A 144,179-nucleotide genomic window follows, 5' to 3' on the forward strand; every position below is an offset into this window, starting at 1 on the left:
GCCATATTAGAATAAAATGGGCAAATAGATCAGTATATCAAAGTAGCGAGTACAGAAATAGACCCCATGCATCTATAGCCAGTTGATTTTCAACAGTGGTACTAAAGCAATTCAGGGGAAAATGGGTAGTCTTTTCAACAATGGTGCTAAAACAACTTACACTCTATACCCTGTATTAGTAATCTTATCCCGTCCCCAAATTGAACGGCTAGTCTCCCTCTGGTCTTTTTGCCCCTGGCCTCTCTTTCCAGAAACACATCTCTAGTCTCCCTTTGGGGCTTTCCCTTCTCTGACCAATTCAAATGAGTTGTCCTCAAATTCAAATATGAGGAAAAAGTTTATTTACTTTTATTACAGTTTATTGAATCTGTTTATCCATTTTTCCCCGTATCTCCCTTCTGCACAGTCCCACTCACTGGGATTGAGTTTCTAGTCTGTGTCCAATAGGAAATCCTTAAATTTGCAAATATTCCTGATGCAACACCACCACCTTCCCAGTAATTATAGTGATAATGGCAGGTATCAACTGTGGGCATGTCTCTGGCGCAGTGCTGGAAAATTTTTCGAGGGTCTTTCATGTGAGCTGCACAGCCAGCCTATGAGGGGGATGTAATTCCATTTTTAGGCAAAACTGCTTATGGGAGCCCTGAGCCTGAAACAGGCCTGACCAAATGGGTATTGTGACTTAGTGGCAGACCTGAGACCAACTCCAAGCTTCCCACCTGTGTTCTGGAATCAGGCCCACGTGGTTTCAGGCAATTTTCATCTCTCTTTGAGTTCCATTTTCCTAGTCTGCAAAATAGCACTAGTAACATCTTCCACAGAGAATGGGTGGTTGCAGAGATTTAGTGGATATATGCTGGGCCTAGCTTAGTAGCTCTTGGTCTCCTGTATTAACCTGGCCAGGGCTCTTTCTGGAAGAATTTCGATTTGTAGATTTCTTCATGATTATCGAGGTTTGCGATGAATCCCCTCCTTGATGGGAAATTACCCCCAAAGAGCTTGCATCATAGGAGAGACAGGAAATGGACGTGATGATCAGTTATTAGATGTAATAGGACAAGAGAAGGCTCGGAAAAAAGCCCCTTGGGATTCAAAGACAGTTAGAGATCAGGAGGAAACAGACTGGGCACGATTTTAGGGAGGGTCTCGAGGTGCATATACCTGTCTCCCCCCCCCCCCCCCAAATCTGGCGGGTGGCACCTGACATGTGCTGATTGAACTGAACTGGGCCTCTGAGTCTGGGTATCAAGAAGAGTACTGTGGTCTGTACCACAGTACTCTTGGGGGGGACCACCCTGGAGCTCCTAGAGCAGGAAGATAGCATTTGTTGGAGAGGAAGAGGGTTCCCAGGGTAGACTCCCGGTCCGTCCGCTCAGGGGCCAGCCTTGGTTGGTGCACCCTCTAGAGGGAGGAGGGCACGTTTATCACGCAACTCCAAGCACTTCTTAAATGTGCCTCTTGCTGGCCAGTCCTGAAATCTCTGCTCTGGGGCAGGTCCCACCCAGATGCAAACTCAGTCTCATGGCCTGAATTTTTTGTTTCCATGGCTGGCTCTTGCCTCTGACTAAGCAGCAGGCTTTCTCTGATTCCAGGATCCTGAGGGAAAGCCCCACTCCCTTGCAGCCCAGGCCTGTTTCCTGTTTGCTGCCCATGCTCTCTCTGGGCCCTGGGGACACCTACAGGCCTGCAGCTCACACCTGCACAGTCCCTCAGCTCAGGGATCCAAAGGCAATATCCTGAAGGAACTTTTTTCACTGCCTGTTTGGGGGACGGGTCTGCCTAAAGCAACTTTATACACTCCTTCATTTCTCATTCCCAGTGTTGGCAAAGGGGTCAGGAAACCCCATTCTCATCCTGTTGTAAGAATTTACGTGGACACAGATTTCAACAGGCCCAAGTGGACCATATGCACCAAAAGACTTAAGTTTGCATGATTTTTGACCCGGCCTAGTGATTCCTCTTCTAGGAATTTATCCTGAGAGAGTAATTAGGCAAGTGTACAAAGGTGTGTGTACAAGGTGGTTCATCAGAGGACTGCTTAAAAAAAGTAAAGATAACTTCCCAAATCCCAGCATGGGTGGGTAGGTCAAGTAAATCATAGTACATCAGTAATATGGAATCCAGTTAACTGTAAGAAATGGTGGCCTATCCATACCTGTATAGAATGATCATAATACAGAAAGTGAAAAAGATCACAAAGTATGTCACGAGAATAGCATTTATTAATTGCTTACTGGGTACTAAGCACTATTTGAGAACTTCATGGATAGTAACTCATTTAATTTTTCCACCAACTCCAGCTAGGAAAGAACTATCATGTATCCCACCTAACAGGAACTCGAAGAGGTTCTATAACTTGCCCAAAGCACACACTAGTGACTGAGCTCAGTCTCCAGAGGCCACGTTCCTAAATATTATGATTTTGCCTTTCAATATAGTGCCATATGTGTTTTAAATACAAAACAAGATAAATAGTATGTGCATGTGTTTTAAGAAGGCCAAGAAGGATTGAAATGAAAACATTGATAGAGGCATTATTATAGGATTTTTTTTTTTTTTTAATTTAGGACAAAAACTTGCATACAAAACTGTTTCTCACTTCAGGAAGATAAAATTACTATGTAATAATTAGAGTTAACTAGACAACTTCCAGGGTTTACACACACACACACACACACACACACACACACACACACCCCTATCTTAAGGTTTATAAATACCTCTATGGACTGTACTGAAAGAAAGATCACCATACCCTGACTTCAACACTCCCGAGCCCCATTCTGCTCTCTACTCCTGCTACCTGGTCATAGATGAAATCCAGAGACAATGTAGGTAGAACAAAATATATGGCATTTATTAAACATATGTAACATAGGTTATATCAGAGCAGAACATGCATGAACAAATTATTTTAAAAAAAATTGATACTGAAAACATTCAATGATTACCTTTTCACATAACAGTCTTAACATACAAAAAAATTCTTTCAGTTAAAGTGAGAAAGGGAAGATAAAACCACAGGTGAAATAAATACACTGACTTCAGTGAGCCCCATGAAGGCATAAGGCACAAATTAAACCAAGGATTAGCACATGAGAATGAGGCACTTGTGCCCACAAGAGACCAGTCGCCACCCGTGGCTCCCACAACCCCACACAGACCCTGGGGACCAAGAGGAGTGAGCGCCCTTCCCTGGCAGGGTCAGGTATCCCCAGGTGCCCCTGTGCCTATGGAGACAGGCTTCTTGGCACCAGAGAAACGTTGCTTCTAATACTTTTATGGGTGAATAAAACCTTCATGCTGTAACAAATGATCCTGGTGTGAATAACATGAAATTTCAAATTAATGCCCTTTTTCCTCCCAACCGAAGGCTAGCGAACCAGAAAATCAATTGTGAGGGAATTCTCCTGACAGAATTTCAGTGTCTACTTGGAAAGCTAATGATGGCCCAGTAAAGCATGGTTAGGTGTTTGAAATATGACCTTGTAAGCTCTCTCTCCTGCCCCCACCCTTCTACCTCACTTTTCCTTCATGTTTTAGAAGTAGATCAGAACCTCAGCAGTCTCCTTTCTGGCTGAAAGTTGGATAGGAGGAAGCAGAAGCCTCCCTTCCCAAACCTCGAGCCGCACGGTTCTAGGGCTTTTGTCCATCCGTACAAAGTGTGTGTCTCCACGTGCCTAGGTCAGTGTTTTCTTTGTGGTTAACTCCAAGACCCGTGTGTATGGAGTGTAGTTCCTGGAAGGTATCGAGATTTCACGAGTCCTACCTGTTGGGCTGAGAAACGAGAAAAGGCCAGTCAGGAAGATGGAACAAAACTGTCCATACTCTTCATTATAAGACAACTCCAGGAAGGTTTTGCCAGCGCTGTACCCTACAATTTTATAAACTGATAGTTGAATTTTCCATTTAAGTATTAGAAGAGGGGCCTTTATTTTTAGCAACTTTGTAAGATTTATTTGAGAGCAAGAGAAAGAGCGCAGAGCTGAAGGGGGGGTAGAGAGAGGGAGACGGAGAATCTTAAGCAGGCTCCCTGAGCTGAAATCAAGAATGAGACACTTAACCAACTAAGCCACCCAGGCAACCCTTCAGCAACTTTCAAAGGTTGTGCTAGGCATCGATAATTCAGGAAAAAAAAAAAAAACAAAAACAAAAAAACAAAAACAAAAACAAAAACAAAACATGTTTTAAGGAACTCCTAATTTAGTGGGAAACAGATGTACATAAATAATGTGTTAGGTGCTCTAAGAGACACGTGATGAACTCTGCTGGATAGTCTCCATTTGCCCGTTCAGATTACTCTCCCCTGTCTCCACCTCTGTGCCTTTGGGAAACTGAACTGATCAGTTTCAGCGGTCAGCATCAATGGGCTCCCTTACCCCTTAGCTTCCGGTTGATTCTGACCAGTTGGGAACTGGCAGCAGGGGATGAGAGACTGGAAGGACAGAGCGGTCAGGACCTGTGTTCCCTCCCGGCCAGACTGCAGCTTGGTCATTGGCGGAGTTCCCCTAGCAAAGGTCACAGCTTGCAGCTGTCCCCATTGTCTGTCCTCCTGGCTTCCTCCCCCTGCCTCTTCAGGCCCAGGCTGGTAACCACTTCCGCTGTACTAGCCCCAGAGTGTGCCACTCTTCGGTCTTCCTGGCCTGTCAGGACCGTGAGCAATACAAGAATTGACATATCATGGGCACACTGAGGGCAGAACGAGTTAGCAGCACTTAGGAGGGCATCTGGAAATGTGCACAGAGGGGAATCTTGCAGGGTGCCTAGGCGTGCCTCAAGTGGTCAAGGAGGAGACGGGAATTCAGGCAGAAGGGATAGGGTGTGCAAGGGCAGAACGTGAGCACAGGGGCCGTGGCTGTGGAAAGGAGACACGTTTGGCAGAACTGGAGCGAAGAGTTCATGGTGGAAAGTGACAGAAGACAAGGCCCGGTGAAGAGCTCTGTGTGCCCCGCTAAGGGGTTTAGAAGGGGACACAGAGCCACTAAATATTTGTAAGGAGGGGCAGGATATGCTCATCTTTTTATTTGAGCAAGATTCCTCAGCTTCACTGAGGGATGACTGCAGAGAGCTTAGTCTGGCAGAATGTGAGGGTATTTTTTGGGGTTTTTTTTTTTTTTTTTTTGCTATTTAGGATGTGGAAGACAGATCGTGAGAACTTGAATTCTAACTGTAGCACTGGAGGTCAGGTAGCAAGGAAAGGGTAAGGAGATCCTGGGGAAGTAGAATTAACCAGGATTTGGTGGCTGAGATGGAGAAAATCTTCCATTTCTTTTTCCTCCTGGACTCATAACTACCTTTCCCAGCATCCTTTGCAATTTGATGGGCCATGTGCCTACAAGGACGGAAATGATGTCTATGAAACTGGAAGAGAGAATTTTCTCTTCCAGGTTTAACTCATACAATCCTCTTACATCATCCTCCCTGCCCAGTCTCTTCCCTTTTGTGCAGAAGATAGAGTGGGGGGTCCAAGAGGACTCCAAAGCCCAGGCAGGGTGAGCAGCTGGAAGAATCCGGGCTCAGAATGACTGCAGCGAGGCCCATGTCAACCAGCCTTGCTCTGTAACAGGAGAAATCAGTCTTGATGTTGCCAAGCTGAGGTCTGTGGGCTTTTGTTACAGCAGCTACATTCCTTCTCCCCATAATGGTGTGGTGGGTATGAGATAGGAGTCCGCTCCCTTCCCTGAATGGCCTGTAGCCTGTCATTCCCAAAGCGATGTGGATTCTGCCTCCTTCACTGTTTTGTCATGCCTTCTCTATTCCCTCAGCCACTGCCCTGGTTCAGGCTCTCAGAACCTCTCTCTGAATCCTGGAGTAGTGTTCTAAATGGTCTTCCTCCTCAAATCCTCTACCCAGTTTGCGGTCTGAGATCTTCCTCACGAGCGAAGCAATAATACCATTCTTAAAACTTTTCCAAGTCTCCCCATTGCTTCTAGGATGAAATCTAGCCTCCTGTGCACGGTCTTAGAGGTCCTCTGCCATCTCCTGTCGTATCTGCTGTCTGGCCTTGCTAAGAAACACAATGGTCACCGGAGCCACACTGCCATTCTCATGCCATCCCCTGTCTTGACTGTTTCCCTAATCCAATGGATCTGATGAATCTCTGCCTGCATTTCGAGACTTAAACCAAACATCACCTCCCGTATGACAATTTTCCAGATTCCCTACTCCAGGGATCGAAATGATCTTTCCTTTCTTTTTGTGCTTTTTGTCCATTTCCGAGAGCAGTGGTGCTCAAATTTTCTGCCTCCACGAGGTCCACTTTTGCTAAACTTTCCTAGCTGTTAACATTTCCCACTACGCTGCGGTGATTTTCAACCATGGCTTCCAGCTGCTTCATGGTGTATTAGAAGCTTGGGGGAAATTCGAAACTTCACAGGTCTCTCCCCAAGAGATTCATTATGTCTTTTCTATACCCTCCAAACTACCCTCCCCACATAGACCTTGAAAAGGACTGTCATATAGGCTTTTTTTTTTTTTTAAGATTTTATTTGAGTGAGAGAAAGCATGCGCATGTGCAAGAGAGAACGTGAGAGAGAGGATGAGCTGGGGGAGAGGGAGAAGCAGGCCCCCGACTGAGCAGAGAGCCCGATGCTATGGGGGGGCTTGATCCCAGGACCCTGGGATCACAACCTAAGCCAAAGGTAGGTCCTTAACCGACTGAGCCACCCAAGGCCCCTAGATTTCTGACGCACCGCTGGAAGCACCGCATTGTCCCCCTCTGGTCTGCACATCCTCTACTAAGTCATAGTTTCCTGAAGGCTGAAAACTACACTCATCTTCATGACTCCAGCAGCTCCCTCAGGCCAGGCACAGAGCTGTCACGAAATGTACGGATGTTGAAGGAAACCAGAGGACAAGGGGTGAGTGGTCCGAGTGTCACCGGCCACAGAGGTGCCCACAAGATCTGGGAAATTCAGGGGTCCCCAGGGACGTGACTGGTCAGTTTAGTGGAGTGCTGGGGCAGAAGCCAGATGGTGACTTTGCCAACCACTATGAAAATTCCACGTAGCAGAACTGGTCTCTGGTGATAATATTCTAAAAGCCTGTAAAAGGCAGAAATATTCATAAAGGTGAGTTTTCTGGGTTTCCAAAAGAGGCTCGGATATCTCAGCCTTTCAAAAAGCAGTGAGGTATTTTATTGAGTTGATGACCAGGAAACAACAGGATTTCAAGAACACAAATGATTGGAACCACAACTGAAATTCAACCACTTTCTTTAACAAATTTAGGCTATTGGTAACCTGTTAGTCCAGAAAGAGGCAGGTCCCCTGGGGGAAACAACAGCAGAGTCAGCAAATTAGTGACAAAAACTACTTTGTGTTCTGGTTTCTACAACAGAAGTATGAACATGTTGGCACTTTAAAGCACTTACTATGTGCCCGGCACTTATGACCACAGGGAATATTTTTCATTACATCACACCCATTAAGACATAATTTCTGAGCTTGCTGGGGACCAAGTGTCACTAAGGGGCAAGGAGAAAAAGTTTCTTTTTCTTTCTTGTTTTTCATCTTTCTCTTTGAAGGAAGGCTAGCGGGCTGGAAATTGCTCTCAGTGGCTTTCACTAACATGTATCGAACCTTTAAATCAAACTCTTGTGTCTTTTCTTTAAAAAATAGCTGTTTAAAAGCCTCTGAAATCACCATGAATGCCTTCTCCCCCCCCCCCTTCCCTCCCTCCTTGCTCTGCTGTAAGATCTCTGCATTCTAGAAACGTATGGATTGCAAGGGTTGGATGAAGAGGGGAAGGAGCTGAGGAGAAACTGGAGGCAGAAGGTGTTCTTCAGTTGACTAGACCTAGAGGGCCCAGGTCTCCAGCAGGCTGGTGACAGTGGGACTGAAGGGAGGAGACAGACAGCCCTGTATGGGCACTGAGGCTATCCTGGGGGCACTGGTGTCTGGAGTGAACCAACCTCAGGGACCTGGGAAGGTGGTGGCAGCATTAACGGAAATAGGAAAATGCACCCATCCTGCTGGGCGCTTTATGCCTGTGTCCTATCTCACCAGCCCAGAAGACTCCCGAGGGGGTCAGAATCTTCTAGTTCTGGCTGAGAAACTGAGAAAAAGCTATAGATATTAGCAAGAGGCAGATCCTCCAACACAGGTTTATGGAACATCCAGAAAGTGCCAGGCTAGTCCTGTACGGGCACTGGCCTGAGAGCCCAGGGTCCCTGTCCACTGGAGTCCACAGAGTTGGCACACCTGGGGAAGTGGTGGCAGTGTGCGGAGGAGGTCACAAAAGGGGCTTAACTGGCTCTGTAAGTAAAGGCTGATTTTGAATTTTTCCAGCATAATTTTTCTAGCAGCAGTAATTGTAAGGAAGACGCTGTTAGCAGTAGGACAGCACGAAAAGGCCTCCAGGTGGAGGGAGAAATGAGTCCGAGGTGGCCCGCTCCTGTCCCATGAGGCTGTGTGCCCAGCACTGGAACATGCCAGGACTACTCTGACATCTCAGCTGACAGAGGCCTCATCCATCGCGGGGCCTTCCAGAGTTTTATGCACTGTCTAGATGGTTCGAAAGCAGGGAGAGTTTAATTGGAGAGCTTAATGCATACTGAAACACCATCGGTCCGTTGAGCAAAATCACTTATAACCACCAGTAAAAAGTGAATGAAGTTGTCTTGGCACCCCCAAATTCACTTCTATTTGATGCATTGTCTTACAAGAAAAATCAGAGCCTTGGTGTAGTTAATAGTAATAATTGCTATTCTTTATTAAGTAAGTGCTTAACCAGTTACCATGCTAAATGCCCTATATACATTTAGTCCCCCTAGAAGCCCTCTGAGATTTGGTATTGTCCTCTTTGTTCCCACTTTAAGGATGAAATAATGAAGGCTTCAGAGCAATTAAGTGCTTGCCTAAGGCTGTGCTTGGCCGGCAGCTGGCTGGGCTGCGCAGCCCCACAGCCTGAGGCTCCCCAATGGACTACACTGCCAGGTTCTTTGTGAGAGAACAGGTAGAACAAAATTCATCTGCAGAAGAAAGACTTAATGCAGTACTTTGATCTAAAACATTTTGGAGGGAGCCATTTTCAAAATATTCTGGAAAACACCATGGGACCTTGTATTAGATGCAAGTTCAAAGTCCAAGTAAGAACCAGGAATTTTGGGGCACTTAGATGGCTCAGTGAGTTAAGCCTCTGCCTTTGGCCCAGATCATGATCTCAGGGTCCTGGGAACGAGTCCCGCATCGGGCTCTCTGCTCAGTGGGGAGCCTGTTTTCCTTCCTCTCTCTCTGCCTGCTTCTCCACTTACTTATGATCTCTGTCAAATAAATAAATCTTAAAAAAAAAAAAAAAGGACGAGGAATTTTGTTAGAACATTCACAATACAATTTAGCAACCCTGTTTATTATTTTAAAATGACACACGTACCACACCAGGACTCCAAAGGCTTGCTTCCAATCCTGGCTGTGTGGCTTCCAGTGAATCACTTACCTCTCTGAGCCTCAATTTTGGGATCTATCAAACATGGGGATTAAACCCAACGAGGGGGTTCCATTTTCTTTATTCAAACAAAATCTTATTTGGGATCCAACATCTAAAACACACTAAAAGCTGCGTTTCTCGGTTTTGTGTCGTTTTTGTTTTTCAGGAGGGGAAGGGTCCCCACAGGCCAGCTCTTTGCTCCCCTCCCGCACCCTGAGTCTCCCCCTGAGCCCCAGCATGGAGCCCGGAGCCTAGTGAGGCAGCTCAGAGAAGCACAGGTGGGAAACTGCTGCTCTGAATTCTCTAAAGACCCCGTGCTCCTTGCCACTCAGACCCGTGTGGCACCTTTCGCATAGTAGGCACTTAATAAATATCGGAGAGGAAACGAATGGAACCTTACCCTGCCTTTTCGGAAATGCAGACGCGTAGCTTTCATTTCCTCTGCTGACTGACCTACGCAGTGAAAGTGCTAAGATGGATCCTGGGGGAAACCAAATGTTACATTTATGGAAAAGCTGCTTTTAGATGCTGAAGTGGCTTCCAAGTTCACCATGGCCATAAGTTAAGGGTCTGTCAGCACTTCCATTATGAAAACCGCTTTGTGGTTTCATAACTTAGCCATAAAAGTTTGCTTCAGGCTATCCTTCGGCCTACAAATTGAAAACCTTGTTTTAAGCCAAAATGTGGGAATTGGAAAACAAACAATTTATTGGTTTCAGACATAGTTTTGCACCCATCTTAAGCCAAACAAGATTTATTATGTGGGCAATTAAAGTGGACTAAACGACTTGGTTCCTGAAAAATGAAAGAGGAGAGAAATGGCCAAACTATTTATATATCAGAAGGAGGCCCTGGACATGACCGTTCTTTTCGGCCATATTTTTATTATGAACTTTGCCCCTGATATTAATGAGACCTTGAGTCTATTTACGTATCTTTTTCCCTGCTTGAGCCTGTTAAACCTGAAAAATCTACTCAAAACCACTGACTTTGCAGACTGGGAAATGGAGGCTCCAGCAAAGACGGTCCGGCCTGATCGCATCGTGCTGCTCGCGAGGACTAGATCCAAGGTATCTGACATCCCAGCTCAGTGATGGGCTCACAACCCTTTCCCGCCAGATCGAACCATTCAGGGTTCCAGGATTCTGTACTTCTGTGGCCCCGTGATCCCACGGGAATTCTACACACAGTAGTTGGGGTACTTTGGGACTTTGGTTACCCAAATCACGGGCCACAAGCCATCAGCCAAGGGCATCCTCATTCTCACCTTGTTGTACGTTCTCTTTGGGCCGAGCACAGCTGCAAGCACCTGGAGATGGTGGGTGGGTTACTGGGTCCCAGATTCTGATTTTACTAAGGAGAGACCCAGGCATGGGTGTGTGGAGCAGTTTAAGGACAAATAGGTCAGTCCTCGAGCTCAGAGCGCAACTGGACCAACAAGGTTGTGGTCCTTGTTCACCTGTCATGCCTGAAACAACTCCATTTATTCATGACACTGAGCCAGTGCTGGACTGTGTCATGGCTCCGGGGCAGAGATGAATTTGTTTAAGCTTTAGACCCTCCCTCCTCTGTGCTACCAAAGCACCTTGCAGGTCCCTCCTGCAGTGTTGTAAATGCCTGCCTCTGTGTCTGTCTCCCTTCCCAGACTGTGGGTTGGGAACCTAACTTCATTCCTCTCCCTAAGCCTCTGGCACAGGTAAGGTGCGCAGCAGATGTTTGCTGAGTGAATGAATGAGTGGACAGAGGAACCAGTGCATTCACTTCCCACCAGCGCCCATGTCTCTCTCTCTGGGACGTGGCTTCCCCAGGCTTCTCTTTGCTACCCCCTCCGCCCTGCACAATGCCCCCAGCTGCCGTTTATCTTTGCAGAACTATTTTTTTTTAAAGATTTTATTTATTTATTTGACAGAGAGAAATCACAAGTAGGCGGAGAGGCAGGCAGAGAGATAGAGAGAGAGAGAAGCAGGCTCCCTGCCGAGCAGAGAGCCCGATGCGGGACTCGATCCCAGGACCCTGAGATCATGACCTGAGCCGAAGGCAGCGGCTTAACCCACTGAGCCACCCAGGCGCCCTGCAGAACTATTTTTGATAGAAAGAATGCAGTTCTGGTAATCACATCCCCGTAAAGTATTTTTCTGAAGTCAGAGAGGAATTTGAGTCAGGAAAATAGGAAATTCCCAAATACCTGGGGAGAAGATCGCAGCCCACTCCAATCTCTCTGGTCTCCACCTCAGGCTTGGCGTGGGTTTCTATTAAATAGTCCAACCTGCTTTGTAGTTCGTTATTCTAGAGAGGAGGAGAAGAGTACTTTTAGTCAAGCAAATAGGTTCCCCCACAAACATGCATGATACAATTTATACGTGTCATCCGATTTTCCCCTATACCACGGACATCTATCATAATGTATTTACTGAGCATCTGACACAGTAGGAATTACAGAAATAGATTGCTTGCTTCCTTACAGAGAGCTTTCTGTGCATGTACACACATATGTATCCAATTTTACATCAATGGGAACAAACAAAATATCCTTTTCTATGTTTAATTTGGGGTTTTCTTCACTCAATTTGTTGTGACTATCCTGCCATGTGTACTAGTTTTCTTTTTAGGTCAGCAAGCGGTTGTAGTGGGTTCATTGCGTTCCATTGGGTGGATGTCCATTATTTATTTAACTGGTCTCTTATTGATGGCATTTAGATATTTATCACTTTTCTTGCAATTATAAATAAGGTACAGCTCATGTTTTAATACTCCCTTATTAAACTATAAAATGAGTAAGTCTATTAGTTTAATTTAGTGGGAAATACCTCTATAACTTAATAATTAGTATTTCATGGGTTTGGAAAAATTCAGAATCTCAAACATATAAAGTAGAACAAGCTCCTTGGGATTAAAATTAGCATTCTAAACAGTTTTTTTTCAGGCCAGAGCCAAACATTACATAGGTTGATGATTAGATGCTCAGGAATTGGAAATATGCCCCATGGGGGAAATGAAGGACAAAGGAGCAAGAGGGTTAAGGCTATTGGAATGAGAAGAGGAAGAGCGATGGTGCTTGATGCCTAAAGGATAAACATACACAAAATCCAGAGATTCAACCACTGTTATCTTGGGGATATTGAGCTTTTAAGTTCTTCTATATTTTTCTGTCATTTTTCTACATTTTCTCTTTTTGCATATTACTAGTTTAACTTTTTTTTTTTTTCATCATAAGTGTCCTCTTTAATCCCCATCACCTATTTCGCCCATCCCCCAACCCACCTCCCCACGGTGGCCGCACCAGCTTGCATTCCCCCGACAAGGCAAGACGGTTCCTTTTTGTCCACATCCTCACCAACACTTGTTGTTAGATAGGTGTTGCCTCATGAAAATTCAGTCTATCTTCTTAGCTATATTCTCAGAGCAGGGCATGCCCAGAGATGCAAGATAAATATTTATTGAATAAATCAGTGCATAAATACTTTTATAAGGAGCATGTTATCTGCATGATTAGAAAAAGATGAAAGCATCTGTCGTTTCTTTTCAGGTGGACCGGAAGCTCACGTGTTCTTCTAAGACACTAAGTGAACACAGGAAAGTTCTTTGAAAAAGAAACTCCTTTGTTTCTAAAGGAAGAATGTGGCGTTCTAGCTCAGCAGCTTCTGCTCTGAATGGGCGGCGACACGGAGCAGAGCACAGGCTCTGGTATGAACTCAGGAACTCACTCACGTTCTGGAAAGAAGGTCTGTGGATCCCTTCAGCGGGAATGGGACACGGTAGATGGGGAGAGAGTGCATTCCAGATTCCCTAGCAGCTCGTGAGCCGGGACAGAGGGATGGGCTCCAGATTTATCACCTAATGCTCAGGATGGGAGAATGTTGCTGGCTTACTGCCTGAGGTACAACATTTACACACACTCAAGTACACACAGCTTCCCCAGCAATGTCTGGATTCCCCCATTCTTAAGAAAGACAAAGGCAGAAGAGGCTTGCCCATCAGCAAGCTCCAGAAATCCCGCCGCCTTGTCTCTTCTCAGTGGAGAGTTTAATAATTTCACATGATTCTGAGCTGACTACCTATAGTTAGGGGGCGTGAAAGGAAGACAAGGTGAGTAAATACGCCTTACCGATACACTGAACACAGTGCGTAGGGGACAAGGAGCCACAAATCCTTTGTTCTGTTTCAGAGGAACTGTGTGTGCGCACACCAGACCCCCCACCAAAAGCAGAAATGAAAACCTGTACTCTTAAATTTAAATGCAAAAAACAAAAGCATCAACTACATATCAGGTAGTGTGTAAAGTTAGCTTGAGGGGAGCTGGTTAGCTGTTAAAGAACTAGGGCATGACTGGCACCCCCTGAATTTGGTCTTGTGGGGGTTCAGACAACCAAGCAGAAGATAACAAAGCCATAAGTCCCATGCCAGAGGGACCCACCGAATGTTAAGTGAGAAGTCAGAGAGGACGCCAAACTCAAGATGGGGAAAATGAGTGAACTCCATGAAGGTTTGCTGGCATTAGGCAGGGGAAAGAGAGTAAAAGAAACAAAGGGATGAGTATTCCAGGATTGTGGAACCTACCGGGTTGAGAGCAAGCACCTTGCTGCAGCATACAGGTAGCAAGAGAGAGTTAGAAAGGGCTACATCTGCCTTTACAAGGACTTTGTACCCAATTCTATTAAGGCCAGAGTCAACACTCAATTTTATTTCAGTCACTAGTCTTCCAGGTGGAAACCATCCTGGAAGGAAATAAAACTGGGCAAAAGGAAAGAAAACTCCTTCATTCGTCAAGGAGGTCACCACAGTTTCCTAGGTCAAGGGGTGAGCGCCACATTTATAGCACTGAGGGCGGGCCCTTAATCAGTGGATCCTCCAGCAAAGAATAGTTATAAACTCTGGAAAGAAAAAAAAAAAAAAAAACCATCTCTTAACGGTCTTTGGAGACTGAACAAGGACAGGCAGGCTGTAGGGGGGAGTGACAAGCTTAGAAGAGAACAAACACTCATGTGTTTGTTTTTGTTTGCAGCTTTGCCCAAGAGCAGTATAGTCATCATGGCAGCGGCACAGACGCATAAGAAATTCAACAGAAAGATCATCTTGCTGGTAGATAAAAAACAGTAGAAGGAGCCCAGCATAACCAGGACTGCCAAGAGTAAAGGGGAAGCCAAAAAGGGGAGAGTCAGAGAAGGCAGAAACTTTAAATTCTGTGTATAGACTCCACTCAAGTCTCTGGCAGATCCCCTCGAACCATGCATGTGTGAAAGAAGTTTGCAGCCAAGGCTTCAAGAACAGAACCGAGATCTGAGCCATCGCCCCCGTAGAGCACGGCAGGGTGGAGGTGGGGCTAACCAAATCCACTACCTAAAACAAAAACCTCAGCGCCATTCAGAACAGTAAAACAATCCAAAGCCTCCACAATAGAACATTTCCAATGTCCAGGATATAATCCACAGTTACTGAATTTGTGACGAGTGAGGAAAATAGGATCCATTTCCAAGGAGAAAGTGAACCAACAGATGCTAATCCCAAGAGGACTTGGATGTTGGACTTTTCACACAAGGACTTTCAAGCAGCTATTCTAACTATGCTCAGTGAGGTAAGAGAAAATATTACTAATTGATGTAGTAACTACACACACACACCAAACGGAAATTTTTTTTAAAAAAAAGATTTATTTATTTATTTATTTGACTGAGAGAGATCACAAGTAGACAGGCAGGCAGAGAGAGAGAGAGAGAAGCAGGCTCCCTGCTGAGCAGAGAGCCCGATGCGGACTCGATCCCAGGACCCTGAGATCATGACCTGAGCTGTAGGCAGCAGCTTAACCCACTGAGCCACCCAGGTGCCCCCAAATGGAAATTTTTGAACAGAAAAATACACTGCCTGAAATTTTAAAAAGTCAGTAGACTGAAGAAAACAAGGGAGATGACAAAGGAAGGAGTCAGGGAACATGAAGACCTAGTAACAAATCATTCAATCAAGGGTGTCTGGATAGAACAGTCAGTTAAGCACCCACTCTGGTTTCAGCTCAGGTCATAATCTTAGGGTCGTGAGATGGAGCCCCACGTGTGGCTCCATGCTCTGTGCAGAGCCTGCTAAAGACTCTCTCCCTCTGCCCCTCCCCCACTGCACTCTCTCTAAAATAAGTCTTTTGAAAAAAATCATTTTGATAAGAATAAAATGAAGATAGAAAAGATTGAAAATAATAAATGGAGCTTCCTGGAACTATGGGACAATTTTTTTTTTTAAGATTTTATTTATTTGACAGAAATCACAAGTAGGCAGAGAGGCAGGCAGAGAGAGAGGGGGAAGCAGGCTCCCTGCTGAGCAGAGAGCCCGATGCAGGGCTCAATCCTAGGACCCTGGGATTATGCCTAGACCAAAGGCAGAGGCTTTAACCAACTGAGCCACCCAGGCACCCCATATGGGACAATTTCTAATGCCTAACATAGGGATACTAGAATCATAGACGGAAAGGATAAAGAAGCTAGAGCAGGAAAAATAGTCAAATAATGGGTAAACATTGCCCAAATTTGGTGAAGGACATAAATTTGAAAATCCAAGAGTCTCAGCAAACACCAAACAGAAATCTACCATGGCACATCCTACTCAAACTACTGAAAATCATAAAGAAAAAAAATCTTGAAAGCAATCTTGTTTTATATATAGGAGAACAATAATTTGAATTACCACAGAAGTCTCCTCAAAAAGCATGGAAGTCAGAAGACAGCACTAAGAGAAAAAAACTTGTCCCTGAACACTCTGTGATTCAGTCATGAAGGTGAAAGGAAGAGCTCACTTTCAGATCAAGAAAAACTAAGTTAATTTGTCCCCGTGCTGCTATCCTATACAGAATGCTACATAAAAGGTCTTCGGGCTGCAGAGCATTGATAACAGAGAGATACAGATTTTTCAGGAATGAGTGAAGAACATCAGAAATAAATACTGTATGAGTAAATATGAAAGACTGTATTTTCTCTTAATTTTTCTAAAGTACATGTGACTATTAAAGCAAAAATTATAACAATGTATTGTGGGTTTATAATTCATGCAAATGTGATACCTATAATAACTATGACAGCGGGGGGGCTGTAAATGGACATATATCTTGAGAGATTTCTACATTTTACACAAAGTAGTACAATATTACTTTTAAGTGGACTATGAACAGTTAATAATATGTCGTGATATGCAGAGTGATGGCTAATATATTAGAGAAAAGACACAGCAAAATGCCAATAGATATATTAAAATGGGATTCTAAAAAACAAATAATCCAAAAGAAAACAAGAAAAAGGGAACAAACAAATAAGCAAAACAAACCAGAGGGCGTAGACAGAAAACAAATAACGACAGACCTAAATCCAGTCATACCGATTATTAAAGGTCAATGGACCGTATACTCCAATGAGAGAGACTATCAGAATATATTTCAAAAAAGCAAGACTTAAGTATGTATGGCCTACCAGAGATGCACATTAAATACAGAGACATCAATCAGGTGAAAATAAATGGGTGGAAAAAGATACACTGTACAAACAGTAAACTCAGAGGGCAGGAACAGCTATATTAATAACACGCGGTAAGAGACTTCAAGATGGAATATGAACAAGGCAGGGACCAACATTTCATAATAATGAAAAGGCCAATTTACCAAGACGTAACAATCAAAAATGTATAGGTATAATTTTTTTATTTTTTTAACTTCATGTATTTTGAAGCTAAAGGGGCACCGGGTGGCTCAGTAGGTTAAGCCTCTGCCTTCAGCTCAGGTCATGATCTCAGGGTCCTGGGATCGAGCCCCATTGGGCTCTCTGCTCAGCAGGGAGCCTGCAACCCTTCCTCTCTGCCTTCCTCTCTGCCTGCCTTTCTGCCTACTTGTGATCTCTGCCTGTCAAATAAATAAAAATCTTTTAAAAAAGGAAAAGAGTAGATGGTCTAAAGCCATAGTAATGGATTTTAACACCCCTCTGTCAGCACCTGTAATTGTTGTCAATTACACAAAGATCAGGAAGAACATAAATCAGATAAACAATACTATCACAACCACCTAAGTCTGATATTCTAGAACACAAAAATAGCAAACTGTTTTTTTTTTTTTTTTTTTTACACTAAGCAAGAGAAACCATGTGCTGAGCCATAAAACAAGTCTGGATAAATTTAAAAGAATTTAAACCATACAAAATATGTTCTCTGACCATAACAATTAAATTAGAAATCAAAAAACAAATCTAATAAAACCTCATATTTGGAGGTTGAACATACTTCTGAATAATACATAAGTCGAAAGAAGAATCTCAAAGGAGATTAGAAAATACTTCAAACTGGATGATAATGAAAATACAACCTGTCATTGCTTGAAGGGTGCCACTGAAGCAGAGTGATCGGGGACATTTATAGCTGCTGATCGTAACAGAGAAGAGAGCTCTAAAATCAATGGCCTAATGTCCACCTCAAGGAGCTATAAAAAGACGAGGAAAGTCATACAAAATAATTAGAAGGAAGGGAATAATGAATATTGGAGCAAAACTCAATACAATGGAAAATATCAACAAAGCCAAAAGCTATCCTAGTTTTTTAAAACATTAACAAATGGATAACCCCCCAGCTAGTCTGATCAAAGAAGAGGGGTACAAATAAGAGGGATCACTAAAAGGGAACAACTAGATATCTACATGGGAAAAAAATGTATTCCCTTTCTTCACACCAAACACAAAAATTAGCTCCAAGTGGATTATAGATCACCATTAAAAAGCCAAAACTATAAAATGTTTAGGGAAAACCCTAGGAGAAAATCTCTGATTTTTTTTTTTTTTGTAGTAGGCAAAGATTTGTTAGCACACAAAAAGCATAAACCGTAAAAGAAAAAATTTATAAACAACTTTATCAAAAAATAAAAGCCAAAAACCATGTCTTGAAGAAAATGAAATTTCCTGACTGGCTGGCTCAGTCAGGAAAGCATGGGACTCTTGATCTTGGGGTCATGATTTCAAGCCCCATGTTGGAGGAAGAGTTTACATAATAAAAAAAAAAAAAAAAAAAGAAAGAAAGAAAGTCATGAAATGAGAGAAAATATTCACGATACATGTATCTGACAAAGATCTGATATCCAGAATATAAAAACAACTCTTACAAGTCGATAATAAGAAAACTAAAAACTTGATAAAATAGTGGGCAAAAGATTTGAACAGACACTTCAAAACACAAAATATGTAAATGGCCAAGAAGCATTTATAAAGACGCCCAACATCACCAGTGACTATGGAAAATGCAAGTCCAACCGCAACTGGACACCACCCACGCACCCTGCAGGATAGCTGAATTAGACTTGACGATACTAAGAGTGAGGATGTGGAAAACCTGGAACATTCAAACCGCTGTTGGGAATGCAGAAGACTACAGCCCCTGTGAAAAACCGTTTAACAGCTCCTTAGAACGTTAAACCTGCATCTACTATTGAGCCCAGCTAGCCCACTACTAGGAATTTACCCCAGGGGAGTAAAAGCCTACGTCCACGTAATGACTTGCCCAGTAATGCTCACCACAGCTTCATTCACAGGAGCCCCACACCGGAAACAACCCGAATGTGGATGAACAAACGCGTAGAGACAGAAATACAGCGGAGTGCCTGCCGCTCTGGGATCGAGGGGGCTGCCTACGACACAGATGCGGTCAGAACCATCATGCGGTGCGGGAGACGCTCGGTGCGAGAGTCCGCACTGTAGGATTTCATTTGCAGAGAATGCAGACAAGTCCACAGTGACAAAAAGTGACAAAGTGACCCCTCCCACTGAAAATAGAAAAACAGATCACTGGCTGCCTGGAGTAGAACCAAGAAAGGGAAACGGAGTCTTTGGGAAGTGGTGGAAATGTTCCGTATCTGGATTGCGCGGTGGTTTCATAGGTACACACAACTGTCAAAAAGTCCCCAAACTAGATACTTCATTTTTTTTTTAAGCTGTAATTGACAGATCACATTGTAGTAGTTTCCTATGTACAACATGATGATTTGCTCCTGGTATATACTGTGAAATGACCACCATTATACATCTAGTTGCCATCTGTCACTACACACTTTACATGGATGAGGTTTATTTATGTAATAATAATAAAAAAAAAAATCAATAAGGTTAACCAGAAAAACAAAAACAAAAACAAAACACAGAGAAGACGAGAGCCCTGAATATGGGCAGTAGGAGACGAATTAGAGAAGGAGGACGTATTAAGAAAGAGTTGAAACAGAAAAGAGCCAGGATCTGGGGTGAACCCAGGAAGGGCAGCCTCCTGGAGACCTGGCTCAGGCTCCCTGAAAGGCTGCTTCCTTCTGGGACCGTACCTCCAGTTCCCAGGTCGTCCTGCTCTCAAACACCGCCCCCTCGTGTTTAGATGGGAAATGCAGCTCGAGAGGCTGAAGGCCTTCCAGGAAAGAAGGACCTGGTACCTCATCTTTTGGCATTTTTGGGAAATTATGTCACAAATGTACGGCAGCCACCTCCTCCCCCAACTCCCTCAAGCCCAGGAGAGCTTGCAGACGGAGCCATAGCACATGCACTAAACAAGAATATTTGCTCAATAAAATGCGGCCGTGGAGCCCCGGTGCCCAGTGCTGCCGCCCCACTAGTACCCTGGAAAATGAGTAACAGTCCCAGTCATGCACAACGGACACGTGGGAGGTTTACGTGCCATAAAACACACATTAAGTGCAGGATGAACAAAACCAAGACGTAGCACTCCTTTCCTCTGACCTTTGAATTTTGCTGTCAGTTCAGGATTTTCAGCAGAGAAGAATGGAATCAGTTCAGAGTTTCGGAAAGCTGATCAACATTACGGAGGTATATACTTGTGGTTTGAGTTCAGTAACAAGCTTCTATTAGAAATAGGGAATAAGATACTCCTTCTTCAGGAGGTGGGCAAGTGTAAATAGGGAATAAGGATAAAAGAATGGACGTATTTTTGTATAGAAAGATTTTGAGCTGGTTGATGAAAATCCGGTCTGATGGGGCCAGGCTAGAGCAAACTTCTGGGGATCTGGTGGGACTGGGGGGCTCAAAATTTGATAAGTAATCCTCAGGAAGTACCAATGATGGATTCAGAGACCAAGAGTATCCACATTTTCTATTTTAAAAAGGAAAAGTGGGGGGAGGGGGAGAAGGAGGAGGAGGAAAAATGTATCCATGACAATGACAGGAGACCCTGGGGCCCAGACAATTGGGAAAACAGTAAACACATACGGCATTTACAAGGAGCCATATACTTTTTGAATCACTTAATATTAACTAATTTAATCCTCCTAACAAGTCTACAGAGAAGACACCATTTCAGAGAAGACACCCCGTAACAGATGAACAAACTGAGGCCCAGAGCAGTTAAGTAACTCGCTGGAGATCCCATAACCAGTAAGTGGTAGAGCTGAGATTTGAACTTGGGCAGCCTCACTCTGGAGTCTGCAGTTAGGCCCTTAATAAAAAATAGCTACTTTATTAAGATGGCATATAAGAGGTTACCAGGTATGTCTATCACAACTTCGCAAAGATATTTGAAATATCACTTTTGGCATCAAGAGGGATTAAAGCAGGTGATGGAAAGCTGTGGTATAAAAAGGACTAGTGTTAGAAAGGCCAAGAGCATAGAAAGTCTTAGTGGCCAACAGAACCCGTATTGTAAAGTGATGTAATTAAATTTGGAAAATGTCAGTGTGACTTCACAATCTCAAGAAGACCCCTATTGACCCCAGTTCTGTCATGACTAGAACTGGCTTAACAGTAGGCATAGAGCTTTAGCCATGACCAAATCCCGTGCCCAAGTAGTTCTCAGTATAGCTCACCACTAAAATAAACCATGGCTCCGTGGAGACAAGCCAATACTCTATGTTGAAACAAGACAAAAATGAGGATGAAAAGAATGAACCCAAAAGGATCAGGAGCCCTGCTACACAGGCAAAGAAGCTGATGGAGGAAAACTCTCCCTAGCTGAGTTGCGACAATTGACAATCAAAAAGAGGAGGAGGAGAAGGAAACTATTATGATGGAAACAAGGTGAGTCTGAGAAATGCCTTGTGTTCAACAGTGTCTCTCAAAGGGAAAGTTCCTAGGAAGTGTACACGAAGATACTTTCTTAAAAAATAATTGTTTCAACTTGGTCCTGACAATGTAGATTTATAGGGCAATTTGTTTTGTTTTTTAAAGATTTTATTTATATATTTGACACAGAGAGAGAGATCACGAGGAGGCAGAGAGGCAGGCAGAGAGAGAGGGGGAATCAGGCTCCTTACTGAGCAGAGAGCCCGATGTGGGGCTTGATCCCAGGACCCTGAGACCATGACCTGAGCCAAAGGCAGAGGCCCAACCCTGTGAGCCACCCGGATGCCCCCTGAAGATACTTTAATAGGAAAGAAGGGTGATCATAAAATGCTAGGTCACAATTTATGTTGATTTTTAAAACTAGGAAGCCTTAATATATAAGGTGATATTTCTTTTATAGAGTATTAATTGTGTGTATGTTTATAAAATTTCCGTGTCAAGTAAGAAAGACTAACAAAAGGAATCAGGTCATCCCAGGACCTTAGGGCCCACTGAAGGACCACTTGGCGTTGGTAATCCTACAATAACCAGGAGGAAAGAGTGGCAGAGATCTACTGCCATTAGTGGTCACACTAGTTAACAAGGAACCAATAGTCAGCAGTGTGTTTGTACCATGATAAACTAGTCAGGCAGCCTGAAGAGGAAAGCCAAGTACTCGAACTCAACCTCTTATCTCCCAGAAGGTAAAATCTCTACCTGGCCCAACAAGGTAGAGTAAAATATTAATAAGGAATATGTAAATTCTTAATAGTTCTGACAGCTAGGTCAGTGCATCATGATAAGTGGTCCTGACCTTGAATCACCTTGAAGCCACCTCATCCTGAGGGTACCCCCCACTCCCACAAGAATCAGCACCCTCTGACCTTTCAGAAAAGCTGTTCTGTCATCTTTGGATCTGAAAGATCCTTGCTCCTGTCTGGAAAGTGTTACAGTGATGTCAACTCTGAGAACACAGGGGGATAAGTAAAACAGCTTTGGCAAGATACAAAAAATAAGCACAGAAACAATGAAGAAATAAACTACACCCAAGATAGTTCATATTTTAGAGTAAATTAAAGTATAAACATATTATTAAATCTTGTCATTATGTACCTTATTTTGTGTGTGTTTCATCTGCGGTTTAAGTGGACGTAGGAAGTGATCAAAACGAATCAGCCATACTACGTATGTTCACAGTGGGATTTAAAGAGCTTATGGAAATTTAATCAAATAAATTTATAATCAGGATTTAAGTGCTCAAGCAAAACTGGTTCTCAAAGTCTTGCTTATTGGACGCACACCGCAGACGCTGCTGGCCCCGCCCATACCCTCTGGACACGCACCACTGCCTGACCTGCCACTTGTGACTCTGCCTAGGGGTTTCTTCTAACCACCAGACTGTACCTGGCTCTCAGGGCAGGCCATAGCTGCCGCATAAACCCAGAAGCAAGGCCTCAACCGATGGCAGATGGGTGTTAGTGGATCAATGCCCAGCTCTCTGACCTTTAGCTAAGGACAACTCCGAGGCCAGTACGTCACGTCTCCCGGAGTCCCCCAACGTGAGTGAACTGCGGCTGCCCACAGTGGCGGCCTCCTCAGCAAGACACCATCCTCTTCCTGACTCACGCCCCACCCCTCCTCTACTGGGGCTTCCTGGGATCACTCACCAGATCTATTCTGTGGACTAATATCCACATCTCGGGGTCCGGGCAAGACAGGAGTTTCAGAAGTCGAGCATTAAACAAACCTCCATGTGGAATGTTCTCTACACACAGGATCCCCTCACGCTTTCATAATCTACTGCAGAAGAGCTGTCCTGAGGGGCAGAGCCGGGGGAGGGAGAGGGCTGGTGGGCACTGCCTCCCCTGTCAGCACCTCCTTCATCTGTCCTGGACCCACAGGCTCCCACATGGACACCCCCTCTCTGATCTCACTGGGGAAGAAGGTGTGATTCCTCCCATGGGTTGTTCTGATTTGGGAGGACATTCTTAGAAACGTCCATACGTAAGGCAGGAGATGCACCCAGGGACCACGGAGGGGAAGGGAGGAGGGGGACAGGGCAAGTGCCCATTTACTCAGCTGTCCTGACAAGACCCTTGAGCTTGAGTCTACCGCCAGGTCCCTGTGGGCCATGACTTTTATAGGCAGCTCCCCAAACACAGAGCAAATGAAAAGGCGGCTCACTCTTCCCACAAACATAGCGATTAAGAGTTCAGGCTTTGAATTCAGGCTTATCCATTTCTACCATCACCTTGGCCAGGCTCCTTCATGCCCCTGAAACTCAGTCTCCCCGCCTATATAGTGGGAGAAATACAATCTAATTCCTAGGGATGCCTCTTAAGAAACATGCCAGGCACTTTCTCTGCACTCTCGCTGCCCCGTGACACACCTGCAGGTGCACTTACCATCCTCGTTCTGTGATTCTAAGAAACCTCCCGAGCGTCACCCAGCTAATAAGAGGCAGATCCAGAGTTCAAACTTGGGCAAGTCTGATTCCACTCTTAGCCTCCAAGTTATACAAAGGGGGTGGAAAGCCATTAATAGCCCCCAGGAACACCAGCTGCTTCACCAGTGTCCTCTCTGTCCTGTCTCCATCCTTCCTCACTGTCTCCCGAGCTGTCTTCCTCGGGGAAGAACTACGTTGAGGTGCACAGATAAGAGAGATTCATGAGGCTCAGAAGGAAGGGGCTCGATGCCAAGCTCTTAATGAAGAGCCTTCAGCACGAATGGATTTTGGCTTCTGCTTCCATTAATACCTAAGCCCTTAAGATTCTTCCAGCTCCTTAATTTCCTTTTCTGGAACCTACACCAAATCTTCATAATGACTTTCAAGAAAGCCAGAAAGCCGGGAAAACTAAGTATCCTCAAAGTTTCAGGTGAAATCGAGTCACCTCCAAACCTGTTGACTCAGTGTCACAGAGAAGCAGAGTCAGAACCCTGTCTCTCGGCCTGGCTCTGGCCTTACCCAAGCTGGGGGATCGTGAGCAAAGCCACCTGCTTCCTCTGGACCTCCTATTCTTTATTTTTTTTTTTCCCCTGTGCCTCCTTTTGAAACATTTGTTATTGTAAAGACAACAATCCTTGTCTTGCCTTTCTTAAAGTTGCTGAGAGAACCACGAGAGGAATGTCCAGGAAAATACCTCCCAAGTTATAAAGCCCTACATACATGCGGGAAATTATCAGTGTTACTCAACAGCTCATCAGACTCGCTAAGAAAATTCTGGAACAAGAAAAATGAAAGCCAAAAAGCAGAGGTGGGCAGCAGGCTGGGATAAGGAGAGTCGTTGGTAAAGAAAAACTGGCTGTCAGAATCCCATTTTCAGTGCTGGCAGTTAACCTTCAATCAATTTTATAAGGCCAGGAAACAGCCATATTTTTAATTAAGTGTCGGCAGTAGGCTCGGCAACATAAAATTTAATGGTAGAGAAGACACCAACTTAAAGAAACACAGCTTCTTACCTCTCCTTCTAAGAAAGAGATCTTTTCCAAAAGCTGCAATATTAAGAGCTGTTTCTGCTGCACCTTCTTCTTCAATGATTCAATCTAGATAGAAACAAATGAAGTACTGTTAATGAAAACCACACACAACGGTAGACACACAAGTTAATCAACCAGAAGAGATGTCTTTGGTTGTCCTCCAATGAGAACCCGCCCTTCGGTTCTCTGTGTCTCAAGGAACAGTGTTAACACGAGTGTTCCCTGGAACAGAGGGTTCGGTGGCCACATAATTTTGGAGTCGCGCCCCATTAGGTTTGTTTGACCTGACGTTTCCAAATTGATTTTGCTGTGTAACCCTTATTAACATCCCATGTATGGGCCGGAGAGCATGCTCTGGGAGTACACACACACACACATACACACACATAAAATACTCAGCTTAAATTCGAGAGTCAGCCCGCATTTCAGACATTGAACACTGTTATTCCTGTTAGTAGATTCATTCAATCGGGTGTCAGAAGTTGTGATTTGGGAACAGGGTCACTGTCACTGAAAGTGCAAATGGAATTGAGAGGATCCAAGATTCAGGTGGCTTGGGACAAAGACAGAGACTCAAGCTGGGTGTTCGCCTTTGTTTTTACAACGTGGTCTATCTTAGCTACTCTAACTCTGCTTTTCATTCATGTCATGTTCCACAGACAAACCACAGATGCCCTAAGAGCAGGAACCAGGGTGCTCCATTCCAGGCTATGCTGTAGACAACAGGCAATCATGGGAACAGTGTGCAGGTTCAGTCAGTAACCAGTGATTTGGAAGAAAACACTAATTTCCCAACAACCTAGTATATTCAATTTGTGCATTTGCAAAATCTTTAAAAAAAAAATCCGTCTCAGTGCAAAAATGACACACAATCTCCCTTTAGAAGTGAATCTAGCCAGAGCTAGGAAAAGACAAAAGTACAATCACATTGCCCTTTGACCCAGCAATCCCATTCCTAGAAATAGATCCCCAAAGACACATTGGCTAAACTACAAAATGACCTGGACAAAGGATTTTGGGCTTTTACAAGACACAAAGAAAACAGAACTCCATCAATCAATAAGTGGTTGGTTAAATAAACCATGGTTCATCATGACAACAGATGACTGCGAAGATCTCTAGAGCAGATAAGGTGTTTCATAAAAAATATATGGTACGCAAGCTTTAGTGTAAAACAGAGGAGACCATCGGAATGCATATACACTTGCAAAAAGAAATTTTGCAAAGGAAAAAGAAACCTTAATTATTAAGAAATAGTTGCCAATAGGGAAAGAAGGAAATTAGAGGCAGAAGAAAAGACTTTTTGGTAATACCTTGTTACCTACATTTAATTTTGAAAGCACATTTTACAGATTCAAAAAATAAATCTAAACCAAAAAGAAAAAAAAAGCGAACCTGAAAACTTGAAAATGTGTCAAAATAAAGGAGCTCAACTATATATCCAGTTGATGAAAAGAATCAAGTGTTGTTTGAACAAGCTAATTTGACTCTGTTTTTAGTGGGCTGTATTCTAAAAACAGAACTGCAAAGAAATCTCTTATTCACTAGGAAAACTGTTGGTAATAATGTTAGTATTGTTGTTTTGTGTTTTTTTTTTTTTAAGATTTTATTTATTTATTTGACAGACAGAGATCACAAGGAGGCAGAGAGACAGGCAGAGAGAGAGGAGGAAGCAGGCTCCCCGCTGAGCAGAGAGCCCGACGTGGGGCTCGATCCTAGGACCCTGGGATCATGACCTGAGCCGAAGGCAGAGGCTTTAACCCACTGAGCCACCCAGGCGCCCCTGTTTTGTGTTGTTTTGAAACTATTTGAGATAATGTTTGGAACCAAGGTTTTCAGTGTAAAAGAAGGAAATATAAGTGTGAAATCAAAGAAATAAAAAGTTTTGTTAAGTTTGAAATGAAAACATTAGTATGAACTCATAAGTAATATTTTATTTTCCTCTGTTAAGTATTTATTTTCCTCTCTTAATTCTGTCCACTGAAGAAGCTTAGAAATTTTAACAATAAACACATAACATATCCAGATTGTGGCATCTAAATACTAACCCTCACCAACCAAACATGGGTCATCTTCGAGGAACGGCTCATTTCAAGGGGTAAAATTTTCTAGGGGAACTCAAGACACCTTGTGCCTGAAAACAAATGCATGAAGGGCCTCCCTTGGGCTAAGGATTACAACAATTCTAGCATCAAAAAGAATAACGAATGTAATTGAGTAAAACACATGGAATAAATACGTTTTTAAAACCCTGAGTATGTTATGATTCTTCAAAAAACCAAAACCAACAGCAATGACGAGGGAATGACTAGGGAACCAACTTCTTACTTAGAAACTTGGCAACTTAGAGGCAGACTTAAAGGCATGTAGCCTGCCTTTCTTGTACAAACTGCATTTTGAGATTACTAGTAAGTCCTAGGTAAGGAGGGAAAGAGTTTTATTTTTCAGAAGAATAAAATCCCCATTGTGCAATCCGTAGGAAGTAAGTGGCTCATTGTAGGAGATGAATGAACAGATGAACCAGTCAGAGGCAAAGGTAAGGAAGAACTTTACAACTGCATTTTGAGCTGTCCCCATCTGGGTCCGGGATTGGCCTCAGCATCACCCAAAGGGGGTCAATCAGACATGAAGACAGAGTAAACAGCACAGCACCAGGAAGTGTGCTTCCTCCCCATGCCAGCCCCCAAGAAAGGGAAAACTGAATCTCACCGTGTGCTGGAGCTAATGAACAAAAAGTCAATTCCCGAACGCAGAAACATTTATAGGACAACTGACACATCTCCTACAACATCTCTTGGTGCGGGAAACTCAGCAGGGGAGGAGGATACACAGGGAGAAGTCTGTTCTAGATTAAAAGGCTCTAGAAACATAACCACCAAACAAATGACCTTCCCTGGATACTGACTGAAGCAAGGCTTCAGTAAAAAAGACCATTTTAAAGACATTCCAGAAAATTTTAGGACACATGGGTATTATTGCATGATACCAAAGAATTATCATTAACTTTGTTTGGTGCAACAATGGCATCATGTTTATATAAGAAAAAGTACGTATGTTTTAGAGATGGATAGTGAGGTGTATAGGAAACAGAAGCAGGATGTCTGGGATTTGGTTTAAAATGACTGCATGAAGGGGAAAAAGAGGAAAAGAAGGAGCAAATACAGCAAAGAGAGCCAAGTTTTGCTGTTTGTTGAAGCTGGTCATGAGTCCAGGGGGCTTCATCGATCAGTCTCTCTGTCCTGAGTGCATCTGACATTTTCATGATAAAATATTTTAAATTCCACCTGGTGCCAAAAAATACAATCCTCCCACACAAAAAGTAAGCCATAGAAAACAGAATATAATAAGAAACACATTTAAGAAAAACTGTCCAATGTTGATAATAATTAAAGAAATTATAATTAAAAACAGTAACAAGTTACCCTTTAATAACGATTGAATGCGCCCAAAACTACCGGCGAAAGAAATCAGCACTGAAAGAGCTGGGAGGGGCAGCCCTTCTCGTGTGTTGCAGGTGGCATTGTAAATTAGAATGACCCTTTGGGCAATTTAGCAATAAATATTAAGAGCCATAAAGCTGTTCATACCCTTTGACCCACTAATCCCACTCCTGGGAATTTATCCTAAGGATATAATTCAGACATAGGAAAAAAGCTATATATACAAAGATGTTCTTGCTCCTATTATTTATAACAGAAACTGGAAATAACCTTAACGTCCAGCACTAAGGCACGGGGTGGTACATTATGGAATATCAATTTGATGGAGCATATGACACAGACACTGCAAGCACACTGCCAAATGTAAAAGTGTTTACAAAAATCCTCGAGGGATAAAAACAAAATAAAACAAGAAAGAAACACCAAAGCTTGCAACGATCAAAAGTAAAAGCTGGAGGTTAGCTCAACAAAATCATACTGAAGTTGCTGTAGAATTACGGGCAAAAGGAAAGTTTCTTTTTCTTTAAATGTCCCTCAGTGTTTTAGGAATAGTTTTCAAAAAATCGTTCTTACGGTGTTCTTCTTTCATTCCTTCTTATAGTATTAAGACCTTTTAAAAAACTGATTTGAATTCTTTAAATGAGAGGCAAGATGGGTACTGAAATTAGCTACAATATTCCAAGGAGGTCTAGGTACATTTCATCAATTAACATAAAAAGGGACTTCGAGTACCCTTACTTCACTCTCTCTGAAGAAATCAGAGTGGTTGGTGAGTCCAGGGAAGCAAGAGATGTGATTGAAGGCACTCTAATGGGCAGTTCATAGGAAGATATTGAGGATTTTCACTTAAAAATGGAGGAGATACAAGGCAGATATGTCGTCTGCAGGATGTGGAGAGAAGGCGATTCTGTGAGTTCTGAGAGAACAGAGGGCTGATGCTGGAGCAAACAGGCCCTGCCTTCTGGGGAGACAGAACGGCTATGGGAAGGATTTGAGGGGGGGTTGCTGAAGCTTCTGCTGACAAGTCTTGCCTTTCAGCAACTGAAGCTTCGAGAAGCAATCGTGCTCTTGGGCTGAGGGAATGCTGGGCCCGCACATTGGCTTTCATCCTCGAGCGTTCCTTACAGGATCATCTTCCGCGGGGGTTGACATGTTCAGATTAGAGGAAAAAGGACACCAAGGATGGCAGACAGGGCATGCCTCGGCCCTCCTGTCCTACAAGGGTGTCAACTCGGAATCCCAACTCAGCCCAACCCACGCGACCTCCTAAGAGACACCCATCATGAGGCGCTATCTCTAAGTCACATATCTGAGGGGTAAGTGTGTTACTTCTGACTGCTGACTTCAAAGTGCCTTCAACTATTGTCTCCTATAGAGCCCCAGCACATGATAAACACTCAAAATCTAGCTACTACTGTGTTACTGCTGGCATTCCTCCCCACTTAGACTGGGAGCTTGAGAGTGAAGACCTTGGTCATCTTTCTACTCTCAGATAATGAATGAATGAATCAGTGACTCCATCCGTCCATCTCTCAACAGTCTGTCCCTTGGACTCCAGGGGAAAAATTGTCTGGAAGAGATTCTTGGAGGCCCTGATGGACCAAGGCGGATATACCCCTCCAAAGCACTCCCAAAATCAGGAGCCACTCCAAAATCCAGGATACCATGCAGCTGGCATGCAATTTCTGCTCTTGTCCATACACTGAATTCTGTAAATTTGACCTTGAAGAGATTTGTGTCTTCTTCATGAAGCTGCATTTTGGTCCAGCTGTCACCTGGTGGTGGTAAATGACCAAAGCTCCCAGGCTCAAATCAGGGCATTAAGAAATGAGAACTGAGAAGCACTTATTTTCCAGACCTCATCCATTTACTGAACAGGAACATAATCTTGTCCCAACAGTTAAATTTCAATATGAAATAGTATACCCCCTTATAGAACAAAGGAAGAAACCCATCTTGGTAAAATCTGGAACCTCTTAACTAATGTTAAAAGAATTTTTTCTTAGTTTTCTCTCAAAAAGCATGTTTCTTTGTAACTCAACTGAATATATGCATTGCAGCCTAATGATGCTAGATCTCTTAAGACTACAGCCCATTTGATATTCACAGTGGTGGTAGGGGGCGGAGGGGTACCTCTAGTTAATGGCTTTTCTTCACACTGGCCACTGTGGAGTCAGCTCCCTGGCTGATCTGAGCTAAGCAATCCCTCTGAGGCTATGCCACACAACAGAAACACCTAGAGGGAGCTTTCACAAAATACTGACTTCTAGGCTTACCCCCATAGATGCTGATTATATCTTTCTTAAAAACTCTTCCAAACTTCTAACATTTGAACTCCCTAGCATGGACATGAGGCCCTCCCATGGTCCTGCTATCTCCCCACTGTCATTTCAGGCCTGTCCTGTCCCCGATGAACCCTACACTTAAGCCAGTCCATTCTCTCAGCACTCCACAGACATGCAGTGGTCCTGCCTCTGGGCCTTTGCACAGGCTGCTGCTTCTACCACACATAACTTCCCACCTTCCACCCACCTCTCTACCAGGAAATCTGCCGTCACAACATACTCACAAGTCTCCCTCTTCTGTTCTACCTCAGTCCTTTGAACAAACCCCCATTAGGGCCCCTGACTGCTGCTACAATCCTTTGTTGACATCTTTCTCTTGCACTGGACAGCACACCCACAGGAGACACGTTACTGTATCAAAGATCTTATACAAAAGAACTGTTCTCTTAGAAGATGTAATTGCCCTGTCAATCCACACATTTTTATAACTTGTTTTCAGGAGGTGGGGATGCTGTAGTGAAAGAACTCCTCCCGATTTCTTTCGGAAAAAACTCGTATGTCAACCGGAACAAAATGAAACTGTACCAGATTTTAGGAAGGTCCTGTTATGGATTTGGAGCAACCCTAGAAGTTACAAGGCTTCTCAGCTTCCTGAAATTTGTTTCCATTAGTGACAGACATATAGGTCACAGGTCATTTCAGGTCAATGTCAGAAGAAGATACAGTTCTATGATTAGAATTATGTGAATAGTACCTGATTGTGTGAGACTTGCCAAACATAACTATCGAGGTTGGGGATATGAAGAGAAAGCAACAGATATAAGAAATGCAGCAGCAACTAAGTATTAAATGTTAGAAAACACTTAATGTGTTTTTTTAAAGAAACTGTGGTTTAGGGGGTGCCTGGGTGGCTCAGTGGGTTAAGCCTCTGCCTTCAGCTCAGGTCATGATCCCAGGGTCTTGGGATCAAGCCCCGCATTGGGCTCTCTGCTCAGTGGGGAGCCTGCTTTCCCATCTCTCTCTACCTGCCTCTCTGCCTACTTGAGATCTCTGTCAAATAAATAAATAAAATCTTAAAAAAAAATGTGATTTAGGGTGTCATGTGTTACCAGCTGCCTAGTAATAATATGCATGTCTCTGGAAAATGCCTTAAATAAAACCGTAAGCACACCGAAATGGAGCACGGAACTAGAAGTTATGTTAAAATGGATAATCACGTTGAATCGCATTAAAATCTGGCAAGGGCAAGGAAACTAGCTTGTTTTCAGAGCAAATGAGGTCTATGATATAATTGCTTATTTTCTTGGGAATGTGTTTAATTTTGTTTTCATTCAAAGTTTAGGGATAACCAAGTAAGGCCCATAGGCACATATATTCAAAATCAGTGTGTGAGGGCTGTGTGTGTGTGCGCACGTGTGCGTGTACTGTGAAACTTGACCACACGTTAATAAAGCTCCCAACCTCCACCACCAACACCCCTGATTTGCTACTCTTTCCCACAGACCCTCACTTCAAAAGGCTTTCTGCTTTAAGTTGCATTTATGAAGAAATAATTCATTTTCCCACTGAAAACTGTATCAAAGATGGGTAACTGCCAGTTAAAACTTCTAATCAAACATAAGATAACCAGCATTATGAATTCTAGGTAAAAGTAGAGCAATAGGATACTTTATTATGAGTCCTCGTTGACTTCTCAGGGGAAATTATGCTGTTAGTGTATTTGAAAAGTTTTTAAGAAAAACAGTGTGAAGATTCCCCCTCCCCTCCCGAGGCCCAGTGAATCAGTGAAATGACCAGAGATGGCATGGAACAGGACTGCCAAGAACCTTCTAGAACTCACTCAGGCATGCAATCACCTTCTCCTTTTGCCTCCCCTTGTCCTGACAGGGCCTTGTTTGCCACCCACACTCTTGTTCCCCTCTGTGATCTAGAAAATAAAATTGTCCCCATTTTGGGGTGCCTGGGTGGTTCAGTGGGTTAAAGCCTCTGCCTTCAGCTCGGGTCATGATCCCAGGGTCCTGGGATCGAGCCCCGCATCGGGCTCTCTGCTCAGCGGGGAGCCTGCTTCCTCCTCTCTCTCTGCCTGCCCCTCTGCCTGCTTGTGATCTCTCTCTGTCAAATAAATAAATAAAATCTTTAAAAAAAAGTTGTCCCCATTTCCCTTAAAATCAGCATCATGTTCAATCTTCACGTACCCTGCCACAAGAAATAAGAATAATGGATACGCCCCACTCTTCCTCTGAAAAGGCTTTCCGTGTTTGCACAGCTACTCTTAATTCTATCTCCGAAGTCTTGTAACGCTGTAATTTCACAGTTATTGGATTTTTAAAGTGCATTCTCCTTGATAAAAACCACCGCAGTAAGAATTTTCAAAATAATAAAGTTACCCTCTTTTCCTAAAAAATAATAAAACATAAGGAAATATGACAAGATCAGAATCTGCCCTGCACTAATGCAACATAAAAGAACAGTTTAAAAAGGACAAGGAAAATGGTACATTATCTCATTCCGGGGGAGTGAAGGGAATGAATTAAGGCCACAACAAAACGAAACTGAAAAATTGCTAAATGAAGCTCTGAGTGGGGAAAATGAAAAATCAATGACGGAACGGAGGGAAAAAGGTACATTTTTCATCTTCATGATGCTTGATTGGGTTTGTAGAAATTCATTTCCAATTAATGTGTCTTGTGGCATTCAGCCAGGCTAGCTATGATCAGGGCACATATTTTAATCAATTTTTTTCTATTAAGTTTGAAGTAATATATAATAATAGAACGATACCATTCAAAAGGATCAGTTGAAACTGGCTTCTGAGGTAAAATAATCTAATTTGGTTTGATTTCTATCTTATATTAAAGATAACCCAGCTTCTCTTTGAGGAGAGGAGTAGCACCCTGCTTCTCCCCGGTGCCTAAACATGACGGGGCTGTATAAACATCAGGGAAGAATGGATACACTGGCTTTCCAATCTGACAGGGAATAATGCACCACTGGGGAGGGAGATGGAGGGGTGTCCTGGGGACCAGGACTGTTGCTCGGTTTGCTGGTTATTCTCAGAAACAACTCTAGGCGGTGCGGTCATCCCCACAGAGGAGGAAACTGATCTTGCTAGAGTTTCATCACCCATCCTTCCCTCAGCAATCCCCTAGGATCACCTCGGCATCAGGCTCAGTGTTAGGCACGGGGCACACAGCAGTCAGCCAGGAAGATCTGATCTCCACCTTCATGGACCACACATCCCACAAAGGAAGGCAGGCAGTAGGCAGAGAAACACCCAAGAAAGTGTAATAAAGGGAGAGGCACAGAGAAGTATCATATCCCTGAGGCAAGATGCACCTGCCGACTGACTGCCGGTGGAGTGAGGGCAGGGGTCAGACTTGGGGGCTGAAGAGGGTGACCGGCTCATCCCAGCTTTCCCAGTGCTGCCCAGGCTTTAGCACTGGGATCTCATGTGCCGGGAGCTTTCTCACTTGCAGGCAAACTGGGACAACTGGTCACCCGAGAGCTGGATGCCAGCAGGTCTGAGATCTCTCTGAGGTCAAGGCCCAGGCTCTTTCTCTCACCACACCGACGTTCAAAGGTTTGCTGTCACCTTCCCCATGGTGGTGACCTATCACTGCCACACTGTGGGGAATCAGGCCAGGCTGGGGAGAGCTGGCTGGGATCGTCCTTTACAAAGTGTCTGCTGCAGCCCTAAGTCTTGAGGCTGTTCTTTTTCCCTCTGACTTGGACAAAAGACTCTGCATTGAACAGGAATGTCCAGGGAGAGAATGGTTTCAGACGAACCTACGGTGAGGCATGTGGCAGCCCCAGCTCCGCAGGTGGGACAGAGCTGGTGCCTCAGCAACGGTGGTTTTTACAATGTCCCTAAGTTCAAGTGTCCAGGAGTGTGGCCCTTCACCCGCACCAGCCAGGCCAGGCTTCTCCCGGGAGCCTCCTAGCTGCCCTTCCAGCTTCTCTCCTGAGTCGCCGGCTCCCTCCTGCCAGAGACGTCATTCTGGGGTCACATCTGACCAGGCAAAGGGCCCCACTGAGGAATGTGGAACAGGCTAACACCAGACATTTTCTCAGCTTGGTGCTGAGCAGGTGCGAACCCATGACTGGTCTCCACCTCAATTCCAGCCTCTCCATTATCCCTGCCCATGACCATCTAGTCAAACTAGACTGATAGCTCCTTGCACTCCCCCTCTACTTTCTGGTCTCCATGTTTTTGTTTTTTGTTGTTTTGTTGTTGTTATTCTGTATTTTGTCTGACATGTCCTTTTCCACCCATTTAGTCCCTGCCTAGAAAAATCCAATCCATCCTGTAAGACGTGGTCAGTTCTCATTCCCTCCCCAAGGTCTCTGCCCCCACACCAGCGCCAAGCCCCTCGCCTACGTTACATCAGTCAATCCTTACTTACAACAGCCTCTGAAGCAGGCAAGATTACGATCGTCCTCATTTGGTTGATAAGGAAACTGAATGTTGAAAACAACTGACTTGCTCAAGACAGAAAGCCTAGGGAAGAGAGGAGCATGATGCAAAACCAGATTCAGTTTTCTCAAAGCCTGTGAACTTAATCACTCCTGTCTCCCGCTTCCCTGTCCCCAGCAAGCAGCTCAAACCCCTGCTTAATACTCGTCATAGTTTGCCTCGAGTTCTAGCAAGTTTTAGTATCAACCAGAAAGTCCTTTGAGGGCAAGAACTTGATGTCTATTTTTGCATTTTGTTCATAAAAGGTGTTTCTGAAATGAGTTTTGATGGACCCATCAGGGCAGGAGAACAGGAGTATTGAAAGACAGTCAAGGGGAACAACTCCAGCTTGATAAAGGGGCTGTGAAAAACTCAATGGGGCAAGGAAGGAATATTGGCTAAATGCTATTAGACAAACAAGCTTTCCATGAGCAGAAAAAAAGCAAAACAAAACCAAATACCAAACCCCCAAAAAACAAACAAAAATAACACACACACAAAAAGAAAAATGCAAACTTGTTTACAGTATATACAGAGAAAGAAATTCCACATGGATTATTCTTTATTTGTTCATCAAACATTCATTGAACACCTACTATACACCAGTGACTGTTCCAGATGTTAGGAGTCTAGCCAAGAGCAAAACAGAGAAAAGCCACTGCCCTTGTGGAGCTTACATTCTAGTGGGAGCAAGCAGACAACAAACAAGTAAGCGAAACAGAGAAATGCAGTATATCTATTCTAGGATGTAAGTGTATGGAAGAAAAGAGTAAGAGAAGATAAAGGCTATGAGTGTGGTAGGGGTTGTAACTAAACCATAAAGACAAAAAACAAAACTCTAAAATGATCACAAAGATATCCTGATGGCAGAGATGAATGGATAAAGAAGATGTGATCTATACACACACACACACACACACATACAAACAATAGACTATTATGCAGCCATCAAAAGAAATGAAAACTTGCCATTTGTGACGACATGGATAGAACTACAGAGCATTATGCTAAGTGAAATAACTCAATCAGAAAAGAACAATTATCATATGATCTCCTTGATACAAGGAAGTTGAGACGCAACATGGGGGGTTTGGGGGGTAGTGAAGGAAAAAATGAAACAAAATGGGATTGGGAGAAAGACAAACCATAAGAGACTCAATCTCACAAAACAAACTGAGGGTTGCCGGAGGAGGGAGGGTAGGAGAGGGTGGTGGGGTTATGGACACTGGGGAGGGTATGTGCTATGGTGAGTGCTGTGAAGTGTGTAAACCTGGCAATTCACAGACCTGTACCCCTGGGGTTTATAATACATTATATGTTAAGTAAAAATGTATATATATGTATATATACATTATGATGTATATATACATTATATATATACTATATATACATAGATAGATAGACAGATGGCAAACAAACAAGACCCAAGACACAGCACCAAAGCATTAGCCAGTTTATGTAAAATGTGTGCCTTACACAAGATACCATAAACAAAGAAACACATTGGCTGGGAGAAGAAACACTGTGACAAATGATCAGTATTGCAGTATGCAGAGTCCCGATAATTCAGCAGCAGAAGTGATCACCATATGGGAAAGTGCACAAGAGATAGAAACAGCCAGCTCATGAAAGGGGAGGAAGACTGAATGGTCAACACACTGATGAAAGGATGCTCGGCAGCACCCGGAGCCATGAGCAGTAATCCGGCTGGAGCAAATTACAATCAAAACAAAGAGGTACTATTTCACAGCCAGCTAAAATTATGGTCCAACAGCGCCAAGAGGTGGTGAGGATGTGGGGAAACCCACACTCCCCGTGGGTGGAAGTGGGCGCCCCCTCCGGAGACCAACTGGGCAGTATATAATGAAGGGGAAACTGTGCTGACCCAAGGCCCAAGCAGGTCCTCCTCCAGCCACGTTCCCCAACAACAGAAGCAAGGAGACTGCTTGGCATTGTTTGTAAAAGAACAAAAATCTGGAAACAAGTCAAACATCTGTCAATAGGACATATAACGTTACATTAATTCAATGAAATATTAGAGATCCATTAAAATAAATAGTGTAGCTCCATAGGCAACACCACCAAAAACAAAAACAAAACTGGGGAAAAGAGTAAGTTGAATACTATATACAATAAAATCTACTTACTTGGAGATTATAAACAAAGATGGACATACACTTTTAAACACATACATGAGGCTAAACACTGATAATAGGTACATACGTATGCTGTAAAAACACCAAAACGTGGCCTAGATGGAGACCAAATGGCTTTTGAGGAGGGAGGGAGTGGGGAAGAAGGGAAAAGACCAGAGGAATAAAAAGAACCTCCTTCTACTTTTTTATTTTACTTGGAAAAAATCTGAAATATGCCAAGATGTTAACATTTTGGCACTTCTAGAGGAGAGTACCTGTGTCTTTTTTTTTTTACTACTCTCTATCATTTTCCATATTGCAATTTTTTTTTCAAATTAAAAAAATACACAAAAATGAGAAGCAAAGAGGGAACACTGCCTTTGGAGCCAAAGATCTTATTGTGGCCCCAACACCATCATCATTTGCTGAGAGACTGCCAGCTACTTATTATTCAAGAGTCTAAGTTTCAGTTTCTGTGCCCCCCCACCCCCCACCCCAAAAAACTATGCTATTCATATGCCCCATACGAGGATGAATGTGGGAATGTTAGGTCTAGACACATGGCCAAGAGGCATGAGAAACTTTCAGTAGCTGATAGTGACTTGAACATGAGTGCAACCTCACAAACTCTACGGGTAGAACATAGGCACCCAGGTCTCCAAGAAATATTTCACAGCCAATCGCAAACAATCTCAACAAAGAGAAGGTGAAGTCAGTGACATTTACAAAGAAAAGACTTCCTCCCTTAAAAGGATGGTTTATATCCTGAATATATTAATCAGCAGGTGTCATAAAAGAAACCTGCAATATTTCCATAACAGATAGGGAAAGAAAAGCTTCACACACACGGCGAGTTTTCTGATACCTTCTTAAAACATCACATTTTAGATAAGGTGTCTAAGATTTTAAAATAAAGAAGTGACTAATATGTCAAATATGAAAATTTTAAACTGTCATGTTTTTATTTACTCTAAGTAAATTCTGCTTCAAACATCTGAGTAACTCCTCCTTTGGGCAGGGATGTGAGGGGCCAAGGGACAAAACTGTAGCCTTAAGAATCCCAGGCTTCCTTTGCCATCCACTGCCTACTTGCTATCATGGGGCAGAAGCACCTGAATGAGAGACCAAAGATAAATACTGACAGAAACCATTTTACCTGCCCACTCTGCCACGGGAAGTGGGGGCGGGGACCCATCCAGCGCCTAAGTAACACCCTGTCCCCTAATGAAGCCACTCCCTCAGCCCAGGCTGCCAGCTCATCAGGGTAACCCACGCATTACCACCACCACAGCTGCCGCTGCTACCTCTACCAGTCTTTAGTAACACTGTAAAGTTTTCATGACTGACCAGGCCCTGTGGCTTGCCTCAAGAAGATCTCTATAAAAATGAAGCAGGCATGGAGCATATTTCACTTCAATATATTTCGACCAAATACATCTCTCTTTCCTTCAGACAGACCTCTCCTTTCCACAAAGTTAGCTGAACAGTCTATATGGGCAGAACGCCCATGGAGATACAAAGCAAACCAAACCCGGCCTCAACAAAGAGAATGCTACATTGACTAGCGCTTTGGATCTCCATTCCAAGAGGACACCTGAGGGCCACTTCCCACATGCAAATATAACCAAACCCCATGGACACTTGGCCGCTTCCGTGTTACGTGGGGGTGATCTGGTGGGGAACACTTCCTTCCCGGAGCACTTGAGTTCTTCAAGCCTGCGTCCCCTCCTTAGCAGGTGTCCTCAGCAGCTTTCCAGAAGGGAGGCTTCCTTTTCCAAGATCTTAGCACCAGCCTCCACCTGGCAGTTCCTGAATTATTTTTTAGTATTATTTTTCACAGCAGCTCTTTGTTTGAGATCTAGGAACCCAAGCTTCTAAAAATATCCCTTGAGTCTCAGGAGTCTGCAGCATGAGGTTGGACAAGTGGCGGTGAGGGTGTGTGGTGTTTTCACAAATGAAAGCCCTAAGTGGTCAAAGTTTCCTTTCCACAGCATGTCCTTCCGTTTCGTTCATCGGCTTCTCACAGAGAGACATGCCACCTCTTCCCAGCAGAGGACAAGTGTTCTTCTAATCTCGAACAGTAAAAGGAATTGCGTCCAACCCAGGCTACCATTTTATCATCTTCCAAAGAACCGGAGACTAAATCTGGAGAAGAGCTCGTGTGACATGATCTGGAAACAGGGGAATTGAGTGGATTAGGGTTGTGGGCTCAGTGCTCTGGCTCCGTTCCCCTACCCCCCATTGGTTACACTATCAGGGATGCTCTGAATCACCTAAACACAGGGAACTGGGCAGAAATGTCCTTTTGTGCGGTACATTTCAGCACAATACACAGTAGTTTTAAAACGATCTAAGAACTAACAAACGGGTGCTCTGTTCAAAATGGAATATTCTTGGAATGGAGAAAATGTAAAAAAGGTTTTAGTTGTATTGTGTGTAAATACTCCACTCAAGAGACTGGCAGCTGAGATGGAACAGAGCACGGAGCATAGGAGAGAAGAGAGAAGGGGCCCTGGGTGGCTCAGTGGGTTAAGCCTCTGCCTTCAGCTCAGGTCATGATCCCAGGGCCCAGGGATCGAGCCCCACATCGGGCTCTCTGCTCAGCGGGGAGCCTGGCTCCCCACCACACACACACTTTCAGCCTGTCTCTCTGCCTACTTGTAATCTCTGTCAAATAAATAAATAAAATCTTTAAAAAAAGAGAGTAGCATTACCAAAGATTCCATTTGGCTCCTAAGACTCCCAAAGCAGAGAAGGACAGCTGTGTGTGTGTCTGTCAAGAAAGCAACTCAGCTACTTTTGCTTTTAATTCCTTTAACTTGACACAGCAGGATCCCATCCACCCGTAATGATAATAGTAGCAGCTTGTGTTTATTGGGTACTTCCTATGCTCTGAGGAATGTGCTGTAAGTATTTTATGCATCATCTCATTTAACTCTTGCCAAAAATATCCTCTTGGATGGATAGTGTTATTAGCCCCATCTTACAAACAAGAAAACCAACTTTTTGAAGCTTCCCCAGCTAATCAACGCAGGTCTGATTCTCAAGTCCTTGCTCATGTCCATCGTCTCTGCCGCCTCTCACTGTGTACCCTTCACGGTCTCTAACTGCACTTCTCCTAGGTGTCTAATGCAGGGGGTGCCTGCAAATTCAGGGTCGAGGGGGTAGGTTCTAGGAACTTGAAAAAAGGAGAAGAGAAGACCTGCTTTGCTGACTGGCTCAAGAAGAGCCAGAAACCAGAAACCCAAACCACAACTCTCAGGAAAGTTACTCCTCATCTGTTCTCTCCAATCTGGGCTATTTCTCCCCCAAAACTGCTGCATTATGTAAATGGCTCTCAAAACAAACCAACCAAAAACAAAAAAAAACAAAAAAAAACAAACAAAAACCCCAAAAGGATGAAAATTAAATACATTCAAGTTCATTTCCTAGGAATTGCCAAACTGTTCTGCTTCATTTTGCACCTGAGAAGCAGCTATCATTTCAACAAGGTCCTGTGTTCTCTTTCTACAGAGGTACTGTGGGGGGTGCCTGGGTGGCTCAGTCGGTTAAGCCTGTGCCTTCAGCTTAGGTCATGATCTCAGGGTCCTGGGATCGAAACCCACATCAGGCTCCTTGCTGAGCAGGGAGCCTGCTTCTCCCCTGCCTGCCATTCCCCCTGCTTGTGCTTGCCCTTTCCCTCTCTCTCTTAAATAAATAAATAAATAGGTACAGTGGGCCCAAGTGAGCGCCCTCCTCCCACTGCGATCTGCCAGGCCTGGTATGTTTCTGTCTTGTGGATAGACAGAAGGAATTTAAACCATGGCAAGATCTGACACCCATACCCATAAGCATGAGGGAAGGGGGTCCCTGAGAACCACTGCTGGTCTCTTTGTCAGTGGCAGGTTCTCAGCTTCCAAGGCCACTAGGCGGACTAGATTTTGTGCCCTTAAGTCTAGTTATTTCACAAGTGTGTGCCACCTACCACCTTGAGGACATCTCTCTAGATGCATCCGGGGAGCCTCTGGGAGGTTTTGTAACTGGATACCACCGTCCAATATGGCAGGAAGCATGGGCTGTGAAAGCACCCTCTCCCGATGGGGCTGGCAGCACGTGCTAGATCCCCTGAGAAGACCACACAGTCACACACTGGGACCAGCTCTCTGCGTCCCTGCTCATGGTCCTTGCTCAGTGGTCTCCCTGTTTCTCTTTCCTGGTGCCATAACCACTCCAGTCCCAGTTCACCGACAGCTTTCCAGCTCAGGGACAGCAGCTTGTGAGAGAGGTGGGCTGAACATATGAGCACATAGAGACCCCGCGTGAGGACCCAAGCCGCAGCTCTAGAGATTCCAAGCACTGCTTCTCCATCCTGGCTGCATACTGGAATCTTGTGCAGCTTAAAAAAACACACAAACAAACAAAAAAACCCTAACCCCTGCCCTGCCCAGTGCCCTCCTCCCACTGCGATCTGCCAGGCCTGGTATGTTTCAGAGCTCCCCGAGTGAGTCGAACATGCAGCCTGGATGGAGAAGCACTAATAGGAAAATCCACTCCTTCTGCCTTTGCACTCATCAAACATCTAAATCACAGAGGGGGACAAGTGGAAATGGAAGGGCTTTCTGCAAAAGAAAAGTCTAAAGCCAGAACGGTTTCCTCTGCCACTGAAAGGACACCCAGCGAGAGACATGCCGCTGGAAGAACCTCTTTGTCCACGGAGACCGCAATGAGAAGCGAGAAGGAGGAGGTGGTAAACTGGAAGCATTCCTAACGCTGAAGAGGGAGGAGGTCAAGGAGCTCTCTATGAAATGACCGTGGAGTCAGCTGAATAATATCACTGCCTATTGGCAAAAATGTGAGATCTCCCCCCTTTTAGAGAGCAGATAGGAATTTGTTTTCTCCTCCAGGTAATTTTCTCCTTGGCAGGAAATCTGCTTTGTTTGGCAGGGGACTGCCTGGCCTGAGAGCAGGTGAAGAGGTGTGAATGACCTGCGGGGGTGGGGGCAGAGGGGGTGGAGGGGGCAGGGCGGGGAGGCACGAATCTGGCATCAGGCTCCGCCCAGACTTTTGCTCCTCCCCATTTCTGGATTCCCTGTAAGGTAAGCTAAGAATGCAGCCTGACTCAAGACAAAGGACCGCCAATCCCAACCAGACTTTCCAACAGAAGAAGGAAGCCGATGCGCGAGGAGTCTGGAAGGCAGGTCCCATGAGATGGTAAGATCCAGAAGGGCAGGACCACACCTGTCCCGGGCACAGAGAAAGTGCTGGTGCTTATCTGGCGAATCCACAGACCAGTGCATTTCCCCACAGGTGCTATTTTCAGTCCCTCTATATTTTGTGGCAAGCCCTTAAAAGTATAAAAGGGGCATATATGGGCTCATTTTGTTGTTTTTTGTTTTGTTTGGGGGTTATTTGTTTGTTCTTTTGGTTGTTGTTTTTGTTGTTGTTGTTGTCAGAGCCACAACCAGTTAGAAGAATTAGTGATGGGAGGGAGGTAACCAATCCCTGACATTCATCACAAAAGGAGATGTAATTTGCTAGAAAGATCTAGCCTGCGGGTGTCTGGTCCCACACATCACAAAAGACACTATGCTTCGGGGCACCTGGGTGGCTCAGTGGGTCAAAGCCTCTGCCTTCGGCTCAGGTCATGGTCCCAGGGTCCTGGGATCGAGCCCCGCATAGGGCTCTCTGCTCAGCAGGGAGCCTGCTTCCTCTTCTCTCTGCCTGCTTCTCTGCCTACTTATGATCTCTGTCTGTCAAATAAATAAATAAATAAAATCTTAAAAAAAAAAAAGACACTATGCTTCAAACTCGACCTCATAAAAGGTATACCAACCCCTCACTGAGAAGGGCCCATCCTGCAATGACCCGCGGTTAGCCCATCCTGCACACTGAAAGTCAAGGCCTTTTGGGCCAATGACTGCAAAACGGAGGCTGGCTGGTTTTCATTCATTGTATTATTATTAAGAAACTATGTCCTACTAAAAGTGGAAGGAAATACAGGGGTTAACATTTAAGGATCCCAAGAACCTCAGTAACACCCTTTTTCAGTTTTGAACTGAAAAAAGCAGCCCATCATTTCAGTAAACAAAGTTTCTTCATAGACGTTATGGCGAAAATGACGCCAGTAGTGGGTGCAGACTGGATCCCCACCTTTGGGAGATGTGACACTCCATGCACGTGAGCTTTCAGACTTCTTGTGAGGGAAGCAAGACTGTCCCTAACATCTGCCACACAGAAAGTCTGCCTCTATTTCTAGGTCAAGTTTGTCCCAATATCGGGATCATGGAAGGTCACAGATAAAAATGAACTTCTCAAGTCAGACGTTATCAATCTGCTAATTGTGCTGCTTATGCAAAGGAATGATAAGGCCAAGATCGCACAGCCCAGTAGACAGTAATGCAGACTTTCTATAAAGAGCTTCTAGCGCAGGTCCTAAGGAGTGTACGTGTGAGGGAGGACTACCTTCCCAGGGGAGCCGATATTAGAAATGTTTTCTTCATGTGAAATGAAAAGCTGAAATTTGCCTCTTTGCAAGTGCCACTCAGGGCTTGTGGCCTGGCCTTGCCTCGCAACGCGAAACAAGAAAGCAGAGACGCCTGGATGGCTCAGTTAAGTGGCTGCCTTTGGCTTGGGTCATGATCTCAGCATCCCACATCAGGCTGCTCGCTTGGCAGGGTGCCTGCTTCTCCCTCTGCCTCTGCTAGTGCTCTCTCTCTCTCTTACAAATAAATGAAATCTTAAAAAAATAATAATAATAAAATCTCTGGGGAGCCTGGGTGGCTCAGTGGGTTAAAGCTTCTGCCTTCGGTTCAGGTCATAATCCCAGGGTCCTGGGATCGACCCCCGCATCGGGCTCTCTGCTCAGCAGGAAGCCTGCTTCCTCCACTCTCTCTCTCTGCCTGCCTCTCTGCCTACTTGTGATCTCTGTCAAATAAATAAATAAATTCTTTAAAAAAAAAAAAAAAACAGCATTCTGAGACATGAACTCAGCTCTCACGCCTCTCCTTAGCCATCTCTTGGCCAAGTCCTTCAGCGGCTCCCTAAATCACTAGAGCTCTCAACTCCTTTCCAACCGGACTCTGCTCTTCCAAATGTGTTTATTGGTCGATGCCCCTTTTCAATGTTTGCAACTTAAAAAAAAAAAAAAAAAAAATCGTCGCACCATAGGCTACAGCAAATGAAAGTGTAAACCATCCTTTCGTGGCGTAAGTTAACATGGTATTCTGGGAAAACACCTTCCTTTTTACTACTGTTTTAGGTAGTTGCTAAAACTTAGAATAGAAAGTCGCTCTTCTCTTTCCGGTCCCCATGCATTGTGGAAACCCAGCTGGGAGTGGTGCTCAGTCTGATGACGGAGCCACCCTACCTTTCAGCCTGCAGTTTCATTCTGGCGACTTTGTCTTCCAGACCCCATCGGCCAGACTTAGAGAAGCTTGTTTGGGAGACAGTGCATCATAGGTAGAAAAGGCAGGCATGGACAGTGATCTTTATATGCTTCTCTATTTTCATATATCAATTTCCCTTGGCTCCCCTCAAATGGGTTTCTCTGTTTTATTCCAGAAATTAGAAACCAGAGACTCCTAAACCATTTGAAAGTGTCTTTGGAAGAAGGATCTCTGACTTAGGAACCAATCTTCAACCCCAACAGATAATAACTGAAACAGAAGCCAAGCGGTACGAGGCTCTACGATAAAATCTAAGAACAGGGCACACCACCTCGCTGTGGTGAGCTGGAAGAAATGCAGGTCTCTGTGGTCGAAGGCACATGGGGAAACAGTGACAGCCTTGGCCAGAGTTCCTGTGGGTGAGATTCAGAAGCCAAAAAGCTACGATCTGACAGCCGTCACCGCCTGAGGTGCTAACGAAGCATGACCAAGCAAGGCTTTTCCTGGGCAAACACTCTCCTGATGTGTAGCTGGTGTTGCTAACTGGACAGGACCACCCATCCCTGTGGTTCCCGCCGGGTGTGCAGTGGGAGCGCAGAGGGTCTCCTCGTTCTTCTGTTCTGCTCTCTGACACTCACAGATGCGCCAGCGTAAGACTCACGGGAGTCAGCACAGTATGACTGAATTTCTTATTTAGGCAACAGATTTCACCTAATATGGATGTTTATCCGACAAGAAAATAGCGTATCCCTCCCCAACCTCACAGTCCCCTGACCTTAACCTCACTCCACTAATATCGCCAACATTTTAGAGATTAATAGGCATATTTTAATCCTCTCTTTGTCTGTTACGTGTGTAATTTATCAGCAGGCATGCTTTTAATTTCAATAATTCGTGAACAGGTAACTTTTCAGAGCAGTGCTTAATATAAGGAAAGTGGTTTTTTTTTTTCAGTTTTTCCATGGCCAACCAAACGTTTAATTAAATTAGAGCCCTCTCAATGCACGATAGAGAGTTAGACCTCTAGGGAATTTATAACGTTGTTAGGACTAACTGTTCCTTTTTTTCTATCCGATGTATTAATTGAGCAAGAAAGATACAAGAATATGTGACTCACTGTACTACAGCATGGATTTCTCCTACTGAGCACCACGGGAAAGAGAGACGGATTACAGTAACACAAGTGAAAGAACTTTTTTCCCTCTGGCAGAAATATAAATGTGCAACTTACCTGTTTTTTTCCATTTAGAAAAACGGACAAGTAAGCTATGTCCGGCACACAGTAAACATGTAACTTGGTCGGGTGTCCCACAGACAGACGGAGAGACTAAGGATGGAGAAGAGAATGAGGGAAGAAGAGAGAGGAAGGAGGAGCCAGGGAGCAGGGGAAAAGGAGACACCTGTCCACTGAGGAAGGAAAGACACCTGTCCACTGAGGAAGGCGTGGTCCCTGGGAGAGAGGCAGCCAGGTGCAAGGAGGTGCAGAGACCTGAGCTGAAGGAAACGTTCCTTGTCACACTGGGGGGGGGGCTCCCCTGAGCTGTAGGCCCGCCCCTGGGGAATCGCAGCCCTCTGAAGGCCAGTGAGCTTATAAAATACGCTTCCAGGCCTTCTTAATTATGACACTTCGATCTGATTAGAGGGATGATCACCAGTCCCCCCGGGGGTGGGCGGAGGTGGCACAGGTGAGGAAATCTCCCTCTGGGCCATGAAGACAGCGGCCTGAGGACCTCCACTCGGGAGCCACAGGGAACTGAGCTGAGAGGCAGAGCCGGCTCTGCCTCTCACAGGGGCTTACCTCCTCAACCATCTGCTTGACCTTCTTCTGCTGACAATGCACCATGTCGTCCAGGTGCCGGATCCGCTCCCGGAGGCTGGCCGACGCCTCCTCCAGCTGCTGATACCTGACACAGGGAGCAGAGTGAGGCGCCGGGCCCTCAACCAGAGCAGCCCCACCAGCGCGGAGGGTCGTGGCGGAAGGGAGCCTCTCCCGGAACAGGAAGGGCTGCTCCGCCACACATGCCTCCTACTCGGTGAGTCTCCCGGGGGGCTCACTACCTGCCAATCACCCACCCCGGGAGGAGCACGGGACTTTTACTCATGTTCCCTCTTGCAAGGTTCACCTTGTAGAATGACAGCAACACTACTTTCCAGGGTCTGAAACGGAATTTGGGGGGGGGGTACCACGTACAGAATGGGGGGCTCTCTGTCTGGGGGTTAATATAATACTGTACACTATATATTATACAAGTCGAATGCCTTGATTTGGAAAACAGAGGCGGCGGGAGTCTCCAACCACGACCCGCTATCTGAAATCAAGGGGCCGAGTCCTGGGAAATCTGGAACTCCGGTTGTCTACACATCATTTATTCTGAAAAACTGGGAAACACGGTGAAAGACCTTCTCTGCATCAAAACAAATGGGGCCGTGTCCTAAGACACTTGACATTTTGTCTTAGAACAGCACAAACCACCCTCGGCCTTTGCTCAGTTCGGTGAGACCAAAGGAGCAGCAGACAGCCTCTTCAGGGCTTGGGGGCCGCTGAAATGGAACCGGGGACACAGGGTCTGGCAGTCAGCTTACCCCTCCCCTGTCTGCCAGGCTACGTTACAGTCTACAGAAGACTGCGAAGTCCGAAGTTGCAGAGAGGAAGGGTAACAGACATTTTGCAGCACGAACCACGTGGCAGGCCCCAGCTCCCTCACAGTTAATGACCCCATGAGACCGGCACTCACCGTCACTCCCTCCCCTTTAAAAGGAATTCTCACTTTGCAGATAAGTAAGGAATCTTAGCAAAGCTGCAAAGTTAAGCAGATGGTTCAAACTGCTCAAATCATCCCAACCTCGCTTTCTTTCAGCAGAGGGCGGTGCACAGCCTCTCTGCCTTCTGATTTCCAGGGGAGACCATGCACTACCACCCCCTCATTTTTGATGCAGATTTTTATATGCCCACAGGCAGGGCACAAGGCCAGGTTTGAGTAAACAATGTCTGGACACACACAAAAAGGCATTTTAAAAATAGTTTCCACTGCAGTGGTATTTAGTCACAGATGATGTGTGTTCTCATCAACAAGGTGCATCCTGTGGAGTTGAAGGTCATGGAGAACATTTAGAAACTGAACTTTTGCACCTTAGAGAGCCTGCAGGGTGCTTCTCTGCTCTAACAACCAGTCATGGGTTGCAAGATGTGGCTGTGAGTGCCCAGAGAAACTAGCCCCAGGGTAGAAGCTCTCAGCCCTGATGTTTGACACATAAGAGTCTACAATGGTGATGACCAAGGGAAGGAAAATTCGAGGACCTGCTGAGCCCACGGAAATGCAGCATGTCCACCACCCAAGTCCATTACGTGGTAAAGGGCATCTGTCTTACCTTTCCTTGTCAGAGTCCATTATTTCCACTGACATTTCTGTTTCATGCTCCAGGAGCTGGAGTTGCAGCTGATGACGTTCCTGAAACAGACACCGATATTTGAATCAGTGCATGTAGATCAAGTGATTCCAGCACTCTTGGGGTCAAGTCTATAGGATGCCCAGTGGGGTCTACGCATCCACCCACCAGAGTCCAACCGAAGCTTGAAACTGCCAAAGCTCCTGGTCTGCATTTACGGATGTGTTTATGAATTAGGGAAATATCCTGGATAAAGCCATTCAAGGTTTCTTTTTATGGGGCGACTGAGTGGCTTAGTCAGTTAAGTATCCAACCCTTGGTTTGGGCCTACATGACGATCTCAAGGTCAGGAGATTGAACCCCACGTCAGGGCTCCATGCTCAGCTGGGGGTCTGTTTGAGGATTTGCTCTCTGCCTCTGCCTCTCCCCCTGCTTGTGTGCACTCTCTCTCCAATAAAAACAAAGAAATCTTTAATAAGTCAATGAATAAGTATCCCATCAACCTAGGTTCAGATATCTTGTGAGAATTTATAGTTCTAGAAAATGAAAATCCATACTCCTCAGTCAGTGGCCTGTGATATTGCAAAATTCTTGAAGAATTTCTGCATCATCAAGAAAAGAATCTCTGGAATTTGGGTAATACCCTATATACTAAGCTGGGTGGTGGCTACACCTGTAGGTTCACTTGTAAAAGTGTGTTGTGACCATCAGAATAATGGGTGGCCCCCCAGCAATGGCCACATCCTAAGGCCTGAGACCTGGGCACATGTGGCCTTACCCAGAAAAAGGAACTTTGCAGATGGGATTAAGTTAAGGGTCTTAACATGGCCAAATGACCCTGGATTATCCAGGGGGCCCTTATTGGCAGGAGGAAGAAGGGCTGGAGCCAGGAAGAGACAGAGACTGGAAAATGCTACACTGTTGGCTTTGGAGCTGCCAGCTAGAACCCCGAGTCAAGGAACGCAGGCAGCCTCTAGAAGTTAGAGAAGCCTAGCAAGGGGCCTGGGTGGTAGTGGGTTGAGTCTCTGCCTTCGGCTCAGGTCATGATCTCAGGATCCTGGGATCAAGCCCCATGTCGGGCTCTCTGCCCAGCTGGGACCCTGCTTCCCGCTCTCTCTCTGCCTGCCTCTCTGCCTATTTGTGATCTCTGTCAAATAAATAAATAAAATCTTCCAAAAAAAAAGCCTAGCCAATGGCCTCTCCTCTAGAGTTTCCAGAAGGAACCCAGCCCTGCAGACACCTTGATTTTAGCACTTCGGATCTCCAGGACCATAGGACAATAAACTGGGGTTGTTTTAAGCCACTCGCAGTGGTGATTTATTACAGCAGCCATAGGAAACTAGCACATATATCAAGCTGTCCATTAAGATTTGTACCCTTTGCTGTATATATGCAAATTTTAAAGTTTATCCAAAAAGATAAATATAAGAATATGGACTATTATTTCCTCAGAAATAGTGGAAAATGTTAATAAAAGTATAGCACCCCACTGGGGAGGGTATGTGCTATGGTGAGTGCTGTGAAGTGTGTAAACCTGGAAATTCACAGACCTGTACCCCTGGGGCCAATAATACATTATATGTTAATTTTTTTTTTTTTTTTTTTAAGTGTAGCACCCAGGGGTACCTGGGTGGCTCAGTCAGCTAAGTGTCTGCCTTCAGCTCAGGTCATGATCCCAGGGTCCTGAGATCGAGTCCCATGAAGGGCTCCCTGCTCAGAGGGGAGTCTGCTTCTCCCTCCACCTCTGCCTGCTGCTCTGCCTACTTGTTCTCTCTCTCTCTCTGCCAAATAAATACATAATAAAACCTTCAAAAAAAAAAAAAGTAGCACCTATCATAACCAAAATTGCTCTAGAAATACATTATAGACCTTGGTGTCATAGATTTCCTTCAAATGAAAATTATCAAACCCTGTTCACTATATCGGGAGATTAACTTATATGAGACCCTCAGTACTCCTGTGCTTCTCATCATTCTCAGAAATTCTCCCAACAAACTCTTCCCACCAAATTACTGAAAACACGGTCGCTGACACACTAACTCCCACCACTGCTGAGGCTACAAGCCAGAGTACCCAAGGAACAGGTGGAAGAGATTGGGGAACCGTCCACTCTCGCAGGAAGAGTATAAATTCCCACTGGTGAATTTAGCCTCATGAGGGAAGACCAACTTTCAGTGGGGATCTGTTTTTGTTCTTAACTCTTTCCAACAAAGACACAGCCTTACAGCCCACCTGGGCAGGAGGCTCCCCTGTCCTCACGTGGTTTGCGGCTGGCTGGAAGTCTACAACAGCCCTGAAATAATAGTGATGGACCTTTCAGAGACGAGCACCCCCAGTGGCAGATGCCCCCCAAAACAGCCCTTTAGAGTAGGGTAAGGCCTCACTTCTGGCACACTTTATGTTTTTATTTTATTTTTTTTAAGATTTGACAGGCAGAAATGACAAGTAGACAGAGAGGCAGGCAGAGAGAGAGGAAGGAAAGTAGGCTCTCTGCTCAGCAGGGATGATGTGGGGCTCAATCCCAGGACCTGGGATCATGACCTGAGCCGAAGGCAGAGGCTTTAACCCACTGAGCCACCCAGGTGCCCCCCGGCACACTTTAAAAGTTCAAATTTTTTTCCCCTAAATGGAAGTACAACAAATCTTGAATGCACACTACCCAGTAATTTCTTACATTTGTACATGCCTGCGAACACACTGCCCAAGCACAGACTGTCACCTTTTCTGCAGCAGCGTCCCTCAGCGATGACACTCCTTAGGAGATTTTTACTCATTAGGGGAGAAAAAACAGTGTTTTGAAAATCCAAAAATGGGTGCAGGCAAGATACCACACTGCCACCGTTCATGCGTGGGGACACGCTGTCCGCAGAGCGGGTGAGAGACAACTGCTCTCTCTCCTACTCTGAAAGAAGGATCTCTGAGGGAGAAGCAGCCATTAGTTGGAACACCTAATCCTAGTGGAATAAAGCAAACCTATCTCTCGCCTAAATGGAAAAGAGGATTTAGAGAAAGGACAATACATTTTGATATTTTGATTTGCTACAGAAAAAGCTGACAGAGCTTGGGGAACTTCCTGTATCCCACAAATGTTGGCAGGGAGGGCTAGCCTTCCCACCTCCCTGGCCTCCTGCCCATCACCTCTCACACAGGCACTGCATGGAAATCAGTGGGGAAAAATCCTACTTTGAGAATCCCAAGGGTACAAAGAAGATAAGCTATTTAAAAAAAAAAAGAAAAGTCCAGCTAAAAAAAGCTGACTCTGGGGGCAGACACCTAGACAGGTCTGTAATAAAATAAAAATCAAAGCCTACATTTTTGAGCCACTACTAAATGCCAGGCACCGGGCTTGGCACTGTGTGTGGACTTCTCTTGTTTTACTGCTCACAAAGCTTTAAATGGAAGAATGTTTACTACCAGCAGGTTACAGAAGAAGAAACTCGGTTTGGAAAAGTAACTGCCCAGAACTAGAAAGAGAGGCAAGGGTCAAACTCTAGGTCTATCTGATTCTAAAACCGTATTGGTAGCCACCCCACAGGCAGGAAGTTGGCTTCCTACCCAAACCAGGCCGCCCGCTCACTCTGCACCTGTATGTGGCCGGAAAATCTGTCACCCACAGGGAGGATTGCCATGACCAGTTGGAGAGGGAATGTGGGAGAAAGCTCCTCTAGGTTCTAGAAGATGCCATCACTGCCCAATCTTTATGACCATCGCCAGCCCATACTCTCTTCTCTTCAATAAAAGTTAGGACCGTTTTCCCAAGGAGGGGAGGTGACATTGTAACAGACTCTTTGCTCAAGTCTCTCCCAAAAAAGACATTTCCTAAGTGGGAACCCCCCCCAAGCCCCGAAGCTCCAGAACACAGAGCTTCGTGCCATTCCCGTCCTGGCTGCACCTTGCCTCATCAGGAGACAGGAGGGGGTCTACGCTGTAGACACCAGAGGTAAGGAGACCGCCCTCAGAATCACTGGAAGCCCAGGCATTCACCTCGCCTGCATTGTCCCTACCCCTAGCTCGTCACCAGCCGGGGGACACTTAGCCTGAGTTACCGGGGGCTCCGATGTCACAGTCTCAGCAGGTGGTCACTGACTTGCAGACCCACAAGCTGCTGAGAGCCATTCTCCAGGAACCAGCCACAGCTTTGCCCCCAGACTACCACCCCACCCCCAGAAGTCAGCGGTCACCTGCTGAAGGTCACTCTGCCTTTTTCCTCCTTCCTGCTCTTTCTCTTTCCTCTCTCCCACCGCTCCTTCCCATTTTCCACTTTCTGCCTAATGTCCGGTTTCCTCCCTTGCTCTCAAATGTCTTCTTTACCTCTGAGCTCCTGTCTTTCCCAGCCTACCCCCATCCCGACTCCCAATGCCTCACAGAAGACGTGGTGACCTCACTCGGCTGGCAGATGTGGGGTGTCCGAGAAAAGCCAACCTTTCAGATGCAGGCCCACTCAGGGTGCAGATGGAACATTTGAACAAGGCTTGCTTACTCAGTGAGTAAATGGAAGTTCGTGCTTGGGACCCCAGCAAAGCAGGGTGCGAAACTACGAATTTGGGTAAATATTTACATATAGAATGTTTTTTAAAGCATCAAAAGAGTTACCATAGGAAAAATAAGAACTTTGTCGGACCGCCTCAGACCTTATTTTACAGCTCCGTCTTTCCTGTTTAAATCACAAATCGGAGGGACAGGCGGGATGGGTGCCGAGGGCGCCTTCAGACAGGCCTGCCGCGACTCCGGAGAGGCGGGGAGCCCGGGCAAGCGGGCGCTGGGCCTAGGGCAGTGTCTGTTACCTTTTCCATGCGCTCAATCAGCCTGTCCAGCTCTCCGATCCTCCGGTCCTTCTCCTCCAGGCTGATCTCCGCCGCTTCCATCTTTTCATTGGCTTCCTCAATTGCTTTCAGAAAACTCTTGGTTTCTTCCTGCAAAAGAAGCACACTGTTCTCAGCACAGCCTTGGAGACCCAAGGCTGCTGACCAGGGTCCCAACAGCACCAGCCTTGCTGAATCATGGGGTCTCTCTAGAAGCACACCCTGGGGGGGCTAGGCGTGTCATGAACTCATATCACGAACTCCTGTGATTCTGGGTCTCACCTGGAAAGAAATACCGTGTGGCTTTTTAATGGGTCCAGTTCTTTTTTCTCCTTTCTCCCCCTGACTCCTTATATCTAAAAAAACAAGCCTGCAAATGTTATTTCTCCCTTGACTGGATGCTCGAATTGTCCGCGTATTTGCCAACAGCATAAAAGGCAGTAGGGTCATATCTGGAATTGAATGCAGACTGCTAGACCCTTCCCACATATTGCAATGTACCCACTTGGTCAACCATCCAGCCTCTGTATAGAGCTTTGAGAACACAAGACAAGGCAGCCACCGCTCCCTGCCTTCAAGGAACTTATACTCGCTCCTAGGGAAGCCAGGATGTGAGGTATACAGTCCAAGTCTAGTAACGGGAACAAGAGAAGGCCACAGCAAAGAGCAGAAAGAGTGTGGGCTTCCCAAACACGGAGGGCACTTCTCATGAATGGGAAAGACTTGGTGCATGGTGGGGAGGGGGATAGCATTTTCCAGGCTTTGCAGGAGCTCGGGGAGGAGCGAGGGCAGGGAAGGAGGGGATCTCAGGGAAAGAGGAGCAAATGGAGGGAGAAGGGGCACAGCTGCACAGAAGCCCGGACACGCCGGAGAGTCTAGCCAGAGAAAGGGGGGTATTCAGAGGCAGAGACTGGGGGCTATGCAAGGCAAAGAGGGGGATGCAGAGAGGGAGGAAGAAGTGGGGGAGGGAGGGAGCCAGTGAATAAACACCTTGACCCTCTCCCACGTTAGCGTCCGCTGACTCCCCTCCAGGCAGAAACCCTGTTACCGCAGCCCCCCCAACAATGGCGGATGGAACATTCTCCGTTCCTTGGTCGGAGGCTAGGACGTACACACCAGGAGAGCCTCCTTCTCGGCGCTGTGCTTCCGCTGTTCCTCCTGCAGCTTCTCCTCGTACTGGCTGTACAGCTTCTTGGTCATCTCTCTCATCACCTCCGCGTTGGCTTGCTGGGAGGATTCCACCTGCAAAGACGCGCCCGTCAGAGCTCTGGCTTTTGCCGGCCCCAGGGAGCCGGCCCCTCTCGTCAGGTGGGCAAGGTGCGGACACGCAACAGGGAACCCGGGATGCTGCTGCGGGAGACAGAGCAGCAGGAAGGCAGGGGAGAGGGACAGCGGGAAGAGGGACAGCGGATGGGTAGGAAAAGACAAGGCAGTACTTCACAGGGTGCTTTCGGGACAAAGACCTTCCACGGGAGCAAAGTTTTCAAAAGACAAATGTAGCTAAGTGTCTGCACTGTCCCCTCAATTTAGCCACTTTTAAATTAAATTCTCTGAGGGCGCCCCTGGCTATCACAGTTAAGTGTCTGACTCCGTTTTGTCTCAGGTCATGATCCCATGGTCGTGACATCAAGCCCCATGTCCAGATCGGTGCTGGGCGTGGAGCCTGCTTAAGATTCTCTCTCTCTCTTTCTCTCTTTCTCATCCTGTCCCGCTCCCTATTTAAAAAAAAAAAAAAAGTGAATTCTGTCTGAAACGTGTCCACACGTCACTATCTTCTTAATCCCTTTCTTTTTATTTTATTTTATTTATTTATTTGACAGACAGAGATCACAAGTAGGCAGAGACACAGGCAGAGAGGAGGCAGAGAGGAGGAAGCAGGCCCCCTGCCGAGCAGGGAGCCCGATGTGGGGCTCGATCCCAGAATCCTGTGATCATGACCTGAGCCGAAGGCAGAGGATTAACCCACTGAGCCACCCAGGCGCCCCTTAATCCCTTTCTTTAGGGACTTTTCTGGCCTAATGTCTTTTGATCCTGAAGTTTTATTATCTTTTATTTTATCAATTTTAATAAACCTTCTCTGGATAAAATCTCCATATCCTAACTAACCTCAGAAGACATGCTTTTCAAATTCTGGAGTATTCTGTTGTGGGCTGGAAAAAAAGATCACTACGTTATTAGAATTGGGTCTGAGTAGAATAAGCAATAAAATTTAAAATGTTAAAAAGGTTACCTATTGAAGGAAACACTAAGAGACTAAAGGGAATGTTACAGATACAGATATTATATTTCTGAATATACTGTTTTATAAATTTGACTCTGAGTTAAGTAAATCGTTTATCTGTTATTAAAAAAATAATAAATTTCAAGAAATTAACTACCAAGACCATTTAATGGGAAAAGAAGACTCTGAGAAACAAACTGAGGGTTTTGGAGGGGAAGGAGGTGGGGTTGGGTGAGCCTGGTGGTGGGTATTAAGGAGGGTACATATTGTCTGGGGTACTGGGTGTGGTGCACAAACAATGAATTTTGGAACACTGGGAAAAAAAATAAATAAATAATTTTAAAAAACAGTACAAAGACAAATGGATAGCTGCATGCAAAAGAGTGATATTAGACACCTAACACACCACATAGAAAAATTAAGCCAAAGTGGATCAAAGGTTTAAGTGTAAAAGCCAAAAGTGTTAAAGCCAAAGCTATAAAAGTCCTCCAGGAAAACATAATGTAGGGGCGCCTGGGTGGCTCAATGGGTTAAGCCTCTGCCTTCGGCTCAGGTCATGATCCCACGGTCCTGGGATCGAGTCCCGCATCGGGCTCTCTGCTCAGCAGGGAGCCTGCTTCCTCCTCTCTCTCTCTCTGCTTGCCTCTCTGCCTACTTGTGATCTCTGCCTGTCAAATAAATAAATAAAATCTTAAAAAAAAAAAAAAAAGGTAAATCTTTGTGACCTTTGGTGAGGCGATGGTTTCTCAGATACGATACCGAAAGCGCATGTGACAAAAGATACATAGAAAGACTTCATCAATACTCAATATTAAAACTTCTGTGTTTAAAGGATACCATCAAGAAAGTGAGAAACCCAGCGAGTGGGAGAAAAGATCTGCAAATTGGCTATCTGATAACTTGTGTCCAGAACACGGAAAGCATTTTTACCACTCAATAACAAAATATCCAACTTTAAAAATGGGCGAAGGCTCTGACAGAGATCTTTGGGAAGATACACAAATGACCTAGAAGCACAAGAAATCTGGGCAATGTCATTCATTGTCGGAGAGCGCAAAGCCCCCGGGAGATACCTCCTCACTCTCCTGCATGGCCGTCAGCAGTGAAGCAGCGGCAAGTGTTGGTGAGGAGGATGGGGGACATCAGAAATCTCACACAGTTGGGGGAACTGTAGAATGGTGCAGATTAGCTTCCTACTGTTTGGCTTTATTTTTCCCCTGCCATGTGCATACATTATTTAAAATTTTGTTATGTCAGAGAAACAGGGAGGCCTTTGAAGTCAGGTTGCCCGCATGGAGTTGAAGCTGTCCCATTAATTACACTGGCCAAGGAGTACCCAAGAAAGACTGACGCTCAACTCACGTAAGAAATCTGAAGTTAGCCTTGCCATACATTCGTGCCTTTCTAAGTACTGCATCTAGAAACGCTCCTGCCTGGTCTGGGGAACACTCAGGCAGGGACTCCTAGTGCCGGTCAGGCCCAGCTCAGGAGAAAAGAAAAAGTCAGCAGTACTTTTTGGCTCTTTCAGCAAGGCACCCTTTTTTTTCAAACTCTTATTCAGACATGTGGTATATGAAATCATAAAGAGAAGAGCTACCCTGTTTGAAGTAAAGCAAAGACCACATCTGGTCAGGGTGGTTGTGTCTGGCCAGTGGGACCAGGCAGACACACACCCAGGGGTGACGATCACTGTGATGACACAGTGTAACGTGGCAACCCCTCCCCCCATGTGAGGTAGCCCCACACGGAGGGGGACTGCATGTCCCAGTTTGTCTCCCTAACCCAATCCTTTTTTTTAAAAAAAGATTTATTTATTTGGGGGAGGGGGCGTGTGAGCAGGGGAAGGGCAGGCAGAGGGAGACGCAGCCTCCCCACTAAGCACAGACCCCCAAATGCAAGGCTCGATCTTACAACCTTGAGATCATGACCAGAGTTAAAACCCAGAGTCAGACGCCCAACCGACTCAGCCACACACGTGCACCCCCCGACTCAATTCTCAATAGCACCACCCTCCAGTCCCAATAGTGTCCTGGTTTGAGCAATCCATTATACGGGTCCACCGCCCATGAGGAACTCTCCTCTAGAACCGCCTAATGCTGTGCTGAACATGACTGGAAAACCACAGACTTATGTATGAACAAACTGATTCAGGAAATAATTTACTGAGTGCCTTCTAGGCACCATGCATGGATCTGCTCCTATCAGAGGGTACAAGATCAATCCATGCTTCCCATCTAGAAGGGGCCCTAGCACCTCCGAGGCAGGAGAAGCCCCGTAGAGGAACAGGCACAGGCTGGTGGACAAGAGGGACACTGCCCAGAGTCCTTGGTCGCCCACGGATGTTCTTCCTGTGTGCTCTTAGACTCTTTCCTCTCACACCACCCAGAAAGACCTTGAGACGTCACAGAAAATCTAAATTGTGAAGCTTCTGGAGTCCTAGGCCTGTGGACACCCCCAGGGTGTGACTGTAGCGCCATGATGAGGGGGTCTCAGCTGCCTTTGAGGCCACTGGGGCTGGGGCAGAAGTGCCCACTGGGGGTGTTCACGGGGAACCCCAATCTGGACCGACAGCAGCGAACACACAAACCCCCTCAATGCCCGTGAGCCCAGCCCTGTGGGGTTGGCCACAAAAATGCGGACAACGCCAACTAGTCAACAGGGGAAAGGAGATGGAACTCCCGAAGATGGCAGGACAGAGGAGAAAAGGGAACGAGGAGGTGGCTCAGGGGGACGTCGGCGCTCTGCTTTACCTTCATTTTCAGCAGCTGGTTTTCGACCTGCGCCACCTCCAACTGCCTCTGCTTTTCCCGCAGCTGGCCCACGGAGGCTTCATAGGTCTGCCGCAGGTCTCTCATTTGATCCTTAATGTGGCTATTTTCCAAAGTAACATCCACCAGGGTTTTCTAGGGATGTGAAAAGAAATCAAAACCAGAGCCAGTGATGTGAGTAAATGTGGCCAGAGTCAGGCACTGGGACATCCCTTTAGCATTAACCATTGAGAGAGAAGTCAGGCCCCGGCAGCTGCAAGCCGGGGACGCTGGGTTCTGAGGGGCTGCGGGTCCCCCCACGGGGGTCACGACGTCTGCAGCTCTGTGGCTGGGTGGCCAGCGAGCCTCTGCCCACCCACCCCGCCACTGCTCAGGATGGCTGGAAATGGACTAAAATGGAGTCTTTCCAAGGAATAGTGTTCCTAAGGCATCATTTCACATTAAAGAAAAAAAGGGGGGGGGTTTGAATATAATAAGGATAGAACAAATCCCATTTTGAGAAGGCAAATGTATAAACATTTGTTCAAATGCATTTATGCAGAGAAAATTTGTTTAAAGACTAGGCTGAATTTCACCAAAATCTAAATACTAGGTTACCGGTAGGTGGTAGGCTTAGGGGAGATATTTATTTCCTTCTCTGTGTTTTCTGTCGCTTTCAGATTCCCACAACAAAATAAAAAAACAAAACACGTTTTGGAGAATAGAGGTGTTGCCTTTTCTCCTTACAGGGGCTGTCACCACTGTTTATGGATTGCCTGTCCAAAGGCTGAGGTGCTGGTGACGCCCGGCGAGTTTGCCACCTTCCCCCCTTAGAGAAGGGTGGTGACAAAGGAGCACCAGGGAGCAGGGTTTGAGGACTCAGACCAGGGCCTGACAAGCATCAGAAGCCTGCAGATTTTTGCTCCTGGCCACCGATTGGAGCAAGAGCGATTGGATTAACACTGGTGTTAGTTAACGCTTTGGGTACCACTTGGTGAACTCCTTGTACCGAGAATGGTCTCCATAACCCGGAATTCTTACCACTGGGGACTGGGTTATGGGCACCATCTCCCACCTCCCCAAGTCGTGTTCTACTTTCAGGTAGACAGGGAAACTCTGGGGTTGGACCCATTTTCTAATACGTTTGTTCTCTTTGCAGATGATCAGTCCCTGAAGCTTTTTCAAGTCCTTAGCCTCCCTTTTGGATAAAATGCCTCTCATTCTCCTTGAATCAGGAGAAAGGATTTTTGATGGTGTGATATTAAAAGAAACACAGAACCCATTTGGAAGCAGAGGATCAGAAAATAATTTGAGCTGCAAGGGGTTTAGAAACCACCTGGCCCAACTACCCCTCTCTAAGGCCCCCAGGCTTTACAGGTCCAGCTCTTGTGCTCATGAGCCTACATCTGGACCCAGAGACCAGGGTTCTAATCCTGGCTCTGCTACTAACTAGACACCTTGTTCAAGGCATTTCTCTCTGCTGGCCTTGGCTTGTTCATCCATAAAACAAGGGGACTGGAAGTCATCTCAGCATCTAAACCCCTTGCAGCTCAAATTATTTTCTGATCCTTCCCATTCTGACATTCTGTGTAATTAAATCAGGGGTCTGGTCTCGTGGTCAAGAATAATGAAAATAGGCCAGTCTGACCAATGAGAGAGGTCAGAGTCTTACAGAAATAAGAGCACACCTATCTTCAGACTCGCTTGAATTTCCTGGCTGTGAATAGGGTGCCTTTCTTTTCTCCTTTTTCTCCTTCTCTTTCTGCTGCTTCTTTCTAACAATAATTTTTAATCTTTTCGTGATAAAGCTCCCTGGTCTGCCCCCAGCCAAGAGGCTGGATCATAACTAAGAACCAGTCAGGGTACCTGGGTCAAAGCTGACCCTGTTCTAATGGCTGACCTCACGGCCTGGGGCACCAGCCGATGGCAGAGCAGAAGAACAATGGGGAAGAAAACCCAGAAAATCAGAACCTATACCAACCAGGTCTGAATTCAGGTGAGGTGCAGCATCGCCCGGTTGGCCAGGAGTGGGAATATGCCCAAGAGCGAAGGAAAGAGAGCCTTGCCAACCCCCCGATGGCAGGAGGAAGGGAAAGCCAAAGCTACTGAATAAACCAGACCCAGAGCAGGGCCACGCCTGAGGCAGGGGATAACCGGCACACACTAAGGACCAGGAAAAGGGTGAGGCTCCGAGCCCCCACTGGAAACGGCCTCCCAGACAAATTGGAACAAGACGCCCACCTGGGCCCACTGTTGTGCCCAGATCTAGGGTTGGAGCTACTGCTGTAACAACTGGTGATCCCAACATGAAATCTGTTTATCTGATAAGTTATTTATATAGAATCAGGAAGGACAGTAATGGCCGTGGGACCTTTAAGAGGAGGGTAGAAAGACAAGAGTCAAATGAACTTGGAGGAAAAGTAGAAACTATCATTTGCATATCTGGAGACTAAAGCCAAGGGATGCTGTTTCTGGTGAATGCTTTCAGGTTAATTTGCATATGAGACACAGGACTGGGGTGGAAGGGTAACAGGGTGGCACGGGCCTGGTGAGCTCCCAGCAAATCAGATGACTCAGGAGAGCAATTCTCTGGGATTGACCACACACATCTGGAGGATCCTGAGTCTTCTGCGTCCCTGTCGGCTACTCTAGGACATCCTCTGGCATGCACAGGATTTCTTTTCTTGTGAAATAATTTCTAAATTAGGCAAACGTGCTTAACGGCCTTTGGGAGCTCCTCGCCACGCCTGACCCCAGAATGTCTATGATTAAGTCTGTCTCTCCTGTGTCTCGGTAGAAATTCCTAAACTGGGGCTGTTTTAGGCGCTGACACTTAGGACCCCCTCGGGTGCTTACTGGAGAAGGGGATGCCTCTAGCACAGAGCTCAGGATGGAAACTCCCATTTTAACGAAGGCGAAAACAAAACTCAAAGGGTTACAGCCCCTGCTTGGAAGCATTTCTTTCACCAGCGTCCTGGTGGGGTCTCTACCGTGGCCATGCTTGAAGGATCCTGCATAATGGCCCGAAGACACCCAGGACTTGCTCTTCTCCAAAGGCACAGGGTCCACGCCTGGTTAGGTGTGCGCGCTCCACCCAGACGGCACCCAGGCTGACCGTGAGCGGACAAGTACCTGTAGGCCGATGGAGTCCGACGTTAAGGCCGAGTTCGTGGCATTAAAACTGTCCAGGGCTGACGACTGTGTCTGGATGTGATTCTTGAGATATTCCTGCTGAGCCTGGGAAGCCTGGACAGATGATGAGGTAGTTACACAAAACCACATACACCTGCAACAAGCCTCGGTTAGGCTAGAACCTTCTCCTGATAGTCCAAGTAGGGCTTAAGGTTACAAAGCCCGCATCTGCATGGCCCAGAGGGGGAAAGACAAGACACTGTTCCTTCATGCCTTCCTCTGTGGGGCCTCGCTAGGTCCTCACGACACGTGTGGCAGCCAGAACTCCCGCCCTTTATGTGAAGAAAACAGAATCTGAGTTCAGGGATTTGTGCCCCAGCGGCTGAGAACAGGCACAGCTGGACCTGGAACGAAGCTGCCACATCTTCTCCTGCCATCTTGCCCTTTCTAGTGACCAGAGAGAGGAAGCTTCAAGAAGGCGGGGTGGGGGGGTGGCTCTACCGCTGCAGGAGGCAGGGAGAGTAGGGGTGAAGATTCGGGGCCCGGTCAAGGATGGATACCCATGGGGTCTGTGGGCTCACAGGAGGCCGCCAGCAATGAGGAGCGGGCGGTGCCCTGTGTGCGGGGGAGCCCGAGAGGGAAGTGTAGGCCTGGCCTTGGGGGCGGGCTGGCGGCATGTTCTCGCTCAGGGGCGAGCTCACCGAGCAGGAACTTTGCAGCCGTCATCGGGCTGCAGAAGGTGGGCTAGCCTGCAGCTGGAGGGCACTATGGCAGACGGACAGTTCCTGCCACCATTCTCGCATGGGAAAATGGGGGTGTGTGGGAGATGGGGATGGAAAGCGGGGGGCAGAGACTCGCGTCTGCATTTGCTGCAACGCCAACCACTGGCTTTAATTACAGCTGTTGGTGTGTGTCCCTGGACGGCAGAGTGAATTTCCACAAGTCAGTGAGGACTCCCCAGACCGCTCCTGGCAGGCGGTGGAGAACGGGCCGGGCTGGGCGGCTCTGTTTATACGCCCCCACCCCTGTAATCAGGGCCACGGCTCTTACTTAAGCAGATCATCTCCCAGCCAAGCCACTGGCTAAACTTGACTGCTGCAACCGTGCTTCCTTCCTACAGATGTTTACCTTTCTGGAAAGTGTGTCATATATACATGGACTTTTTTTCTTTACCATTATGAATCGTAAGTATGAAAAAAAATTTTTTTTTTCACAGGATTTAGCTTGTTTAAACCAGAGGAATGTTATTTTTTTTCTTAAACTCCAAAATAGTACCTTCAAGTAGTTCAAACATTTACCAAATAAAAAAGGGAGACACCAGAATCAATCAACCACTCCTGTCCCCTCCACTCAGGTACCACCGTGCCCGCTCTGCCCCTCAACTAAGAATCCTGGTTAATTAGCTTCTTGATTATCCTTCTAGGAACTGCTTTCATATCCATAGAACTAGCTAAACATACTTATTTTCCCTTCCTGTTTTACATAAGTGGTAGCTCACTGTACATACTTCCCTGTATCTTGCTTTTTTTTTTTTTTTTTTTTTTACCATCTTCTCTTGCAGAGTAGTAATTTAGCTTACTTTCCCCTTCTGATGGATATTTAGGTTTCCGGTCTTGTTTCTGTTGCAAACAATGTGATAACTACACTCACACCTCTGTCGTTTCATATGTGAGAGTTTATAGAATACATTCTTCAGAACAGAATTGCTAAGTCACAGGGTAGAGACCTTAGAGACCTAAGTAATTTTGTAGATACTGCCAAATTGCTCGTCCTCAGGGTGATTCAAAATCACATCCTGTCCAGCAATCGGCCTGCTTCTCCACAGCACGGCTAGTACAGTGTCCTGTCCACCCCCACAGGGATGCCAGGCTCATGAGTAAAAATTACTGTAAGTTATCTATAACAAATATTTTGCCTATTTTTGAGTTGTGGCCTTTTTTTCTTGATGTCTGTGCGCTCTTTAAGTCCTCGGAAAATTAGCCTGTTACCTATGATATGAAGGACAAGTCATTTGGGCTGGGTTTATCATTGGACTTTGGTGTTTTCGCCAGCACACATCTTTCATTTCGGTGTAGTCAAAGTTATGAAACTTTCCTTTTGTAGTTTGGGATGTCATGTCAAGAGTAACAAAGAGCCTTCTCCATCCCAAGAGTATAAAAAAACTCACACAACTTTTCTTCTGGCACTTTTAAATTTCACCTTCAGCATTTAAGATTTTGATCTCTTTGGAATTCATCCAGATATAAGCCTGTCATGACATCACATAAGATGTCCCCACAGTGTATAATGACTGGCCCATTTTCCTCCCTTTAGGTTGCTACATTTATCACATACTGATGTACATTTCTGGGCTTTTTTCATGGATGCTTATTTATTTACGTGTCAGTGTGATACTGTTTTAATCTCTGAAGCTCTCTCAATTTCTTGTAATAGTAATAGAGCTAGTCTTCTTCATTGCATTTCTCTCCAGAATTTCCTGAACTCTTCGTATTTATCTTCTGTCTACTTTGGGATCATCCAGTCCAGTTGCAAAAACAACATAAAATAAAAATCTGTTGGTATTTTATGGAGTTACAGCACGTTCCTACATTAACCTAAATAGTACTGATGGCTTACGATTTTGGCTCTTCCTGTCTAAGCACATGGCATGTCTTTCCTCTTGGTCAGTTTACTCCTAAATATTTGGTAGTTTTATGTTGCTCTTATTTCTCCTTACCAGTTTTTTTTTTAATTGAAATCTATTTGCTCATATCTATTAATTTTTTTACCCTCCTACCTTACAAAATTTTTTTACAGTAGTTTTTTTTCATTGGTTCACTTGTGCTTTCTGGGTATATAACCATGCAGTTTGCAAATAGTGGCAGTTTTACGTCTACCTGTCTGACTTTTATACCTCTAAATTAATTTTTCTTGTTCAATTCCATTGGCTAGTCTCTCAGGTACAATGTTATATAGTAATGATGATGGCTGGTTTCCTTGTCTTGTTCCTGATTGTGGAAGGAATGCTTTTTTTTTTTTTTTTTTTTTTTTTTTAAAGATTTTATTTATTTATTTGTCAGAGAGAGAGCGAGCGAGAGCGAGCACAGGCAGACAGAGTGGAAGGCAGAGTCAGAGGGAGAAGCAGGCTCCCTGCGGAGCAAGGAGCCCGATGTGGGACTCGATCCCAGGACGCTGGGATCATGACCTGAGCCGAAGGCAGCTGCTTAACCAACTGAGCCACCCAGGCGTCCCGGAAGGAATGCTTTTAATGTAAAGATCATTCTTGCCACAAAAATATCCCTTTAAATAATAAATTTAATTCCGTGATAACATTCCCTGAGTTCATGTAAAATAGGATTCCACTCGCAAACAACATCATAAACTCAAATATATTCAGGTAGCAGACCTCACAAGGAGTGCTACGCTCTACCACCCCTCCATGTTTCCAAGTGACTGAGATAGTCACTTACTGACAATTCCTGGGTGAGCTGTCGAATCTTCTGTCTCATTTCATCATAGTCTCCATACATTCGCTTCCTTACTTTTTCCAAAGTGGCTCTCACCTGCAGACGAGATGCTATTAGAGATCAAGCTATAACATTTTCATGTGAAATTTGTTGAAACCTTAATGACAGGAAGGCCCCCCCAAAACAAAACAAAACAAAAAAAAAAAACAATTTTAAGAACATGACAGTATAGGATTAAGGGATAAAATCACTCCTAATATCTTGTTAGAAGCCAAGAGAATTATCCAAATAATACCAGTAATAATACATATGCATTATGATTATATATGATTATAATTATTAATAAAGGTTAATTATCCAAATAAGAACCTCTGAAGAAGGTTTGTTGAAATTCACCTATCACCTATCCAAACACATTCAGGCACAATTTACTCCTTTTCCTGCCATGCATTTTTAGAAGTAGAAAATTTTTAACCAATTGACTCTATCAACAGCTGGCTAGGAGAACCAAAAAACCAAAACCAAAAAGCCCTCTAATATTCCCTGTGTCACCTCTGACCACCAAGAGCAATGAAGTGTCTGGAATATACAGCAGGGAAGTATGAGCCCGGAGAGACCATAAATTTGAACATTAGTTCCTCAACAATCACCAATAATACACAAGACACAAAATATAACAAGGGTCAGGGTGATCCCCTAAACATCTGTTTACACAACCACTGACGAAGTTTCTCTACAGTAGCACTTTTGAAGGATTAACAGGTCCTTAAAATTTTTATAAATAGCGCACCTAGATGGCTCAATGGGTTAAAGCCTCTGCCTTCGGCTCAGGTCATGATCTCAGGGTCCTGGGATCAAGTCCCGCATCGGGCTCTCTGCTCAGAAGGGAGACTCCTTCCTTCTCTCTCTGCCTGCCTCTCTGCCTACTTGTGATCTCTCTGTCAAATAAATCATTAAAATCTTTTTTAAAAAATTTTATAAATAAAAACAAAAAACCTTGACTCCATCTCCTCCATTCTTCTGCTGCCCTTCTGGTTGGTGCAAGCCCAGGGGTCCTCAAATAGAAACAAAGTCTCCAGGCAGCCCCCTGCAGAGAGCTCCAGCACTTCCTGCAGGAAGGGGCTCAAAGGCAGCAGTTGGTGGGAATGAGGGGTGTGTAGGGGATAGTACGGGGGGAACTTCACCTTAAAGCTGTATTTGCACAACTGGCACATGGTTTTAAATCAGACTGCATGTTTATTATTAGGGCTGACTGTGTACTGGAGATTTCGGCAGCCGGGTGCAATCAAGGTGCCACGCCTTCCCTAAATGAATTCTGGTAACAGAGTCTACTTTCGTGCGGTTACCTACAAATATCTTGGGAAAACGAGGCATCAAACACAACTCTTCACTCTGGGCAGACGGAATGGCTTTCACTGTGGCCCCAAGCTGGCACTCATGCTGCTCATCTATGGGCTGTGGGCTGGCTCTCCGGCTGGGCAGCAAATACTGCAGGAAGCCAGCCAGCCAGGCCAGAGTCACTCACGTCAAGAGAGAACCCACAATTCTGTAAACATGCCTAGGCATAAGCAGGCCAGGGATGGACTTGAAGGCAGCTCTAGAAGGTGGGACCTTAATTAATTATAAGTTGCAGGCCCCAGTGGAAGCTAATAATGCAGGTCAGAACCACCCTGTGTCCTAGACACACGTCATCCCTGATTCACGACCAGCCTCCACCTGCTGTTTTTGTCTTGGGCAATTAGCAACTCTCAGCTCTGCCTCAAAGGCCTACCTATGAACCAGTGCCACATTGTCTGAGGTATATGAGAAGGGACGAAGTATTTCCATGAGAAAAATAGGGGAGAATAGGATATTCAAATTGCTTCTAATATAGGAAAATCCGGAATGAGACACTCAAAAATTAAAAGTTCTACTTGGGGAGTATGATGACTGCGGACTTGAGGCTGATGGTTGTCACACTCGTGTTGTGCATTTGCGTGGATAACTTTTTTGGCTTTTCTTCATTTTCTCTGTTAAATATTTATTATTATTATTACATATAATCAAGACAAGATTTTTTTATTTCTTTTAATTATATAAGTATCCAACTCTTACAAGACACATGAAAGAAGGTGACCAAAACATTAATTATTTTTAATGCTCAATAAGAGATGTTCTTTTGAAAAATCCACACGAGAGCTGACAAAATGACTTGTGTCTTCTCTGCAAACACACCATATAAAAAGCTGGCAGTTTTGACTTCAGGGGTCCCCTCCCAACCTCCACAATCTACACAGGAAAAAACTGAAGCCCAGAGAGAACAAAAGCTTGGCTGGTCCAAACACAGAGGCAGCAGACATTGAACTGAGGCCCAGGGGGGTACTCTACTGCCCCACATTGCTCTGCTTCTCATAAGAACTTTCTAGTCCACTAGACTAGGTGCTCAGGGCCCATCAGTGTCAGAGAAACCCATTTCCTCTCCATCTAATCACACTGATGTGGTCAACAAAGGCACTACGAGGCCAAAGAACCAAAAAGGAATGGAGATGCATAGATGGATGGATGGATGGATGGATGGACGGACGGACGGACGGACGGACAGACGGAGAAACAGATGAAAAGAAATAAAAAATTTAGAAGGAAACGTTCCTTAATAACTATTCTGGTTTAATGGTGGAATTATGGATGATTTTGTTTTCTTCTTTATTATACATTATTGTATTTTCCAAATTTCTTTGAAAAAAGTATATACTTAAAAATTAAGAAATGTAGCATCAAACACAAAGAAATGACACTGATTGGCCCGAGATGGACAGTGTCTACTGTGGTTGACTTCTCAGCATCTGTTTCAACACAACTGATTGGTCTGAACCAGCCATAATCAATCCCATTCCCTCGCCAGGGGATCCATCCAGGAAGGGCCTGGGAATGGGTCTGTGACCCAATCCTGGCCAATGAGACATAAGGAGAAGCCTAATAGAGGGCCTCTAAAAAAAACCAGTGGTGAGTGGCCTCTTTTCTTCCTCCAGACACCAGGATATTTTCAGTTGATGCCATGAGCCTGAGGCTGAGGGACAGAACCAAGGGAGACTCAGACAAGTAAGACTAGAGCCTAGACATGCCCTGGTGAGAGCCCAGATTTCTTTTCTGAGATGGCTTCTATGTTTCTTACAACCCGAAGCAACCAAATGTATGCAGTTTTCAAAACTCATGTACCAGGAATGGAGTGTCCAACATAATAAGCAAAAAATCACTTAAAAGCCTCCATCTCAGACACGGAAGAAGGGAGTCATCTGGTCTCCTGAGCATTCCTACTAAGTCACTCCAGCAGTTCACTCTAGACCTCACGGCACAATTACATTTAACACTACTGTGAAGATTCGCAGAAACATCTCCATCCAAAATAGTAACGCTAGGAATGCTTCCAAAAGGCCTTATCACATTCATGTCAATGCTTCCCACTCTGCCATCTAGCATGCTACAAAAGGAGTATCGATAAAACAAACAAACATCCTTAAATGACTCACGTCTCTGATGTAGTTCATCTCTTCTTTCAGCTGGTTGGTGGACCACCCGTACACCACCATTTCCTTCTGCTCATTTGGATCCGATCTCCGCACCACACCGTAGACAACACCCTGAGGAAGTTTCCTGGTGGGCTCCCCATCGCTTAGGTCAGGCTGCTTCAAGAAGGGAGAAGAGAGGAAAGAAGAATGACAGTTTAGGCCTCTTGGGAGCAGCTGTGACAAGGGATGCGCTGTGTATGCCGTGCAGGCTGTGTGGGCACCAAGGAGCCAGGTGGCAAGGAGAGGCTGTTGGAGACCCAGTCCACTCTCCCTTCTCCCGCTTGCACCTAGAGGAAGGGCATCTTTCTCAAATTTCTACTGAAGCACTATCCACCCACCTTAGAGTCCATCTGCAGGCCCCACTGTCCCAGACAGGTGCCCTTCTCATTCTCATGAAGATGCCAGATGGACCTGTGTTGTCCCTCATGATAAGAGCAAGGGTCTGCACTCTCACATTCCCAGTATCCTGGTAATGCTTCCCTCCCCCCACCACCACCCCATATCAGCTCCTTTGGATGCCTTCCACCTCAGACCTCATCGTTGAATATGTCCCTTGAAATGCATGAGGTTGAGATACTGGGGGAAGAATGTTGGCTGCCCTCTGGGCTGTGACCATTCATGAAGTAGTTCTGAAAAGCCGGGCATAGAAGCAGCATGGCTTCTCTCCAGAAGAATCTTCCTGAACCTTAATTCCTTCACCCAAAGCTTTGATCCGTGTTGAAAGGCAAACACTCCTGGGAAGGGGTACCATGTCCTGACACACCTTTACAGAATGAAGACTCAAGAAGCCAGAAAAAAGGGCAGTTAAGATTTGTTCAGCTTCTACCATAAGCCAAATACGTCCCTTGGCACATTGAATCTTTACGACCGCTCTGTGACAGAGCGATGGTCCTCTCCACTTGACAGCTGAGGAAACCCAAGTTCAGAGACGTTAAATAGCTTGCTTCCAGCCACACATCTAGATTCAAAGCCAACTCTCTTGACACCAAGTATGCTGCAGGCTTTGATAGGTAGGAGGACTGAGTAAGAGCCCCCATGAGGGAGAAGGAAGGGCAGGACAAAACCAGGGACTGAGATGTCACAGACAAACCAACCTATGTCCAGTCTCCCCTGGGGCTGACCCTGGTACCTTGACAATCACAATACAGAAGCCTAAATTCCATACTGGCAATTCTGTTCTCCCACTAATTTTTTTTTAAGATTTTATTTATTTACTTATTATTATTATTATTATTTTAATTGAACATGAGCAGGGGAAAGGATGGAGAGAGGAGAGATTCTCGGACTCTGTGCAGAGCTCGACTCAGGGCTCAATTCCACAGCCCTGAGATCACAACCTGAACCAACATCAAAGGTCTGATGCTTAACTGACTGAGCCCCCCAGGCGCCCCTTCCACCAATCTTTAAACCACCTTCCTGTAAATTCCTTCTATGCACTCGCAAAATATTTTTGGCATACAAAACTGTAATTTACATTTTAAAAATCATTCATTTGTGGCAGACTAAAAACTTTATAATCCCATTCATTGAAAGTTTGTCAAAGAAAAGTCTAAAAAGACACGACAAATTATTAATAGTAATAACCTCTAAGGAGGGGACAGTGTGGGGGGGGGCAGGAGAACTGGGTATCAGAGTATCTATCAATTCTTTCTTTATACCCGTTTGTATTGCTTATCTGTCTAGGTTGGGAGCTTTAAAAACAAAAACAACAACAACAACAACAAAAAACTTCTGGAAAACAAAATATCCATTGCTTCTCACCCTTCTGTACATACTTGGCAAGAGATGGGATATGAGGGGTGTGACACTGTATTTGCTTCCAGAAAATGATTCCACTGGAGTCCATGGTGCGGGGGTCCCACAGGCACTAATGCAACTCTTTTGAAATCTGTACGTAAATTTAGGTGAAGAGGCCGTTCCATGGCTCTTGGTGGAGAGAGAAGGTGGGGTTCCAGGCCCCGGTTTCCCAGACAGAGAATTAGGAAGAGGAAAAGCTGTAAAGAAAATCCCGGCAGACCAGGCAACAAAAGCAGGCTCTTTCAGTCAGACTCCACCCAGTTCCTGAAAAACAAGCTGATGAGGACGGGGGCCTCGGTGAAAGAAAGGCATTTCTGGCTTTCAGGAAGACGCTCAGGTGGCCGCATCCATTGGACTCTACCCTCCTGCCCGCTGGAGGGACAGGGACCACCACCCGTGGAGGAAAACACACACAAGGTCACAACAAGGTCTGTGTAACATGGCTTTAGAGGGTGATGTCTCCAACAGTTACACACATGGAAAGACATCATCTGTGAAGCGGAAAACCGTCATTTCCGGGTTCTTGGATTTTTTTTTTTTTTTAATGTATGTTTGTGTGTGGAAAACATCTAGAAGAATAGAATCCAGATTTTTAATCCCAGTGGTCTCCGTTAAAATGGGATTTCATTTTTTCCCCCTTATGCTTCTGTGGGTTAGATTTTTAACCAGAAGAAAGTGGGGGGGGGGGGACATCATTTTTGAATGAATAACTTACATTTCAATTTTCCAAAAACTAAATAAGTTCTTACAAAGCCAGGGTCTAAATAAAGAGCCCAGAGAAGGGCCCAGCCCAGGACTCTGCTCGGGAGCAGGGCCATCCTCACAGGTCACTCCACATAGAGAGGGTTCCCCAGGCAGTGTGACAGGGAAATGGAGGGGAAGGTTGATGAAGAGCGAGCAGGGGACGAGTATTTGTCTGTTTTATTGTGCAGCATCTTCTCTCATCCTCACAGTAACCCGACCACATAAATATTATTAGTTCTTCCAAGATGGCGACATTAAGTGCCTGAGGACATCTCCCCAAATCTAAGCTCTTCCCTTTGACCACGAAATCTTCAAAATAGCTAAGTTAGGAGTGAAACTGAATCTCACGTCTCCATGGGGCAGCTCAGACCTCAGGGGCAGGGCAGCCGAGAGCTGGGGTCCCAGTCCTGTCAGGGGCACTGGGAAGAGGCAGGCTCAGCACGGCAGGCTCCCATCCAGCCTCCTGAGCTCCATCTTTCCCTCGGGCCCTCACCCCCAACCTCCTTTCTGTCCTTTATCAGTCAACCTCCTTCCTGTCACAGGGCACTACATGGGCCATTCTCTCTGTGTGCAGTGCCCATGGCTGGGCCAAAATGTCTCCCCGTCGAGCACGTCCTCACTCACCCTTCAGACTGGTTAGGTCTCTGCACCCTCATAACCACAACAGGGTATTGGTATCATCATACACGGAAGGCCTGCTTGTCTATTCGCGGGGCCTTACGGTCTTCTTTTCTATCATAATCCCTGACAGACACTTAGTGACTTTCTCAATAAATATTTGCTGAATGAAGAGGGAGCTTTAGAAGTTGGAAGAAATTCTGGGGACTTTTCCAGATTATGTCAATATGGCCCAGCCAGAGGGAACATCCTCTGCTTTTCTTAGAGGGAGGGACAGGGAACTGATTTTGCCCCGGTCATAAAATTCCTATCAAAGCAGTGGCAAAGGAACCTAAGACTGCTATCGTTCTGACAATATGTCTGCATGTTGTGGGACATGGGGAAAAAAAAAATGGAAAAAAGAACTGCCATGTTTAGCACTGTGTCTGTGGCTGCGTATTTTTCCTCTCAGGTCCTTTAAAATATCTCCCTATAAGATAAATATTAGTTTTTTAGGCACGATAACAGCACTGGGATTGTATTAAGAGATAGCCTTTATCGTTCAGAGAAACATGCTTAAATATTTATGATATCTGGGATACAGGCAGAGGAAACGGATGAGAGTGCAGACAGGGCAGGACTGAGCCTGGTTTGAGAGCTCTGGGGCTGGGTGAAGGGTCAGTGATTCAGCATCCCATTCGGTCTCCTCCTGTATACGTTGGAAATTCTCTGTAATTAAAAGTTGTTTTTTTTTTTTTTTTTTTAACTTCTTTCTAATGCTGCTTGGTTGGTATTAAAATATCAAATTCTTAAAAATATAGTTGGCCTATGAAAAGCCCCTCGGGCATGAAACAATACTAGGCAAAACTGCTTTGAAAACCAACACCCGAACAAAGGCACAAAATGAAAAGAGAGTTGGCGCCAAAGACGGGAAAAACTACCATCTGACCGAAATGCATCCATAACCCCCACGTGAGATGCAGTGTAATTAACAACAGGCAGAATCAGAGAAACATACAGAGAATCTCTCAGTTAAACTGTTCCCCGGGATGTGCTCAGAGCCGAAAATTTACCGACAGGCTCTTCTACCAGAGATGAACGTACCAGAAAGTGCCTTCAAAAGGAGGAGAAACTACAGAAAAGTAACGCCGCCTACATTCCTACTGCAAGGGCTTTAGGGCTGCTGAAAGAGCCAGACCATATTTCCCAAACCCTAACTCCAAATAAAGGATTTCCCATGAGATAAACTCCATAATTCAGGGACTAGAGCTGCCATATTCACCATTTTATTCCCAATACTCGACATAAAGAGACGCTCAATAAGTACATTTTGAAAGAAGAGGGAAGACAGAATATTGGAAAGATTTGGAGCATCTGGTCATGCAAAACACTCATCTGTGCAGAGGAAGAAAATCCTTTGGTCAAGAAGTGTTCTCAGGGAAGAAATACCTTCAGACACACACAGTTTAACATAAATTCAAACCAATGGTGGTAACCTGCCCCAGGCAGTCCCTAGCCCCAGAGGCCAGGATGGGCAGCTGGTCTCCTGTCCAGGCTGCCAATGCGACTTAGACGGACGATGACATGAACTAAATGACATGCAAACTGGAAGCCAAGTTATCTCCAAAACCTTTTGCCTTGACCCACTTCTTCCAGCCAGAGGGCAGCAGCTGACCCAGGGATGGCTGAGCTGAGCCAGGGGTGTCCTACCCACCTTGCAGGCAGAGGACCACACTGTCAGGAATGTGCTCTGACCTGTCTGACCCGTGTGTCCAGCCTAGCAAATGAGGAGGGGCCTCTGGGTGGCTCAGTTGTTAGGTGTCTGCCTTCGGCTCAGGTCACGATCCCAGGGTCCTGGGATCGAGCCCCTCATCGGGCTCCCTGCTCGGCAGGAAGCCTTCTCCCTCTCCCACTCCTCCTGCTTCTGTTTCCCCTCTCACTGTGTCTCTCTGTGTCAAATAAATAAATAAAATCTTGAAAAAAAAATTAGGAGTCCCCAGCCATGACTCACAATTGACACTGTTTCATCTCCTTGTGACAAAAATGAACACGACACCTACCCTGGGAGGCAAATAGGGAGGGGAGAGACAGCCCAGTCTCCTCAAAGAAATGGCCATCTCCGGCTTATTAAGGTATTTGTTATTTCTGAGAATCTCACAGACAGAAGAGACCATTTTATATAAAATAGTAAACTCATGCTTGGACAAAGACCGATCATTTTTTATGCTTAAAAAGGAGTAGAACAACTTGTAGCCAACCAGAAATACCAAATGGAGTGTAGTTCTAATAATAGTCTCCTGATAGGAGGTAACTTTTTAAAGCTATCACCTTCCAGCTTCTACGCAGACAACAGCTGGTTAGGCCCAGCAACCCCAGGGAAAAGAAAAGACTATCCGGAGGGCAAAATCAGGAACTAATTGGCTGGAACTCAGTCCTGTAGTACACATGTCAGGTAACCTTGACTGATAAAATACAAATATCCTCCATAGACCTTCCCTGATAAGAGAAGGTGTGAGCGTGGACGTTCCCATGGCAACACGGCCAAGGCACAGACCAAACTGGAGCTGCGAATCCAGAGTACCAGCTGCCTGGCCTTGTGCAAGTTACTCATCGCACAGAGCTTCAGCGTCCTGAACAGGACGAATGGGGAGAAAACCACCCACCTTGCAGGGTCGTTCTGGAAATACACAGCACAATATATGTAAAACCCCGTGCATGCTGCTGGGGCTACCTGGAGACATGATTAGAGGTGGGGGCTTTCCATTTCTGAGTATCTGGGGTCCAGCTAGAGTCTATGCATTCGTCGGGAGGCTTCTGTCTGTCTGCCTCTCTCTTCTTGGGTCCTTTTGCTCTTTGCATCACAGCCATCCAATTGGCCGGGACAGTGAGATGTTCACCCCTCAACTGGCCTTGCTGCTCTTCCGAGGGCGAAATCACAATTCAGGAGGTCAAAAACCAGAAAAGAGCTGTGCAGTCCAGTGCATTTGTAAACGGTACCCCAGCTGTCCTTGGTGTCTGACAAGACTGGGGCCGGGGGGCGGCGGGTGGTGAGTGGAAAGGAGAGACCGCTAGAGCAGGTGGCACAGCCCTGGGCTTGCTGGAAACCACAGCCCCTAGGCTCTCCCTCTTTTACTGATGGACTTCCCTACCTATTCAGCTGAATACAGAGTTCGACAGCTAAAGAGATCTGGAAAATCGCTGCCTCCAGACTAACACCTATGTTTGCTAGAGAGGAAACCGAGGCCCAAAGATGCCCTGTCTGGCCCGACCTCCATGGTGGCGGGTGAGGGAACCAGAACCAGGACTCAGGCCTCTTCCCATCCTCTGGGGCTGCTATCTCTGAGAGGCGCACGGAGTCCCGCACACCATCAGGGCGGCCCCAGCGCCAATCCGAATGCTGGCAGCACGCTCCCTCCCCTGGCAACAGCCACTGCTGTTGTATAAACAGTCACACCAAGGACGAGGACTTAGCATGCTTACTCATCTAGGGCTTTAAAGGGAAAAAGGACTGTAAAGCTAAATGGCAAGGGTTTGCTCCTTTGAAACATACTGGGCTATGAAAGTTCTCGACTTTGCATACATACATATATACACGTACTTGCTCTCCCTCACTGGAGTTCTTAAGGATCTGAAGAGAGACCATTTCTGTAAAAACACAGGTCACTAACAGACATATACAGTGGTGCAATGTTAGCAGCTACTGAAAATATCATCTGCTTTGGAGTGCCTGGGTGGCGCAGTGGATTAAATGTCTGCCTTCAGCTCGGGTCATGATCTCAGGGTCCTCGGATCGAGCCACACATCAGGCTCTTTGCTCATCAGAGAGCCTTCTTCTCCCTCTGCCTCTGCCTGCTGCTCCCCACCCCCAGCCTTGTGTTCTGTGAACAAATCTTTAAAAAAAAAAAAAAAAAGACAGTATCATCTGCCTCAAATTACTTTGTTGCTTTGCACAAGACTTCACCATCCCACAGACTCAATCAGCAGAGCTCAAGTCGGTCTCACTAAAATTCAAGTATGCAGTGAGACCCTGATTTAGCTGATAAATCTGTAATAGCTGGTGTGAGTTCTCTTGCTGCTGTGTGTTGTGTGTGTCCAAGAATACACTACATACAGGTTTGCATAGGAATGGATACATACATTCACGAAATTCTTTGGAAGTGATGGGGGTTAATTTCACCATTATGTACACCAATTTGAATTTTAATGTTCAACAATTTTATAAACATTCTAGTCCATATTTATCAACTCCTCAGTATGAAATGTGTACCCACAAACTAAGAACATTTGCTCTCCCATATTTTTAACAATTTTTAATATATAAACAAAAGCCCACAGCTAAATTATTTGAGTTGTTACTATAATTTTAGATAACATTGTCTTTTTTTTTTTTTTAAAGATTTTATTTATTTACTTGACAGGCAGAGATTACAAGTAGGCAGAGAGGCAGGCAGAGAGAGAGAGGAGGAAGCAGACTCCCTGCCGAGCAGAGAGCCTGATGCAGGGCTCGATCCCAGGACCCTGGGATCACGACCAGAGCTGAAGGCAGAGGCTTTAACCCACTGAGCCACCCAGGTGCCCCTTTAGATAACATTCTCAAAGAAACTTGTTTTGGGCTGAATTGTGTCCTACAAAAAAAGAGATATGTTGGAGTCCTAACCTCTGTTACCTCCAAATTTGACCTTATTTGGAGAAAGGGCAAATTAGAATGAGGTCATTTGAGAGAGCCCTAATCCAGTATAATGGGTACTCTCATAAAAAGGAGAAAATTTAGATACACACACACATACTGGGAGAACATCATGCAAACACTAGGGTGAGGCAGCCATACACCAAAGACTGCCAGAGCCACCAGCAGCTGGACGAAGCAAAGGGAGGATTCTTTGAGAGCTTTCAGAGAGAGCATGGCCTTGCTGACTGACACCTTGACCCCAGACTTCTAACCTCCAAAACTGCAAGCCAATACATTTCTGTTGGTTAAGCCATGCAGTTCATGGTACTCTGCAATGGCAGCCCTGAGAAACTTAAAACAAACATATAGATTTAAATATCTCTATCTATATCTACATATATCTCAAAAGTCATTCTTGAAGCATCTGCTATGTGCAAGGCAGGGAGCTGGGCTCTGGGAGACAAAATAAAAAGACATCACCCATTGCAAATGGCTCTGAGGGAAATACCTACGAGGCACAAATGCAAGAAAACATACCTTCTCACTGGTCATTGGGCAATGGGCATGAGAGATGCCTCTGGAGGCTCACACAGAGAGCATAGGGTCGGAACATTTCCTAAATGCCATTACCTACATTCCATTCCAAACTGTCATGCAGCCTAAACCTTTGTGGGTATGCCTGTTCCCATAAAGGATCCAGATACATATTTTTAAATACCAAAATAATGGTAATGCACTGATGAGACACCTGTATTCTTAAAAATACCCCACGTAGAGGACATGGCAAACTGGCCTGGCCACCAGCAGGATGGTGAGGAAGGCAGAGCTGACGGGTAGGGTGAGCATCTCCCCGGAGAGGCTGGCTCCCAGCCAGGAAAGAAGGAGCTCTGGGAGGTACAGTCTGCAGAGCGAGGAAGCAAGGCCCGAGGACATGGGTGGAGGGATGCTCAGATTTATGGAGAAGGACATAAGGACATCAAACAAAGATGCCGTGGACACAGCCCAAGAGGAAGATGCCGAACGGGCAGTTTCCAGAAGGGGAGTAACTTCCAGAGGGCCTAAGGGAGAAGAGCAAAGAAGGGTCACTGTGCTTGGCATTCGAAAGGCTGAGACTGGTCCTGAGTCACTGCCTCTCTAAGCAGTATCACAGGCCACTCTGTTGGGTCTTTTCATACAGGAAGCTCCTTACTCTTCGCGGCATTACTATGCTTCCTTTAAAGAGAAGGAGATGGAGTAGCAGAGAAACTGTTTCAGAGCTCATCTGGGGCCGCAAAAGGCAGTCACGGGGCAGTGGGTACCTTCTAGAAGAGGACTAAAAGTAGCAGGCAGGAACAGGAAGCCTCCCCACACACCCCTGGAACTGGGACTCCAGAAAAAGACGTCTCTGAGGTGAGTGCCTCCAGGAGTCTCCAAACACTCTGTCATGAAGCTGGGCCAAATCCGCCAGGCGCTACAGCCCTCCGTGGTAAGGGCTTCCTCTGTAGTGATTTTGGCCCAACGGGTGGGGGCGTGTGTGTGTGTGTGTGTGTGTGTGTGTGGCCAGCTGCCCCCATGGAATCCCAGGGGCTCGAAACACAGTAAACATCACCCACGACGGCGTCAGAGAATAAGGCCCCCTCCTGCCCTCCTTCAGCTGCAGCTCGAACAGGATCCCAGATAATGTCCTACAGGTTCTGCCTCATCGGATGCCAGTCAGGCCTTTCCCGTCTCCCCACTAGCCCTTCCGTGCCAACTTCGAACCCCAGCCTTTGCACGCCCCTGGCTCCTCCCAGAAACCCAAGTTGTCTCCACAGTGGGGGGCTTTCCGGAGCTCTTGGTGCCCTGCAGTTTTGTGGGCCACCATGTCCCAGGGAGGGACAAGCATGGTGGAGGCAAATCCCGTGTCACTTTCAGGGCCTCCTTGCCCGTGCCTGACCCTTGACCCCAGTGACTCAAACGCAAGAGGCTGGCTGGGACATGGTGGCAAAGTCACTCAGGACAGCCTCACAGCCACCACCAGTACCTTCTGGTGCAAACACCACCCAAGGACTTCAGTCCTGGGGAAACAGCCAGCCCCACCCTCGTCCTCCACTCTACCCCGATTCTTTCACAGTGAGTCACCACAGAAGGGCGCGTGGCTGCACCCCAGGTCCACCCAGCAGGAGAAGAGGCCTCCTGGTGCAAGCTCTGCCCCGACAGCTCCTGCCTGCTGCTCCTCTCAGCCCTTGAGGGGGAAACGTTATGGTGAGGGGGATCGGGGGGAGAGGGGGCTCAGGCTTTTTTCTGGTTTACACAGGAAGGCTTGTGATAATATTCGGATTAAAAAAAATAAAAGAGGGTCCTACCACTTGGAAAAGTTTGAAAAGCACAGTTTCAGACTAAATGGGCAAATCGAAGTATAGGACTTGGCTACCAACACCTGCTTGGTGTGGAACACATGCCTGCTTCCCTTGGGAATACCGGGTTCGTCTCAGCGGCACCTCACAGCAGCAGAGACCATTCACAGACATCTGCCCAGGCACGCAGCCTGGGTCTGACTCCGACACACCAGACTCCCCACTTCCCCTGTCAGGCCTGTGGGGCTAGCCATTATGGCCTTGTCCTTCACCCTCTCCAGCCCGGGCCGCTTCCTCAACAAGTGCTCCTTCTCATTCCTCATGTGTTAAGCAGTCCATGAGGCCCTGCGCACAGCTCAGGTCCAGCTCCCTAAAAGGGACAGAAAAGGTGGCAGAGAGGGCAGAAGGGACACCCCTCCCCCCCGCAGCGGCAGAGCACCCCCCTCCCCCATCTAGTCAACAACACGTGTCTGGCTGGGTGATTCTGGGGATGAGCTTTTACCTCCAAACTTTTTCTTCAGAGAATATCCAAAGCTGCACCCAGGCTGAGAAAATAGTTCAAAGTACCATTATCACAAGTAAGAAAAGTTAAGTTATTCAATAATATCGAATACGTGGTTCAGATTCAAAACCGTGTAATTATCCCCATAGGACTTCACCTGATTTTTTTTTTTTTTTTGATCCCGGATCTAACCAAGGTTCACTCATTATATTTGACATTAACTCTCTTTAGTCTCCTTTTGGCCAGCTGTTTTTGCAGAATGTCCCACATGTGGGGTTTCTTGGTTTCCTTATTTTTCGATATAACTGAACAAGTCTGGCATGAATGTCTCATAGGGGATACTGTCTTCTCCTTGACTGTGTCACCACGGAAGCCCACTGACCAGGCTGCCTCCTTCCTGGGAAAGCTAGACGGGAGCTTTGGCTGAAATGCTGGCTACCAGACGGCACCATTCTGCCTACAGAGCCGGGAGGTAACCTATGAGGGGATATGCTGGGAGCATGTGAAAATACTGTCCCACAGCCACCCCCACCAGCTAGCCTTGGCATCCACTGGTGAACCGACCCCTGGGTTACTAAAGAGAGGTTCTCCAAATTTATCAGCCGAATTTCTAGAAAACAGCTTGCCCTTTTTAAATCTCTGATGATTATTATACACTCATGAATCTTTTTTTTTTAATTATGCAATGTGTCCAAACATAATCCTGTCATTACTTTTTGATATTCACGTTATTCCAATTTTGCCACTGCAGTGCGACCCCCTTCAAACTGGCTTCTGGGTCCCTTGCGATGAGCCCCGCCGTGTGAGTGTCCACCTTGTTCTCCGGCACGGGATGTCACAGGCTCCCCCCGGACTCGCCTTGCTCCCACCTGGAGCCATTTTTTGGGACTCATTCTTTCTCTTTACGCAGATAAGCTATGTCACGTTCTCACAGCCTGGTTCTAGTCATAACCTCATTCTCCCTGCCTGCTTCCTCCTTCCCCTGTCACTCATCATTTGAATTAGTACAAAGAGCTCTGTCCGTAGTAGAAAATGGGAAGAAGAAGGGCATAAGAGAAGGAGGAGAGACAAAGACCAACAGTAAATTTACGGATTTTATCAACCATGTACCACTCAAAGAGGAGCTTCCTTTTTTACAGGGGGCTGCACTCGTGGTCACCTCCATAGCAAGGCTTGTCACTGTCTCATGATTCTACTTATAAAACTTCTATGACCGTATATCATTTTATTGTTTTATGCTTACACAAAATATATATACAGGAAAAATGACCACCTACCCCCCAACGCACTTGTCCCCTTCACTTGCTTGGTCTCCAACAGCACTTATTACCCTCCAAATTCTATAAAATATGATGTTTTAGGGGCACTTAGGTGGTTCAGTCAGTTAAGTGTCTGCCTTCAGCTCTGGTCACGCTCCCACAGTCCTGGGATCGAGCCCTATATTGGGCTCCTTGCTTAGCAGGGAGCAAGAAGCTTTTCCCTCTGCCTCTGCCCTCCCCGCTTATGCTTTCTCTCACTCTGTCAAATAAATAAAATCTTTTTAAAAAAATAAAGTAAAATATGATTATTTAATTCTCCTTCTCCCCCTGACTAGGAGGTAAGTTCCGTGAGTGACAGGCATTTTTGCTCACTGCTCTGCTCACTACTGTACCTACAGTGTAGCAACAGCATACTCCGCTCACACACATAGGGTCTGGAATCCAGGAGGTGTCCCGTAACCATCTGCAAGTGAGAAAAATGGCCTGCCTGGGACAAGAGGCCTAGAGACGAGGGGCGCCTGGGTGGCTCAGTGGGTTAAAGCCTCTGCCTTCGGCTCAGGTCATGATCCCAGGGTCCTGGGATCAAACCCCACATCGGGCTCTCTGCTCAGCAGGAGCCTGCTTCCCTTTCTCTCTCTCTGCCTGCCTCTCTGCCTACTTGTGATCTCTGTCAAATGAATAATAAAATCTTTTTTCAAAAAGAGGCCTAGAGGCAAGCAGCACCTCCTACGAAGCCTTTGGGCCTCTGCTTCGGTGTCAGCCCCGGCAGTCAGCTGTTCATTGCCCGTGTTCCCCAGAGCCCTCCTTGCCCTTCCAGATCCAAACACTTGAACTAGCACGTCAACACTGTTCATTGGTCTGTCTCACCTGAAAAACTTCGAGCTCCTCTAAGACAAGGACAAGGTCAGACTTATCTTCACAGCCCAGTGCTTAGCACAGAAACCTCTGCTGACCTCCTCCGCCCTCTAGCCAAGTGCCCTTGCCCCGTGCCCAGGCTACCCGCCAGGCCCAGCCTCTCCCAGCCGCCTTCGCTGCGAGCTGGGCTTCCGCCTCCAGCTGCTGAGAAAGGCTCGGCTGCGGGCAGCTCACAAAGGGCCCTTTGACTCCACAGGACTGGGCTTTTTCAGGAGAAACCCCTTCCCTGCCATGGCACCCGTCACCAAGCCCAGCGTCCCGACAGCTTCGAGGCCTCCCAGAGCCAGTGTTCACCAAGAAACAAGAGCAGGGGCAGGAGGAGGCTGGCAGAGCCAGCCAGGCAGGGCGGTCTGACGTCTGGGAAGATGGAAGATGGGGTGGAAGGTCGAGAGGGCCTTTTCATCAGCAGCGTCACTGACATTCAGACTCTGTGAATAGCCTGGATGGAGGGCGGGCGGGGGCCGGGGGTAAAATAAAAGGAGTGCCAAGGTGAGAACTTGTCAGAGCTTTGCCTCAGAGACGGCTTACTTGTTCTTTTCTTTCAGTCTTCTTTTGACCTGCCTCTGAGGCCGGACTCTCGGGGGGGACGGTCAGCCGCAGTCTGCAGACATTCGCCTAAGAGAGACACAGAGGAGAAGCCAGTTATGAACCCGCCGTTGAGGAAGAAAGAGCTGAGTGACCTTGTGCTTCCCAGAGCCTGTTTCCCTTGCCGAGCAAGGGGGTGATGTCACCCACCCCGCAGGGGAACCTGAGGCGAAGGCTAGCCTTTGCCTGGCCCAGATGGGGCACGCACCACCCTGATCCTCAAAACAAGGACATGACCAAGTAATTTCATTGCATTCAAACATTTTTTAAAATATTTTATTTATTTATTTGACAGGGGGAGACAGAGCGAGAGAGAGGACACAAGCAGGTGGAGTGGAGAGGGAGAAGCAGGCTTCCCGCTGAGCAGGGAGCCCCATGCAGGACTCGATCCCAGGACTTTGGGATCATGACCTGGGCTGAAGGCAGATGCCTAATGACTGAGCCATCGAGGATCCCCTCAAACATTTTTTTTTTTTTTTGAAAGGCTCAGTTTCTCTAACAACACGTACAGAATAGTCATAGCTCACATGCAAAGGTCAAAACACAGACCGGGTGTCTGGGCTGTAAAGGTGCTTTCTCCGGGGCTCCTGTCAGATCTTTCTCCAACAGACATAAACATGCCTAAGCACAAAGTTTTTATAAAAATCCGTGTTCATAGCAGCATTAGGCACGACAGCCCAAAGGTGGAAACAACACCAACGTCCACCAGTGGCTGAACGGATAAATAAACCATGGTATCTACGTAGAACGGAATGTTATCTGGCCTTAAAAAGGAAGGAAATTCTCACACACTGTAACATGATGAACCTTAAGGGCGTTACGGTTCATGAAAGAAGCCAATCATACAAAGACCAATATCGTAGGACTCCACGTATCTGAGCTACCTCGAATAGTCAAATGCACGGGGACAGAGAACAGAATGGTAATTGCTACGGGCTGGGGACACAGAGGAATGGAGAGTTATTATTCTATGCATATGGAGTTTCAGTCTGAGAAGATACAAACGTTCTGCAGGTGAATGGCGGCGATGTCTGCCCAACGAGACAGTACTTAATGCCACCTATGTCTACCTCACCCTAATGTCACAGCCCGGTCCTGCTCTGACTTCCCAGGGAGAAGGGATTGGGCCACTGGAAAAGCCCAGAGAGGGTCCCAGCAGCATGCAGAGTACACAGCCCATAACCATGTGGGCCTGGCTCACGGGAGTGCTGCTTGTCCCTGCTATAGACCGCATTGTGTCCTCCCATAATTCCCGTGTTGGAGCCTTACCTCCAGTAACTCAGAACGTGACCCTACTTGGAAACAGGCTCTTTATAGAGGTTATCCAGTTGAAATGAGGTCATCAGGGGTGGCCTAATTAAAAATGACTGATATCCTTATAAAAAGGGGAACCTGAAGAAAGACACACATGTAGGGAGACCACCACCATGTGAACATGCTAGAGAGAGAAGCCTGGAATGGCTCCCTCCCATACAGCCCTCAAAGGAGCCAACCCTGTCAACACCTTGATTTTCGACTTCCAGCTCCAAAACCATGGGATAATAGATGTCTGTTGTTTGAGCCCGGTGGTGGGCAGTACTTCTTACAGCAGCACTCGCAGATTAATATAGCCCCAACCGTGTTTACAAGGTCTCGGGTCCACACGGGTCCAGAGGGTGGTCTCTGAGCAGAACTACCCTGGAGCCTAGACACCCAGAATGGGATAGGACTGTAAGGATCTTTGCCAGCCTAGAAAGGAACCCCCACATGCACCCATGTACCTGGCAGGTGGACGCTGAGACTAAGGATAGCATTTTCCATCTGCAGGTAAGAGCGCCCACGTGGGACACGTGTTAGCACTTCCATATACACTGTCACCTCCCTTCGAGACATCCCATTTTGCTCCCCGGTGTCGCCAACTTCCTGATGAGGAACTTGCATCTTCCCACTGAACTCCTATCTAAGGGACCCAGGGTTGCCTTCAGAGATGGCAACAGAATTCCCTTTCCTCTACACTGGCCTCCTTCCCTCTGAACGTCTTCTCCTCCGGATTTAAAAACCCCAGCTCCTTCAACTAAATGACTTGGTTTCATAATTATTCTCCATCCTCACCCTCCGCTGGACAAGCTACATCCCCCAGAAGCCCCAGAGCGTTCACTGCCCCTGATGTGGCCAACTTGGCACTGAACCCTTTGAAACTCACTGCTAGTCCTGCTGGCCAGGGACAAACCACCCATTCCAGCCAGGAGGCAGTTCTCTTCACGGACAGCCAAGAGCACAGACAGGGAATCAGATTTCCTCCGGGGGAGGCAAACCCCTGACCTGGACTGGTCGAAACGAGCTGGCATTTCCACAAACACCAAAGTGGGACTCACAGCAGGTAGGCAACCCAAGTCTGTGATAGCCAACAATCTTCTGTGATAGGCTGATCTAATCGGCAGCACCATTCTGCAGAGAAAAGGAAGTGCTCTCCTCCTCCACCCCACTCCAGACACACGCGTGTACACACATACACATGGGTAAATACACACACATGCTTGCACAAGTGCCCACACCTACAGATATCAATGCCTCCTGGCTGTGCTGACTATGGGCAAGCTCTTCAATCTCTTTGAATCTCAAGTGTAAATGCAGATAAAAGGAAAATTGCCACATAGGAAGCCTCTATAGGTATGAGATATTTGTATTATTACCGAGATGCAACCATCATCCTGTAAGTTCCAAAAAGAAATAGTCCCGCTCGGCTTTATGGTTCTGCTTTTCATGAAACAACAATTTGGTCATGGATCTACTGTAAGTGATGCCTTTTTGGAGGGTGATTGGTCCCTAATGTAATTTTCAGAATAAAGACCAAAGAGGGCACAAAGCCCAGAAGGGACTCCACTGGTCCAATCACCCAAAAGTGTACTGAATCCCTCCCCTGTTTGAGACAGTTCTTGATCCGTCCACCCAGAACCCTGCTATACCTCAGCATACTTCCCGCAGCACTCAACACTGAGCCAAGTGTACCCTGGGGAATGACAAAACCCTACGAGAAATAGAATGTATTTCCCTTAAGCCATCAGTTTTCCCTGGTGAGAGATAATGAATGAACCTAAAAGGAACCTGTAGAATCCCACATTTGACTTCAAAACTATCTGGCAACAGTAGCGGGTTCTTGAAGTCACAGCCAGCCCCTGAGTCCAATGTTTACTCTTGTCCTTAGAGGTGCTGTAAGGTACGGGCTACACATGGGGCCAGCACTCTCTCATCAGTACTGACCCGCTGACGGACAGACTGCACAGACACAGTGGAAACCCAGCATGGAAGAAGATCAGACGCCTTCCTAAGGTGGTCAAATGTGTTGTCATGTGGGGGGGAAAAAAAAAAAAAGGAAATTGCAGGGAAAAATGTGAATAATCATCTCATTTTTGTTTTTTAAATACACTCTGATAATTTGCATAGGTTTATGGAAAAAAATCTTGAAGGAAACACAACCAATGGATAGTGGTGATGGTTGTCCCTGTAAAGTGGGATTCCCACATTGTGTCCAACTCTTCCAAGTCGCCACATAGGAAGCCTCTATTGGTATGAGATATTTGTATTATTACCTAGATGCAACCATCATCCTGTAAATTGTGGAATTTTGTGTAAATTTTTTAATTAAAAATAATAGCAGTGATAGCAATAATAAAGATTGAGAGACACTGTATCTAGAAAAAAGAGAGACAGATCAAGCTTTCCTAGATCCACAGGAGTGCCTCATGAGCAGCAAAGAGAACCACCCAGAGGTCTAGAAAATATCCTGAATTCCTCAACAGAAGCACTAAGTAACCTTTGAAGGAACCCACTAAGTTGACCTGGTGTAGTTTACCTCCTTTATTCATTCATTCACTTTCAGGCAATCTCCCCGTGGGAAAATTTCCCCCTGAGTAAGATCAAGGCAGGGTAGCTTATCTCTTTTAGCATTTTATGATGCTGATTTTTATGGTTTCCTTAAACTCTGATACATGATCTCCAGAGCAGCCAAGGCCGGGCAGTACCTGAGAAGGGCAGGGTCCTTTATTCCCAGGACTCCCACAGCAGCTGGCTCAGCCCTATGTTCTGAACAATGAGAAGAACTAAATCTTTCTTACCCTGAACACCACAGCTACTGGATTAGTTGTCCCTACAAGCAATGGTCTGTTGCAGTGAATCAAAAGCAGGAAGGTGGACTCAGTGTATTTCATCATTAGGTTATGGAACAACCACTCTTATAAAATACTATTAAGGGCAATGAGAGTACCAAGATGAAAAAAAAACAGCCATGTTCCCAAGAGCTCAGCATCCAAAAAAACACCCAAAAAAGGCACATAGGAACACTTAACACTACCAGTATAAGGTCCTGAAAGGCAGGGGAGCCTGGTGGTTAAGGTTGGTGGAATTGCACTTTCTTACAAAGGAGTAGGAATATAAAAGGAACAATGGTCTTAATCGGAGGTGGGAGTATATCAAAGGCTCCTGGAGATGACATTTGAGCTGGGTATAAAAAGACAGGAAAGACTCTGTTGTTCATTGAGATTTGGAGAATCCATCATCGCAAAAGCAAACAACTATGAGGCAAGGCATTTGCTCCAGGCCAAAGGCACAGATGTGAGAATGTTCTGAGAACATTAAGTGGGTCTACAACCTACACTAGAGTGGGGAAGGAAAACAGACAGGTAGGGGCCAAACTCTAACAAGCTACAAAGAAAGGCCTGATGGAGAAGCAAGGTCTCTAGTGGAAGACAATCAGGAGTCATCCACCTCTTTGCAGGAAGGGACTAACACTCAAATCTGAGTTAAGTGATTCAACAGCAGTTTCTGGGCGCTTCCTATTACAGTCCATGCATTGCAACATGGACTGAAGGGGGGCTGGGAAATAGGGGAAGAGATCACGCAAGCTTTATGCTTTAATTGCTTTTGTCACCCTTTGGGCTTAGCATAGTATCAACACATAATAGGTACTCACTCAGTAAATTAAATACCAGTAGGAGTAAAACGCAGTAAGGCAAATATATCTGAAACTCCCCAGAGTGCCTTCTACCTTCTTCAAACCAACCCCCTTGGGAGGGACATCAAGGGAGTCACAGATACTATTCAAGCCTCCTCCACAAGAATCACACAACCAAGCCCTTGTCTGCAACTCAGGGCACCCGGGAGCTAGGCAGATCCTCTGGGGCCCTGTTTCTGCCCACCCCCACTGTGGAGGCAGAAGGCTGGTCTCCATTAACAGGAGAAACTGGGGAGCCACATACCATCATGCCCTCGGCTTCACCACATGGGCTCACCCAAGAGAAAAGTATCATCAAATAAAAAGGGGTGGAGAAGATGACCCAGAGAGGGGGCGGGGTGCTCATGAGTTGCCAGAGATGTATTTCCCTAAGGAAATTAGCCACATGCATTTCCATTTCTCTAAGGCCTGGTCCACTCGGTGACGGTGGCTTCCTGCCCAGTTCCACCTAACAACAGGAGGTGTGGTTCCTGTGTTGTGGCTCAGAACACAGGCACCACACTCTGCTCGGCCCAACTATAAGGCCTCTGGACTATGTGGGTCAGACTGTGTGGAGCAAGGTACGCCTCTTGGAGTTGACCTCTTAGCTTTCCTGTGGTCCTGAAAGTGCAGGCCTGGTCCACTCCATCAGAGTGGGGCGGATCTTTCTGTAAAGGGCCAGATAGGAAATATTTAGGTTTTGCAGGCCACTGGAAAAGCCATTCTTATCTCAGAGGCATACAAAACAAGCCAAGAGGGCCAAATATGGCTCAGGCGGCATGAGCTGATCTGAAGACTTGGACTCTTTGTAGGTGGTATAAGGGGTTCTTGAGCCCCCCTTTCCTGTGTTGGGATGGACTCTGGACAAAAATTCATAAATATAAGGACAGTGATCTCTCCTGCCTGTCCTCACTGGCTCACTTCTATACAGGCACACAATGTGCCCAGGAATGCCAACATGCAGAGAGAAAATGCAGGTCAGTGAATGCACAGAAATACCAGTGTGACCTGGAGTGTTAGGAACCCCGCTCCCCACTCTGCACCCACCTCCACCTTGACCTTCCACAAAGGCAATGTGACCTTCCAGAGCACCATGCCAGGAATGTCTGTATTTCCAAGAAAGCTCTAAGAAGACAGCTATGATTCAAGAAGTGGTTCCTATTCTTGGCTGCACATCAGAATCACCTGGGGAGCTTCCTGAAAAACCCGGGTATTACTCTCTACTTTCAGAGGTTCCTGTTTAAACTGTCTGGGGTGGGGCCTGGGCACAGATATTTTAAGCTTCTCGGTGATTCTATGTATAACCAGGGTTGAGAACCACTGACTTAACCAAAGGAATGAGACGTCAACTTGTGCAACAGGATGGGGCAACTATTTGGAGGCCTTCCCAGAAGTGTCATACTCTTCAGCTGGACCAGCACTCCCAACTGTCTGTCACCTGCTTCCTGCCCAGGTGGGCCAGAGGTGACAGGCTGGCTCTATCCCAAGTTTCTCTTCCTTGTTTCTTGTTTGCCGATTCAGTGTGAGTTGTGGCCCCTGTAGGACTCCAGTGACCCCATTCTCTTTTTAAGCACCAATTACATCAGGCTTGGGGAGGCAGGGTCCCTAACCCCTCTCCTCAGTAGTTAATCACAGACAATGTAAACAATAACCAGGTGTACAGGCCTCCAGGGAAACACGGAAAAGGCGAATTCAGACAGGCTCCCTGGAGGAGGGGACCCCTCCTCAAAGAAGCATGAAAGAGGTGAGGAACAGCATGGAAAGCTTGGGGGATGGCAAGCAATGTGGATTATCTGGAAAATGTGTGGGAAGGGGACAAGGAAGGCAACGGCCAGATCAGAAAGGCCTGGATGCTCGAGTATGGAATTTGGACTTGTTGCTGGTAGGACCAAGGAGGGCTCCTGAAGTGGGTTCATCAGCTGACTGGGAGTTGCATTTTCGAAAGGGCACTCTGGCCTTAATGTACAAATAAGAGTCAGCAGTATGACTGAAATTTAGGAAATAATCACTCAGCGACAGCAAGACAGAGGGAAATAGCCCTGTGTCCCTCTTCTGCATGCTGGAGAACATCAGAACTGTTTCGGCTGGGGTAGCCGGCCACCGGAAGCTCGAAGACCAAGACACATGCAATGGCTGAAAGTATTTCAGATGGAAGCTTTTCAACATGGTCTCTGGTTCGTTGGTCCTGGATCCACAACTCCTCGAGCACAACTAGACCATTTTTGAGGTGGCTGACCTGAAAGGCTTTTCCAAGTGATCAGAAGCTCAGGCATTGGGGTTCTTGCTCAGGCATGGGTACTCAGGGCAGGTGAACTGTGACACAGACCACGTATGCAGCCCTCTCACAGGACACTGAAGACAAGGAAGGGTCCAGAATCCCACTTCATACCCTCTGCAGAAGCACCAGGGGTTCACCATCTTGAGGAAATCAAGTGTCCTAAGAGCCCCCAAGACTCAAGGTCTGTTCATCCTTCCTCTGACACAGCAAGTTGTGCAACAACAGAGGTTGGGACATTTTTTCTGAACCTACAACTGTCACACTTAAACAAAAGAGGCTTTTTGGCTAAGTCCTAAGGATGCCCCAGTTCCAAAACTTTGCAACTTGGCCTGTCAAGGGCTGGGTCCAGGGGGCCCTGCTGAGGAGCCTGCCTATTTTCTGGGGGCAGTGGGCCCCCTGCCCACCCATTCCTGGTGGGTGCCGCCACTAGCTTCCTTCCACCGGACACTGAGGCCCCAGAGTCCAACGTCCCTTCCTCGGAGCCCACAGATACAGAGGTTATGCACACAGATGTTTCTGTGAAAAGGAAGTAAATACCTGTGTGACCCATTCACTGGCCAGCTGAAGAAAATTCTTTATTCTGAGCCAACCAGATAGAAATGTGTCCTAGAAGAGTGTGTGTTAGCTAAGGAGGGAGGACCAGCAGGCCAGCTGGGTTTGGACAGAGGACACCTTTGCCAAACAGAAAGATCAGCAAGACAGTCCTATCTTCTGGCCTTTTTTGGGTTTGCTTCTGTTTTGTTTTTCTTTTTATGAACCACTGAGGGATCACGACCCATCACACCAGCCAACAATCTCTCATTATCAAGACGGCGTGGTGCTGGAGGAAACCCTTGACAGATCTCGGTCTCTCGCCACCCCAGCTGAACAGCTTCACCAAAAGCATTTGGCTGCACGAAGCAACATGTGCCTTCCCCCCTCAACACATACAACCTGGCCACACAGCGGACCTTTCATTTCAAAAGGCTCATTCAGTGGGATTAAGTTCGTTTGCAAAACTCCCTTCAAAATCGAGAAGGGATGTCAGTGTTTTTGTAAACGTCTTCCCGGCACTCTCAAAGGGCATCGTGCTGTCTGTGGTTATTCTCCAGCCAATCTATCTTCCTGCGGTTGCCATAGATAAAACTATTTTTAGTGCACAACTGGTTTGAAGGTAGATTTTTTTTTTCCACAATCCTTGCTGGTTGGCTTCCATAAATGCTTCTTTGCTTATCAGCTGAGAGAAATTACTTTCCCACCAGTTTTTTTTTTTCTTTGAGAGATGATTTCAGATAAGAAGGAAATACAAGTTGTCGGTGGCAGCCATGGGACAGGGGATAACCTGTGATAGTCTGGTCCAGCTACACCACGCTGGCTGGCTGACTCAGAAAACTCCCTGCTCAGTGTCAGCTGTCACCACCATTTCTAGCTGGCTTGACTATCTGGACCAACACAGCCTGGTTCTCCCACAGTCCCTAATTTGGTAAGCTCTTTAAATAAAAACAGAAATGCTATGATGGTGGCTAGCATGTTCTTGTTCAAGACCATCACTTGTCCAATATCCAAGAGGAAAGGTAGGATGACACAGAGTTTACTGACAAACTACTTTTGACATCAGGAACAATTTTTATGATTACTTGGTCTACAATTTTATTTTCAAGATATCCCATTCTTGTTTCACCAAAAACATAAGTGTTTGCAAATTCAATATGCCATTATGATACAGTGTATGCCAAGACTTACATTAAAATGAGTAACATTCCCTCCTTTCAGTATCCCAATGCCAGTCATTCCACAAACTCCTATTCACCCTGCAAAACCAAACTCAAATGGCTCCTGAAGAGAGAGGATCTTCCTCAGTTGCTTTGGGAAGAACCCTTCCTTTTAGCTTCACCCAACTCTGTTAACACTGTACCCCACTATAACAACTATCACTTCGTACGATGGTAGTCTGTGATAAGGACTGCCTCCACAGGTAGAGTGGATCCCAATGCCTAGCCCTGTATCCTCCAGGATATCTATAAATGTTGTTAAAAAAAAAAATCAATCAACGGATCCCATCTTCCCAACTTGCCCCACACACACATACACATTGCCAGGACCTGTGGTATTTGTAGATCATGAGCAGAGGAAATCTTAAAGGGAATCCTAGAACCTTTAGATATCTTCTTTCCTGAACAAGTGTGCCAGTACTTGTGTGCTCATAACAGCCCCACATGGTCTGACTTGGGTCCCTGGCCCCTCTAGCCCAAAGTACTTTGGCTGTCTTAATCAAAAGGCAAAGCTTTCTCAACAGTCTGTCCACTGTGCCACTAACAACTAAAGAAATACTTGACAGTAAACATTTGAGAAAAACAATCTTCACAAAGGTTATCTAGTGTGCTAGTCCCAGATGCAGTGCACCCCCCCGCCAATCTAACCAACCATTTCTGGAAGGGCCCTTGACACTTTCATGCAGTCTGGTCCCACGTATGCCTCTGTCCAGGCTCAGGGCTGGATTTTTAGTCTCTTCATTCTTTCTCAATCTCAACTGTGTTCCAACTGAGCAGGATTTCCATAGAAAAAAGGCCAATGCCTGCTTGGAGTAAGGCTGGGACTGTGGATGGAGACCCACTTGGACCTGATGGGGATGTTGCTTTACAAAGCTAATAACCAGACTAGCAGAGTTCTGTCAGTCCTACATGTCTGCACACACAGACACACACACACAAGATCCCCCCAGAATCCATCACTTGGCTCACACCCAAGAGTAACACAATGACCTTCTTCTAGAGATAAAGCACAGAAGGTAAGTCAGTCCCTCGTCTGAAGTATGGAAAAGCATATAGGCACGTGGGCAAGACTAGAAGTCGGGGGTGCCAAAGGGGGTCCTGACTTGGACTTAAGCATCTGTTCAGCTAAAACTTGAAGAACATAAGAGAAGTCTCAACCACAGAAAAGAGGCACCAAGTGATAGATATCACAAGTACTGTGAGAAAGGGATGAACTAAGCAGCCACAAGGCCAGCCCCTGGCAGGGTGCTCTGAGGCCTGATCTTGGAAGAGATACAGAACCGGACAGGTGCAACCTGCATGAGCCTAGCATCATTTCACAGAGCATCTGGAGAGGTAAGAAAAAAGGCCAGCCCCTGGCAGGGTGCTCTGAGGCCTGATCTTGGAAGAGATACCGAACCGGACAGGTGCAACCTGCATGAGCCTAGCATCATTTCACAGAGCATCTGAAGAGGTAAGAAAAAATGCAACCAAGGTGAGGGAGAAACAGAGTGCTTCTAAAGTGCAGCCTTCCTGTAGATGGGGCCCAGGGCTCCTTGGGCTACCTCCGCAGCCCCTGTGCTGGTATTTAAATCAGAACGAAGAAAGTGGTTTGCAGAAATCCGAGTTCCATACCACTGGGCTCCTGGGGAACCTGCTGCTGATCTCGCTGTTGTAAGGTGAAGCCCACACTTTAGCTAAGCTCACTCCAGAATTGGTGTTATACTATCACCAGTGGGGACAAGTGACCTTTTGTTCAATCGCTGAAAGGAGGCAAAGTTGGGTGTTAAAGACATTCATTCCCTTTGAGCCTCAAGTAAGGAAATGCAGGAATGTTTCCCCCTTGCTTTTTAAACTCGTGCCACCAATTAACGTGGCCTAAGAGAGGAGACAGGAAGGAAAGAAAATCTCTGGGAATTCCAGAAAGTCCCTTAAGCTCCAAGAGCCGGTGGCTGGCCGTCCAGAGGATCACAGCCGGAGCAGGAACGGGATGGGAGAGTTGAGTCCAGAGTGGTGGGGGTGTGGGTCAAGGCTGGGGGTGAGGGGCGGGGGGAACAGGAAACTGGCTCTCGCAAGTCCCCAACACCAGACCCCGTTAGGGTCCTGGCCGGGTCGGGGAAGCGGGACGGCAGCGGCAGTCGCCCCTGGCTACTCACCCTCCTGCTGGGCGCCCCGGCGCCGCTGCCCGAGAGCAGGGTGACGGTGGACGTGGAGCGCAGCATCCCGCAGCGGCGGCCGGCGGATGGCCCGCAGCGGCGCTGCCCCCAGCCGAATAAGCGCGCGGAGCCCGCCCAGCGCGGGGGCGGTGCAGGCTGGGACCGAGGGGGCGGTGCGGGGCGGTAGCCGCTCCGGCTGCGGCGGGGCGGGGCGGGGCCGGGGGCGGGGCCCCAGCGCGCTCGTCAGACCCGTCCGGCTGCATTTTCTCCCCCGGGCGCAGACCCGGCCCGAGTGGCGCGCAGCCTTCTGCCCGTGGCGCAGTGCCTGCCCGGGGTCCCTCCCGGGGCAAGCGGGAGCCCTAGATACTCTGGACGCCCAGGCTCTGTCTCTTGCTTGCGGTGTCAAGGTCCCCTGCCTGTTCATCCTCACGGTACTCAGTGGCCCACCGCCAACCCCCAGGAGCCGCATCTCTGGAACTCTCAGAGATGTCATCCATTATTTACTGTGTCTCTTCCAGCACCAAATCAATCTACTGGTGCTGTCTGTCCTCATGATGTTTGCAATCTGGTCGGAATACCTAGGGCGACAGGTGTTGGTACTTTGGTAGAAGAGGAGATATCAACAGGAGCACGCAACAGGCCCCTGGGAGCTGTCCCGTGCAGGGAGGTGGTGCCTAAGCTAACACCTGAAGGAGCTAACACCTGAAGGAGCCAGCCAGGCGCAGAATGTTTATCACAACTGCTCATATTTATTCAGTGATTACTGTGGTCCCAGCCTGCAAGCTCTTTGCATATATAACTCATTTAATCCTTGCAACCACCCTCTGAGGCAAGCACGATTATTTTCCCGTGTCCCCATTTTGCAGATGAGAACACTCACCCACCTAGAGATTGAGTAACACAGCAGAAGCCCCACCAGCTGGCAGGGGCAAAGCTAGGCTGGACCCCAGGGTCAGATCCCATGGCTCTGCTGCACCCCTCCCCCAGCAGAGGGAGGCGAGGGTTACAGACCAAAGGAACTGGCATCTGCAAAGATGCGCACCAGGCAAGAGAAGGTATGGTGTATTTTTTAGGTCCTTAAACTATCACAGTGTGAGGGGCCTTGATGGGGGCAAATGGAGAAGCAGCAGAAGGAGGCTGAGCCAGGTCATGAAGAGCCTGGTAGACTTAGCTAAAGGGTTGACCCTTTTTCCTGAAGATAAAGTGTCTTTCAGCAGGGAAAGACAATCTCTCTCCACTTACTCTTCAAAGCCCGGGTCCAACACCGCCTCTCCATCAAGCTCTCCAGGGCCCTCTTGACCTGAACACTCACACTCATGAACCTAGCAGCTCTTTGGCAACTTGTCTTCCATTGGAGTTGTGTGTGTGTGTGTGTCCCCTTCCCCAGAGGCAAGCTTCCAGAGGGTGAGGGCCAAGCCTTGCCCTTCTCTGAACCCCCAGTGTAGCACCAACACGAAAGATACTCAAAAACTGAGGCCATGCAGTTTCCCGAATGCTCCTGCAGGACTCCATCATCCCACAGATGTGGAAACTGAGGCCAGAGTTTCTAAGCAACAGTCCCAAAGTCACCTCACCTGCTGTCATCACCACCACCCCTGGGCCTGCGTTCTCCATGCTCTGTATGCATTTTCTCATCCAATTCTCACCATGACCCCAACAGACGGATACTGTCACAGTCCCCATTTTGCAAATGAGTCACAGGGATGTCAGGTTAACTGGTGAATAGACTGGAGCTAAATCTAGAGTGTTCTAACTTCGGGTCTGCTGCCTTTGGACCACCCTCCCTTCCCCTACACTTCACGATAGGTCTCTTTGTATCCTACTTCTGTGCAGCCCCATCTTCTTCAGAGAGTTTTATAAAACTGAAAGCTGGATCTGCCTTTCAATAAATAGTGATGGTGGTCAAAATGTGGCCATTGAAAGCCAACACAGGTTAGAAATATCTGCCTGGTTATCTCAGCAGAAAGGAGCTCTGTTATGTTATGTTTTGTTTTGTTTTGTTGCCCTAAGGAGAAAGGAAATGGGCTGCCTTTCAGACAGAGTCAGAATAGCCTGGCATCATCAATGTTTATTTCCATGATGGCAACCTCCCAAGTGACCACCCAAGATGGAGTCAGCATTAGAAAGGACATGTGGACCATGGATTAATCTTCCCTCTACCTACCCAAGTCTTTTTCATACTGTTAATATATTACTTTCCGTGCTGTAGTACATTTTATTACAAAAGCAGCCAATGGCACACCAACCTGTGAGCTCATTGTTGTAACTGGACTGCATTTACATCTCTGCTTAGAGCCTTAACCGGCATGTTGCAAGTACATGCTAAGTGTTGAATAATGTTGAACAATGTTGAATAATGTTGAACAATGAAATGATGTTAGAGAGCAACAGTGCAATTCACTCAAGGTCAACCAAAACAGAAACCCAGCTTCTAGGGTGGGTGAAGGTCTCCAAGCAGTTTGCCAGCAGAAGCAGTCAGAGCCCCAGGATTATCCCAATTAGGAAAGTCCTTCACACTGGCTGTCACTGTGTTTGGACACAGTGTTGGCTGTGATTGCACAGATGCCACAGTCCCTCCCTACTAGGCCAACACATATGGAATTGCAAGAGAGAGGAGAGTGGGGAGCTCCCAGCAACGTGGGAAAGGAGAAAGACGGGGAGTGGGAAGGCAATTTGGGATTGAGAAATCAATGGGAAGTGTATCTAAAATCGAAGAAGAAATAAACAAAGTCATAGTCGTGAGTTTCTATGAACAGTTCTGGGAGGAAAAGATGAAAGATTGACTCCTTTCAAAAGGGGAATTAAAAGTGAGCACTTCTGCTCTAGTCAGATGTCCTCTACAGCCTATAGAACTGAAGGGTTGGATGGGGCAGGTGTGACAGGGATAGGGGCAGGGCTCTGGGGTGGAAGGTCACCCTGTTCCCTTTCAACATTGTTCCCATCTACTCTGGGCCCACTGTGAGCTTTGGTAGCCAAGGACCACTGCTGTTCTGGCAGAAGGGAACCGGAGCTATGACAAGACTGTCTTAGTTGCCATCCTACCCATCCACAGTAGCAGTCACACGTTCCTAAGAGCTGTCCTGAATTGCCCTGCTGAAGCCCAGGTCTATAGAAAATTCCAGATATCTGTGTAGACACTCTTTATTCTCTTGAAATCAACCACAAACTGAACCTCCTTCTTTCACCCTACTTCTAGAATGCTCTCATATCTTCCCTGCCTCTGCTTTCAGAATTGTCCTTATAACTCTCTGCTGAACCCTCCCCAAACTCTCCACTGGCATCTTTAGTTGAGGGGCTAATGAGGGGATCCACTTCTCCAGCAAAGTCATGAGCCTCGGAGACTGTTGGCTTGATATGTCTTGGCAGAGACAATGAGAAATTGAATTGCTGGACAAGGACACAGGGTAAGTGAGGCCAAGCAAAGCCAGGCTTCCTGCTACTGTGTGCCCTCCTCACTCTTATGTCTCTGACGCTTCCCTTTTCTCCCTCTGCCATTCAGCAGTCACAGTCCTGGCATATTCTCCTGTTCTGAATGCTAAACAGAAAGTAAATGTTCACAATAGAAGACAGACACATTTCCAACCCAAGGACAAAGGTATTGAATTATAGAGCAGCTCTGGCTGAAGTAGAACAAGAACTACCCCATATTCATGGGGCGTTGGAGAAGAAGAGGGCAGGCTCTAGAGATAAGCAGACCAAGAGGAACCCAACACCCTGGCCAAGTCACCCAGATACACACCATTTATAAACCTGTCTAGACATGGGACTGGAAGCCGCTGCTGGTCCACTCTGGGGAATCCAAGCTCATTGAAAATAATCCTTCCCTCACCAGTTAACTCGTGCACAGATGAACCACTGGTAAAATATAATAAGCTCATTCACTGAACAAATATGGAGCAAGTCCCTACCGTGTGCCAGGCATTGGGGACACCAAGATGAAGACCACTCCCATTTTCCAGGCGTTCATTTACAATCAATTTGAGAAGACAGGCAGGTACTTAGTAAAGTAAAATGGTATCTACCCCTTCGATGGCACTCTCTGCATTCAAACGTTTCCAAATACACCAACTCATTGAACCTTCCGGGCATCTCCATGAGGAAGGTGCAGGTCTGTCTCCTGTTCTGCCGAGGAGGAAATCACAGCCCTGGGAGGTGGTGTGACTTGTCCATGGTGCCAGAGCTAGTAAGGGGCGGGGTTAAGTAAGCTCCTATCCAGCAGCATGGCTCCAGCGTCTGGAGGCCAACCAGCTCACTATGATACTGGGTGGAAGCAGACATGAGAAAGTCTGTGGTGGGCAGGGGAGAAGGTGGGGAGCAAGCTGTTCCTCCAGCAGAGAGCAGAAAGCCTTCCCCAGGAAGGCAGCATGGGGGCTGGCCCCAAAGGATGAGAAGGAAAGGTCAGGGCATCCGGGGCCAGAGGAAACCAAGGGGTCAGAGAGTCTGGGAAATACTGTGTTATCTAGTTTAGCTTGACCTTCAGAGCAGAAGGGACTGGCCAGTAGAGCTCAGATTGCCAAGGCCTTGAATAAAGTTGAGAATCAATCCACAGGTGGTAGGGTGCTATTAAAGGTTTGGGAGCAGGGCAGTGACGTGCTCAGGCAGCAGAGATAAGAGTCTGGATGGAAGGCGGAGACTGCAGAGCAAGCATTTTGGCGTCTGCTGAAACGGTATTGATGTGAGACAAAGAGGCTCTGTACTAGGGCCACCAGCAGCGGTAGAAAGGAGCGGAGGAATTCAAATGACAGAAAGTCAACAGCACTGAGTGACCTAGCCCAAGCTGGAGGGTTTTTGTGAATTGTAGGTCACCTTAGTGAATAGTCAGCCAATACCTGTATAGCTCCTGAGGGAAGGGGAATCACTAAACGTCACATGATTCCTTTCTCAGCCCCGGGACTTTGCTGTGCATTAAACGCAAAGGGGCAAATCTATAATCAGGCATTCTTCCAACGTTTCCAAATAGCTCAGTGGGCTTGTAGTAGAAAACTTGCAGGTGCAAAGGCGGAAACCTTACGTATTTATGTTTTCAGGAAGACGTTCTGGTGACTGTCTTTAAGAGGAAGCCAGCTCCACCCAATGTCCAAAAAAATAAATAAATAAATAAAAATTCTCACAGAAGGGAAGGAGTAAGTTTGGTGAGAAATGTTAAAGGAATTAGGGCCCTTCCTGAGCAGAGCTGCACAAGGAACATCCCCTTCTGTAACCCAGTGCTTCCTTCCATGAGTAAGTCAGATTTGCCTGAATGCTTCTGGATTGGTGACTTCTCAGGAAATCCCATTTGGACTGATCAAGATATGAGTAATACCCGTATTCACATGTATACCAAAAATGAAATAGCTGATTTACAATGGGAAGTAGGGTTTTTTGCTCTTTAAAAAATAAAAAAGCCCTGAGACATTTAATAAATGTGTATTCACGCAGGATATCGGATCTATTGATGTTATGACTACGATCTTCTCCCAGGAACAGTCTCTGAGCCAAGGATCCATATGATTACCGAGGAGGTGTTCTGAGGGGAAACCAGGAAGGGAGTGGAGACAGAGGAAAGGGGAGAAGCAAGCAAGGACACCATTTTAGGGAAAGTTCCAGATCCAGCCTGATGCTGTGGACAGCTCTGGAGTATACAGTACACCTCAGAGGTAGTCGTGCTTTAAGACAAAAGGGTGTTTGTACTCTTACACCGGCCAGTCATTCCCTGGTGTGGGGGTGAAAGGGAGGGCAGGGAGGGAGGTATATGGCTCCTAAGCACTGTGGGTCTCTGTAGGGGCAAGAACCTCCCTGGCCACAGGAAATCCTCTGAAAGTCACAGGTACAAACTATTAGCGTCAAAACACATGGTTAACAGTTAGGAAAGAGACACTCAGAGCTGATAAAAGAGGGCCGAGGAGATTGAGGTGGGCACCAACCATGTCCACGACATCTATGTATTGTGTCTGTATAAAATCTAGATGTATATGCAGATACCGATGGGTGTGTAATATGGTACGGCTCAGAGTAAAGATCTCAGGTACAGCAGTAACCACAGCTACCCTGTGACCTGGAGAGTCCGGTGTAAACCAATCTGAACACAGACATTCTGAAAAATTCAGAGGAAGGACCCCTCGATCTACAGAGGGGAGAGGCAGGATCCAAAAATCCAAGAGGCTAGAGAATCTGAGGGATTCTCACAAGAGGGAATGTGACAGGAATAAATCTATGGTCCTCACCTTGGGTCCAGAGTCAACAATGGCACCAGGAGGAGGGAGAGGAGACCCCACTCAGCAGCGTTGTGTGCTAAAGACACATGTGGAACTCAGCTTGGCCAGTAACCCCACAGAAGCCAACCTTTCCATGACCCAGAACTTTTCACCTAATTTCACCATACATTAGAGAAAGGCAGGGTCTGGACCAGAGAGGCAAGAGGCCCTGCTGTGTTGTGTGAACCACTCCATGCCTAGAGTGTGGCCTTTGATTCTGGGTGCCACAATTTTTTTAAAAAGATTTATTTATTTGATAGAGAGAGAGAGAGGAAGCGGCAAAGGGAGAGGGAGAAGAAGGCTACCTGCTGAGCAGGGAGCCCAACATGGGGCTCAATCCCAGGACCCCGAGATCATGACCTGAGCTGAAGAGAGATGCTTAACCCACTGAGCCACCCAGGCACCCCTGGGCACCATGATTTAAAGAACATGGACCACGCAAATGATTTTAGAAGAACATGACACAGATGATCTATGAACGTGGCATCAAATAATGGGAGATGCAGGTGACAAAACTGGGAATGTTGTCTCTAGAGAAGGAAAGACCTGGGAACATGTTAGTGCCTTCAGTTCTGTCCCTGTGACAGAGCAGTTAGACATGTTCTGTGTGAACCAATGTATAGAATGGGGCTCAGAAGGTAAAATCTACAGGGAGATGGGGTTCAATGTAATCTAAGGGATATTCCAAGAGCCAGAGCTAGCTGAGGAGAAGGACTAGAGAGGAGAACGTGGGGAGGGAGAGAGTGATGGGCAGGGCCCACTCCAGAGGTAGGCGGGGCACTCACTGTCACCGGAATGTGGCTGCATGAACTGTCCCCAGGCCCACTCTGCACTGAAACCATGTGGGGGACTTTCTAATAATACCTTTCTGGGAGGACAAACAAAGTACATATTCTGATAAGCTTCCCAAACTTTTGCCAACATTTGTATAGGACCAGGGTCTGGAACCACGGATGGATACATCTCGTCAAGGATGTCTAGAGGGAGCCCAGGCATCAGGTAGGGAAGGAGGCACAGAGAAGATGCATGTATTCCCTTCAAATCCTAGACATCTCTGGCCCTGGGACTGTGGGATTCTAGGTTTTACATCAGAGCAGTCAGTCCAACACTATTTGATAGAGAACACAGGCTTTGGAACCAAAAGAACCAGCATTTATATTCAGGCTTCTCCTAGGAAGTCCTGGGCAAGTCATTGCTACTTTCTAAACCTCAGTTTTCTCACCTTGAAATGGGAGCTCAGCCTCCATCTCTTAAAGTCATTGTGAGGCTTGAACGAGAGTACGGAATATAAACACAATGACTATAGCCTGTGAGGTCCCTTCTGAAGAAAAGCAGTAACCACCTGATCATTTTGAGGGTAATGATGAGCGTGAAAGAGAATAGAACCCTCCTTAGATTTGAAAGAAAATTCTTCAAAGCAAATACATTGAAAGTTCAATCCCAGTGCGGAGGGAATCTTATATCCCCGTGTTTGGTTTGCTCTACAAAGAAGGACTAATATTGAGAACTTATCTGCTCTTAGCGTGTATGAAAGAGGATCGTACAACTTCAAAACAAAACAGCATTCGTTAGTTTTCAATCCTAAGGGGACCAACGATACTCACTAACATTCCTGCCTTTATACCTCTAATGAATTCATGCAAGCAGGCTTTCATAAGAGCTGTGAGGCAAATATCAAGTTTACTATGAAACAGGACATGCGGATATGAACAATGCTCCAAATTCAGTTTGCGCTGCTCCCAGTACCCAACTGGCCCCTTACCGCCTGCAGGCGGGGCCTTTCTGTTGTGACCACGGTCACTGGGTGCAAGGCCTTTGTATGAGGTTGGGAAGGGTGTTCACAGAGACAGGACTTCAGGCTGGACAATCTAATGTTCCTCTTGGTAAGCTGGGCCCCCAACGTGAGGCTGTGACCACCAGAGGAAAGGACATTGTTTCTAACCCACACACAGCCATATGGGCCCCGCTATCACTGGGCACGATCCTCTCCCCACAAAAAAGCCGTTCCTGCCCTAGCTTTCCCCACTTCAGCTGATGGCGGCTCATTCCAGAATCCCCGGAGGCATCCTTGACTTCACCTTCATCTCATACCACACCTTTTATCTATGCAGCTTTACCTTCAAAACAGGTCCAAGGTCTGACACCTTTTACATCATCACCCCCTCTCCCGTGGATCCTTCAAATACAGCCTCCTCGCTGGCCTCTCTGCTCCTGCCCCCGCACCCCTCTGGTCTCTTGTCAGCACAGAGGCCGTCGGGATCCCTGTGAACCCACACACTCCTCTGGGCAGACCCTTGCAATGACTTCACAGCTCCTCAGACAAAAGCCTAAGTCGTGGGCCTTTGGTTTGTGTCTGTCTCCCCAAAGATCCAAGGTTTAGGAGGCACAGGTCTGTTTTGTTCATTCCTCGAACCCAGAGTCTGCAGCACTGCCTGTCACCAAGTAGGCATCAAATAGAGCAGTCTTTTTTTTTTTTAATTTTTTTAAAGAAGATTTTATTTATTTGACAGATCCTAAGTAGGCAGAGAGAGAGAGAGAGAGAGAGAGAGAGAGAGAGGAGGAAGCAGGTTCTCTGCTGAGCAGAAAGCCCAACGTGGGACTTCATCCCAGGACCCTGAGATCATGACCTGAGCCGAAGGCAGAGGCTTAACCCACTGAGCCACCCAGGCGCCCCCAAGTAGAGCAGTCTCGAATGAGCGAGGGGTCTTCCCACCGTCCCCAGGGCTCCAGCGTACTCAGTCCCCGTGAGGTCCCTGCACCTCTGGATGGGAGCAGTGCTGGTCTCCGGGGCTCGCCGGCTCTGGAGAAACACCCCCTTCTGGTCCAGACCTGCCTCTGACATGGCTGTGATGGCGACACGTCAGCTCAGGCCCTCCCCTGCGGGAACGTCAGCAATCTCTCAATAAGTCAGAACTGTAGAGAACAAAAGGAACTCCTGATCCAAACCTACACAAAGCCTTGCAGCAGGGAAGTAGAAAGGCTGGGCTAAGACAGGGGAGGAAGGAAAGATATCTATAGCAGTAAAAACGAGGGAAATTAGTCACTCCCTCAGCTGTGCTGGGACCCGTGTTAACCCTTGATTGAGCTCATTCCTCCCCACGTCTCCATCACCCTCCTCCACGGGAGGGCTTACGTCCAGGTTCTTATCAGGAAGAAGTATAGACTGCCCCGAGGAGTGGTGGACAGACTGATACACTGGCTTCCGGTGGCGGCTCTGACCTGAGGTTATGTTTCCTCTCTGGGGCTTCACACCTCCCCATGATAACTCAGGGCCTTTGCATAGGATGTGCTCTCAGGCTGCTTTGCAGCTTTGACATTCCAAAGCCTTGATAAACAGAATGATTCCCCAACATTTCTAGGTTGTTATTTACTCGGATCACAAACTGCCATGTTCTCTAAGTCATCAATAGTTTATCCTTATAATAGGAGAAGCCCCTGGGCCCCAGGGCGGCCGTGCAGGCTAGGTACTGGAGAAAGCTGGGCACGGGTCCTTCACTGGACATTCAGTACCGCAGGAGGAGCTGCCCCCGTGGTAGGTCCCACACCCATCCCCCCATCCTTCAGCCTGCCAGCCCGGGGCCTATTTTCTTTTTTTAGATTTTATTTATTTATTTATTTATTTGACATACAGAGATCACAAGCAGGCAGAGAGGCAGGCAGAGAGAGAGGAAAGGAAGCAGGCGCCCTGCCGAGCAGAGACCCCAATGCGGGGCTCGATCCCAGGATCCTGGGATCATGACTCGAGCCAAAGGCAGAGGCTTTAACCCACTGAGTCACCCAGGTGCCCCAGCCCAGGACTATTTTGACTTTCTGGAACACATTCTGCACCTTTACCTCTCTGTACTTCCACCTGTCTTGGGTTCCCTGGGACCCACACTATGAGGCAGGCAAGTAAAGGAAGGTTTCAGGGGTGCCCTGAAGAGACCCACCTGTCGTGGAGTTGGGGAAGCAGGGCTGGGAGAGGGAGGGGCGGCCTTGTGGTGCAGGCACACCAGAGGCTGTGGCTGGTTCCCTGGGGTGCCCTGGAGTGGGGATGGCCCTTCAGAGCAGTGCCCAACTGAGGCAAGGGGGCGGGGCCCCTGGGGAGGGGTCAAGGGCAATCCCAGTGAGCCACGGACAACTGGGAGGACCCTGAGGGAAGGAGGGAAGCAGAGCGGAAGAGCCGGGGGCAAGCTGAGGTTTGCAGTGGCAGAGCTGCGTCCTGCTTCAGATGTCATCAGGAGCGTTCTTTCCACACAGATCTCCGAAAACCCTATCTCTCCATGTTTATTATCTCCCCCAAACAACAGTCTCAGCAAATAAGAAGACAGACATATCATAAAGGCCAGGCGTTTCCTCCCGCCCCAGTTTAGATTTGCGGACAATGCATTTACGACTGTTGCACCACACAGGCCAGCACATATACTCTGAAAATAGGAAACAGCCCGATGAGAGGGGGCTGGGGGGCTGCTCGCCTGCATCCTGTCTCCCACGGGGCCAGGCCCGGCCGGATACCCCACGAGAAGCCCACTTCCGTCCTCACCATCCCCTCCCTCAACAAAACCATCCAGGAGGAAAACATTTCCCCGTCTTCGGTGGAGAGAGAGAGACCTTTGTCCCGTCTAGATGAGGGCTAAAGGGGAAAGTACAGCATGACCAGCATGACCAGACACTTCCAAAGCTCCAGTGTTCCCTCCACAGGTCCACGCAGCCTCCCCAACGCGGCTCTGTTCAACGCATTTGTATTCAGATCATGGGTGTCTTATGATCTATCACTTTATTTCATTTTGCTGAAAACCCTACAGGGTACAAACAAATGTGAACTTGCCATGGGTTAAAACCCCTTAACGCATCACTATCTGTTATAAACACTTGACTAAAAGAAAGCCTCGAGGGCCACCTGGGTGGCTCAGTCGGTTAAACATCTGCCTTCAGGTCAGGTCATGATCCCGGGTCCTGGGATCGAGTCCCATGTGGGGCTCTCTGCTCAGTGGGGAGCCTGCTTCTCCCTCTCCCTCTGCTCCTTCCCCCTTTTCATGGCTCATTCTCTCTCAAATAAATAAATAACATCTTAAAAAAAAAAAAAAGAGTAAAAGAAAGCCTTGTCAGTTCGGCTGGTCTGGTATATCACTCTGGTTGGACCATGTGAAATGAGATCAGAATAGAAGCCATCTTAGCCAACTAAAACCCCAAGTCAATCGCACTGTTCGGCAGAATGGCTTATCTCCGTTCATGTATTTCGCCTCGATTCACCTACGAATTGAATGGTAAATGTACCGCGTAGGCTGTATGGTATGGGATGTGTCGAGTACTGTCTTAGGGCTGTAGGAAATGTGAGGATGTGTAGGAATCGTCCCCCGACCTGGGGAAGCTTCCAGTGGGAAGGAATGAGATATGTGGGCTGCGTGAAGGAATTATGCACTTGGAGCCTACAATGGTAGCGAAGTACGCACGGGCAAGGAGAATGGGCAGGAGGATGGCTCTGCACAGAACCTTGTGTTGCCATGAAGTTTGCCATTAAATTTCATCCCAAAGTCTCTGGGGAGCCACTGAAACCCTTTAAGCAGAGGAGTCTCATGGTGCCCTGTTGCCATCAGACTGTCAGGGGTCCAGAAGAGACTGTGAACAGACGGGGGTTGAAGGCAAAGTGCAGGGCTTAGAGAGCCACAGATCTCTAGCGATCAGCCCATGCCCCACAAGAGAGGCTCGGTAACTGTCTGTTGAAGAATGAATGAGTGCAGGGGGGCGGGGGTGGGGCTGGCGGATGTTGGGCAACAGCAGAAGAACTGGGATCTTTGAAGAGGACAGGAATTGGGATCTCAGGAAGTTTGGAACGTGTTTAGAATACCCATCATGGGAATCCAGGAGTTAATAAACAAACAATGGCTAATAGGTGTGGCCATCATTAGCCTTCGGAGAAATGCACATCAAAACCGTGACAGGATACTGCTTCAAATACACAGAAATGGCTCTAGTCAAAAAGATGAACAATAACAAGTGTTGGCAAGGATACAGAGAAGCGGGAACCTTCCTGCAGTGCTGGCAGGAATGTCAAATGGCTCAACCACTCTGGAAAATGGTCTGGCAGTTCCTCAGACAGTTAAACATAGACTTAACATGGGACCCAGCACGTCCACTCCCGGTATCTACGCCAAAGAAATGAAAACATACAGCCACTCACAAATTTATAGACAAATGCTCATGGCAACATTATTCATAATAGCCAAAAAGAGAAACCACCCAAATGTCCACCAGCTGATAAACAAATAGACAAAATGTGTTATACTCATACTGTGATATTGTGACTTCTAATGAGAAATATAGGAGCACCTGGCGGGCTCAGTCGTTAAAAGTGTCTGCCTTCAGCTCTGGGCATGATCTCGGGGTCAGCTTCTCCGTTCTGCTGGAAGTCTGCTTCTCTCTCTGCCTGCTGCTCTACCTGCTTGTGCGCGCTCTCTCTCTCTCTCTCTCTGACAAATATATAAAATATTTATAAATGAATAAATAAATAATAAAATGTGGAGCCAAGTTCAATGGGTACATGCAGGTGGGCAGTGAAGATCACGTCAGTCCTTGTCTCAGGGTCAATCACAGGCTGGGTCAGGACAGTCCTTATTGCTTGAGGGGGTAGTTTCCATTCCCCTCATGGGATGCTTTGCCCACAGTGTCTTTTGCCTGAGTTGGGATAAGCTAGAAAGAACTTAATCAACTAGAAAGTACAGACTCACTAAGGTCAGAACAGGAGGTAGTTAAAGTCTTCTCTCAGACGGAACCCTTAACCTGTGGGATCTCATGTCTCCAGATATAGTGTCAGAAAGGAGTTGAGTTTGTAGGAGGCCCGGCTAGTGTCAGAGCATTGCTTGTTGTGTGGGGCAAATTTCCCCTGCATCAGAGTGGAGTCCAGAACCCAAGAGATGTACAATGAAATACTGTTTGGCCATAAAAAGGAATGACACGCCAATCCATGCTACAACGTGGGTGAGCCTTGAAAATATTACATTAAGTGAAATAAAAATAGTCACAAAAGACCACATATTTCATGATCCTATTTACAGGAGATATCCAGAATAGGCAGATCTAAAGAGAAAAAAAGCAGATTAGTGGTGTCCTGGGGTGGGCAGGGGGGTGGGGGGCTTGGAGAAAAAGTGGAGATTGACTGCAAAAGGTAAGTATGGGCTTTGTTTTGAGAGTCATGAAAATGTTCTAAAATTGATTGCGGTTATAGTTACAAAACCCTGGATATACTAAAATCCACTGAGTTGTACATTTTAAAATGAGTGAATTATCTGGAATGTGAAATACATTTCAATAAAACAAAGAAAAGACACACTGGGGCGCCTGGATGGCTCAGTTAGGCATCTGCCTTTGGCTTGGGTCGTGCTCTCTGGGTCCTGGGATCGAACCCTACATCAGGCCCCCTACTCAGCAGGGAGTCTGTGTCTCCCTTTTCCTCTGCCCCTCCTCTCGACCCATGCTCTCTCTCTCTCTCTCTCAAATAAATAAATAAAATCTTTAAAAAATATATACTTACCGCATATTTGTGAATAAGAAGTTGACATACACACACACACACACACACACACACACTGAGGACCCGGCCGCGGGCAGGTGCAGCGTGGGACTAAGGTGACTGCAACAGAGGTGAGCAGTCTTTCTCTGAGAAGCCCCAGTGGCTGCGGGAAGAAAGCAGGTGGAAAGACAGTAGCAACTAAGGATAGCTAATGTTTGCTGAGAGCGTCTATGATCCAGGGACTACAGAAAGCTTTACCCACATTATCTCATTATAGGTACAAATACACACATATAATTATTCATCCCATCCTGCCCTGTGAGGTAGGTGCTCTCATAAATCCCAGCAAACAGATAAGAAAATTGAGTTCCAGAAAGAGGAAATAACCTGCCTATGGTCCCACAGGCGGTAACAAGGAAGGCCTGGGGACAAGGCCCAGGCAGCCTTCCCCTGAGCATGTGCCCTTAACTCTGGTCGAGGTGACCTTCACGGAGGGGGAGGGCTGGAGGCGCAGGTGGAGGTCAAGGAGAGTAGGATGGCCGCGCACTGGGAGGGCCCAGGTCCCTGTGGTCTCCATAAGGACGGAGGACTGGTTCTGTGAGGGTGACAGTGGCGTGTAGAGCTGGAGCGCCAACTAAGGAATTTATGGTTCCAGCTCTGGCTTCCTTCTTGGAGACGTGCCACATTCCAAGGCGTGGAGTCCGTGAGGCTGAACAGAGAGCACAGGGACTGGTCATGGGGCTTGGGCTGTGAGGGCAGACTGCTCATCACCCCAGATGGTGAAATGATGGAAGTTTTCCAAATCTCGAAATTCTCCAAAGTTTGAAGGGATGTACATGCCTAGGGCATATCCCAGGGGGAAAGTTGAGGGGAACTCTGTCACTTACCAGCCAGATGTGGAAACCAAACCTGCGAGAACCAGGACCCTAAAGGATACAATTACCTCAGCCTGTGGCTCCCAAACTTGCCATCACCTAGGACAGCGTTCTGGAATATCCTCTAAGAATAGCACCTTTGGACAGATTTTGACTATTCCATCACATTTTCACACGTAATTATTTTTCAACACTTTCATTAACTGGACAGACTCACAGTTGCCAGTTAGAGCTTCCAACCAGTTGGAGACCACCACCCTTGCTGGCTGGGTTGCCAGAAGCCACAGGCCGGGAACCACGGATCTCATCAGCCAAGGAGGCAACACTCGGGAAGCTGTAGAATATTTTTCTACCAAGCTTTCCAGAGTAGTGGAATGGCCTACAGTCCCCCCTGAGAATATCTGCAGCCCCCTCGGGGTGCACTGGCCTGGATCAGCAACCTTGACCTCGCCTTGTCTCCTGTGGTTAGGGGTGGCTTGTGACAGATCTGTGGAGGGTTGGGACGGCTGCAGATCTGGCCAGGGATTGGGACCCTGGAGGACAAGGTGCTGCTTATTTAATTACTGAATGAAGCCTAGGGCATTGAGATTGCATGAAGACTTCTTCCCAGCTTTCTAGAGTATGGCCAAGTCTGTGTGATTTTGTGCCTTTCAGTAAAGGTCTAGTGTCTAAATTGCAATGTCCAGTCAAAATACAAAGCAAGCCAGTTTTGGAATTTTTAATTTTTCAAAGAGCCACATTTCAAAAAAGTGCAAGGAAAGAGATACAATTAATGTCAATAATGTCTTTTAAGTCACTAAATCTAAAATATCATTTTGACACTAATAGTGAGGTTACTATTTATAATAGTAAAATAGTAATGAGATATTGGATATATTAGGGGTACTAAGTGCTCAAAATCTGGTGAATGTGTTGTCGTCTCAGCACATTTCAGCTTAGACTAGCTACACGTCAAGCGCTCAATAGCCAGCGGCTACACAGCTAATGGTGGGGGTGTGGGCAGCACAGGGATGCCTTCCTCAGACCCCAGGCAGTGTTGCCCCTGCTTATTCCAACCCCAGGAAAGCCCTTCTCTGAAGGTGCCCTCAGGGATCAGCCAGGCCAGCTACTCAGCCAGAGGGGGGCCCCCTGCTGATGCTGCCTGGGGGGTCAGGAGGGATAGACCAGCAGGGGCAGGCCCCTTGGGACAAGTTTTTCTTGTCACTTATGGTGTTCTCCTGGGCTTTGGACACTTGTAGCCAGAGCCTGCCAGCCTTGCTGCGCACAGAAGCCCCAGGACAATTCCTGTCTGGCCAGAGGGCCCACAGCCTGCACTCTGGCTCCTCTTCCAGACAGGAGTGAGGTCACTCCAGACTCCCCACAGCCCCTCAGCATTGCTGGGGGGATTCTCTAAGCTCACATTGCCCATCTCAGGAGGAGAAGGAGGAGCTTGAGCCCCCTCTGGATGGTCTGTGGGACATGCTAGACTCATGCTTGGCTATGCCCTCGGTGCTGCCATGGAGGCCTTGAGGTCTCTTGGGCCTGTGTGTCTCCTACAAGTGTCTTCTCTTTTACTGTTGTTTTATGGTCTTAAAAGAGCTGAGTGCTCTATGAGTAGGGTTTCAAGAAGGAGCAGTGATAAGTGAGTGAGTTCAACCTGCCGCTTCACCAAAGATCTGTGCCATCTTGCTGAGTTACTTTGTATCTCTAGGCCTCTTCTCCTTTCTGAAAAATGCTGTCAATAATACATACCTCCCAGGGCTATTCTAGGAATCAAATGAGGCAGCATTTATAAAACACTGTAATAGTAACTGCGAGGTATGTGATATGTACTCAGTGCACCACGGTTCCTGTTTCCAGTTACTAGATCTGCTCTGAGACAATGGTCTGAAAGCAGCAAAGAAATATTCAGCCTCTGCTCAAGAAGAACTTCCTAAATTCCTAAACATTAGATCCTGGAGGTTATCATTTGCTGAAGATGTCATCTTCCCACACCCATGAAACCTGAAGATTATGACGGGCAGACAGAATGCAATGGTTGCTTTATACACAGTCCTCTCCGGAAGCAGGAACCAAGGGAGATGGCTCTGAAATCACCAAGAATCAGTGCATCTCTGATGAGTCAATATCACAGGGACTCAGGAGTACCAAAATAAGGCAGCTCACTGTCGCTGGGAATCTGAATTGCTTTATTTCCAGATGGTAGTTTGTTGGACTATTAGAACTATCTCTGAGCAACTGTAAATCTAAAAGTGGGTTATAGCAGCAAGCGGTGTAGGGTAGCACTGCAAATTGTATTTAGAGCTAGAAAATAAATCTGAATTTAAACAAGGAACATCCAGCCCTTGGACTGACCATGGGGCCTTCAGGCTAGGATTCTGGACTGCTCAGGCTGCGGAAACACACATCTCCCCTAGGAGCTGGGTTTCAAAGGGGGCTTATCCATAGAATCTGATATCTTTTTATCCAGGGAGAGTTGATAGAAGAAGAAGCTCATGCAAAGAATACTTGGGAATACACAGACTTTGGTGAGAGAGAGAGAGAGGAACCTCGCTTCTCCGAGGATTTATCATGCCTGACCATTTTCAGAGGAAATCAGCATACGCACTGACATTAATGTTGGGGGAAAGCAGTTTATGTGATTTATAGATGATGAAAAACCGTTTGACAAGGATCTTTGGCAAAGACTCTTTTTAAATAGGGCGCCTGGGTGGCTCAGTGGGTTAAGCCGCTGCCTTCGGCTCAGGTCATGATCTCAGGGTCCTGGGATCGAGTCCCGCATCGGGCTCTCTTCTCCGCGGGGAGCCTGCTTCCTCCTCTCTCTCTCTGCCTGCCTCTCTGCCTACTTGTGATCTCTGTCTGTCAAATAAATAAATAAAATCTTTAAAAAAAAAAAAAAAAAGACTCTTTTTAAATAAGCCCTGGTTGTGAGGAATGTTCTCCTAGGCACAGAGAACTGGCGAAAGGGCAAGAGGGAAGCAGCATTTGTGAACAAGAATCGCTGCTGGAGAAGAACTCGAAATCCTGGAGGTTTCTGGATGCTGGGCTTTGGACCACTCTTGTTTCTTCTGAACATTTTTAGTGATTACATCTTCAATGTTTAGGAAAATGAAAATAAGTAAAAAGAAAAATTCCTTGAAATCCTGCCACCAATCTCAGCTTTTTCATGAATGATCTTTGTATAAGAGGAAAGATCTAGAGAAATCTTGCGGGTGGAACATGGTACTGTTCCTCCAACAATGCTGAGCTTATGACCTCTGCATAGAGAGGGATTCTGTAGGGCTGGATTTGAGAGGGCCTCAGAAACTAGTCTACTCTGTTGTGGATTCACACATGCCCCATCGCAGATATGCTCACACAAATACTGGCACTCAGAGAGTTCCCTCAAGAAAGGCCAACATCTCACTGGCCTTAACACACCTTAGCAGGGATCGCTTTGCTTTAATAAGGCCACTCTCTAATAAGGCCAATCTTTAATAAGATCACTCTGCTTTAAAAGCAGAACACAGGGTGCCTGTGGCTCAGTTGGTTAAGCGACTGCCTTTGGCTCAGGTCATGATCCCAGGGTCCTGGGACTGAGTCCCATATCGGGCTCCCTGCTCCATGGGGAGTCTGCTTCTCCCTCTGACCTCCCCTCTCATGTTCTGTCTCACTCCGTCTCTCTCTCTCTCTCTCTTGCAAAATAAATAAATAAAAATATTTTTTAAAAAATAAATAATATAAATAAATAAATAAAAACAGAGCACAAGGCTCCAAAGGAAAGGGAAGAAGTCCAATGCTCTGAAAACCGCAAAGAACCATACAAAGAGAGTGTCATAATTGGTCCTAAGCCTGGGATTTTAGGTAAAAGTGGAAAAGATCCTCCACACTGAAGTCAGGTATCAGTAGGAATGATCGTCTAAACACATGCAAACATGAGACATGAAGACCCCATACACCTGCCAACTTGTCTTGCAGAAAGATAAGAGGATCACGGCTGATTGAGAAAGTCCTCTGCACTGTGGGATTGTGAGCTGGGGAGTCATTGGGCCAGCTGGCCTGCGACTGGCTGGCTTTAGAGACTGCCATGGTAGCTGCAATGAAAAAGCATGAAATCCCCCTACAAGGGGAGTGTAATCACACAACTGTACAGGCACTTCAGACAACAGCTTGGCATTCCTCAGAAGGTTAAGCAGAGAGTTACCTTATGACCCAGCAATTCTACTCCTAGGTGTATACCCAAGGGAACTGAAAGCATATGTTCAAATAAAAACTTGTACACTTACGTTCATAGGAGCATTATTCATAATAGACAAACAGTGGAAACAGCTCAGATGTCCATCAACAGATAACTGGACAAACAAAATGTGGTCTATTCACACAACAGAATCTTATCAGCCATAAAAAAGAATGGAGTATCAGTACATGCCACAGAGATGAACCCTTGAAAGCACCAGGCTAAGTTCAAGTTAGACACGAAAGCTTATATGCTGTATGATCTCATGAATGTAAATTGTCCAGAATAGGCAATTCCATAGAGACGGAAAGCTCATTAGCGGTTGCCAGCGCCAGGAGGATGGGGTGGGGAGTTGGGGCAGGGAGGAATGGGGAGTGACTGGTATGGATATGGGATTTCTTTGAGGGATGATGAGGACGTTCTGAAATTAGATAGTATTGATAGTTGCACAACTGTGAGTGTACTAAAAGCCAATGAATTGGGGTGCCTGGTTGGCTCAGTCACTTAATCATCTGCCTTCAGCTTAGGTCATGATCTCAGGGTCCTGGGATCAAGCCCTATATTGGGCTCCCTGCTCAACAGAGAGCCTGATTCTCCCTCTCCCTCCCTCCAACTTGTGCTCTCTGGCTCTCTTTCTCTCTCTCTGTCAAATACATAAAATCTTAAAAAAAAAAAACCAAAAAACCAAAAAAAAAAAAAAAAACCAACGAATTGTGTACACTTCAAATGGGTGAATTGTATGGTATGTAAATTTTTTTTTAAAGATTTTATTTATTTATTTGACAGACAGAGATCACAAGCAGGCAGAGAGGCAGGCAGAGAGAGGAAGGGAAGCAGGATCCCCGCCAAGCAGAGAGCCTGATGCAGGGCTCAATCCCAGGACCCTGAGATCATGACCCTAGCCAAAAGCTGAGGCTTTTACCCACTGAGCCACCCAGGCACCCTGGTATGCAAATTTTATCTCCATAAAATGTATATTAAAATAAAATACATGAAAATCCCCAGAATGCTTAATTTTCCCTTTCTGATGCCCAGAAAAGTCTTAGCTTCCCTCCAAACACACCAAATATATATCAGCAACTAGCCTATAAGAAAGAGTGGGGATCCAGCAGAGTGGAGTAACCCGGTGGGAAGCTATTCATTCCATGTGAAGAAACCAGTGCACTTTTCTTTAATAACTGACAGTGAACCTGTCTAAACACTTTCATTATCTGTGAAAACACTACAAAGACAAAACAGCAGAATCAGAAGTGAAACCAGCCCCCCGCCTCGACCACAGAACACACCTTTGGCTTTGGTTGCCTGTTTCAGGAAAGTAGAAGGCCAGCTCCACAAGGCCCCGCCCTGGCAGGTGCACGGAACAGGAAGAGGAGCTGGGAAATATTGACACTGGTGGGAGAGACAGAAGCACACACAGCCAGACACTGTCATCACAGTGCGGACTTCCCCCAGTCATGGGAGGAAACAGAACGGAGAACACTCAGTCCGATGCCAGGAACCTTTCAGATAGGTCTCCTCCTCAACCAATTTTACCTTCTGCTGACAATTATACTTCTGTATACGCAGCTTCCAGCAAAACACCCAACATATGTGGGAGCTCAATAAATATGTGTTTCATGAATTAAGAGCAACATCACTATGACAGCAAAAAAAAAACAAAAAAAAAAAAAAAAAAAAACCCCAACTTCAATGTCGTACAAAAGACTCTTGGTTCATATACATAATAATTAGACAAATTACTTCATCTTTCTATGCCGAATTTTTCTTTTTGCTAAAATGGAGAGAATAATGGTATCTATCATGTAGGCTTATCACAAGGATCTGTAATGAGCTCATAAATAACCACCTATAGTACAATAAGGACAAATGAGTGTCAACTGTCATTGTTATTCCATGGAACACTGTGCAGCTATTAAAACTGTGCTTAAGAAATATATTTTAGGGACGCCTGGGTGGCTCAGTTGGTTAAGCAGCTGCCTTCGGCTCAGGTCATGATCCCAGTGTCCTGGGATTGAGTCCCACATCGGGCTCCTTGCTCAGCAGGGAGCCTGCTTCTCCCTCTGCCTCTGCCTGCCATTCTGTCTGCCTGTGCTCGCTCTCTCCCCCTCTCTCTCTCTGATAAATAAATAAAATCTTAAAAAAAATATATATATATATATTTTATACATGGAAAAATTCATGGTAATTTGAAAAGTAGATTATGTATTATTGGAATTATATGGAATTATGATTCCAAATTTTATAAAATAAACATGCAGAGAAAAAAATCTAGAAAAATATACATGAAAATATTAATAGTTCTTTCTAGATAGTGAGACCTGCTCCCCTCCTCTTCTTCTTCTTATTCATATTCCTGTAATCATTAATCTATCTGTATTTATTAACAATAAGTACAAATTACTTGAATAAGTGAAAAAACTTAATATTCCATTCGGATTTTTAAAAAAGCATTTGACATAATAATTCCAATTTTGGGACACTATTCTGAGAAATAACCCCAAATACCAAAGGAAATATTGCCTATAAAAATTAGGGAAAGTGTATTTTCTATTCGTTATAGAACAATATAGTGATTTTAAAAGATATTCAGGATATCCTAAAACATTCGAATAATGCTTTAAATATTAGAAAATATTACTGATATTTAGTAAACTAGAGTCAAAATATTGATCTCAAGCATACAACTAAAAAGATTAAATATCATAAACAAATTAAACTAGAAAGAATTAGGAAAAAACATTAACAGGAAAAATCATCATTAGCAGAAAGCATGTTTGATTCTCTGTCCTTTGTTGATTAGTCAACTCCATTTGTCACTTTTTGAACAGAACAGGGTAGATTCTTTCTCAGTGATTCACAGATTAACTTAGAAACTTCGAGACTTGGGGCACCTGGGTGGCTCAGTTGATTAAGCATCTGCCTTCAGCTCGGGTCATGATCCCAGGGTCCAAGGATCAAGTCCTGCATCAGGCTTAGCTTAGGGGAGTCTGCCTCTCCCTCTGCCTGCCGTTCCCCCACTCCTTCTCTTGCTCTCTCTCAAAAATAAATCAATAAATCTTAAAAAAGAAAGAAAGAAACAAACAAACAAACTTCTGGATTCATTAGAACATCAGTTCTTCCATGGGTGAATGGTACCCTATTATTACACAGGACTAAAACCATCACATCTATTTGGTCTAGGAGGAGAAAGGCCCAGAGGAAATATGCTTTCAATTCACAAAATCATACAGTTTAGGTAAATATAGCCATGATCACTGATCAAAATGTGAGACAAAAGTCATTTCAATTCCAGCATCGATGAGGTCCCTCCTACAGAGATGAATAATGAGACACAGTCTTCACCATGGTGGAGCTTACCACCTAATGGGGAAGGGCAAAACAACTACCAGCTAACATGGTCCGGGAAGAGCGACATTAGAGCTAGGACCAGGGGAGCCCAGAGAAGGGAGCAATTTGTATCTAAAGGGTCAGAGAAGGCTTCATAAGGGACTTTTGTACTAGCATGGGTACAATTTTGGTGGCTGGTGGGTTGAACAGTCAAAGACCAAGCAGGGATGATGTCTTTCATTGAAAAACTAATAGGCAGAGTGTAACCGATGACTCTCAAGGCTCTGTGTTGGTTTGAAAAAGGATCAAAATCAACCAAATGGCCCTTGGAGCTGCTAACAGGGACAGCCCTTGCATGAAGGAGCAGAGGTTGCAGACATCTGGGGGGACATGGCAGGATGCCATCTCACTCAGGAGGGCACCTAATTCCAACCTGTGTCTCAACAGGGCTGGTCTCTACTGACCACAGGTCTGCCTGAAGGAGGTCCCCATGGCCACAGGCTAACCTGAACATTCTGGACCCCACAGTTCCTACTCCAAATTCTAGTTCACCTTACACTCAAGACAAAAACCATGCTGGAGAAAACCTTGAAAGTTATCAAATCTACTCCACTCACCAGGGAGGGACTAGACGAGGAGAATTCAGAGGGCCAAGCAGATGGTAGTTGGGGTAGTTTCGGGAATAGGGACAACCAGGAGGAGGAATGAGATCCAAATCACTAAGCACTCCCTTCTACAAATGTGTCCTTACATGCTGGACAGCTTGATGCTGAGGTTGGTGTGCGTGGTCATTGGGAGGCAAATCCCTGCAACGAAGCCTTAGGAAACAGCAATCTCCCCCTCCATCCCCCCCACCCCCCACGCCCGCTGTCTCCTTCTAGGTTTGTCCAGTGTGGTGAATGTGTTGCTCTCTGCTGCCACCCAGTGGACATATTGAGAATAGTCAGGGAGGAAATGCAATCCCAAGGTTCTCCCAGTGCATCAAATTCTTGGCTGTTCTGAAAACTCTGGGAGTGAGGCCAGCAGTCAAAGTTTTAACAAGTCCTCCAGGCTACTGTGATGAGCACTCAAGTTAAAAAAGCAACGATTTAGACTAAAGTAGTGATTTGCACCTTGGGACGTTTAAAATGGATAATTAGAGAATTCTCAATGGGGAGAAGATGATTCTTCTTATTGATAATCAAGGATAATACTAAATGTTACCAGCCACTTAAAAAAATTATTCATCTCTTTCTCAAACAGGACACGAAAGCATAAAACTCAACCCTCTGGTTTTTGTTGTTGTTGATCCAGAATCTCTTGCTTATAAACATCACTGCTTCCCTGTTTCTGGGAGTCTTCCATCAACAAAGTAGGGATAGATAGAACATACCTCAACATCATTAAGGCCCTATACAAAAGATGCACAGCTACTATCCACCCACAATGGGGGAAAACAGAGCTTTTCCCCTAAGGTCAAGAACAAGTAAGGATGTCTACTCTTGCCATTAGTACTTAACATAGTACTGTTTGTCTTAGCTTCAGCAATCAGACAAAAAAAAAAAAAGAAAAAGAAAAAGAAGAAGAAGAAAAAAGAAAAAAGAGAAAGAAATAAAAGGCACCCAAATTGGCAAAGAAGAAATGAAATTTTCACTATTTGCAGACAATACATGATACTCTATGTAGAAGACTCCACCAAAAAAATTGCTAGAGCTAATACACGAATTCAGCAAAGTAGCAGGATTTTAAATCTATGTACAGAAATCGTTGCATTTCTATATGCCAATAATGAAGCAGCAGAATAAGAAATCAAGGAATCAACCCCATTTGCAATACACTAAAAACAATAAGACACCTAGGAATAAACCTAACCAAAGAAGTAAAAGATCTATACTCTGAAAACTATAGATGACTTAAGAGAGAAACTGAAGAGGAAGCAAAGAAATGGAAAAACATTCCATGCTCATGGACTGGAAAAGCAAACATTGTTAAAATGTTTATATATCATCCAAAGCAATCTATACATTTAATGTAATCTCTATCAAAATACCACCAGCATTTTTCACGGAACAAGAACAAACAATCCTAAAATTTGTCTGGAACCACAAAAGGCCCTGAATAGCCAGAGCGATTTTGAAAAAGAAAAGCAAAGCTGAAAGCATCACAATTCCAGATTTCAAGCTCTATTACAAAGTTGTAGTGATCAAGACAGTATGGTACTGGCACAAAAACATAGATCAATAGAACAGAACAGAAAACCTTGAAATAGAGCCACAACTATATGGTCAACTAATCTTCGACAAAGCAGGAAAAAATGTCCAATGGAAAGAGGCCAGTCTCTTCAACAAATGGTGTTGGGAAAACTGAACAGTGATATGCAGAAGAATGAAACTGGACCACTTTTTTACACAAAATAAATTCAAAATGAATGAAAGATCTAAATGTAAAATAGGAAACCATCAAAATCCTTGAAGACAGGTCAGCTGGGTGGCTCAGTTGATTAAGTGGCTTTCTTCCGCTCGGGTCATGATCCCAGGGTCCTGGGATCAAACCCCACATCAGGCTCCCTGCTCAGAGGAGAGCCTGCTTCTCCCTCTCGCTCTGCCTGCTGCTCTGCCTACCTGTGTTCTCTCTCCATCTAATAAATAAAATCTTCCAAAAAAATCCTAGAGGAGAGCACAGGCAGCAACCTCTATAACCTCAGCTATAGCAACTTCTTACTAGACACGTCACCGTTGCCAGAGGCAAGGGAAACAAAGAAAAAAACATCAAGATAAAAAGCATCATCACAATGAAGGTAACAATCAACAAAACTAAACTGTAGCCTATGGAATGGGAGAAGATATTTGCAAATGACATATCTGGTAAAGAGTCAGTATCTAAAATCTATAAAGAACTTACCAAACTCAACAGCCAAACAAATAATCCAGTTAAGAAATGGACAGAAGACACCAATAGACACTTTTCCAAAGAAGACATCCAGATGGCTAACAGACACACGAAAAGATACTCAATATCACTCATCATCTGGAAAATACAAATCAAAACAAATAAGAGACACTACTTCACACCAGTCAGAATGGCTAAAATCAACAACACAAGAAACAACAGGTGTTGGCAAGGATGCAGAGAAAGGGGAACCCTCTTACGTGGGAATGCAAGCTGGTGCAGCCACTCTGGAAAACAGTATGGAGATTCCTTAAAAAGTTAAAAATAGAACTACCCTAACTACCCTATGATTCAGCAATTGCACTACTAGGTATTTACCCAAAGGATACAAAAAACACAGATTCGAAGGGGTACATGCATCCCACTGTTTATAGCAGCAGCATTATCAACAACAGCCAAAGTGTGGAAAGAGTCCAAATGTACATTGACTGATGAATGGATAAAGAAGATGTGGTGTGTGTGTGTGTGTGTGTGTGTGTGTGTATGCAATGGCATATTACTCAGCCATCAAAAATGAAATCTTACCATTTGCAATGACGTGGAGCTAAAGTGTATTATGCCAAGCAAAATAAGTCAGTCAAAGAAAGACAAATACTATATTATTTTGCTCATATATGGAATTTAAGAAACAAAACAGATGAACACAGGGGAGGATGAAAGAAAAGAGAAAGGGGGGAAAAAACCACAAGAGACTCTTAATGACAGAAAACAAACTGAGAAGTGATGGAGGGAGGTGGGTGGGGGATGGGCTAGATGGGTGATGGGTAGAAGGCAGGCACTTGTGATGAGCACTGGGTATTGTATGTAGGTGATAGATCCCTGAATTCTACTCCAGAAACAAACACTGCACTGTATGATAACTAACTACAATTTAAATAAATTTTTAAAGAATCTTCCAAAAATAGGGGTGCCTAGGTGGCTCAGTCCTTAAGCATCTGCCTTTGCCTCAGGTCATGATTCCAAGGTCCTGGGATCAAGCCCCATATTGGGTTCCCTGTTGGGCAGGAAGCCTGCTTCTCTGTCTCCCACTCCCCCTGCCTGTTCCCTCTCTCACTTGTGTCTCTCTCTGTAAAATAAAATTTTAAAATTTTTTAAAAATTATTTTAAAATTTTAAAATAAATTTTTTTAAAAAATCTTCCAAAAATGTAATCCCAAACCCATTTTCTAGCCTCACCTCCAATCATTTCTCTATTTCATTTATCTAGACTCTCACACAACTGGCTGATTCTCTGAATCCAGGCATTCACCTTGTCCTTTGTACCAAAGAGGCACCCAATCTGTAAGATTAAAATCTCCTTCACAAAGCCTTCCCCAATTCCCCCAGCCAATAGCAATCTTTCCCCTCATGAACCACATCATAGTTCCCCTGTATCTCTTCTAGCGCTCGTTTTTCTGCCCCCCCCCCTCGTTTTTTCTTAGTGGTCATTTCTTATCCCTTTGAGTCCAGGGACTGAGTTCTACTTATCTCAACATAGGCCAGTGCAGAGCAGGTGCACAGCTAATGCCCTCAGAAAGGGGAAACGGAATAGCTTTGGTCTCACAAAATAGCATCTCAGAACAAACGTTGGAAATAAAATCGGTGGGATGCAAATACTGCAACACAGCAGTAACTTAGGAGCCCCAAATGAGCTGGGCTAGGCTGGGAAAACAAACATTGGTATTGTTGAAAGTCCTCTCTGCGACTCCACCGCTAATGGCCTGGGCTCCGGATATGCAGGTCTGCTAAACCATCATTGAGGCCAGTAGTGACCACAGCTCCCCCTGCTGGCCACTACAGCGATGGCACTAGGACTCACTTGTAGGTAGCCAGCCCTGTGAAGCCTTCCATCCCATCAGTCTCTTAGACCCTTAAGGAAACACCAGAGAACCCAGGAGCCTTTGGAAAACTACACACCTGCAGCCACCATTTATACATGGTTATTGGGGCCACCTCCCACAGACCCTGAGCCTTTGGTACAAATCTCGTAATGCCATCTCAGGAAAATAAGGCTGACCCTGGCTGACCCCAGGCCACTTGCCCCAACGGTCCCATTCCTCAATGCCTTCGCCAATAAATGTCCCTATATTTAGGATTTTGACCATGTGGACCTGCTAAAGGAGAGAAACGCAGTGGGTCTGACAAAGGGTGGGACAAAGAAACTGGGACAAAGGATGTTCTTAAAAGAGAACAAAAACCCAGTGGGAAATCAGAGAGTAAGGAATCCAACCCCCCTCCCCACTCCCTGAGAGAAAGTGTAAGAAGCAGATGAAAGTCGCCAAAGAGGGACCAAGGGATGTGATGCCTGAGTGCACAGGTGGGAAAGGACAGTCCACAAGGCAATCTGGGGCTGACACAGCCATGGCCCAGGGCTTGACCACAGAGTCCTAGGCATTTCCTGACACAGGGATTTGGGTGCCTGGATCCCTTCTGAAGGCCTAGGCCTCTTCAGACAGATATTGGCCTCTTGCAGTGAAGCCCCCTCATGTATTTGGCAATAGTTACCGGAGAAAAAGCCTTGTGGCAGCCTTCCTTCAGGATCACCTCACTGGGTCAGGAGCTCTAGTCCTGAATGTAGCCCAGCTAGTGAGTCGTCCAAAGGCAGGTTCCCTTTTTTGTGGGGAACGTTGGGGAAGAGGCAGCCTGAGGGGTGCTGGGGGGAGTCCCAGGGCCCACGGCCAGCCACCTCACCATCTTTTAAATCCCTTCAAGTTGCTTTCACTTACTTTTCTGTGAAGGTGCCCCATGGGGACACTTACAAATTCTGGGGCCTGGATGAAAATCAAGAAGTTGGCTTGGAAGAAATAAAAGAAACTAGAAAGAATGGTTGCTTCTGGGTAGAGATTTGAGAAACCGGGGTCAGGGATGGAGAACTCTTTTTTTTTAACTGTTTTTACTCTATTACATGATTTGCATTTTCTAGTCTATGCTACTTAAAAAACACACTAAGCTTTAACAGAGAAAAAACTGAAAGAAAAACAATGGACAGATCTCAAAAGAACATCTTGTGAAATAAAGCCCACTGGCAATACAAAAGGACATTAACCTGATGAAAGAGATTTTCCTGCTCTTCAGGAAGAGACGTAAATTAGCAAACTGAGGGGCAGGGAATGTGGGGGAAAAACCACATTTGTATATTATTAGTGTCTGTGTAAACTGCTGAACCCTTCTGAAAAGCAATTTGGTGACACTTCCAGTGACTTAAAGATTTGTTTTTCACCTCACACCCCAGTAATTTCACTTCTGACCTCTACCAAAGCAAATAATTTGAAATATGGGTTAAAAAAAAAACCCTACAAATACAAAAATATTCACGGTAGGAAGGCGAAATTTGGACTCCTACACACCCAATAATATGGCCATGGTAATGTACTCAATGGCTTGTTTTGTAGCATTGTAAAAAGTGATAAAGATTATCCAGTATCAGGAAACAGGCTTATCGGAATGTTAAGCGACCACACCGCATATATAAAATCACATAAACACCGTGGTTGTGGTTATGTTCAAAGAAACTGCACAAGGAGAAAAGACTGGAAAGAAATGTGCTAAAACGCTCATGACCGTGGAATCAGGCTGGTGGGGTTATTTGCTCATTTTTGGTAATACCGTTGTCTTATTTTATTTGGAAAAATAAACACATAAAGAAAGAAATGAGGTCTTTCAGTCCCTCTAGCTGCCGTGCGGGAGTACCCGTGAGGCCTCTCTCGGCAAGTTAAGGGGTGATCCTATTTCCAGAATCTTCCAGCTGGGAAATGCCTGCTGAAGGAAGAACACCATAATGGCCGCCTCCATTGCCATACTGTTAGAGGAGCTATTCCTGGGATGGACGGATTCCAGCCACTATGGTGGAGCTAAAAGGGAAGTCTACCAAACGAAAGCACACATTCTGATCAGAGAGGGGCCGGACGGAACACAGCAAAAGAAACATGGCGGCCAGGCCCCAGCTGGGCTGAGTGATGTGCGTGGCGCCCTCCTCACCCATGTGACCGGACAAGAAAGGTTGCAAGCCTCGGGGCCCATCGAGGCAGCAGCCAAGGAACAATTGCAATTCCAGGCCAAGACTCGGTGAGTCCTGGGAGGACAGAGGATGCCACCACTCTTTGTTCCCTAGGGCAGATAGCCAGTGAGACCTTGGTCTTTGTGAGCCTGGAACTAGGCGTGTGGGCACCACAGGCAAGCTGAAAATGCCACTTCCCAAATGGGCAAACCACTGGGTGTTCCTTCAAATCCGTACTTTAATATTTGTCCGCCATATTTGAGAGACAGATGGGTAAGGAAGGGGAAGGAAGTATCTCTGAGGCAACATCCCAAATGTGGACATCCCAAGTCAGCCAAACTAGAGCCCTGCCCCTGTCTGCGTTCACTATTAGAAAGCAGCTTAGTCACCACACCATTACTCAAGTATGCCCCTTGGGGGGGGTCTCCCCTCTCCCCACTGCAGCTGCCATCTCTCCTAAGGCTCTCACCTCCAGTCGTCCCACATCCCATGCTTCATTGACCCTGGACGCTGGCGCAACTGGCTGATTCTCTCAATGGTGGGTGTCTCTGGAGGGAGAAAAGGAAAGAGCAGGGAGTGAGGGGCAAAGGGAAAAAAATCTTCAACTTTCTCTAAAACATTCTATTTATATATGGGAAGCAGATATGACCCAATGCTAGCCACGGTTAATTCTTGGTGGTGGGAATACAAATTCCTTAAACAAACAAACAAACAAACAAACACACCCAGACTCCTTAACTAGAAATCCTCAGAGATCTGTTGCGGTGCTAACTTTGTGCATTTCTGTCTTCCTCATATTTGCTGCTTCCTAAATCCCTTTGTTGGTGATATTGGTAACAAAGTCACAGGGACTAACTCCCAGCTGGCCTCCTAACAGCTGGGGAGCACTCTCTGGACATATACTACTTCTCAGAAATACCCTTGCCCTCCAGGCTGCACCCCTCTAACCATCACAGGGCTGAGCGAGCCCGGCTTATCTTGGGCACACCCAACCTTTCCGTGGGGCCTGGGAAGGCCGCCCCACGTCAGCGAGCCCACAAACACTTTGTACCTGAATTTTAGAATCCAGCAGCAATGAAATAAACAAATCAAAGAAAAAAACGGCCTTGAAGGGGAGGAGACAGTAGAGACGGTTTCTTATTCCAGAAAAGGAAGCTGGTTTGGGAAGCCACGCATGAGACAGGAATGGATGCTGCTTGGGAGAGTTTGGGCTTTGGATCATGGCTGATCAGATGAGGAGGTGGTGGCCAGGCTGAGGGGAAGCCAGTTTTGTTTCCTAGTCCTTCATCAACCAAATGCCAGGAGAATCTCCCCAGGGAGACTGGACAGTGACTTGGCGTATCCCCTTCAAGAGGAGCCAGGAGCTGGAGCGAGTCTGTTACCTTTGACAGATCCAGTTCCCCCTGCCTAGCTCCAGGGGAGCCCTGTGCCCATCTCCAAAGAGCCCTGAATCCTTGGCCGTTGATAGGCTGGGAACTGTGGGGAACCCCTGGCACCCTGTGAAAGGCCAGGCAGCCCCAGCCCCAGAGAGGCACCTCAGCAAACCAGGGAGCCAGACCGCAGGCTTATCCATCTGGACCTTTTGAAAGCCAAAGGGCATTTAATCCGAGATACCTGGTTTATCTTAATCTCCAAGCCCTTCCCTGGAAAACAAGCCTGTCCTAAAAGGACCAGCAGGCTGAGGTTGGCCAGGATGGCAGCCTGCTGCTGGTGGGATGGGGGCGTACAGAAAGCAGGGGGTGGTCCAGAAGTTGGAGCACTGTGACCTCAGACAAACCACCCAGACTTTGGGCCTAATGGCCTCCACTAGGGAAGTCTAAAGACATCAGTGTTGACTGTTTTGGAGGGGCAACAGGGAAGACCCGCCAAGGACCCGGGAAGCTCCAGGTGGTAAGAGCAGCAGACCAGGGGCTCTCCCCAAGCTCCACTATTTACTAGCTGGTGACTTTGGACAAATTATCTCTCTTTCTGCGCATGTTCCCCAACATGGGAAAGGGGTTTTAACACTAGTCCTCTCACAAGGCACACATTAAATCAGAAAAAATACAAAGATTCCTGGCCCATGTGTGTCTGCCCAATTGCACCTTCCATCCTGTTAAGGGGTTTTAGATGTTCACAAAGAATCAATCCTACACATTAAAAAGAAAAAAAAAATCATTCACCACGATCAAGTGGATTTGTTCCTGGGATGCAAGAGTGGTTCAATATTTGCAAATCAATCAATGTGATATATCACGTCAACAAGAGAGATGATAAAAGCCATATGACCAGGGTGCTTGGGTGGCTCCGTGGCTTAAAGCCTCTGCCTTCGGCTCAGGTCATGATCTCAGGGTCCTGGGATAGAGCCCCGCATCGGGATCTCTGCTCAGTGGGGAGCCTGTTTCTTCCTCTCTGTCTACTTGTGACCTCTCTCTCTGTCAAATAAATAAATCTTTTTTAAAAAAGCCATATGACCATTTCAATAGATGCAGAAAAAACATATGACAGAGTACAACAACCATTCATGATAAAAACACTCAACAAAGTAGGTTTAGAGGGCACATACCTCAACTAAGAAAGGCCACATATGAAAAACCCACAGCTAACATCATACTCAAATGGTGGAATACAGAAGGAAAGCTTTCCCTCTAAGGTCAGGATGCCCACACTCATCACTTTTATTCAACACAGTAATGGAAGTCCAAGCCATGGCAATCGGGTGGCGGGGGGGCGGGGGAGGGGGAGACATACGAGGCACCCAAATTGTTGAGGAAGAAATAAAACTTGTGCTACTTGCAGATGACACACACGATATATAGAAAACCCTAAAGATTCCACCAAAACACTACTAGAACTGATAAATGAATTCACTAAAGTCACAGGATACAAAATCAACATACAGAAATCTCCATTTTTATGTACTAATAATGAAATAGCAGAGAAATTAAGAATGCAGTCCCATTCACAATTGTACCAAAAATGATAAAATACCTAAAAATAAACTTAACCAAGAAGGCAAAAGACTTACACTCTACAAACTATAAAACACTGATGAAAGAAACTGAAGACAAGACAAACAAATGGAAAGATAGTCCATGCTCATGGATTCCAAGAACAAATATTGTTAAAATGTCCATTCTACCCAAAGCAACAGACTTAATGCAATCCCTATCAAAATACCAACAGTGGGATGCCTGGTTGTCTCAGTCAGTTGAGTGTCCAACTCTTGATTTCAGCTCAGGTCTTGATCTTGGGGTCATGAGTTCGAGCTCCAAGCTGGGCTCCACTCTGGTCATGGAGCCTATTTAAAACAAAAACAACAACAGCAAAAAACTACCAACAGTATGTTCCACAGAACTAGATAGAACAAAGAATCCTAAAATTTGTGTGGAACCACAAAGAACTCAAATAGCCAAAGCAATCTTAAAGGAAAAACAAAAACAAAACTGGAGGTATCACGATTCCAGACCTCAAGTGATATTACAAAGCTGTAGTCATCAAAACAGTAGGATATTGCCACAAAAGCAGATACATAACTCAATGGAGCAGAATAGAAAGCCCAGAAATAAATCCATGATTATATGGTCAATGCATTTTCTTTTTTAAGATTTTATTTATTTACTTAACAGACTGAGATCACAAGTAAGTAGAGAGGCAGGCAGTGGAGGGGAGTGGGCTCCCCGCTGAGGAGAGAGCCCGATGCTGAGCTTGATCCCAGGACCCTGAGATCATGACCTGAGCCGAAGGCAGAGGTTCAACCACCCAGGCGCCCTGATCAATGCATTTTTGACAAAGGAGGCAAGAATATGCAATGGGAAAAAGACAATCTTCTCTGACAAATGGTATTGGGAAAACTGGACGGCTACATGCCAAAGAATGAAACTGGACTGCTTTCTTCCACCATACACAAAAGTAAACTCAAAATGGATTAAGGCCTGAATGTGAGGTCTGAAAACATAAAAATCCTACAAGAGAGCATAGACAGGAATTTCACTGACTTCAGCCATAGCAACATTTTTCTAGATTTGTCTCCTGAGGCAAGGGAAGCAAAAGCAAAAACTACTGGGACTACATCAAAATAAAAAGCTTCTGCACAGCTAATGAAACAATCAACAAAACCAAAAGACAATCTACTGAATGAAAGAAAATATTTGCAAATGTCATATTTGATAAAGGGTTAGTATTCAAAATATATAAAGAACTTACACAACACCCATCCCCCTCAAATAATCCAGTTAAAAATGGGCAGAAGACATGGACAGACATTTCTCTAGAGAAGACATTTAAATGGCCAACAGACACATGAAAAGATATTCAACATCACTCATCATCAGGGAAATGCAAATCAAAACCACAATAAGGTATCATCTCACACTTGTCAGACTGGCTAAAATAAAAAAACACAGGACATAACTGTTGGCGAGAATGTGGAGAAAAAGGAACTCTGATGCACTGTTGGTGGGAATGTAAACTGGTACAGCCATTGTAGAAGACAATATGGAGGTTCCCCCCAGGATTAAAAATAGAATTACCATACGATCCCAGAATTCCACAACTGGGTATTGTCCCAAAGAATATGAAAACACCAATTCAAAGATACATGCACCCCTAGGTTAATTGTAGCATTATTTATAATAGCCAAATTATAGAAATAGCTCAAGTGTCCATCGATAGATGAATGGATAAAAAGAAGTGATATAGAGAGAGAGAACGCCATATTATTCAGTCGTCAGAAAGAATGAAATCTTGCCATTTGTGACAGCATGGATGAATCTAGAGTGTAACACTAAGGGAAATAAGTCACTCAGGAAAAGGCAAATACCATATAGTTTCACTCATGCGTGGAATTTAAGATACAAAAGAAATGAACAAAGAAAAAAGGAGACAAACCAGAAAGAGACTCTTAACTCTGGAGAACAAACTGATGGTTGCCAGGGAGGTCAGTGGGGGGATGGGTAAAGCAGGTGAAGGGGATTAAGAGCACACTCACCAGGATAGATGCTGATGTGTAGAATTGTTGAATTACTGTATTGTACACTTGATACTAACACTCTATGTTTAACTGTACTGGAGTTTATGCTATCATTTTTCTCCGTAAGAATTTTTTTACATTTATTTATTTATTTAGGGAGTCTCTAGACCCAGAGTGGGGCTCGTACTCATGACCCTGAGATCCGGAGTCCCATGCTCTTCCGACTGAGCCAGCCAGGGGCCCCTAACTGTGATCAGCAGACTCCACCCTTCCCCAGGCAAGAGTCAGCCTCTGCCCACTTGCAAGCATCCAGAGCCCCGTTCCGGCTGGGACCGCTCCTCCCCGGCCCACAGAGACTATGCTGTCGCCTCTGAGAAGGCAGCCCACCATCAAGCCAGGGGGTTTCAGTCTCCAACCTAACCACCTGACGTTCTTCAATGCGCGGTTCTGGGGTGAGGGGTTTTCTCAGTGACCTCAGTGGAGAGTGTTCTGTTGAGAACAACGGGTTGATTTCGGATCGCAAGTGCGATTTTGAATGTAAAACTAACATGAAAGGGACACTCCACGATGAAGATTATTGTTATATGTGGTTCTAGAAGGATCTCACCAGAGAGTAGCCTGGGGTTGGGAAGATGAATGTTCCCTGAGAACCATCCAAACTCCAGGACTTGCTGATGTTTCTGAAAGAACACCTTCCGTGCAACGAGACAATGGCGAGGCTCAGCGACCTCCTGGAGCAGCCTTATCACCCCAGACTGGGCCCAGGCAGCCAAGGCAAGCGCAACACCAAGCGGTTGTTGAAGGTAAAATGAGAGACGCAACAGCAAGTGGCACCACAGACAGTTGGGTTAGATGAGCAGCTAAAAATCTGTGACTCGCCTTGTCCATGAGCAAAAAATCTGTGACTCGCCTTGTCCAGGAGCTCTGCGACTTCAAAGGCTGATTTGATTTCCACCTGCCTCTAACTGCTGTGCTGAGTGGGACAGGCAACAGGTGGCTGAGTTGCAGAGAAGCTCACACCTGAAGAGACTCTGCAAGAGAAAAGATCAGGAGGCCTGAGGGGTCAGGGGCAAATGAAAGACCTCTGTCCTCCAGGGCGGTGAGTGTGGGGGAGGGACAGCAGAGCTTCCTGGAGAGCCCCAGAACCAGACCCAGACTCTGGACCTGACAGCTCCATCTCCAACCACGTGCCCTGGGTCAGGAACTATAAATGGGAAAAATAGACAAATTTGGTAATGTCATAAACATACGAAGGACTTAATATTTAAATCTAATTTCCACTTAGTTTAATAATCACCATTTTGATAATTATACTTTGGGCTCCTACAGGTGCTAGACTGGGACTTAAACCTTGTACTTGCTACAACAAACAGCTGGCCTGGGCTGGCAGGTTCTGCTCCAAGGGGGGCCTTCCCCACTCCAGATGTGACTTAAGTCAAAACACCCAGCTTCTCCAAGCCTCTGATTCCTTACCTGCCCAAATTTCTGCCTTTCTCATGAAAGCGTTTAATTCTGTTTACCCAGAAAACCTCTGGAATCATGCTCCCCGTAACCAAGAAGTCACTGACAATCTGTTGTGAGACCAAGGGGCATTCCTCGAGGTGGGAAACTTTGCAAACATCCCCAGCACAATGGGTAGTATTGTTGTGTCATTTGGAACCGTGCTGGCACATTGTTTCCAGCCTCCATAAACCTGGCATGGGGCTCAAAATCTTGCTTTGCTCACAGAGACAGGCGTGAATGCCTGCGATGATTTTCAGCGCCCTGTGCTCAACGGGTCTGAGAGCAGGGTCAAGGCGTGCAGGTCCCTCTGCAAAACCTGGCACACCACCTCCCTGTGGGGTTGTTCAGCTCCTGCCAGGAATGGTCTGTCAGGTCATTTCCCCCTGTCATGTGAAAATTTGGAAAACTTTCTGGTTAATGACTATCTACCAACAAAGACAGGATCACTGCTGCTATCAACAAATTCAAGGAAGGAATGTCGAGAATGCAGACGAGGGTGCCACAGGCCCGGAAGGACTTTTCCCTTTGGCTCTGGGCTCCCCTTGGGTCTCCTATCCCCACCAGGAGGACCCTGGATGGGTGGGTTGAGGGGTAGCTGCGGGGAGACATAGACCAAGGCAAGGGGCATAAATGTAGTTTCAAAAGCAGATAACACCAAAAGGGACACTTCTTGCTACACATGATAAAATGATACCTCAGTAAATCTGACCTTAAAGAAAAAAGCAAACATCTATACAAAATCTTTGAGGACTTATTAAAATTAGAAAATCTCATTTATATCTGAGACGCTCCCTCTGATCAGAATAAGAGGGGCCAAGGGCTGGGTGGGTGGGATGGGTGGCATGTTTACATCGCTGGGGGCATCGAGGGGGCAGTGGGTAGAGCTCTGGGCAGGAAGCAGCACCCCCTTGCAGGGGCCCGAAGAGTTCAGTGAAAAGCTGCACTAGAGAGCAGGCAGTTGTGGGAACACACCAGGGCTCCTGAGGGGCTCAGAGGAACAGCAGCAGGAAGCCAGGACCAACGTAGGACCAGAGGCACAAGGAGGAGATAAGGTCACCCAAGTCCTGTGGGAGCCGGAGTCATGATGGAACCCCCACCCCCCACCCTGTAGGAGCCATAGCCAAAAATGTTGCACAAAGCACAAAATGTTTCTTTGATAACAAAGAAATATCCAACCCCTATGTGCTCGTCCTGGCTGACCCCCAACAGAGCAGCCATAGGTCAAGGAGGGAGCCCGGGGCCTGCAGGGATCGGCCTCCAGGCCGCAGGGCAGAGAATCTATCTGAGGACAAAGAACCAGCCCTGTAGGTCCCATTCATGGAGAAGTAACCCCTTTCTGTAAACTGGGGACCCCGGTACCTGTTGTCAGCCTGCTATCAATCAAGAGAGATCAAGTATAAACTCTGATGGCAGGAGGACCCGTTTGAGTTTAGGAACAAGGAATAAACAGGGTGTGTTTTGTTTCTCCTCAGTTACAAACACACTCCCCATGTTGCCTTTTTCTGCAAATGGGCAGGTCGGGTTTCTCAGAACACCAGCATCTGCAGGCATGTTAATTCTCCCAGTGTTTACCACGGATCCGCGCCCGCCCTTCTAATTTCAGAAACTGGTTCTGGGCATGAAATGCCACAACGTTCCTCTTCCTCAAGCAGCCTCCAGCCATTCACCTTGGCTGTTTCTGGGTGCACCCGGAGCCGGGCTCTGGAGAAAACAAGGGAGTCAAAATAATGGTAGAGTCAAGATTCCTGTCGGGTGACAGCATTTATTGAAAGGCAATCTCGCTTCATCCAGTTCACGTACATGGAGGTAGCTGCCCACAACCATCTCTTCCCCATGACAACCCAAAGCAGTCAAACATCCCCAAAGCCCAAGTGCAAAAGAGTAAGCTTCTTGCCTTTGTCAAAGAATGCTCCGAATCAGGGGAAAAAAAAAAAAATTAAAAAGATATACGATGATTGTCTCCTCGGCATTGCATTTGGCCACATATTGGTTTATTAAATAAAATATTTTCTCTTCTTTTTAAGCTAGCTAAAGAAAATATGGAGTAGGGTTAGTTCTTAAAGCAATAAACGGGAGAGGGAGGAAGGAGTATATAATAAAATCAAAGAATAAGAGCATGTCAGAGTTGGAAAGGACCTTGCACCACAGTTCTCATTTATCCTAGACGATCTTGGGCACTGAGAGCACGGGCCCCATCAAGGTCACCCCTGTCAAGGTCATCGGGGCAAGGAGTGTGAGGACTTGAAAATATCCCAAGGCCCAGCTGGCTGCTCTTCCCACCCCGCTACACTGCACACCTCACCGCCAGCACTATGCCCATGTAGAGTGTCACCCAGGTTAACATTTACAACGGCCCATCTTTGACATGAGGATGCAAGACTTTTTCACAGGGATCTCTGTTCTCTTTCCAGACATACCTTTGCTTCTTGCAGCCAACCTCCCGGTGACCATGAAAACTGGCCAGAAATAGTGACTTTCTCACAAACCCGAGCTAGACACTTGCCCCCTAAAGTTCTTTCACCTCTGACCTTCTCTGCTCCCACCTGTAGTTACGAGTGGCCTGAGGCATTTTTAGGCAGACCTCTTAGCAAACAGCTCATAACAGTGGAAGTAGCAGGGAAATCAGGAATATATTGAGTTTTGGAGAACTCCCTGGGAATTCCAGTGAGTCAGGCCTGTTGTGTCTCCAAGAGGACAGAGGGGCTCCAGGGCTGGGTATGGAGGGGCTCGGCCTCTGTGCCCCTTTGTATGACTATGGTCCTGCACTCCAGGAGGGGATCTGGGTCTGTTGTATCACGGCTGTGTTCCCGGTGCCAAGGACTGTGACTGACACATGGTGGATGCCCAATAATTACTGGCTCTATGAATGAATGGTGAAAGGGACAAATCTCTCCACGCCTCAAATGAGTAAGCAGAGGCAAGGTTCACTCCGAGCCAGCAGAGGAGGAGGAGGGCTTGGCTGTCCAGGCTCCAGGAGCCCCGCCTGTTGGGGAAGGGGGTGGTGACACCAGCCCTTAAAGCAGGCGATCACTCTGATCACTCTGAATCCTATTCAGTGGGCTCTGTGACCTGGGGTAGGTAGGGCTCCCTGCTCCTCTGGTAACTGCATGGAGTTCTCTGGTCCATGGGCTTGCCATCTCTTAGGACACCTGGGGACACTGCTGACCCAACTGAACACAATCCTCTCTGCCCCTGTATACATGTACGTCCTATGTGGTTCTCTCTCGGGCCATGGCCCTACTGAACTGTCCACTCTACCCAGGCCCTGACCTGTGGGGGCCTGCCTGTGCCTGGACTTGGTCTCTGGGCATCCCTGGGACCGGTCACAGTGGGCACTGACACCAGGAAGGCCAGGCAAGACTACAAGTTTCCAATTCCTCCCTCCCTGTGATGCTGCCCCAGCAATGTGGCCTCGCCCCAGAACTCACCGAATCCCGGTTACTTGGTGCCTGGTGCTGGCCCACGTCCCTCTGTCCCAGGAAGTCAGGGGGAGCCTTCCAGTCTGCACAGACACACCTCCTGTCCAGCTTTATCCCCCTCGCTTTCCTGACATAAACTCAAGATCCAGCTCAGTCCGCCCCTTGCCTACACATCCCCCAGCTTTCACAAACTTCCCTCTCTCCCTTCTTCCCCACAGCCGCACACGCCTGCTTATCTCCTCTCCTCCCTCTCCCATGACCTTCCTGGAGGCCACCCGCCTCTTCCTCACACCTTCCCACTCCCCACCCAGCAGCCACCGGAGGCCTGACGTGGGTGGAGAGGAAAGGACCAATAAGAAATGACCGAAGGACCCCAACCCTCTGGAAACCACATCATCTGTCAAAAACCTGACTTACCAGTCTCTGTGGCAAAGAAATTGCAAAGAAATTGCAGTTGGTGACTGGGAATTGGTCTCAGCATGGTTCAGAAATTGTAACGTCATTCTAGATAAAATTAGTAAGCAGGCCACAGAGACCAGTGACTTCTGACTTTCTCTCCTTCTGTAAGTTGTTCACCAACACCACTTGAATTTCTCTTCTCTGGATGAATTGTCCCTTATCACTATGACAATCCCTTTTCTCCAACTCTGATGTCAAAAGTAGTCTTGGTGTTCTACCCTCTCTCATCTCTGCGTCTTAATACTTAAAATCTAGTAGCTCCATGTTTTAAAAAATAGTAAGACAGATGTGTGGAGTTTACAAACAAGCCGCCCCATGAAGCTTCTGGAACATTCCACAGTGGAAACAGCAGCAGCCCAAGAGAATCTGTATTCAAATATGTACAGTCTATACATCATCTCCTCCCCCGTACAATGGCTATTTGATAACAATTAGCATTTGGGGCCCTTTCCCTCAGCCGGGGAGGGAGGAGGGGGCAGGAGCACCACTACAAACGGTAAGGCAGACAGCTATGCAGAACCTGAGCTCCCTCCCGCCGAATTAGAGCCTCCAAACCCCACAGTGAGTGGTGGCTCCTATGCCTTGTGCATCAGCATTTAAACTGCTAGCTGTCCGGCCGAGGAGAGGTGTGCCACCACTCAGAGACCCCAGGAGGGATGCAAAGTGGAGGAGTCAGCCTGTTCTGTGAGGAGGAGGCGCGGGGGTCTCCGGGGTCCGCCCTGCGGAGACGCTGCCTCTCCTGCTCCCTGCTGCGGGCGGCTGGCTGCTGGGCCCCGCAAGGCATGACTGGCGGCCGCCGCAGCCCCGGGAAGGGCCTCAGATCTGGCTGATGGCAGTGCTGTCCTTGGGGAAGGTGTAGCTCAGCGGCACCTCATGGAGGCTCCCCCCGTCCGTACTGAGGTCATCATCGTCCGTGTCGTCCAGCACCTTGCTCGGCAGCTTCTTAAGTCTGCTGAAACAACAGGAGGCGCATGTCTCGGCCCTGGGCTGCAGCTTATCTCTGGTCAGGGGAGGAAGGAAGGGTCTGGGGCTCCTGTCCCTCCCCCTGCCCCCCCGGCTGGGATGGCACAGAAGCACGGGAACCAGTCTGCTCCCAAGCGTTCCTCCAGCGACAGGGAGCAAACAGCCCACGGGCGGCTGGTGTTGCCGGGGAGGGCTGGACAGGGTTGGGACAAGTTCAGCAGTCCTGGTTTTTCCTTTCACCTCAAGCTACGGTATGTCTCATTGGGGTGCTGTTACTGATCCTGTCTTAATTAAAAACGTTGATAGCTGGTTTACCGTGGGTTGTTTGCATTCACGTTTTACAGTAGTGCATTAATTATCTACCTTGATTACTGTAATTTTGGGTGCCCCCTTAAATGGTGCACCCTAATGCCAGTCCTGGGGCCACGGTCTTGATGGACAGGCCCCGTTTTTGGATTCTCAACGGGCTGGGGTGTTCTGCCCATTTCCAAGAGAACCATAGCCAGCCTCCGAGAAAGGCTCAGCTCTTTGCAGGAGCGTGAACTGAAACTCACCCAGTACCCCAGTGACCCTGGGGTGGGTAAAGGGACCTCCACCTCACACCCCTTCCGATCACGGCAGGGGAGTATCAGAGGCAGTTCTGTCTTTGCTGCGACCATCTAGCCCTCACAAGGATAGGAAGCCAAGCTGTATCTTGTTTCTCCCTAAAAGCAGGACTCCTAAGGGCTGGTCTAGGGGACCAGGGTGCTGGGGGCTAGGCCTCCTGCTCTGAGCCCCAGTTTCCCCTTATGGATAAGCGGGATGAAACCTGCCTGGCTGACAGCAGGGGACTGGGATGGGGATGACACAGGCGAGGGGGCCGCAGCCGGCGTCCCACGGCAGCCGTGAGCACGCCGGGACAGCACCACACTCGCCTCGGTGTCGGGGGACCGCAGGGCCGCCGCTCTCGCCCACCTCAGGTCCTTCTTCATGGCGTGGAGCTGCCCCTGCAGCTGCTCGTTCACGTCCATCTGCTCCTCCAGCTCCCTCTGCAGCTTCTTCTTAGAACTTTCCAGCCTGTCGATCTCCTCCTCCGCCTCCTCCACTTGTCGCTTCATGGCTTTCAGGCGCAGGCTCAGCTGCACGGGGAGAGCCGGCAGGCTGAGTGCGGCGGGGGCAGGGAGAGCCCGGCACAGAGGGGCCGCAGTCCAGCCGCGTCTCCCCAGGCGACCGCGGGACAGCAAGAGAGCAACCGCCTTGGCTCCGGGGCTCAGTTTGCTGAACCCCCAGCCTGCTAAAGTAGGCTGGAAAGGCCCCCTTGTTCCACGACGTGCCTGGGGAGAGGGGAGGACAGGACCGGCCTCCACAGCTCTACCGCCCGCCTGCCTGGGGCAGGAAGTCTCATCTGACCCTGAGGTGCCTCACCTGGTCCTTCTGGTCGGTCAGCGACAAGTGCTCATCATCCACCTGCAACACCAGCTCCTTCACCTTCCGCTCTAGCCGGCGGTTGCTGAGCTGGAGACTGGCCCGGTCCCTGGAAGGGCAGGGGGAACACAACCGAGGACCCTCTCATCCAGCCCCCCAGGAGGCTCCGGCCAGACTGAAGGAAAGGAAGCTCCAGCCAGGTGGCCTGGTCAACTCATGGCTTAGGGCTGAAGACACATGATAGTCAGTCTGGGAGGAAAGGGCTGCTCCCTGGACTGGTGAGGGAATGCAGGCTCCACAAAGGGGAACGCCTGACCTGAGGCTGCAGATCCAGCGACAGGCAGAGCTGGGATGGGGACTGCCCTGAGCTCTTCCAGTCCCAAGCTTTACTTTGTAAAGTGGGGGGTCCCCAACTGCTGGAGCATGAGCAATGTGGGTCTGCTCCAGGCTGCTCCAGCCCAGCCCCAAGTCCTATTAAAAACATAACGTGCAATGCTCTGTGCACACACACCTCACCCCTTCCAGGAAGCTGAGGGGCCAGGAGTAAGAACGGAGGCCAGCCAGGCTCAAGCCGGTGCCAGCCCTCAGGCTATGATCTTGGAGCTAGGTTGCAGAGAATCTGCTGGAAAGGAGGGCAGCCCTCTGATCCCAAATGCCTTCCACCCAATATGGGGGTCCTGCCCATTTCTGAGCCAGCACTGGGCCTCTGCCCCTGCTCTGGCCCTAGGGGCAAAGTCGACCCCTGCCTCTACTCCAGCTCCAACTCAGTAGCCGATGAGGCAGCCTGGTGTGCTGATGGGTGGAGAGAAACAGCCAGCACAGAGTGGAAGCTGGGGGCTCAGGCATGGGAGGCCTGCGCTGTAGTCAGCTGGCCAATACTCAGCCACCTACCTTCCCAGTGCTTACTGGGTTGGGTCTTGCTTGTCTCGTCTATTGTCTTACTCTACCTTCCTCAGAGGAAGGCTTGTGAGGACAGGAAGAGACACAAATGGGAACGCACTGTGCAGTGAGACCACCACTGCCCACTAGGCCTCTGCACCTCGGCCGGCCTGTCTCACCTCTCCTCGGTCTCCAGACGGTCCTCCAGCTCCGCGATCCTGGCCTCCATCTGCACCACCAGCCCCTCTTTGTTGGACCGGTAGGAACCTTCCAGGTGGAGAATCCGGCTCTTTAAGTCCTTGTTCTGGAATCAGACAGGGGTGCTGTGAGGGCTCATGCGTCTCCCACACTCTCCATACAGGGTAGTGCGGGCTGGGGCGCGCCCACAGTCAGCCACTGCAAGGACCGCGGCCCCCACCCAGGAAGCCTGGCCCTGGGGCACCCCAGGGAAGCCAGGCACGTCTCCAGGGAAAGGCCTTGCGTCGGCTCCTGGCAGGCTAAAAGAGATTCTACCACATTCCCTTGTGAGCCCAAGTGAAATCTTTGGCTGCCGTAGGGCTCCTGGATGTCAGGCCAACAGGCGTGGCCTTGTTTTTGTATAAACGTATGTGGGAGGTGGGGATGGCAGGAGAAACCAGCTCCTGCGCCAATATCATATATGATCTTGGTAAAGAATTTATATGAATAGCATGTAAAAGAAACGATTCCAGGAAGCTCTTTTGGCAACTCGTGGCTCTTTTTCACTCCCTTTATGTCAAATCTGGGTTCTTAGGATCTAGGAGACGCCACCTGCAAGTCCTCCCCCACTAGCTGCTCAGTCTCCAAGCGGATTTAATATTACTGGGAATACCTCTCTGGAAAAGGTCTTCAGAACACCTCCACCTCTCAGGTGAGTTAGGCCCCAGAGTTCTTGGGGTGCCATGCAAAGGAGACCCCACCGAGGGAGGGGGGTCTAATCCAAGACCAGCCTTACCTGCCTCTCCAGGGAAATCTTGTCACACTCCAAGTCCTGCTTGATGGCTCTCTCCTGCAGGAGCTCGGCCCTCATCTGCTCCACCTGCCCCAAGGAGAACACAGCCCCGCAGTTAGAGGGGCTGTCTCTGCTGTCTCTGTATCCAGGGGACTGAATTCCAACCACCAAGCTAGCTTCTCTTCATCATGCCATCTCCTCTTGGGGCAGGAGCTGTTGCTTAGAAACTCTTGGTTTCATGATGATTGCAAAGACAAGACACAAACAACGGTAATGGTCGTAACAAACCCTGCTGTTAGGGGCTGAATGGTGTGCCCCCCTCCAAAGAAACGTATACTGAAGTCTACCTCCTAGTCCCTAAGATATGACCTTATTTGGAAATAGGTCCCTTATTTGGAAAACCGAGCTCAAGTGAGGTCATTAGGGTAGGCCTTAATCCAGTATGACCAGAGACCTTATAAAAAGGGGAAATTTGGACTGAGGGACAGACATGCACCCAGCAAAGTTAGCCCCTTGAAGAGGGACACAGAGAGAATGCCACGTGAGGACGGAGGACCAGAGGGAGCCATCTATCGTCAGGGACTGCCGAAGAGCCAGAAAGCTTCCAGAAGCACGGAAGAAGCATGAGAGAATTCTCCTACAGGTCCAAGGGGAGCACGGCTCTGCTGACACTTGGATTTCAGACTCTGGGGCTCTAGAGCGGTGAGACAGTACATTTCTGTTCTAGGCCACCCCATTCGTAGCACTGTGCAAAGACAGCTCCAGAAAAGTGGGTTCACCGGCCTCGCACTCCACAAGTACCATCATTGTCCCCACAGTCCCCACAGCAACACCGGGAAGTAGGTAATCCTCCCTCTGCAGATGGCACTGGGGCTCAGAGAAGCTCATCAGCTTGCACAGTGCCCAACCACCCCGGCCAGCTCGCCCGGCTCGGATGATGTTCTCAGGGCATAGGATGTCCGGTGCTAAAATTGAGCGTCCAGACATCATTCGTCCGGGGATGAGTCAGCAATCCGACTTGCCCAAGATGTACGCAGCTAGGAAGAGGGGGAGCTAGCACTCCTCTGAGCTCCTGACTGCTGCAAGACACGTTCAAACTTCAGGAAATTCTTCTACCCTTAGCATATCTCAGATGCTGCTAGACTGCTCCCTTTGTGGGCTGGAAACAATAGTCCATAGGAACACCGGGCAGCTGCAGGTGACCTGGCAAGGGCTGAGCGTTACAAAGGATTTCATCTATGTTAACAGGACATGGGCCTAGGGGAGCAGTCCCCAGAGAGAAATCCCGCGCCCTGCCTCTGTTTCCCAATCCCCAGGGCTTTCTGGGCAGCAGTGACTGGAGCCCCAGACCCTGTTCCCAGGACTGTCCAGCAGAGGGCAGCCTGAAGAACCCGGGAGAACTGAATGGGGTGAAGCAGCAAAATAAAACCACCCCTTCCTTCATAAGATGGGGGTTCAACCTGGGTAAGAGGTGCACCCATGACAGTCTTTGGATGCCTACAGTGCACCTGTGATGGTCTCACTAGCCTGGCCTCCACTTGCATTTTCACCACCTTTACAAGCCCTTGAGTAAAGGAAAAGCCCAGTCCTCCCCTGCCTTCTGCCTGGGCAGGAGCTGGGAGGCGGGGGTGGTGGTGGCTAATAAGAGAATAAGAGGGAACACAGCCATGCTGGGCCATGCTTGCATCTGCTCCCATCTCCCACTATCCCTGCCACGGTGCATGCACGGAATGAAAGGCAGCATGGTGTGCGTGGCCCAGAGTGGGTTACAGGGAGGGCTGAGGAACAAAGCTGGTGATGGGTGGGGTCTGGACCTAGAGGAGGCTGGGCCTCTGCCCACAAGTAATGGAGTCCCCGTGTGGCCAACATAAAAAAAAACCTGAGCATTTTTGCATTTCTGACTGTCAGGCTTCTAAGTCAGGGGGATTCAGAATTCTATAGCAGGGACACTGATGCCAGGGGCAGTGATACACGTGACCAGAGAAAGCAGGACTAGAACCCACACCAAGCCTACTCACAGCCCACTACTTTGCCTGCCCTGCTCTCTGGACCAGCTTGGTGAAAAGGCTTCAAACAGATCAAGGGTTTAAATAAAGCGGTCACAAAAAAACCAAGACCTGGGAAGAAGGCAATCTCCTTAGGGCACCCCTATACGTAAGCAACAGGGTAAAAATGCCAGCAATGCTAAGGGTCAACCAGCAGAGCACAGAGAATTCCATCCAAGGCCCAGCTCCCACCCTGTCTGGCCCCAGAGCCCCTGAGAAGCAGCTATTACAAAGGTGCTGGAATATTCCAATAACTGCCACATGAGCACAAAGTCCACAGCTAACGAATGCAGGCTCACAACCCCACTCCGCGTCCGGCCTCCAAACCGGCTGACACACCCCACAGGAGCATGGAGGACGTCAGTGGTCCTGGGCCACGGGACTGCCATGTGCCTCCTGTGGGGGGAAAGGGCTCGGTTCACGCCCCAAGGGCGGAGGCCAGGCCTTCACCGGGAACATGGTTAAACTGTCACTGTAATGGGAAGTCATTACCCAGCCGAGCAGCAGAGGCCCGGCTTCTCCTCTGGCTCTGAGTTCACCTGTGTGTGACCTCAGCCACCTCACGTCCAGTAAGCAGATTCATTTCTAACACAAGGCACCTGAATGAATCAGCCTGTAAAGGCCCTTTGAGGTGGCCGGCCACACCGTGAAAGCACATTCTGGTGGGTGCTCTGTGGTTCTCCCCTTGCAGAAGCCAGAGGCCCCTGCCCCCATCCCCCTGCTGGAGTAGCCACCCCATCTCTCCAGACACCGAGGAGTGTCCCGGGAAAGGATGTGCATGTTGGTGCGTGTTGGGGCAGAACTGGTCTTGGAATGACGGGATGGGTGACAGGATGGGTTCATTCCTTTGCTCCAATGATGTTATCAGTCCTAGGACACTGACGAAGACCAACACAGGACCTGCCCTCACTGTAGCCTCATGGGGGACAAAAGAATAAGACCCATATATGTGGGGGCGTGGCAGTGGTCACAGCACAGGCGTAGAGGGCCAGGGAAAGGACCCCTCAGTTGTGACCCACCTGAGAGGCCAGGCTAGAGAAAGGGGCCAGAGAGGGAACACAGCTTCCCAGACCACGGCTACTGGTGAGTCAGAGCGATGGTAAGCAAGAGGACGGGATGCTGGAAGAACCAAAAGGACTGGACTAGACATGGAGGGGCAAGGGATACGCAGGTTAAGAGCGAGGGGACAGGGAGCAGTCCCACGGGGGCTGTTATTACATGGTGACCAGAGCGAGCTTGAGCATTTTTACAGTGCTGTTCACTTAGTCCTCACCCCCCCACCCCCCTGGTGGAGGCAGGTCCTGTACCAGCCCCTTCTACCCCTAGAGTCCAGGAGAGGCTGCAGACAGGTGAGGACACGAGGCGGTACCAGCTGAAGCCACGGGCCTGATGAGCTCCCCAAGGAGAACTGTATGAAGAATGAGGAAACCCCAGAGCTGTGCCCTGGGGAGCAACCCCTCCCCTCACCCATCTCCCATTAGGAGAGATTGGGATGAAACCAGGACACTGCCCTGTCCCACAAACCAAGATGGGTGAGGACTGAGGAAGGTCAGGCAGAAGGAAGCCTGGGGGAAAGCTCCTGAGCCAGACAAGAAGTCAGCTCGGGAGGGCTCGGCAAAGAGGAGAACCCGAGTACAGAACCCGGGACGGTGCTGGGTGTGAACAGATAGGTAAGCACCTCTCCTCGAACTCCAGTGGTGAGGAGGTGACAGCCACTGGAGGGCTGGGGACAAGAGCGCCCCTAAGAGGACTGCAATAGTGGGGCCCGGCACCTATTAACTGGCAAGGGCGAGAATCAGGGAGAAGGGGCAAGTTACAGACACTGGGCAGTAACAAGAATGGAGCGGACCAAGGAGACTGTGTATGGGGAGGATCAGGACACAGGCCCAGTGCTGGGGGCAGCATGGTGGGGGGTGGGCAGGGGACAGAACTTTCTCTGAGCCTCTGAGAGAGAGAGCACAGCGTAGGACTTCACGGGGGCAGCTCCCGTAGCTCAGACGCATGGGAGGGAGGGAGAGAAGGAAGAGAAGGAAAGGGACATCATTTTCCCAGAAGTGGGGAATAAGGAAGAACTATGGGCTTGTGGAGAGAGAAGGAAATTTAGAAATTTAGTCGCTGTGAGGCATTAGGCTGAAAAATACCAAAAGACATAGAAGGGCGGCAGAGCGGAGACGAGGGTGTGGTTGTAGCTGTCTGTCCACGGCATCTGCTTTTAGGCGGTCGGGTCCTGGTTTCTGCAGCTGTGCTCCAGGCCCGAGGACCAAGAAGGGAAACATCAAGAATCAAAGCCCCTGGTGACATGCCCGGGGTGACGCCAGCGTCCTACGCATGTCTGGGCCCGTCAGTCCTCCTGCCGCTCTCCGAGGCAGATGTTATCACCCCTTTCCCAGGTGGGAGGTTCAGGAATGTTGGAAGCAGCTCTGGGATTCTAACCCAGGCTTTCTGGCCGGAAATCATTCACTCCTTTTCTGTCTCCCAGCAAACATGGAAGACCCAGGTCTCTCAGTGAAGGAGAGACCATTCTGGCAGGGACTTCCACAGTGGAGCGAGGCAGACAAGCTCCAGGGAGGGACTCAAGGACCACCAAAGGGCCACGCGGCACTGGGCCCAGACTGGGAGGGGTTCAGGGAAATCCCTGTGACTCAAAGCAGCAGCCGAAGTCTCCCTCCCTCGGTGCCACGGAGTGGAAAATCTGGGTCCTGCCACGAAATAGGCCTCCCAGTGCAGAGGAAGACTCAGGGGGCAGCATCCCAGAGGTCTCCTCAGGTTCAAGACCTCCCTGGAGGAACACCTGGGTGGCTCAGGGGGTTAAGCATCTGCCTTTGGCTCAGGTCATGATGTTGGGATCGAGTCCTGCATCGGGATCCTTGCTCAGTAGGGAGCCTGCTTCTCCCTCTGCCTGGCTCTCCCTCTGCTTGTGCGCTCTCTCTCTCTAGCAAATAAATGAAATCTTAAAAAAACAACAACAACAAAAAAAACCTCCCTGGAGAGTCTTAGGCAAATAATGGTGCCTCCCAAGACACCCCCAAAACAAAATAAAACAAAAGTCATTATTAATACTGCCCTATATCCCCTCAAAAGATGGCTATTAAGATGGACGTACAAAATAAATCAGAGTGAACTACAGGAAGGAACAAGTGCGCGACCATAAAACTTCACAGTTGCTGGGACTAGGCCGTCCATTTTTCCTGACTCTTTTGCAAACCAGGCATTTTAGCAAGCAGGAGAGGCTTCTTTCACTTCTTCAATAAGGACAGTCTGACAGAAAACTCTCAAATAAATCCACTACATGGAGCCTTATACAAGGAATACCGTCTGGAGTGACGGACAATATTCCCAAGGCTGGGTTTCACCGTAAACCAGAAATGTTTTAGCTCTGCTCTATACAGCGATCCCTAGGACCGGCCCGATGACTTGAGAAAATTCCGAACCAGATCCTCCTTACCCTGAGCCCACAGTGGCGAGAAGGGATGAGAAGGGAAGAGAAGAGAAGACACGAGAAGAGGGGAGGGGAGGGGAGAGGGGAGAGAGAAGAGCCTCCGGCTTGGCCAGCTTCCTCCTAGCGACCAGAGAAGTAAATCCGAGGCTGGGAAAACATTTCTTTATATAAGCTTATGCTTTCCACGCTGTTTACCCTTCAATGATACTAAATAGACCGAACAAAAACTTTCCAGTCAAATTAAAAACAGAACAGGAGCTGAAGGCAACAGTTTATCACAGCTGGACTGAAGGAATGCTAAACCGCGAGCATTTTGATCGGAAATAACAGTATCAGATTCCGGCGGGCTTTATGTCAGGCAGCCACGACCTGAGCCAGCTCTCAGGATGAGAAGCAGCTGCCTTCCAGGTTAATGAGAAACCAGAGATATTTATGATCGCTAATAACAACATCTCACCCCATCACCTGTGTTTACCATTGGGCTGTACGTAGGGGGTCTGGGACCCTATACTCCTGGCTGGTGTTAAAAACACCAGGAAGACCCTCCCTCTAAAGAGAGGAAAATCATTATTAACGAACTATACACAAGCAGTTTTAGGCTGCCCGTACAATCAGAGCCAGTTCTGAGACCAGGATTATTTCAATTCAAAGGAAAGCAGCCCCATTTTGATCTTCTAATCACTGGCTGCTCAAAGAGCCTGACTTCCCGGTACCCTATGCCACGGGAAGCCTGACCCTGGTGCAGAACAAGGAGCAGGAGTGAGCTGACCATCAGAGCGCGGTTCCAAAAATGAATGAGAGGGCCGCAACTTGAGCCACTGGGATTCCCTCTGTTGTTGCCAAGGCCACAGGGAAGCCTTACTCAGCCCCTGGGAAGACTGTAAAGCCGCCCAGAGCTCTGGAGTTGGTATTTTTCCTCCTGTCTGCCAGCTGCCTACATTAGAAGAACCCTCTTTCCACTGGACTGGGTCATCTCAGCTTCCACGGCCAGGGAAGCACCTCTCCATGGAGGCCCAGTTCTACTGTTAACTGTCTGTACTCAGCCACCAGCAACAGCACGGCAGTGCCCAGTAACTAGAACAGCAGCCTGTAGGACACATTTCGAAAACACCAATGCTGGGCCTCTCATTCACTGTGTAAATCCTGGACTCACTGAACAGTCAAGAGAAGATCATTAATCTTCATCCATATTAAGAGACACCGTGGCCTTATTTTTAACTTGGGAATAGAGACCCCAAATGCATTTGGAGAGGTCTTTACTAGTCTTAAGTCTGATGCTGGAATGGTGGGAACAGGTGGGAGGGAGTAGGCTCTGGAGTCAAATCCTGGCTCGACCTCCAAGCTTCACAAGCCTAGGTGGTCACTTACTCACAGCCGAAAACAAAGACACAAAAGCATGCGCGGCAGGGGACATGGGGCCTGGCACTTAGCAAATCCTCAGTAAAGACAGCAATTGTAAATGGAGACACGGTTTTGGTGGAAGGAGAGAAAAAAAGGATTTTTTTTTTTTTATTTAAACAGACCAAAGCCGGTAAAATACCCAGTATTTAAATCCATTTTCCTTCAACTTACAAGTCAGAAACCTCCTGAATAAGGTTTGAAACCACATTTGGGTGAGAAAACAAATACGCTTCACCTCTGTTTTACAGAGTAAGACACGATTTTATCAAGTCTAAATCCGTGCCTTCTCCCTGTTAGCAGATTTAGAAACAAAATTCAAACATTTAAAAAGTTTGGGGGAAAAAATTCCCATTAGGATTTCCTAAATCCATCAGTCTAAAAAATTACATCCTGAGCATGTATGGAAAAGAACAGCTGGAACTCACAAATAAATGTGCCCGGCATTTACTGAGTGTCAAATGTATGCACAAGAAGGGGAAAAAACAGACAACGGATAAGATGTTTGATCTCATAACTGCCTTTTCTATTCTCTGTCCCAGGGAACAATTCAGTTGAGCTTCCTCTCGGTCTCCCTTTCTGCTGTTCTTACTCACAAACCCACCACATTAATCTAATGGATGCTTTTGTGTATGCGTCACTGTCTGCTCCACAGTCTTCGATGGCTCCCCACTGTTTTCAGGATAGGGTCCATTCAATACCCTCTACCTGCCTCTCCAAACTGACCCCCTGTTATTATTCCCTTATGGAAACCAGGAACCCGATCAAGTTACAGTAGTCCATTCATTGTCCCCCAAACACTGTAAATACCCTACTTCCCAAGCCTAATTCGCACTACCCATTCTGTCTAGGATTCCAGTCCTACTCCTTGGTTTGTCTAAATCTTGCCCTTTCTTCAAAACTAGCTCCAGGGGGCGCCTGGGTGGCTCAGTGGGTTAAAGCCTTTGCCCTGGGCTTGGGTCATGGTCTCAGGGTCCTAGGATCGAGCCCCGCATCAGGCTCTCTGCTCAGCAGGGAGCGGTGCTCCCCCACCCCCGCCCCCTGCCTGGCTCTCTGCCTGCCAAATAAATAAATAAAATCTTTAAAAACAAACAAACAAAACTAAACTAAATCCAGGTTCACCTTCCTCTAAGAACTCCCACCATCATCCCTTGCTATGATGGACTTTCCTTTGTGAGCTGCCTGAATCCTGCACTTGGCACTTCGTATCTGTTGCTTTTTGTTATTAATTATCCATTTGAAGGGGCATCCTCCATCTCTCCAAACACAGCACTCACGGACAGGGGCCAACCTGATCATTTCTGCAGCCTCCC

General features: G+C 47.0%; 2 protein-coding genes and 1 long non-coding RNA gene across 7 annotated transcripts in view; 1 reads left to right on the forward strand and 2 right to left on the reverse strand.

Annotated features, from left to right (window-relative positions):
* Positions 1-2,839: 2,839 nt before the first annotated feature.
* On the reverse strand, positions 2,840-92,571 carry MYZAP (myocardial zonula adherens protein). Of its 4 annotated transcripts, XM_082733767.1 has the most exons (14): positions 92,415-92,571; positions 81,225-81,311; positions 67,860-68,015; positions 64,357-64,449; positions 60,908-61,021; positions 57,779-57,931; positions 53,924-54,049; positions 52,790-52,918; positions 47,988-48,067; positions 46,417-46,522; positions 24,924-25,007; positions 11,615-11,715; positions 9,830-9,910; positions 2,840-3,780 (listed from the first exon to the last, which is right to left on the reverse strand). In XM_082733767.1, exons 1-13 carry the CDS (start codon positions 92,478-92,480, stop codon positions 9,883-9,885), a joined length of 1,323 nt encoding a protein of 440 aa, XP_082589893.1. In that variant the 5' UTR covers positions 92,481-92,571; the 3' UTR covers positions 2,840-3,780; positions 9,830-9,882. The 4 variants fall into 4 exon arrangements, with proteins under 4 accessions (XP_082589893.1, XP_082589892.1, XP_082589891.1 ...); XM_082733766.1 differs by lacking the exon at positions 9,830-9,910 and having other exon boundaries at positions 67,860-68,012; XM_082733765.1 differs by lacking the exon at positions 9,830-9,910.
* On the forward strand, positions 3,788-13,656 carry LOC309866240. 2 transcript variants are annotated; one of them, XR_014312514.1, is made up of 3 exons: positions 3,788-9,707; positions 10,426-10,499; positions 12,956-13,656. It is a non-coding gene; the product is annotated as an uncharacterized lncRNA (long non-coding RNA). The 2 variants fall into 2 exon arrangements; XR_014312515.1 differs by lacking the exon at positions 12,956-13,656 and having other exon boundaries at positions 10,426-11,186.
* Positions 92,572-129,632: 37,061 nt separating the features above from the next.
* CGNL1 (cingulin like 1) overlaps positions 129,633-144,179 on the reverse strand; it is a 108,283-nt gene continuing 93,736 nt past the window's right edge. The window contains exons 12-16 of the mRNA XM_082734445.1: positions 135,988-136,071; positions 135,194-135,318; positions 134,136-134,244; positions 133,686-133,849; positions 129,633-132,717 (exon numbers count right to left, since the gene is read on the reverse strand). Of these exons, the coding sequence (XP_082590571.1) occupies positions 132,585-132,717; positions 133,686-133,849; positions 134,136-134,244; positions 135,194-135,318; positions 135,988-136,071 (615 nt within the window). The 3' untranslated portion in view covers positions 129,633-132,584. The remainder of the gene's footprint in view (positions 132,718-133,685; positions 133,850-134,135; positions 134,245-135,193; positions 135,319-135,987; positions 136,072-144,179) is intronic.

The sequence above is a fragment of the Mustela nivalis genome (assembly GCF_964662115.1).
Source record: "Mustela nivalis genome assembly, chromosome: 6".
NCBI lineage: Eukaryota > Metazoa > Chordata > Mammalia > Carnivora > Mustelidae > Mustela > Mustela nivalis.

Excerpts from the sequence above, each read along its gene's own strand:
- MYZAP (XM_082733765.1), bottom strand. The coding sequence starts at position 92,480 with ATGCTGCGCTCCACGTCCACCGTCACCCTGCTCTCGGGCAGCGGCGCC. Across the intron at positions 54,050-57,778 it reads ACCAGCTGCTGAAAATGAAG|GTGGAATCCTCCCAGCAAGC; the intron begins GTAAAGCAGAGC and ends GCGTCTTTGCAG. Across the intron at positions 48,068-52,789 it reads TGATTGAGCGCATGGAAAAG|GAACGTCATCAGCTGCAACT; the intron begins GTAACAGACACT and ends TGTCTGTTTCAG.